Source organism: Seriola dumerili, unplaced genomic scaffold (assembly GCF_002260705.1).
Source record: "Seriola dumerili isolate Sdu_G_001 unplaced genomic scaffold, Sdu_1.0 BDQW01000025.1, whole genome shotgun sequence".
NCBI lineage: Eukaryota > Metazoa > Chordata > Actinopteri > Carangiformes > Carangidae > Seriola > Seriola dumerili.
The window spans coordinates 3,446,722-3,590,900 of NW_019174280.1; the positions used below are offsets into that span (position 1 = coordinate 3,446,722).

Consider the following 144,179-nt stretch of genomic DNA (forward strand, 5'->3'; position numbering starts at 1 on the left):
CCTTTCAGGCATCTCCTGCATCGTAGCAGGAATCAGAACATCTGTTAAAACCTGAGGAAATAAAGGATTCATCAGTAAAACAGAGCAATACACTGCTAATCATAACAGTATAAACACATACAGGCTCCAAGGCACCAGTACATTTAAATAGATATCATTGTAATCAAGATGGTTCTAATTATCTCTTGAGCCTGTTGAGCTCTTTATCTTTCCCTCTTGTCGTAGAAACTCCGCTGTGTGTTTGAGAGCTGCTAGTTCTGAAGAATTAAAGACTCTGGGTGATGAATCAAATCTATTCCGAAGAGAAGGACACAACATCATTCTTCAGCTGTTCTCTTCCTTCAAAATGCCTGCTTTTAAGGTCAAGAACATTTTATTAGGATGGATTGGGATTAAACCAGGGCCCTTTCATTTCTAAGAAAAAGTCTCCAGTTACTAGGACACACAGCTGGCCGATCGCTCCCTGTGTTTTTTAAATGAAGTTAGTTTGGATAAATACTATGAACAATATTAGCATCTGACTCAAAGACTATTTGCAAGTGCAGCTCAGAATTATAAATAAATGGACATAAATGAACAATTGAGCAAAACTGAAGAACTGCAAGATTTAAGTGCAAAAGAACGATTAAAATACACATATCTTTCTGGTTTGTATTAATTATAAGCATATCAAAACATTAATGGAATTTGCTTGCTGGAAAACCTGATACTTTATTTGAGTTTGAGACACTTTTTGCACCTGCACACTGTAGTAATAAAAGCGTAGAAACAGTATCTAATATCAACCTTATAGAGAATGGAGTCGCAGACGCAGAAGATGTCGACTATAACGGGGTTTTCCAGCAGCGGCAGCAGGTGGTCGGGCATTCCCTGCCAGAAGTGGAGCAGAAAATTCTGGATCTGAAACAAAAATATTTGAAGAGCTGCGTCAGTGTGAGTCTGATGGTGAACTGTTTTTATTTTCAGTTATCACCTTAATTATCACCTCCTCAAAGTTGACGTTAATGGCGTTGTCCAGGATGCACTGGCAGTGCGTTTTATACATCATGATCAGAGTGTCCACCTGCCAAAGGACAATGAAGATCCGACGTGAAATTAATTCAAAAACAGAAAAAAAGCTACTGGAAATGCAGAAGATAGACTGAATAGTATGAATAGAATTTATAGTAAATATACAATCACCAACCTTTTCTCTGGAGATGTTTCCCTGCAGCAGAAGATGCTGAGCACTGGGGAAGTCTGGGAGCAAAGTTCCAGTTTTCGAGCTCAGAGAGTATTTCCTGGTGAAACCTCCCTGAAACATACAATCTGTGTTAGACACTTGTTGTTGACTTGATCCTGATAAAATGCCGAAAATTGTTTTTATTTCAGTAAATTTAACTATAATCACTTGTTTTACCTCGTTCTTGAGCTTACTCCCTGAAAATCTGTGATCAAAGAGAAACAGATTTGATCATGATCAAATGTTTCATCAGCAGGGATTTAAAATGTAAATATATCGTGTTTGGGCAATGAAATCTTCAAAATACACACACACACACACACACACACACACACACACACACACACACTTGCACACACGCTGTATATAGAAAGAAATAATTATTTTCATGGTAATAAATGTTGACATGAATTTTACATTTGTAGTTTTGTTTAATTAGTGTCATGTATTTCCAGAGTCTTTCTCTCATGAATACTCAAACTGCAGCAGAGACTTTAAAGAACAAAACATCAACATCATCTACAAAGACTGAGATAAAACAGACAACATATAACCAGTGTGCACTAATGATGGACACACAAACAGTGAAATACCAAACATGGACAAACAGTATAATATGCAAACAGGAAGAATAGGAAAAGAAGAAGAAGAATAGGAAGATGGAGAATGGGAAAAAGAAGAATGGGAAAAGGAAGAGGAAGAACAAGAAGAAAAGTAAGAGGAAGAACAAGAATAGGAAGAAAAATAACAACAAGAACAAGAATAGGAAGTAGAAGAATAGGAAGAGGAGGTAGAAGGAGACGAGAGGGAGGAAGAAGAAGGAGGAGAAGCAGAAGGAGGGTGAGGAGAGAGAAGGCAAAGGAAGAAGAAGAAGAAGAAGACTGGATTACATCATGTTAAATGTCACCTGGTCAAACCTTTCCCAGAATACACAGAGTGATAGTAGGCGCTGCTCTCTTTGATGCCAATTCCATAGTAATGATATCTGTTAAAAAATGGAGCTATAAGCTACATGACAACCGTTTGCAAAAATCCAAAATATGAACATGTGGAAAAAGACTGAAAGTTAAATTGAGTATTTACTTGGAGTGTCCTCTGGTGCCCAGTCTTCTCGTTGTCAGAAGAGGAAACTTCTGTCGGATCGTCTGAGGAAAAACAGGAGGCACAAAGTTCTTGTTAATTCAGCTCTACCTGAAAATCTCACAGAGGAAACTATTATTTTATATCTTTTTTTCTTTTTTTTAGGGGGAGTATCTGCAGAGGCATATATGGAATAAACTTTCATATACTAAATCAAAAATGCATAACCAGTTTTTTCCAACACAACTACCAAGATCATTGTACTTGTAACTGAGCAGTATGAAGAAACGTGTTGTGCAGGATTAGGGTTCTGCAAATAGATGCCTGTTTCCTGATTTTATGGAAGGCATTTTGGACAGTGAAGACGTTTTCTGGCTCTGCAAGGGCACACACACACACACACACACCAACACACACACACCTTTCCAAATGTTGCGGCACAGGCCGGCTCTAGTTTCTCTTTCCTGCAGAAGTCCAGATAGTGGGCATAGAGGATACATCGAGGCAGACACACTCCTTCACACACTATGTAATTCTCCTCCAGCCTGTGGACACATCAGTGAGAAAATAGCTCATCCTCACAACAATGTATGAGATGTCCACTGAATACAGTTAATGCAAACAGTCACAGTCTAGCTCTACAATAGAGATAAAATAGAGGAATATATAGGAATATAGGAAAAGAGCAAATCAGATGTACTGGTTGCCAATAACTGTTAGAAGTCCAAAAGAGGAGGAAGATGTCACTCCTGGTTGTTATTATTGTTTGGTTTAAGAAACAGTAGCTACTAGGAAAGATCACTCTGTAGAAATGCTCCATTACAAGTAAAAGCGTATGTGTGCATTCAAAAAATATGTAAGTATATTCAGCAAAATTTACTCAAACTATAAAAGTTAAAGTTCCCACTGTACAGGCTGAATCGCTCTGTCACGATTGTGTTGTTATACATGATACCAATGGATAATTATTACTGATGCATTAATATGTAAACTGCAATTCAATGTTGTAGGTAGAGCTGATTGAAGCTATTTCATACACTACTGTATGATATTTAAAAATGCTCATCATAGAGTTTTAAAATCTGAATTGGAGAAGTAACTACAACTGTTAAACAAATGCAGTGCAGTAAGAAATACAACTTTCAGTAGAAGGAGAAAATGTACTTGAGTAAACTGTACCATGTAAGTGTGGATTTGCAGATGTAGTGTGTGTAGACTGCCTGCAGCGCTCTTACCACTGCAGAGTGAGCTGCGTCTGTTTCTTCTTGTCTTTGATGATCTGACTGATGGTCTTCCTGGACGAGGAGATGCTCTGTTTGATGGTCAGGTCTGCGTTAAAGTCCACCAGGTCCTGGTCTTCTTCAGAGGATGGAGTCTCATTACTGTCCTCGGCTTCTGAGAAAACATAGAGACAAATAAAGCACATAGTTCATAGGAGGAGACATATGCACTTTTCATCTTCAACTTCAGTATTAATTTCAACATGCTTGTTTCCAATCAATTAATGTTTAAGAAAAATGGCGCAAAACCTGAGATTTCACACTGGAAAAAACACAATCTAGTTCTTCTATAATTTGACTTTTTTTCAACATGGTTTACGCAGATACTGCTCCTTCCATCTCTGTCTAAGACAGAGTGGAAAAAAAGTAAACATAAAATATGCCTAAAAATGTGCTGTAAAATGCCTCGCTGTATGATTATGTGATTAAATGAAGTAGTTCAGTGTCCTTTTGCTTATTCTTCTCTGATTTAAAACCTACTGCATATGAAACCTTGAAAACTTGAATAAATACAGCGCACTGTCTGGTGCTTCCTGTGCATCAGATGCTACGCTGCATTGATTTTTCCTAACAAATGGAACATTTTACATTTCATTTTCAGATTTATTTCAGTTTGAGCATTTCCTCTTTGCTTTCAGTGTCTCCAGCAACCTCACATGCCTCAAGGTTTTTATTTGTTAATCCAAGCATTTGCTCTGATGAGACTGAGGAAGAAGAAGAAGAAGAAGAAAAAGAAAAAGAAAAAGAAAAAGAAGAAGAAGAAGAAGAAGAACAAGAACAAGAAGAAGAAGAAGAAGGATTAAATGAATTTTAAGTCATCTTCTTCTCACTCCTAGAGGACAGTGTCCAAAGCCGAGCTGCTTTTGTGCTTATCTGACCTTGAGAAAGTGATTTGTGCTTTCATAAATCACTTCACTTAGATTGCTACTGGTGTGCCTGTGCAGTGAACAATGCACTGTGGGACCAAAGTTAAAGGAATCAAATAATGGTCCATTATTTTCTGAAGGGTGCCAGAACAGCTATTCAAAGACGTGTACTGTACTGTAACTCCATTTCCACTTGGTATTGACAAAATAACAAGAATGTCTTAATTGCTTTTTCAGTCTAACAGAGTTTTTTCTAGAGAATGTCTCTCCCAGCAAAACTGGAATAAAGGAAACTCCAAAAACCTGAACACTTATTAATGTCATGTTACAATTATAAAACCTACAAAAATACAGTAACTAATCATCTAACAAGCCAAAATGATTAGGGTAAATGTAAAAATACATGTTATAACATTTTATTTTATTTTACTTATTGGTAACATTTTGTGTTTATAAATGCAGATGCTTCAAGACCTCACAGACCCTCAGTGCATCCACCAGACAGTGTAATATCACCTGAAAGTTCTCGAAGTAGTGGAGCTGACAGCCACAGAAAACACAAGTTTGTAAATTCACTATTTAAAACTACAAAAACATACAAAAATGAATGTGAATCATGGCAGCTTAACAATATTTTTGCATATTTTTCGAAACATAGTTGGGCAATTTCCAAAATTATCAGCATCTAATATTCGTTTTCAGAAGATTTAGAGAGAAATAAAATTGAATTAGAATTGCTGTTCGAAATGATGGAAAAACAGTATCACTGAATCAACGAGTTACAGAATATACTCAACTACTTTATTCCTGATACTGCTCCAGAGCTACCAGAGCTATGAGTATATAAATGCATTAAAGAAAACTGCAGTAAAAGTACAATATTCTAAGTCTTTGGAGCAAATGAATATGGAAAAGTTTCACATCTCACAGCTGGAACATTTTGGTGAAATGTTCCCTGATTTCACTATTTAAAAAACAGCCCTTTGTGATGTTGATGCTGTTACTGCCTAAATACAGTGTATATGAAATATTTAATAACTCTAAAATTAAGAATATTGAGTATATGCTCATTGCTTTTAGCATGCCTTTCAAAATCTTTGATTGATGACTGTGAAAAGTAAAAGAATTCTATATTTGCCATGTGTATTTTATTCAACTTAGTGTGGCAAAAATTATGAAACAGTTCAAATTTTAGTGCAAACCAACCAACGTCTGCAGAGGATTTATTTTAAGCCACCAAAATATTTTTAACTCCACATTTTACACAAATGCTCGATGTAAAGCTGCATTTCATAACACCACTAACAGACTGAATTTGTTTCATTCATTTGAATCTTCTCTGTTTACTGATTGCTTTCATTTTAGTTGTTAGGGGGAAAAAATGAATGTTATCTTGCTGTCACTTCTATGAAGCCTGTAGCTGTAGCACCACCATGTGGTTGATTAGTGTCACTTTTTCTACCTGAGCAAATCTGGAACCTGTCCACAGAAAAACATTCAGATTTAAAGACTGAATAGAAATGATATCAAGAAAACAGGAGAAAACAAAGGAGATGACATATAAGGGATAATAACAATATAAAACAAAATGTGAGCCCTATTTTTCTGAAACTGAGTGTGGTTGCTACGTTACCTGATTTAATCCCAGCATCATCTTCCTGAGGAAAATGTGTCTGCCCATTAAAATCTCTGTGTGTTTCCTCTGGTGAGCTGCACAAAGTCTTGGTTAAAGAGTGAATGAGAAACACTCCATGTCTGCCTGAACTCTCACTGCTGCGCTTCATCGGCATCGTGGACGTCAGATTTTAAAACTCAATCGCAGACAAAGAAGAAGAAGAAAAGTGAAGCCAGTCTGCTATGAAATTTAAAAAAAAAAAAAAAAAAAAAAGTCCACTGCAGACCATTTGTCCTTAAAGACTGTGAACCCCACTCTGCACACACACATGAATCCTCAAACACTGTTTGCCAATCCCTCCATCACACAAGTCCAGGAAAAGATAACACCAGCTCTAGCATTTTGGTCAGTTTCTACCAGCCACATACAAAAATGGAAAAACTCTGTGCTGTTGATAGACCTGACAGAGCCACCTCAGACTATAAAGCTGTGCTGTGGGAAGGCAGAGCTAATGAAGCCGTGGACGCATTCATCATATTTACAGAAGACTGGAGCTAATCCAAGTTATCAATGATTAACAGGAAAACCCTCATCCATCTGTCCATCCATCCATCCTGCCTCCGACAGTCAGCTGGCCCTTTATTTAAACTTATATACACATACAAGCCTGAAGGGATTTAAATCACAATTGTCCAGTTTGCTTTCAGTTTTGAAAACTCAAAAATATATCTACACTTTGAGGATTTCTGTGTCAAAATACGTTGACAAAAAATGCAAAAGGTAAAAAAATGCATCCTAAAGAGAAATTGGACTTTGGTGGTTGTATTCATTACATACTATTTCCATGGTATACTATGAATTTTGGCTATAAGCTAAATCTGACTTCTACACTGATTTTAAAAGATGCTGTATTTACTCTTTTCTTTCTCTATCTGCTCCTTTATGTAAACTCTTCGTCCTCTGTGGTGTCATTTCAGGCAGTATATCTTTAAAGTATTAACCTGTTAAAACCTTGAAGTAGTTCAGTGCAGTACTTCTGAAGTACGTCCTGTACATCATTGTGCTGATCTTTCTTTACTAATGGAATATTTCACATTTCATTTTCAGATTGATTTCAGTTTCAGTGTTTCTTCTCAGCCTTTGGTAACTCCTCACTTGCCTCAAGGATTTTCTTATGAAATCTGCAGCTTTTTTTTTTAAACCATTACCTTGATGAGAATGAAGGAGATGAAATTAGTTGGAAATCTTGTTTTCTCTACCTGAGGACCCTGTCCAAAAAGTCCTTTTTTTTGTTTGTTTGTTTTTCTGACCTTGAAAAGCTGATTTGTGCTCTCAGTTATCAATTAACTTAAATAGCTAAGTTTAATGCTTGTTAAGACATCAAAGAAAATCAAATACCCTCTCCCGAACGAAAGAATTCACATTAAGGTCTGGCATACTTTAAATTAATCATGACATTGATACAGATATTTTTCTACTGCATCTACTTATAGAGTCACATTATAATTTGAACAATATAATGATCAAACTATTTCATGTTATGGACTACAATGGACATTGCACCATTGTTATGCATTACATGAAAAAAAGTTTGTCACATGTCTAAAACAAAACCTTAAATAACTAATTTCGGTGGATTTTAAATTTAAATAAATAGCTTTAGGCATCATCTCAAAATTTAGGACCTTTCATAACTATAAATAAGACTTCTTAAGACATTTTATAAATTTCCTTAAATTTCAAAATCTAATTTAAGGCATTTCATAATCAAGACTTTATAAGACATTTTATGGACGTAAATTATAAACAAAATAATAATTGATACTTTTTAGAACATTTTATGACCTTACATAGGTTAAAAAAAACCTTTAATAATAATACAGTAACTAAACAATAAGTTGCATGAGCAATGTTTAAAAGAATACCAATAATAATGATATTAACAAAATACTATTTTATATATAAACAACAAAAAAATCAATAGAAATAGATCAAAGCAGCAAATTATCACAAAGAAATAAATTAGACTGAACATCCAGATAAAAATGTAAAAAGTCAAAGGAATATAAATCTAATGTAAATGTAGGTTATATAGGCCAAAACAGAAATGCAGCATAAATCCGAACAGAAATAAAACTTTTAGCAAGAATCATATTTGCATTTGAGATTTCAAACTAGTCTGCCAGTATCTGCATCATATTTTTAAGATTTTACCTGAAGTCCATGAGAAGCCCGGACATTTCTGGCCTTAACTCGGGGAGGAGACAGGTGTTGACGGGCTGCATCAATCCGAACAGGTCGCACTCATGAGGCTGTACAACAGGTAGGAAAACAGGCACGAAAACAGGCACAAATGTGAGTAAGGTATGTGTCGTCAGAAAGATGTTCGGTGTTCCCAGTTACTGGGGGTTAATTTGAAGTAAAAGCCACTATGTTGGAGGCCGAACGTTACACCGAACCATGAGGTTAGCTTCGTTAGCATAATTAACTTTAACGTTAGCTCCGTTAACCGTTCACTGTCGACTTGCACCGCCATGGAAAAGTCCACGGAGTCACTTTTAGTTAGTCCGAACATGCTCTTGCATCATGTGGCTTTAGGGGAGCGACTCTTTGTCATGTTTCTACATTTGAAATTTTACTTACATTTACTTAGCTCAGTATAATCATGTGGGTTCCCAACAGATGAAGCTAACGTTAGCCGCACATTTCGCAACATTTTACATAAAACTAGCCCACGTGGACAAATACATTTCTTTTAAAGCTTAGTTTGGATATTTAATGTTGATACGTTGTGGAGAGTATGCATTGCATGAGAACATGGTATGGGACGGACAGAGCATGGATTAAACAATTTGTTGGAAAATTTCCTTTTAGATTCTGGGTTGCAGAAAACACCATACGTTTTCTACTTAAGTATAAGACTCAAGGTTTATTTTCTCCTTAGCTTAGGGAGTTACTTAAGGGTGTTGCACAGAATCTCTTAAAAGGTTTGCTTTGTTAAAGAAAAAAGGAGTGTAAAAAAAAAAAAAAAGGTGACCATTGAGTTCTCCCACTGTTCTTGGCATGTGTTCATTTTCTTGACTTATCACCATAAACTCAGCTCATGTTGCAGTTAAGATAGAGTCAGAGGTATCTTAAGTTTTTTTTTCCTTAGTTTGGTCAATAATGTCTTTTGTGCAAGGATGTAACTGAGTTTGACTGATTCATTAAGGATAAGACTAAGATACGGAGAGCACCTTAAATATTTAAGTGAACATTTTAAGGAAACCTTAATTCAGACTTAAAATCTTAATATAAGGTGTTTTGTGCAACTGGCCCCTGGTCTCAGACATGATTGCATCACATAATTTCTGCAGATTTGCCAGCTGCAATCTTCTGTTCTGCCACATCCCAAAGGTGTTCTATTGGATTCAGATCTGGTGACTAGGGAGGCCACTGAAGTACAATGAGCTCAGAGTCATGTGCATGAAACCAGTTTGAGACAACTTTTGCTTTGTGACATTGTGCATCATCATCATCATGTTAAAAGTAGCCATTAGAAGATGCTAAATTGTGATCATAAAGAGGTACATATGGTCAGCAACAACACTCGGCTGTTGCATTCATACGATGACTGATTGGTAATGAGGCCCAAAGTGTGCCAAGAAAACAATTCCCATACCATTGCCATCAGCCTGGACTGTTGAGACAACAGTACACACACTATTTCATTGAACACATCTGAAATCCTAATCTACCACCGGCACAGAAATCATTTTGCTATCACCAAAATGTTGGCATTGTAAAGCCTGTTTTATTTATGTAGCCTAAAGTCACGTAACAAATTTCTCTCAAAGTGCTTAACAGTAAAATGAAATACAATTGGTTCATTTTAAGCCTTGCTTAGTTAAGGTTATACAGGTTTTTTTTATATTCTGTAACTCCAGGTTAACATCAGTGCTGGTTTAGTGCTTATGTTATTTAGATAATAGTGCGCACATTTACTCATATTCAGCTATTTCTTTCTCAGGCTTTGTTTGGGATGTGACAGTTACTGATGCTGCTGCTGTGCAGACAGTGATGGGTTCCGAACATCAAAAGTAAGTAAACAATATGGCTAAAGAAAATGATGCATGCATGTTTTTTCTTATACCATAAGATTAATCATTTTTCAGTGTTAGGTAAGATATTGTATAAATTTGTTATTTTGTATTTACTCTATACTCTGTATTTTTACATGAATCAGTGGACTGAGGTTTAGTGGAGTTCTATGGGTCTTTACTCTTACATTTGGGTGATATAATGTTTAAAGGCACTGATGAGAAAGACCCAGGAATAGGGCTGCCTTAAGCTACAATCTCTGGTAGCCAAGTAAAGTTGATCATTATTTTATTTGTATGTTCATTATCTCTTCCAAATTATCTGACCCAATACTTATCATACGATTGGTGACTCATTGGCTCTTTTTCCTTCTCATCTTTTAAACTGCCCAGATGACTCATGTATTCAAATGCCTCTTTGTGTGCTGTGTTATGTCCATGCCAGTAGATCAGGGCTTTTGTTTTTATTCCCTCTTTCACTTGTTAGGTTAAATCAAATGCTTTTCAGCATTTTTCAAAAATGTAGTGTAGATAAAACAACAAATGCAATTTCAGAATAAATGCTAATAAACTCGAAGAATACAACAGAACAGACATGGAGCTTGTATTAGGGATGTGTCTGAAAAAACTCCCTATTTATTATGAAGTGCGCTATATTGTTCTCCATTTACTCATTTATGAATGAAGTCATACTCTTGCCAATTGATTACAAATGATACTTTTTGAAGGATAATAATATTAACCACTTGAATTTGCAGTTCTCGGGATCCTGGTCAATCAGCACCATGCGCCCTTTGGCCAGTGGACCTCAAGTTAACACACTTGGACTGGAACCCGGAAGCAACTCTGATTCACTTCCAGGGACAGTACCTTACCATATGTGAACTGGACTATAACATCTTGCAGGGAGAAATACAGAACATACCAAAGACAGAAGCTGCAGTGGATATTGGAGAGTTCTGCCTTGTAGAAGATTTGGCTTCAGCCCGCTGGTACAGAGGAAGAGTTCAGAACCAAAAAGAGGACTTGTTTGATGTTTTCCTTATAGATCACGGTAATGTCTTGAGTGTTGACATCGCCCACATATCTTCCTGTTCAAATGACCTGTTCATCCTACCTCCAAAAATAGTTTGCGGCTTTCTTGCAAATGTGTTGCTGCTTCAAAGTTGTTCTCATTCTGTAGTGGAGCAATACTTCTCAAGCCTGATTGGAAAAGATGTCACAGGTTACATTCAAGCTCTCCTTCCTCACAAAGTCCTCTTATTGGAAGCCCCTGACATCAACAATGACCTTGTTAGACATGCGTTTGGGAGACATGTGGACACAGACACCTTCCTCCTCTTGGTTGAGATGCTCACAGAGGTGCCACTCAAACAACATGTAGATCCAGTTCCTGACTTGCTCATTGAAAAGTCAAGGGGACAAGAGTTTTGCTTTAAACCATCGGGTTTGCAGGGATATGAAGACATTCTGTCATTTTGTGGGCCTAGATTGCATTGTGGGACACGTGCTAAAGTGCGAGTAACTGCTGCTGTCAACCCAGGGCTGTTTTACTGTCAGATGGCCAGTATGGAAACAGAGCTTTGGGAAATGTCAAAGGCACTGGCTGCAGTTTGTGAGTACAGAAGCAAAGCAAGTAATCAGAAGACTCCAGAAAACCTGGGTTTACTGTGCTCAGTTAAAGGCAAAGATGGGAAATGGTACAGAGGCTTTGTGCAGTTTCTCCCTATCAATTCTCAAGTCAGAGTTTTGTTCATTGACTATGGATTTTTTGAATCTGTCAAAGTTGAGAATGTCCACAGGTTGCCACCTAATCTCTATTCAACACCCATCATGGCATTCCCATGCTCTCTCTCCTCCCTGAGTGATCAGGATGAGGCAGTCAAAACTCAGCAGTTGAGTTTCCTCAAGGCAGGCTTGCTTGGAGGAGTGTTGGATATGGAGATCGGTAGTTTTGATGAAAAACAGCATCTGTACTCCATCACATTGTTTGGTGCTGAAGATAATTGTGTGAAAGAACTGGAGCCCATTCCTGAGCTTCCCACAATGGAAGTTGAGTCTGTGATTGAGACAGAAGAATTCTCTCCTCAGGGTGGCTATTTGTACTATGAGACAGTCATGGGTGAAGTATTGGGTAAAACACTGGAAGTAGAAGAGGTGCAGGTAGACTCTGTCTTTGTGGGGTATGTCGAGCATGTCCAGAATCCCAACCACTTCTGGATAAGAACACAAAAACGCAATGATGAGTTTCAAGAAATGATGACAAAAATGGCAGATCACTTCAGTCAAGTGAAACTGGATGAAGACATACTATTGAATCCCGAGCTTGGGACACTCTGCTGTGCAGTTTATGAGGAAGACATGCATTTCTACAGAGGTGTGGTAACAGATAATCTTGAGCATGGAGCTGAAGTTCTTTTTATCGATTTTGGGAACATTGAAAAAGTGCCACATATGTTGATCAAGAACATACCAGAGGCATTTGCAGGCAAATCAGCGTTTGCCTTTTGTTGTACTCTTGTTAATGTTTTACCTTTGGATGAAGTGTGGACCAGCACCACCTCAGACTTTTTCAGACGAGTTGTGTCAAACAAAGCTCTGCTAGTCCACGTTGTCCAAATGAGAAAAGACAAATTTGTTGTCAACCTTTATGAGATTGGAAGTGACAACAATCAGAGTATCACTGAACTCCTGATCTCTTCCAAACAAGCTGAATATTGGAAGAACATTTCCTTAGAGCCTGTATTGCAAATCAACATGGATCTGACAGAAAAAACAAGGTGCCCAAGATATAGTGTGACATCAGACATCAGTGGAAATACAGAGGAATTGGATGATAATGAGGAGGAAGAGAACACACACAAAAATGAAATCAGTAAAGCTCAAGCCCCTTCCAGCTTCAAAGCTTTATGCATCAAGCCCGGGTGTGAGTTTGCAGTGCACTGCTCTTACATAAACTCTCCATCAGATTTCTGGTGCCAGCCTCAAGATAAGGTTCCAGTTTTGGAGGAACTGATGGATGAAGTTCAACAATATTACTCAACTAACACAGTCCCTCTCCAGTCAGGGGTTTCATGTTGTGTTGCCAAGTCACCTCAAGATGGAAGATGGTACAGGGCCTTCATTACAGAAAGACACAAAGGTAATGCCAGAGTGATGCTGGTTGACTATGGCCCTACTATCCAAATCAAGGAGCCTAGTCTTAAGGCAATAATGCCAGAATATGTTTCTTTGGAAGGACAAGCTTTCAGGTGCAGTTTTTCTAAACTGATTGAACCTACTGACTCCAAGAACCGTGAGGACTGGAATCTGGAGGTGTGCAACTCTGTGAAAGCTTTTATCCGCAACAGCACCCACAGCCTAAGATGTAAAGTTGTCTCTCAACTGAATGTGAAAAACAAAGGGCTGTGCCATGTTGTGGACCTCTACAACACTGAAACCCAACAGAGTGTCGCAAATTGGCTTGTGGAACAGGGCCTGGCAAGAGAAGCAACAGTCTCTACAAAGCAATTGTCAACTGTGTCACCTGAGTCTTTTGTCTACTCTTCATATGATGTAAGTCCTGAAAATGAAGAACAAGTGTTTGTGACTCATGTTAGCAGTCAGTGGGAGGTCTACTGTCACCTTGAGAGAAACACTGAAATCATCGAAGAGCTCGAAAAGAAAATCTTGGGGGAAAGTGAGAAAATGATGCAAGCCAGTACGAGACCTGTTGTGAGGAAGTTGTGCCTGGCAAAATACTTTGATGGTAAATGGTACAGAGGCTTGGCACATGTTGTTCAGTCGCCTCTGCATCTCAGTGTGTTTTTTGTGGATTATGGAAACACAAACATATCTGAGAAAACCCATGTCATGTTCATTCCCAGAGACTCTGCTGATTTGTTGTACACACCCATGCAGGCTGTGAGATGTTGCCTTGTATCAGTGTCAAAAGAGGATCTCTATGCAGATGTCAAGGAATGGCTTGATAGAGCAATCCTCAACAAGCAAGTGAAAGTCGTCATACGTGGAAAGAATGAAGATGGTTCATTTGATGTTGAGCTGTTTGATGGGGATGTTAACATCAATGAGAAGGTAAAGGAGCTGATTCTCAGTCTTTCACCTAAACCAAACACAGTTGTTAGTTTTGACACAAGCTGCAGAAAGAGAAAACATAAAGCTTTCCATGCAGGACACGCGAGGATCTCAGTCAAGCGCAAGAGTCAACCTAAAGGGAGGACCTCAAACTCCCCCACAGGGAAACTCCATAGAGGTATTCAAGTTGCAAATGCACCCCAAAAAAATAAAGAAAACACAAAAAACAGTGTTTATGGGAAAGCTCAGAACAAGAACACTAAAGTAAAACAACAAGATGAGGACAAAACAAAGAGCTTTGTTCCTGTACAATCTTTGAAAAACTCTCAAGTAAAACAACAAAGAGAGTACCAGGATACAAACACAAAGTCAGAACAACCACAACAAACAAACCAAAGAGAAATCCCTCAGCACTTGTATTTGTCTGACAGAGTGAGTGCAGGCCTCAAGGTGAAGTGCTTTATCTCCCACATTGATTCTATCAACAGCTTTTTCCTTCAGCTGTCAGAGGATGAACCTGCCATCTTGAAAATGGGTGACGATCTCAACTCAAATATTCTAAAAAATTCCTTGAAGACCACCACATCTTTGAGAATCAATGACCTTGTTCTGGCTGAGTATGAGGAGGATGGTGCTCTGTATCGTTCTGTTGTGAAGGACTATGAAGGGAACTCTTCCTTCAAAGTTGAGTTTATCGACTATGGAAACTCAGGCGTTGTGGGAAAGGAGAATATCTTCTTAATACCAAAGGAGTATCTCTCTCAGCCTAGATTCAGCATATCATGCTCCCTGTTGGACACAAGCGCTTATGAAAATGATGCTTCTTTCACTGATGCAGTAATGGAGAAGCCTCTCATGGTTGACTTTGTCTGTCAATATGGAAATCGATGGGAAGTCAAGGTTGAGATTCTTGATGGAGCAGTTGGTTTTGCAGCACTCGAATCAGCTGTTGAAAGCATTTCCATGAACAAAAATGAAAAAGAGGAGGCTCCTATGAGTGAGAATGAAACAACTAAATCAGAAAGAATGATGCCTACTGTTAAAGGCAAAAATGTCACACTGAAAACACCAGCTGTCACACTGTCAACCAAACTGAAGGTAAAAACCTGCAGTTGCCATAGGAGAAGACCCACCACAAACAAGAGTGATTCAAAGAGGAATAAGAGGAAAACATCCACATCCTCTGCCAAAGGAATGAGAGATCGTGTCGATGCATTCATACATCTGACTATTCAAGCTAAAGACAGGGAGAATGGAACACTTCTGTCAGTCCAGAGTAATGGGGATTTTTACGTCAGACTTGCAAGGACCAGTGACATGCTTGCTGCATTGGAAGGTTGCATAGCTGAAAACCTATACAAATGCAAGATAGTGGTTAAAGAAGATGTCAAACAAGGCCTCAAGTGCATAGTTCAGGTACAGAAGGACAACAAGTGGCAGAGGGCTGTTGTTCAGCATGTAGGTGGAGAAAAATGCAAGGTAGTCCTGGTGGATCATGGAATAACACAAGAAATTCCAAGTGACTTAATCCGACAACAGTGTGGTGACCTGACAAAAATCCCGAACCTTGCAGTGCTGTGCAAGATGAACTTAGTTAGGTTCAGTGAGGGAGAGGATACTCACAAATTGTGGCGTAAAACTCTCAAACCAATGATTGGCAAAGAAGTCACTCTGGTTTTTGTGTGTTTTTCTGAGGCTGACAACCTTTGGATGGTTGAAATAGTCATGAATGGACTGTTACAGCAGAATGAAGAGATGGTCCTGTCACCTGCTGAAACCCAAAATAAGGCCACAGTGGAAGAACCTAACTTTGACACAAACCCTCCTCAGCAACTTGCCTTTGCTCCTATTGATATAGACAAAGTATACTATGGTTTTGCTGCTGCAGTGACAACTCCCTTTGAGTTCTGCGTTGTTCTTGAAGACTTGCTTCTCATCATGAACAAAGTGTCCATCATGTTGGATGACCTCTGTGGGCAGATGTCTCCTCTCCCTGAAGCCCACCTCGTCCATGGCAGCTGCTGCCTGTTAAAATCAGACTCCAAGAACAAGTGGTGCAGATGTGAAATCGTGCATGCCGACACAACTGTGCTTGTAAACTTGGTGGATTATGGCCATTATGAATGCATTCCATACAAAGACCACTCCAAGCTGAAGAGACTTCCAGAGGAGCTAATGAAACTCCCAAAAGTGACATACCCATGCATTCTGCGAGGGGTGAAGCCAGTTGAAGTGGACGAGCAGTGGAATGATGAGGCAGCAGTCTTCTTCCAGCAATGTTTGTACCAGAAGAACCTCCAGATCTTCTTCAGAGAGTTTGTGTCAAACACATACTGGAAGGTGGACATTTTGGCAGATGGCATCCATGTTGCCAAGGAGCTGGTGGATGCTGGACATGCCAATTACATAGACGTCATGCTAGAACTCAGGTATGCTTCCATCTATCTTTATCATATCTTTAATATATTTTTGGATGGAGGTTTCAGTCAGTCCTTTAGGTAGGTAATCTGTAATTCTTTTGCATTTCCCCTCCATTAATTTACTTGATTTATATTACCAAAAACACTTTCAAGGCAAAATGTCTATTCTGTCCTCACCATCGCTGTTAACTGTAATTTCTTGCATCAGGAAAAATGCTTTGGAAACCAACTTATCAACTCTATCAGGGCATATTGTAGCAAAAAATTGTAGTATTAAAAAAATCACCATTTTGCTGCCAGGACAGGGAAAAGAAAAATGTGTGTATATCTTCATGCTAATCACAGAAAACTTCTTATTTCAGGTTCCAGGAACAGAGGCCCTGTAAAGCCCCTTCTCAAAGCCCTAACAGTGAGGAAGAGTGTGCTCAGGAGGATAAAGGCTCTCATGGGAAGTCAGATCTTTTAACTGAGGAAGCTCAGGGGAAGAAGCCACTGAACACTTCGTTTGGATCTAGTCAGTGTAAGAAAAGTGTATTTAACATATTTTGTGTATTGTGTAAAAAAAATATTTTTGCACATTTTACTGCCAGCATTTACCAAATATTGGCTTCTATTCATTTCAAACTTTGGGACTGGTTTCCTTCAGTTTAAAATAAATAAATTAGTTATAGGGGTGGAAAGCACTGACATGCAATATTCAAGAGTGGAAGGCCAAAAAAACATTGTGTTCATGAGCTGTATTGTTAAAAGAAAAATTGAATCAAATCAAATCAGGAAGAACCATTAGAAAGGTGTTATTTGTTGGCTTCCAAAGTCAAATTTTGAGTTTTGGATGTCAGTTTTTCCACTAGTACTGAACCACCATACCAGAGAATTTGAAAAATAATCCATTATCTGAACTGCATTAGAAACAAAGAAACGTTGACAAATTTCAAATTTGAAATTGCGGTGTGATTTTAGAAAATGTTTGGCAGTAATGTATAGTAGCTTAAAAATAATATACAATACAGTCCTGTCACTTTGTCTCGTTTTCTTCTGTTACAGGTATTGTGATGTGAAGGCAATCACAGTAGTTCAAATGTGTGGCTAAAATGAGCAGTGAGGCCTTGCAGCAGTTTCCTGGGTGCCCAGCGTCACATTATGACTAGTGAGATACTGCTTCTTGGTTATTTTGGTTGAATTTTAAGCCTCAGCATTTTGAGTGTGAGCTGTTTTCCTCTATATGGGAATGTTGATAAGGCACATATTTTGATGGTTACCTGCATGTTGTATTTTGAGCTGTTATAACAGTGCTTTAGGTTAAAAAAAATGACAATGAGAACTAAATATGATGTAGCCAATGAGATGTGTTTAAGTTTAAAGTTTAGATTTTAGATTTGTAATTAGGTCTTAATTGTTGGCTTTGAGTTTTAGTAACCTTTGACAAGAAATTATTTTTCCAGATAAATAGAAAAACATATCCAGTTGCTAAGAGTTGGGGAACAGTTCAAATATTTCTATAGTTTGGTTTGAACTTTTTACAATTAGTGCTTTGTGCTGAATAGATATTTGAGTTGAATGCAGTAAGGCCTTTTCAGGTGCAAAATTAAATCCTTATTGATACTTATTTTGATGTCAAATAATTTTTCCTCTTAGATAGTAGTAGCACAGAGGTTCACCATTGGTGTGGGAAAACCCAAATACAGAAATAATTATCACTATCAAGCAATCTAAGCACAGGAAACTGCTTTAAGTGACACATACTTCATGAGCAAAGTCCTGAAGTGACCTGCACACAAATGAACAGCTCATGGCTCACCACTGGATGGCGCTGTTGAGCCATGATTGATTGGTCTTGTGTCTGGAAATGCTGCTGGACACTATATCATGTATCCCTACCCATTTAAACAGTATATTGTGATGTCTGTTTATGTATGAGTTGTGTACTAGGCTCTTCGGGACTTTACTGCAATGACCATACAAATGTTATCAGGAAGGAAAGTTTGGTTAAAAGGTTGATAGGTCATAGTGAAAGGTGGTGCTAAAGGTGGACTTTTAAATTTATAGTTGTTATTAATTTACATACACAACGGGCATTTTATGCCCTCATTGGACGGTGAGAGTGGAAAGAGACAGGTAATGCTGGGAGAAAGAGTAAGGGAATGACATGCAACAAATGGTCCGGCCGATCGGGAGTCGAACCGTTGCCTCGCTGTTCAAGGCATTTGCACCCATGTAGTGTGCACTCCAAACAATCAGGTCGCTAAAATATAAACAATTTTTTTTTTGTAACAGTAATTGAGCAAAGAAAATAAATTAAGGTGATTAAAGCATTTCTGTAAGTCCAATAGTGAAAATTAGCAGCCAATACCCGCCACACAGAGACTTGAAAACAAATTTTAGAACTGTTCCGTTCGTAAATCTATCCGGCACTGAATCCGCCACTCAGCTTGTGAAAAGTGTGACAAAGAAAAAACAGTGTTGTCAGAAGTGGGATTCGAACCCACGCCTCCAGAGGAGACTGCGACCTGAACGCAGCGCCTTAGACCGCTCGGCCATCCTGACGTCTGATGACGTGGTCATACAGATGGAAATATGAACTCGGTAATCTTCCTTTGCAAAATTATTATGTGACTGTGGGGTGTAGAACGTTTTCATGTTTTATTTTGAATTGTGAACTGAAATAGAACAAGACGCCCGCTGTAGTGTAGGAGACGTCACGTTGTCGATGTCGAGAAAGTAGGGGTACGGTATGGAATGTAGGTTATGGCCATAGTGTGGCTACTATACGGAAGCGTGTCATCGTTATATTAATTTTACGCTTATACCAACATGTCGAATCTTCTAAATCGTTACAAATGGCTACATTTACGTAAGATCTCTCTCACTCTCGTTCTCGTTCTCACACACACACACACACACACACACACACACACACACACACACACACACACACACACACACACACACACACACACACACACACACACACACACACACACACGTGATCTTTGCCTGTAGTTTTGAAAATGAAAAGCTTCCAGGTGTAGCTTCCAGCACTTCCAGGTCAACGGTCAAACGTGTTTAAAATGCCTTAAAAAAAATGAATGATGTTAACGTTACGTCACCACTTAAGACATAAATCAACTGACGATTCAACGATAGATTTTGGATCTTTAAAATGTTTAAAATGTAAAATGATTCAAAACCTTTAAGATATTCAATTAACTGTGATTTAATTGATAACAATTAAAATAAGCAAAATGTCACATTTTTTAAAGACGGAACCAGAAAATGTTTGGCATATTGAAAACAGTTGATTGATATTTGACTTATCTTGTAGCTCTATATGACAGTTACTTTGTACTTAATACAAGTCACTATTCAAATTTTTTTTTAAAAATAGTAAAAGTCAAGTATTTCATTTTTACTTAAAGTACAAAGAGAATGAGCAACAACATGTACTTAAAGTTATCAAAAGCCCATCAAAAATACTCAATACTATAATACTGGATCACATTATTTACAAGAACATGGTACTTCAGTGTTGGGCAAGGTGGAGGAAATTTTAAATTATTGTATATACAGCAGATTAATTAGGGTTAAACAGTTCAGTTAATGTGTATATAAAAGTATAATCTCAAACGTAACTAGCTATCTGATAAATAAGTAAAAAGTAAAATATTTGCTTTCTATTCCTGTTGAGAAGAAATGCTATGTAATATATATTGTTATATGAACCATAACTCAGTTACTTTTCACCATTTAGTTTATGTTTGATTGTATACTATATAAAAAAATGACACAGTCTATTAGCAGATGCCAGGAGTCCCTTTAAAACAAGATAGTTCATAGCCTTTGCATGAAATCATCAATACACCAGTAAGACTCGGATTAGCTTTGCATATGTACAACAGTCACCATATTTTAATGTCAATGACAAGAGAGCACACTTCCAGCCTGCACTGTTGAAAAATCTGTATTTATTAATGATTTACAAAAGGCTAAACATGAAACCATTTAAATGATTCAGTTCATTTTGAAACCTAAAAAGGAGTTGTTGTTGTTGTTGTTGTTGTTGCTGTGGGGGCATGGGGGGTGTGGGAGGAGAGAGGAGACACATCTGTAGTGTTTTTACAGGTCAGCTATTATAACAGCATCTTATCTCATCATGTGGAATCTGTTTTAGTGGAGGCTTCTGTAGAGAATAATAAAATAAATCCACACACAGGATGGAGTCACTCAAACAAACTGCAGAAGAGAGATAACATTTGAAACATCACTATTTTTAGATTTTTTTTTTTTTTTAAACCGGGGGACACACTGGGGTTTTGAAGTGTGTTCCTTTTCTACCTCAGCAGAGCAGTAGCGGTGGTGAATATGATTATGGAAATTGTGTGTATATATATATTTGTACAATCACAATTCTGTCACCTTAACTCCAGTCCTTAAAAACACCCGGACCCCTCCAACTTCAGCTGGTGTAAAAACAGAACTTTTCTGCCTCTAAAGCAGAAAACCACAGATTATTATCCACAGTCTGAGAGGTCCCAAATGTAATCTACTTCTCAAAACAGTTTGCAGATACATATTTAATATTAAAAACAAGTTTTTGTGCAAGTATGGTTTTTCCACAAGGTTTGAAATAAATATCTGTAAAGCAAAGGAGCAAGGACTTAAAGAGTAGTGTTAATTTATCTTTTTTTTTATTGTGAAAACCAACATTAATCACATAGTGAGTGAAAGGAGTTCCATTTTCTGGCTTGAATTTAGGTTATAATCAGTCAAATTAATTTCACACAACTCTGCAAAGAAATGACTATTTGATTTAAAAGAAAATAAAATTAAAAGTCACCTCAGGTAAGGGGGGAGAACATTTAAAAATTTTACTCCACTGACATTGAGGAGCAGCAGACCAGTCCAGCTTCGGCTGAACTTCCTGTAGGATTTTCTGTCACCAAAATGCTGTTGAATCACATTAGTTTTGCAGTTTTTAGTAGCCTGGCAGGTTTCTACAGTAGTAAAAGAGTGAGACAGTTGTGGACCCGAATATTTACAGTAATGTTATGCACTTAAAGATCCTTTTCTGGACTGTACAATCCTCCTCTGGAGAATCTTTCAGAGTTTAAAATGTCACCAAAAAAAAAAAAAAAGAATCCCATGCTTTCTTGCTACGGAATGAAATAACAGTGTTTTCACTCACTGAGAATTTAATTTAAAAAAAAAAAACAAAAAAACAAAAGTGAAGACCGGTCTTGAGCTCAACCTCAGGCATTTCTGCTGGCAAGAAGGAATTAAAAGTCTGAAAACAACGTGTTGCAGAAATAGAGCATAAAATAACACCATAAAATTGTTCATATTTCAGTAAGCTATTTAAAAAAAACAACAAAAAAAAAAATTTGAAATGAGAATAAACTTTTCTCCATCCCTTGCCCCAAAAACCATTTTACAAACAAAAATATATCCCCCTTTGTCGTGTGATTCTCAAATTCTCACTAGATATAATTAAAACTTTTTTTACAGTGCTTTATCATTATATATCTTTGACAGACCTTAATGAGGGGAAGAAATTTGAAGAAATTTTAAATGTCTCTCCTATTGCAACGATATAGCTACGTCAAAAAAGTGAATGGTCCAGTTATTCGATGATTAAAATAAAAAAATAAAAGGGGAAAATAAAAGAAACAGGAGGAGACGGTCAGTGGTTGGGAAGTTAGTGCCGGATCTCTTGACCTGTTTTTTTTCTTTTCTTTTCTTTTTTTTTTTCCCCCTCCCAGGAGCACCTTAACGTATCCGTGGTGACACTGGCGTTAAGGTGGCGCTGGGAGGGTGAAAGGCTCGGGTCTACTACTTGGTGTTGAGCTCGTTCTCCAGCTCCATGAGTTTGCGTGAAGCCTTGACCTTGTTGGAAACTTCCTTCCCCTGAGAGAAGAGACGCTGGCGCTCCTTGAAGGTCAGACTCTCTGGAGCACCGCTGGGGATCGAGTTCTCCTGCTCCTGACTGCAACACACACAATCAGGGTTCAAAAAGTTACAGTGAAGACCTTTTTAATACCGCAGAGAATGCTATTAAATATCTGTTTCTCAATCATACTGGGCCAAGTATGAAAGTATGATGGGAAACTAGTATGGATGATAAGACCTGGAATATTATTATTATTACAAGCCATTTAGCAGGTATTTTTGAGGAGGGTCAAAACACAATTTCTTACAACATAAAACACTGATTAAATAAAAAAAATAGAAATACATTTATTAATTCATAAACAAATAATAAAATTTGAAAAACCAGGCAGTTTAAGTATTCATTGATGAATTAATCGTTCATTTATAATTTCCTTTTACAATTCCTGTTTTTAGTGCTTTGTTACTTTTCCTGTGACAACCCTGGTCCTCCATACCCAGATAATTAATATTTTAATAACTGTATTGCAATATTAGACCTATTATTATTATTATTATTAGACTAACACTACTGAATGAAGAGCAGAACATTGTGAATTGACACTATCATACATGAAAGCATTATTTCAATATAATTTATTTAGAAAACTCTTCATATAAATAGGATGTTTAAGACAGCGAGCACCCACCTGAGAGTTCATGTTTTAATGTTGTTTGCTGTTAAGAAATGTTGACCGGCTTTATTGTATTACAGATGTCTAACACTTTTGAAATCCACTCAAAGCCCACATGAGTAAAAACAGGAGACACAGGCTGAGTCACTCATACAGACATTTCGGGGTAAATTAGTTAATAAGAGGCCTTACCTCTTTGTCCATTTGTCTCGCGGGTCCTTGTAGACTTCTCCTGATCCTACAACTCCTGCTGAGTTTCCAGTGTACGAGTTAAATCCTGTCCGAGGTTCAGGAGTCACACATAAGACAGACAGAGCAGTAAAACACGAGTTAGCATCATTCAGATACAGGTTTGTTTTCTGAAAACATCCGAGGTAGAAGCTGCTGGGTGACGGCTGACAAGATCTCTGCTACTTTGACTTTCATTAAATCACAATAGTTACTTCTAAAGCATACGCAATTACTGTTCTTAGAAACATAGCAACTAAAACCTTGAAGTTAATTAACGCTTTCAAAAAGTCTCTTGGTCACCAGTACCCAGCAGCTTCTCAGGGCGACATCACTTCATTTCCCACAGACCAGCCTAAGCAGAAGGAAGGAAGGAAGGAAGGAAGGAAGGAAGGAAGGAAGGAAGGAAACGAGTTCTGGAGAAGCATTAGGCAGAAACCATCAGATCTCATTAAAGTAGAGCAGCGAGCCGAAAAAAAAGAGAAAGAAGGAGAGCGTTAAAAAGCTGTTAAGGGCCATTCCAAAGCAGCAAAATGGTCTGTGGAAGTGTCGGGTTGGATCTGAGGCCGAGGTCACCATCAAACATGTCTGACCTTTACTGCTGATGGTCTGGAGCCCAGTGGTGCTACCTTACCATCTTTCTTCAGTCCTCATAATCCAATAAATATGAATTGCCAAGACATTACTGTCCTGTCAGAATCCAACCAATCACAAGTTTAAGATGTAATTTAAAAAAGATCAGTGCTCAATCAAAGTCAGAGAGGGTGACCCCAACCTTTGACCCCAAAGTAGACATTAATCAGTTGGCTCATGTGTCCTTGTGTCTTTCAGAACTGCAGCTGAAGCCTCAACCTTTCAAACTAGACCAGATTCTTTACCCACTGCTTTACAACCATTTGACCCAAGAGTCTGCAGATCTTTATTTCCAGACAAATACTGGAGCAGCCAAGAAAAATGATTAGTTGGTCCTCGCTGGTTAAAGAGGTGTTTGTCTGTGGAAGCTTTGGCTTCAATAAAAACCTGCAATCAGCAGGCGGTGTTCTATTATTTCTCTTTCTGTCAAGACTGATATTTCTTATTCCTACAGCTCCACTTCTGTCAAAAAGAAATCACAGAGCCGCAGTGTTGCAGTGTGGTTTATTCTGACTCAAGCCCTCATGAAATACTCAGGACGGCAGGTCAGTGGTTACCAACTGTTTTTGTCTCCCGGTTAAACACCTTTTTATCCCCCACGTGTCCATCATGTTCTTCGGAACTGATTTTAAAACACCATTAATTATACTGTTTAAAAGAGGAGATGTTAAGACTTGGTTTTCTTCCTCAGTTCAGTCAGGTTTGCATTTATACTATGAACCTTTAGAGAGGCAGAAGCCATTTAATCATTACTTTGACCTAATTTGACCTCTCATGTGCCCTCATTGGAAGCATGTAGTGATAGGGTGTTAGATCTGACACGGGTTGGTGGGAATCTGAGGTGTGTCTTGCACAGTCGGCCCACTGTCACTGGTAGTTTATTAGTTATTGTGATAATAAATATACTTTAAGATCAGCAAAACACAGGTTTATTATCTTGTCTGTGTTCATTTCCCCTGTAAACACAAAGTGGATATTTTTCCTACAACATTATAATTTCTACTTTTTAAAATGATCTGAGCTTCATCATCATCTTTCTACCTTCCCAGCGCAAGCTGCAGACATACCCTCTGGTCGGAGATCACTGCAGCTGAAAACTGTTTGACTAACACCGAGCTACATTATCTCATTTCCCTCATGAATACACCTTCAACCAGAGAGCAAGAACTAATCAGAGTTAAACAGAAAGAAGAAATCCCTGCAGACTCTCTTCAGCTGAGAGGAAACACTGGATCTAAACGGTAAAGTTGATCACTTCTCTGATTGTGCTAATTAAACAAACAGTCTTAACTCTACTTGGTTGTCCTTCATAAAACACAGCTTGGACTCCAGATGTATGCTGGTCTTGTGTTTCACATGAAATGAAAGCCGGGGGGGCGGCTGGTGCAGTTCAGATGCAGACACAGTGACAGGGTGTGAACCCAGATGGATTCATCCAGCTGGCAGCTCCGTGTCCTTCTTTGGGGTTTTACAGAGCGAAAGCAGAGGGAGAGATCTGAAGTGTAGCTTGGGACGGGATCAAGACGGGTCCTACTTCAGCCCCAAACCACATGAATACAAACTGGCAGAGAACAAAGTAACCACAAAGAAACGAGCCTCGTCCGGGGCCAGTTACATTCCTCTATGGAGCCAAAAGAGATGGAAAATTATACTTCTGGCACTGTGATTGAAAATTCTTCAGATTCACAAAAAGTCATCCACTGGCTTTTCACAGATTCTCAAAGGTTGTGAATGTTTTTCTTTTACTTTGGTTCAGTTATCTTAGAGGCCAGTGGATGCTTCAAAAAAAAAACAAAAAAAAAACACTGTTTTTGTTTTTCTGTAGAAGTACACAGTTTTTGTGAGAACATCCATCTCTGAGGATAATTTAATTTGCTCTTCCTTTGTAGCTTTCTCCAGTTTTTGCACCTTCTGAGACAAACTGGCGTCACTATTGTTTTTCTTGTGGTTTCATTCTGATTACAAAAATATCTCCGCTTCGAGAAGAGGCCGCATTTGATTAAAGTCAGAGTCGAGCTTTTCGGAGCCGCCAGCTGAACAAATCACACTCATTGAAACACATTTGGAGACTCATAACGCCAGGGAAGCCAGAGACTCAGGTGCCATTTGGTCACCTGAACCTGCCGCAATGCCCTGTGGGAATTGTAGTAAGGTTTTTTAGTAAAGCTGAAGCATTATTGACATGAAGGACAGCCGGATCAGCTGACAGAGCCGAAACAGGCAGACGACAACAACAACAAAGCACATACGAGGAAAAAACAAACAAACAAAAAACCAAACAGCAAGTTGGGAAGGCAAATTAACAGACAGACCAACAGAGACAGGCAGAGTGAGGAAAAGGAAGCAAAGACATAAATAAAAACAAATAAAGTCAGCAGGGTGCAGCCTGGTGGAAGCTACGCACAGGCAGTAAAAAGCAATAGACCTCAAGCCGGTTACTGGGGTGAGCTGCTGGCAGCCGGAGTGCAGTGTGTTATGTTTATGATGCACATGTGTGTGTGGGCAGGTGGTGAAACATGCAGATTTCATGTGTGAGGGAGGTGGGATGGGTGGGTGGGGTAGGTAGTGGGATGTTAGAGGGATGTTTTTTTTTTTTTTTCTTCTGAATTTGAGTGAAAATGCAACACAAAGTTCCCGTGAGGTCCTGGACGTGTTTTTAATGTTTAATAAGCAGCAGGGATGGAAGAGGTTTATGTTGAAGGAGCAGGCAGCTGTTTCCTGGACCTCAGGTAGTGATCACTCACACTGTGCTGCTTTGGAAGCTCTGTTTGTCTGTGGATGTTCAAACTGCTACATTTACAGAGTCACCGAGTTAGAACAAGTGTTTACTCCTGATTCCTCAATACAAAAGTACATGTCTGCTTGGGACCATTCATCACTGAACCTCTGTATTATTTCACATTTTTTACGCACTAGTACCAACACACGACTTGAGTTCCTGTACCGATTCCAAAACAATACTTTTTTGGAACCATGCTTTATTAATCATAAACATTTTATTTTATTAAACAAAGCCAAAGTTCTCAAATATTAAATGTTGTCTAACCAAAAACATCCATATGAGAATTTAGCTTCAAAATGTAATTTGAATTTATTATGAATTTGACCAGACTGATGACAACTTTCAGTATTTGAAAGTTTCTAAACTCTATGTGCTACACATACATTTCAGTCCATACCAAAAAGAGCACTGAGGTTCATTACCTGGCCCTAATTTTGTGCGAGTCTTGTCAACATTAATTTGACACTAACAGAGTATCTGAGACTAGTTACATATATTACATAGCATTGGGTGTAAGAATTGAAATTTGTTTGGCTCTGTGAGTAAATATAGTGTTTGTTATTTGATGTCTTTAGAACTTGTATAAGTTGTGTCAACGTGCACAGGGACAGCTGATGCAAATTAGCTGGTGGCTTAATCTGATACAATGCATCTTTTCTCTTTGTATGACCTTAATGTTTCTTGACATGGTCCCTGACCAATAAATGTGATGAGCTAAATAATTAGTAGATCCACTGATTTAGACCTAACTTTCCAATGTCTTCTTGCAACCCCTCATCACCAGCTGTATATGTCTGCCAGTTGTGACTAGTTCATCCAAAAATGGTCTTTATTTGAATAATCTGAGTCCTGAATAAATAAACTCAGAAATCAGAAACAAGGCAGGAAATGGAGAAAAAACCAAAACAATATGCACAACTTCGTGCAGCAAAAATGTGTTTTCTGATGGTCTCTTCTGTTAATCATCAGGACCAAAAATAAGGTCAAAGAAATGGATTCAATAATTATAATTATTTCCTTGTGTCATTCTGAAAACATGACATTAATGCTTTGCATAGAATGTGTGTCTGGGTGGAATTATGACAGGGTATTTTGGGAGCAAATAGTTTAACACAGCTGCCAGCTGACTGCAGCTTGACCCTGCTAGTGTTAAGATATCGCTCTCCAACAATGAGGCCTTCTGAGGAAAAGTAAAGATGCATATCTTGACATAACATTTGATGTGAATGAACCAAGAAAAACAGCTGTTTAATATTTGATGTTAAGAACAACTAATTTTAACCTCATGATAAATAACCTTCTTTAAACCTGAGCATGACCTCTCAAATCTTGAGTACAAGTAGTGATAACAAATAACTGCCACTAGGTGTCACTGTGGTCTGAGCAGACTTGAAGCTTTGAGTTTGCTTCAGCTTGTTAACAAGAAGATTTGAACCATGAGGAGCTTTTTAAACATCCACAGACAGAGAAGAGCCTTTCACTCGACACACTGCTGCAGTGTGTTTTTTTTTTTTTTCATGTTTATGAGATGAGAGCTGATTCGTTTTAATCCAGTGATCGATGGGTGCGTGAAGCCAATGGTGTGTCTCCTTCCCTTTAAAGCCAACACCGCTAAGCAGAGCCACGGGGCAGGAAGGGGGGCAGGCAGGCAAACCGACGGCTGGCCTCGCCCCCCCAATCCCAAGCAGCAACCAACCAGACACAAAGGAGGCGGCGAGCGACAACACCAACAGTACTATGATTGGCTCTGATGGGTCTCAATCTGCAGCAAAAAGTGGTGGCGTGATTATCGATTGCTTTTTTCTGTTCGCTAGTGCTGATCGAGGGGGTGTGTGATTGGAGGAAGATGAGGAGGGGGGAAAAAAAAAATTACTGGGGACAGGAGGAGATGGTTCGAAGAAACCAACATTTAAAAAAAAATACAAAACAAATACAATCTGATTCGCTTGAGGAAAGGGAGTGAAAATTTCCACATATAAAATAACGAACATAAAGTGATGAATGACGACTGATTGACGACAAAAAAAATTTGAACAAACATTTAAAGGAGGAAAAAAAGTAGACGGTGGAGATGAAAAGGCAGAACACCTCTCTACTGAAAAACAAGGTCCAAAGAAACACAAAACTAAACCATGAAGGAGTGGGTAGTAAATGAAGAGGTGAGTGAATGAGAGGGAGGTATGGGAGCTGTGGAGGGCGCTGTGGCGAGCCTGACTCCTCTCTCCTCTCTCTGGGTCTACCTTTAAAGCCTCCTGGGGGCATGGAGCTGGGTTTGGCAGGAAGGGGGGGGCCTGTACTGTTGGAGTTGTTGACTGGCGGCTGGAACGAGCCAGACAGGAAGATGCCGTCAGAAAGAGGACGGGGCTTGCGCGCAGTGGGCGGCGGCTGAGGCCTGCTGTGATTGGGCGAGGCGGTGGCCGGGAGGTCGCCATACGACTTCCGGGTCGCCGACAGCTTCACCTGACCTGACTGCCCGCCGCCGCCACTCCCTGCTTTGGTGGCTTCCTTGCCTTCCTCCTCGTCTTCCTCATCGCCCGCGTAGGAGACAAACTTGGCGGTGTAGAGCGTGTCGGGGGAGGTGACCTGGGTTTTGAGGTAGGAGGTGTTTCTCTGTGGGGGGGGCGGGGGGGTGTTAGTAGGGTTGTGGGGGGCGGGGGGTTGGTAATCCCGGGGCAGCGGGGGCCGATACAGACCGGCCGGCTCGTCGGGCGTCAGCAGCTTTCTCTCGGCCTCATCATGCTGCCGGCGCCGCTCCGCCTCCAGGCGAGTGTAGTACTCCTCCTCCTGTCTCCTCTAGGGGAGGGACAACCTGTTAGTACGCTCCACTCTCATTGGCTCTCACCTCAGTAAAGGACACTCACTGGCTAATTAGCTACAGACTACAGCTGGGGCTCTATTAGACATCAAGCACCACTACACTACAAACCACATGTGTCCAGACACCTGTCTCCCAGACTCTCACACAAACTAAACCTGGGCTTCATTAGACCTGGTCTAACTGGGCTGCCTCCTTAGATACAAAGATTTGGTCCATCTAAGTCCACCATGACAGAACTGATGCTTACACTCATAGATAAGGGCACTCATTTATAAAAAGTTTTCACTCCATTAACAGGCCTTTTTCACCCGAGACACTCTGACATGTCACTGTGTGAAAAAACTAATCATGGCTGAATTCCATGTAACAGCTTTTGTTTCAGGGTCCTGGTGTTGTGTTCACTGTCACACTATCATGGCACCTGTGCTTTTCCTACTGTAACATGTCAAAATGCCAACTGTGAAAAAGGCCCATCAAGCAGGTTAAGAAATATATATTTTGAAGTAGAAATGGATGATTTTCCAGCTGATGCTGAAGTTTGGACATACATTTTCCTCCTTTTTGAACAGAACTTAACTTTACTGATGCAAATAAGGCGTCAAGACTTAACAGTCGAGTGACATTTCTATTAAAGGTACAGTGTGCAACATGCTGTGTGCCAGCAGTGTGAAAACACAGCTGGCACAGCTGGAATTTGTTGTTCAGGGATGCATATTTTACTGAATATGAATCTGTTATTTACTTATTCAAATCGCTGTAATCAATTTCAATCAATTAGTTGTTCCATCTATAAAGTGTTGCTCATCATGATTTGTTAGACCTAGAGTCCAAAACCCAAATATATTCAATTAACAGTGAGAGACGAGCAGCAAATTCTCACATTTGACTCTATAAATTACTTAAATGATTAACATGACATTACACAATGATTAACATTTACAAGGAAAAAAAGTCAATTTTCATGTGTTTACTTTCATGATTTCTTAGATTTATGTCTCTGGTTTGACAGAGGAGGCAGAACTAGAAAAACCATAACCACAACTGAAGGAATCCATTTCAGCGTGCCATTTGAAATTATTTGATGATCAAGTTAAAGAATACATTAAAAAAAAAAAAAAAAAAACTGTTTTATAAATGATGCCCCTAAAGCTGGACTTGTTCTGAAGTGGTTTTGTCACATCCATCCTCATACACTTGACCTGATCTTGTATAAACACCAGGGGCAACAGGATAAATACGTCCAGGACTTTCTTGTTCTACCCTCCACAAAAGTCTGATATTTTCTACTTTTGCAGCACCTAAAAACCTGCTTCCTAGACCACCCTGTCTACCACCAGCTCCCCTCCCCTCAACGCCCGGTGTGGGCATGTGTGCTCAAACTCTCTATGTTTCATATGTGTATCCTCAGTTTATACTAAATGGTTTGTGGGTATGGTTGTGACTCCAGTGGCTGAGCTCTGGTATCTACACTTCAGGGAAGGGGCCTGTGATGTTACACATGAATCTACACTGGAGGAATGTGTTTAGATTTCTGGGTTTGGAGCCCGACCAGCTGCTCTGGGTCACATGTGCTTAATCTCGATGCTTGTGATGTTAAATTATCTTCACGTTTGTTTGTTTTTTTTGGTCCGTTTCATGTGTTGAAGGTCTGCTGAGGGCTGAATGTGGTCACGATCTTGTGTGTCCTCACCCTGATCACCCCTAAGGACACACACAGCCCCGTAAAATCTCTAGTGCTGTGACGCTGATGTATCCGAGCTGATGTGATGGTTGAATCAGCCCAGTTGGAATCTGAAGAAACTGGGAGGGATTAGTGGGTGCGTGGGTTTGAATGAGTGGCTGGCTGGATCTCTGAATATGTACGGTATGGATGACTGAGGGCGGGTATGGGGCGGGAGGGCGAGTGGGTGTAGATTTCTCTGAGTGCGTGTGTGCATGAAGTGAATATAAAGCATGTGGTTTTTGGGAAAAGTGGGAGGGTGGGGCAGCATTCCCTTAACATAGTTTCTGAAGCGATGCTGGATGGAAATGGTAACAAAAAAATTAAATAAAAAATAATAAAATAAAAACCTCACAAATCATAATGTAACCGATTCCCCCCAAAAAACTCAAATAACTTCCTGACATACACTGACAACGACCAACAACAACAACAACAACAACAACATGATGGGGAGTCCCATGCTTTAGGTGGGTGGGAGCACATAACATGACACGGCAACACGTCACATAGGGTGGGGGGGCTGCACAGGATGAGGACATGCAACTGGACATCTTCAGATAAACATTAAACATCAGAACAACAGTCTTATCATCAAAATACAATATAATAAGAAAATTATGTCATTAACAAATATTAAATATATTCTTGAACGTTACAACTGTCAACTTTCTACCATTTTTTTTTTTAACCCTTGTCCTTTCAGTGTTTAAAATCTTAAAAATAAACCAAGTGGTGGTGTAAACTGCCCTAACAGATTTTTAAATATCCAGCGGTCTGATCAGGTCTGTTTAGGTCTGCAGTTCACGGGACAAATGCACCAAAAATAATAACAACACAGTGATAAAAAAAACACGGAGTATGTTTGATTTAACACACAAGTCGAAGATGGATGGGTGGACACCAGATCAGACCACTGGTCATTTAAAAATGAATTAGCACTTTATAAGACATATTAGTAATATGACGTTTTCCTAATAATCTGAATGGCCTGTATTTAGTAAGGAAAACATAAATTAAGTCATTACAACATAGATACAGTGGCTTAGGAACATTTTCAGACACATTCACATGTTGCACACTTCACTGTGTTTAAACTGGATTAAATTTATGTTTTTTTGGCAATTAATTCTATACACAATAACCCACAAGGAACAACTAAACAAACACAGACATCAGTGAATGAAAACCGAAATTCACTTTTTTTCCCCCAATCATATATTTATTTTATCCATTTCTATGGCGCTCAAAACTGAGCCCAGATTCTTGGGTTACTCTGTCGAGAATTAATTGCCAAAAAAAGCTACTCTTTTTACTTTAGTACTACTAGTACTTTAAATTAAATGTATAACACAGTAAAGTGTGAGGGGGTCTGAATCTTTTCAAAGTATGATTTAGGGTTAGACTGATATGTAGCAGATGGGCTTTTATTTTCTTTTTAATAAATCCATATGTCACCTACATCTGATATCATGGATGTAAATCAAGTGTTTTATATAAATATCCACTGTATCTTTACATTTACATACAATACATTTTAACAACTACAACTATTTTCACAGATTGTACCATGTTAGCATAAAGTATTTAAACTGGTCATATTTGGTTATTAAATCTGGTTATTTTGACTCCATGTAATTATCTTTAACTTTGAATATCAAATTAAACAAAGCTGAGTAACTTCCACTCAGTACCAGTAATAAAAATAATTATTAGGTTAAATATGTAGTTTGCGAATTATGTTAAAAGTAACAACTTCAGAGTCTTCATCAGGGCAGAAACAGTAAAAACTTATCAACACATCAAGGTGTAATCAATCTGTTTTTACTTCATCTGCTCTAATGACTCAGTGCTGTTAAAATGTTTTAAACAAATATACTCAACTGAATAAAGGCTTTTAGCATAACTTTTCCTTTATCTGTAAGTCTTGTTTTTTATATTTCAGAACTTATTTCAGCCTGAAAATACATAAATACATGAAACATGTATTTTGAAAATACTGACTAATTGCTATTTGCACATTCGGTGGGAAAATATCATCCTGTAACATCTCTTATCAGCCCAACCCTGTTCCTTTTCTGCCCTGACTGACTCACTAAAGGCTTAAATATCATAACAACACATCCTACAATCGCTTGTTTTCCTGAACTCTGACCTCACAGCTGCAACAGTTTCACAGACGGCTCACAGACAAACCGACCTTCTCCTCTGCCTCTCGTTTGGCTCTCTCCTCCTCTCTCCACCTCCTCTCCTCCTCCTGCTTTGCTCGCTCCTCCGCCTCCCGCTTGCGAATCTCCTCCAGCTGCTGCTTACGCCGTCGCTCCTCGTCCTGCAACTGATCACACATACACACACACACACACACACACACACACACACACACACACACACACACACACGCAGAAGAGCATGCCAAAAGGCACACAAAGACGGACACACATGCAAACAAAACAAACAATTAGTACAAAAATCATGTCATTCATACATAAACCCTGAAAACATTTCCACATCAAATGTCTGTTTCACTGCTCCAACACTAATGTTCACTAACATAATAAAGTGAGGCAGTCTGATTTGTCTCACAGGACTGCTCCAGAGGGGAGGAGCAGTGTGCACTGCAAATACACAGCACAGTCAGACACACACACACACTGCTGATCATGCAACAACAACATGCAACAACAGCAACCAGAACAGGGCAGAGCAAAAACAACAGCAGCCCTTTTCTTTCAGCTACTTCAGGTGCACTTGATTTTGGTTCATCCTAAGTTTAAAGGTCCCACTGAGCATGAGAGGGAGGATAAATCAAGCGTACCGGAAGTAACTGCAGCAGAAATATTCAAACCATCCCAACACAAACCCAGTGAAATACGGAAACAAAAAGACCTTTTCTCTGGTCTGGACGGTGGTTAAAGAGTCAGTTCAACCAAATAACAAAAACATATTTTGTCATTTACCCCTAGTGGAATCTGTCCATGCAGAAACTGTGTGAAGAGGTTGTGAGATGTGTGTCTTAGAGTCTGTATAAATCTATTTTTTTGTAACTATTATTTTATTTAGATTTGTTTTTTATTCCTTATATTATATAATAATAATGTTTTTTAGAATCTAATTTAATTACCATTCGTTTTTATTATCAAATAATTGTATTGTATATTGTAATTGTATTGTAATATAATTTGCACATATATTTTTAAGAGTGGTGAAGGCTTTTATAGATGATTGACAGGTGGAATTGAAGTCTACATAATCACCGATATGAGACACCCTGACACACTCACCTGGTGTGTGTGTGTGTGTGTGTGTGGTGGACTGTTGATAATAATTTAATTTAAAGAAAGATGTAATAAAAACATTGGTGAGTCCCTATGTGTGAATTCACTGGACCTTTGCTCCTGGCTCCTGGCAAGACTTCATATAAAGTAGAGCCTGTTTTCTTAGTAAAGACCAACACCTAGAACCAAGACAAGTGAAACCAAAACCATCTGCTTAGAGAGATAACACTAGAAGTAAGTCAGAAAATACATTTTTTGTATTATGGGTGAACAGACCCTTTAAAAGAAGAACATAAAGAGGCTTAGCTGGTCACACACAAATGGATGGATGGATGGATGGATGGATGAGTGGATAGATAGATGGATTCATAGACACCACAACATCATGACAAGGCCCTGTGCAGGCAGCTTTGGGGGCTCACAGGACTATCATGCATGGATCTTGACCTGGACGCCCCCACCCCCCCCCCGTGATGAATTCAGCCATGCAGGCGCCACCTCAGTATGCACTCAAAACATCACTGCTGACAAGTCTCACGCCGACCTCAGCTCTGCTACTCTAATCGCATGGACAGGTTCGGTTTCCTGTGGCTTTTATGATTTGTGGAAACACCAGTATTTTAACGCCGGAAGCAGCAGCTTCACTCGACGTCCCCCAGCAGTTGTTTTGAGTGGACAAAGAGATGGACAGCTTCCCCAGCCAAACAACATCAAGCATCCCAGGACGGCCTCTCCATGACCGGCCGCTCTGTAGCTAATCATGGCCAAGCCCTGCCTCCAACCCCGACCCACCCCCATGAAACGACAACAGTAGTCCAGATGGGTGGGGAGAGACATATAGGAAACACGGGCAGGTGCGCAGCCCAGACAGAAAACAGGAAGTGATGTAAGGGCAGGGAGAGGATACTCGTCATTAACAGGAAGAACATACCAAGTCTAGAACAGAGATAGCTGGGACAGCAGTCTGCTGCTGAAGAAGAAGAAGAAGAAGAGAATAAAGAGTGAGAGATGGAGAGGAGGTAGGGAGGGAGGAAAGGGAGATACCCAAATACTAAATAGGAAAGTATGAAGGAGATAAAAATAAACTGGCAAAAGGGAGGGGAGGGAAGAGGGAGGAGAAACTGAGGAGTAAAATAGAAATAAGAAAAGGGAGAGGGAGGACAAACAGTAAAGTGAAAACATTGTTTTTCTCCGCTGTGCTGATGAGCGGCTGTTTAAAAGCTCCTTCATCCACCACGTCCAAATGCAGCCACTGCACCACCTAACTACATCCTAAACATGGATCTCACTATTCTCAAACTGAACCAATACACATATAAATCAGGGAATAAAAACAAAAACTACAGAATCCAGATTATAACTTGAGTAACTGCAAACATTCAGTTTTATCTTTAAGTGACATCTTTCACTTCACGGCCTACTCTTACCAAGATTTTTACTTTTAATTTACACATAAATTATTTCTTTGGTTTGGAGTTTGTCTTTCCTCAAGAAAAGTTTATCTTTATTTTCTTTAATCAAATCAATCATCTAAGGATCGTGGCCAAATAAACCAGTGAGGGGCCCATGGAAAGATTTACTGTTAGGCCCCCCCACATTAACTAGTTTATGGGGATTTGTTTAAACACATTTTTACTGAGGGCACCTCATTATAATATAAACTAAAATAATTCATGGCTTAATTTAAGTCCAAATTTCCAAATAATCATATCACCAAAACCAACTGACGCGCTGTGAACCTGAGGACTGTAGGAGAAGTCGTCCGCTTCACTCGGTTGGTAATTCACCCTGATTAAGGATGGGTCTGGGTTCTTGTGATTTTGGACAGTATAAATAAACTTGACGTTCTCCTCTGTTATTGCCCTTTTTCACTGTAAACTATGCTGAATGTCCATTTGCAACCAGAAGGAGTTAACACATTACAGTACATAATACATTAGATTGAGGTTAAAATGATGCCATTATATATAAAAAAAAAAAAACCAAACATCCATTTATCACTTGGTGTAAACTGGTAAAGGCTGAAAAGTATATGTTTTAATCCTTCCAGACCACCCACATCAACAGACATACAACCACACCCTCACACATTCAACACCTTCCAGTCCCCACCACCACAGCCCACCACGTCTCACCACAACCTGTCACGCTTCAACAAATAAAAAAATAAAGCTGCAAAGATTTATGTATGTAAGTATGTCAACCACTTTTAGAAAGCAACAAGAATTAGATTGAAACAAGTTTGACATTTTACAGCTGTTTTAGTACTAGAATGGTGCTCTCATGATACCTACAGTATTATCGGCTTAGTTTCTAACTATTACACGGTGTGCGCCACTATAAAAATATAAATCCAGCCGAGATAATGCTCCAGTTCTACCTTGGCATTATCCAGATTATGGAACAAATAAATCATCGACATCCAGTTGGGAAGCTGAGAACCCTGCAGAAACAGGACCAGTGGTCCCGGTTCATTCTTGCTATGCAACACGGCACTTCTGCTGCATTTGCATTATATGGGAAAGATGCTAATTAAAAGTTAAAGTCAACAAAAGAAAAAAATTATTTTCATTTCAATTTTACCTATTTAATGACATCGGGGGCTCAGCAGGAAACAACCTTTTGTTGGATACTTGATTAATGCCTGACATTTCAATGCTATCAATATTGTGCTGGAGATAATAACTTACATCACTGAATAAGTAAATGTGTTTAGAGCAGGAAAGAGAAACCAAATCCTACAGGAAACCTCAATCGTGACATTTTTTAACTCTTCAAACGTCGTCTCGTGGTTATGTCCATATGATGTGAATGCAGCTTTAACAACGTCCTCGTCTGCCTGCCCCCACCCCTCCCGTCCACCCCTCCAGCCAATCAGATTTAAGCAGCTCAGCATGGCAAAGCGATGACAGAAGCATGTTGCAGATGCACATTGCAGGACATTCATAGTGGGAGCGCTGCCACAGAGGAATCCATTTCCCCTTCTAGCATTTGAAAGGCGGTTCTGCCCCCCCCCCCCAGCCTGACTTCCTGTGGCTCGCCCTTCCTCATACACTGGACTACAGTTCTGTTTCTGAACTGTGAGCTGATGGACATTATCACTTGAAAAACATAAGTCAGAATGTTTTTATTTCTGCCAAAACAGCCTTTACATACAACTTCCTGTACCTCCCATACTCGTTACTTCCTCCAGCTGCCTTCCTGTAAATGTTTAATTTATGCTCTACTACTCTTAACCTCCTCTTTTTGTGGCTTTCCCCCTTCACCACCTACAGCGCCTCTATGCTTACATTCTCTCTATCCATTCCCCTCCTTCCACCACCACCACCACCCATCTCACCCTGGCTCTCTTCTCGGCCTCCAGCCTCTGCATGATCATCATGGTGTCCACGTCCTCGTCGTCCTCCTCCTCCTCGTCTTCGTCGCTCTGCTTGGACTCCTGCAGTCGTTTCTGGAACTGCCACTCCAGCATCAGCTTCCTGAGACGGTCGCTCTCCTCTGCTGTTCGCTCCGGCTTTGCCTGGAAAACAAAATATTTTCAGAACTCAACTCTTGAAACTGGTCTTCTTTCTTACCCTGTAACTAACCAAGCTTAACCCACTCATTTTCAAGGAATTTGTATTAGGACGTAGCAAGGACAATCAAATATTTTACTCAAACTACTGGTCATATACTTCCAGATTACCATAACAGCATCACATGCATTACATAAATTCTATTCTGCCATTTACTGCCAAAAGCATTGGAGCAGGTTATTTTCATTATCTATTAATCTTTCTCAGTTAGTAGATTAATTATTTTCTCTATAAAATGCCAGAAAATAGTGAAAAATGCCCATCTCAGGTTCACTGAGCTCAAGGTGATGCGTTCAAAATGTATTGTTTTGTCCTACCAACCAAAACCAAAACATATTAAATTTCCAATGATATCAAACAGAGAAATGCTGACATTGGTCACATTTTTCAAGATGGTACGAGAAAATGTTTTTTGCATTTTTCTTGAAAAATTACTTTAAGGATTTGATTGGCAAAATAGTTGCAGAAAAATATTGACAAATCAGCTTAGCAATCACTTGTTTCAGCTCTAGACTGTAAAATTAGATGAAATTTTAAAGAAAATCAAACACATGAGCTGAAAAAAACAAGAAATTACTACTACTACTCTGACTAGGAACAAAAATTGCCAGATGTTCACCTCAGATGAAATTAAGGAAGAGTTTGACATTTTGAGAAATATGATTATTTGCTCTTTTTAACCAGAGGTAGATGAGTGGATTGATACCACTCTCACATCTGTCTATTAAACATGAAGCTACAGGCAGCAGTGAATTAGCTTAGCTTAGCACAAAGACTAGAAACAAGTGGAAACATGGCACATCACCCCCCATAAAACCATTAAGCACACAAGATATAATGTGTTAATTAGTGATATGTAAAAGTGCTGGTGGCAGGATATTTTTACCTTTGGACGGAGCCAGGCTAACAGGTCACCCATTTCCAGTCTTTATGCTAAGCTAATTCCTGATTCCAGCTATATATTTACCTCACAGACATTGAGAATGGTATTGTACTCATCTAACTGTAACACGTGTAACCAAAATGTCCAAAATTATTCCTTTAAAATGAACACTACCAGGATTTAATTTGTGCCCACCTGGAGCTCCTGGATCTCCTTGTCCAGCAGGTCCACGATGTGAAGCTGCTGCTGTTTCTCAGCCTTCTCGCGGGCATCTCTCTTCCAGGGGTCTGGAGACAGACTGTCGCTGGACGTCAGCTCCTCCTTACTGATCGTGATGTACTGCAGGTCTCGCCTCTCTATGGTCCGCGGCTGCTGCTGCGGGAGGAGCTCCCTGATCACCGTGTCCATGCCTACATTGACATCAAAGTTCATTTATAACTGAAATAAGATGGTGGTTTGCGTATCAGAACGGTCTACGAGAAAGATCTGAATTAAATGTGTTACCGGCGGGGTTGGAGGCACTGCCAGGTGGAGGAACAGCTGACCGCGGTAGGCTGGCCAGCTTCTCCGGTCTGGATGGGGGAGGCTGTGGTTGAGGTTGTGGGGGCAGGTAGGACTGGGGTGGGGCAACAGATGCCAGGGGGGGCTGGTGGTGAGGTGGAGGCATGGTTCCTCCGTTGTTGTGAGGTTGGACGGGCATGACGGGGTTGGCCCGGATCTGACCCAACTTCCTCTCCTGCTCCCTTCTCTTCCTCTCCCTAGGAAATAATCATCATCATCATCGTCATTAGCATTGTTATCATCAACATCAAGTGTTGCTATAATCAAGAAAAAAAAAAAAAAAAGTACCTCTCCTCCTCCAGCCGAGCTTTCTCCTTCTCATACCAGCGTTGCTGCTCCTCCCGTTTCTTGCGGTCAGCAGCCTGCTGAGCTGCTACAGGGGTGACAGCAGCGGGAGGCGGCGGGAGCGGCAGGTCGGGCTGGGGGTCATAAGGGTCGTAGGCATCGGGGTAAGGGGCTGGCGGCGGCGGTGGAGGAGGGGGCAGGTCGGAGCGCGATGGCGCCTGGGCCGAATGTGGCGGCACAGCGTGCGGGGCGTTGGGTGTCTTCCATCGGCCGGGCCCGGTCTTCTGGTTCTGGGTCTTGTTGGAGGAGGAGGAGGAGGCTGAGAAGTTGAGGTGCTCCTGGCTAGATGTGGAGGACTCCAACGAGGAGGACACCTGTGGCTGAGGGGCCCAATGGTCAGGACCTCCTACACCTGCAGATATGAGGAGACACCGTCAGAGGTTAATCTTACATTAACCTAAAAAATTTAACTGAGTACAAGCAACAGTGCAGGATTAAAGGGGCAAAATATCATATTTATTTTATTTTGTAATATCTTGATTCCTACATATTATATAAACAAAAACAAAGAGCAATAATATCAAATTTGATTGCATTCTAGAGGAACATTTGGACGCTGGTAACCTATTACATAAGCTGACCGTTCATCCTCTCATCTCTTATCTAAACTCTCTGGCTGTTCATCCTCTGTAACCTGCTTCTTTCTCACCTCCTGGTGGACCTCTCTGGTAGTCAAGGTCCCTGTGTTGGTAGTCCAGGTCCCGATGCTGGTAATCCTGCTGGTAGTGTGGCTGCATGCGCTCATCTGGCCTCAGACCTCCTGGTGGGGGGTACAGCTCCTCCTGAGAGTGGTTAACCCGCTAAGAAGAGATAAAGGAGAGAGGAAGGGGAATGAGATGGAGAGAGCCGAGCGGGAGGAATAGGAGGAGGAAGCGGGAGGTGGGAAAATGAAAGTGAAAAGGAACAAAAGATGGAGAAAAGAGGAAGAAATAAGATGATGAGGTGTGCACGGCAGAAAAAGGAGTAGGAGTTTTAACCTTTAACCAGTGCTGCTCTACCTGCATGCTGTTGTGGATGCTGTCGACCATAGGGAGGCGTTCTCTGTCCTCCATGCCCTGCCAGTGCTGTGAGGGCCCCTGCCCAGGACCCACTACCCGATCCTGGCTCTTGGAGGCCGGGATGGTGAAGTACTCCCTGGGGTAGGTCTGGGTGGGGATGGGGTAGGCCTCTGGACGGGGAGGGGAGGGCTCATCCTGAGGAATAAAACCAGAAATTTAGTGTTAGTGTTGGGACTGAATTGACAGGAGCTGGTGGGAGTAAACATTTGCTGATTGGAGTGCACCTTGTGCACCAAATGAAAAATAATTTCTCATCTCTGGTCTAGACACTGAGAGTCCTCGAGTGTTAGTGTCACTCTACTATCGTCAAGCCTGCTGGAACATTCCTCATTGAGACGTTACAGTTACTTACGTCTGCACACAGGTTGCCAGTGGAGACGGAGGTGATCTTAGTGCCAGGTCCTCCGGGGTACACCGCTTTGCTCGCAGGACTCTGGCCCTGATCTGAAGAAGGAAGGAGGAGGGAGGAGAGACAATCATGTTAGTTCATTAGAAGCTTTAAAAAATAAATCACACAATTTGCCGCGTGAACTCCCAATTTCCTGTAATGGGCTCTGAAAGTAGTTTTTGAGATTAATTTTAAGAATGGAACATTCAAAATACCTCACACCTTCATTAACTTCAGTAGAAGACTTTAGTTTTTTTTCCAGTTTCCATTACTGCACATGCCAACTCTAATCCCAATGACTTGTTGCCATGGATACTTTTCTTCTTTTTTTTTTTTTTTTTTATCTCATCTTGGCTCCTGAAGTACTTTCCATGAAGATTTTCTGTATCTGATTCATTTACAGCCTAAATTAGCTGAAAATGTTATGGAAGTGTAATAATCTGTAAAATATATTAATAAGCTCATGTCAAATGCCACTCTTGTGATGAATGAATGAAGTGAATCCATGATTAAAAAGTCTGACTTTTTGGAGAAGAGAGATAGCAAAAAGGAAAACAGATAAATGTTCCAATACAGAATTTAACGGGTGAAATGAACTGGTTTCAATGCTAATGTCTGGATTTAAAGCTATTTAAGTGTTGAATATGTGTGAAGCAGAGGATAGACTGGGCAAGTTCATGTAGTTTAAGTGTATGAGAATAGGTAGTAGTAGTAGTAGTAGTAGTAGTAGTAGTAGTAAGGGGGCTTACTGGCTACGTTGGGGCTGGAGCGGTGGTCGGCTCGGTTCTTGAGGAGCCGGTCTTCACCGCTCATCTTCTTTGGTTCGGGGTAACAGTCCCAGCCAGCCTGCGGACTCTCTGGAGAGCCGTTCTGCACTGAGCTGTTGTACAACTCAAAGCCTTCACTCTTTGGTCGCATCTTCCCGTTCTTCTCACGGCCTCGGTCCGAAGCTGAGGGAGATGGATGTGAGACAGCATTTTTAAAAAATTGAACAAAGGTTGTTAATGTTTAAATCAGCTGTGTTTTTCTACTAGAAACTGACCCATATGCATTTCTTGTGGTTCCTTTGATGACAAATGACCCATCAGGAGTTTATTTAGAGCTCTTTTTTACCTTAATCTTTGGCTATTTAAGTCACTTTTAAATGTAGGTTTATTTGAATTCAATCACAACACAGTCAAATAGGGCTGCAGCTAACAAGCATTTTCATTTTTAACTGATAATTTGTTCTATAAAATGTCAGAAAATAATGAAAAATGTTTTTAAAACGCCCCAGAACTCTTTAAAACGCTATTAGAGACATTCAGTTTATTATCACATAACACAAAGACAATCTGCAAATCCTCACAAACGGGTCTTAAATTACTTCAATTATCAAAATAGTTGCAGATTATGTTTTTGTTATCTCATGTTGCTTCATCTTGCCACACCCTCAGTCAGTGGGAACCAACCCTCATGTTCACTTGTCCAGTCTCTGAACAGTAAGTTCATTAAATAATGACCAGCGTCCTTCACTGCCTGGTGGTTAAACTTCCCTGTCTGGAAAACACTGTGGTCGAGGGAATTTGGGAGAAACACCCCTTAGCGTCATCCTGGACCACAGACCGGCCCGGGCCAGAAGACTTCCTTGAGTCTGGGGTCACATTCCAACAGACAAAGACCAGCATGCAGCCAGACAAGCAGTAAACCCTGAGCTGTGTGTGTATGTGCAGCTTTTCATGTACACACACTCAAACACACACACACAGACATAGCTGGCTCTGGCCACAAACACTCATTATATCCTCCAGTCTGTGAGCTGTTTTTTTTTTTTACTGCACAGTAAGTACAGAGAAGACAACAAGGACACAGTGTCTGGACAAGTCTCTTCTCTTCTCTGCTTCCCTTCCATCATCCACAACACCAAATCACTGACATTAACCAATAGTGGAACTAACAATAGTCCATTCATGACAACTTTGGAGAATCTGTCTGAACAGTAGAAAATCTGCAGGTTTGAGAAGCAAAATTTATGATCTCCTACGACTTTTAATTGAAGACTTTTTTAATGTTCCTGATTGCTCCAAAGTAATATGTAGTAGTAGTAACATGTATTGTACATTACACATTAAAAGTGGACAGTGCAACGAAAAAGAAATGATTAGGGCTGCAACTAACGACTGTTTTCATTATTAATTCATCTGCAACTTGTTTTCTTAATTAAATGATCTTTGTTTTGTCTATAAAATATCCCAATGTTGTAAAAAATAAAAAAATACCCACTAATTTTTTAAAGCATAAGTTGGCATGTTTTAATTATCTGTTTAGTTTGACTATCAGTCACAAACCAAAACTATCAGAGGAAATCAGAAAATCAAATTGAAATTGAATTGAGAAGATGAAATCAGAGAAAAGTGTCTGTAAATGAATTTTCTGTCTATGGACTATGCAATTATCAACAGCTCTACAAATGATCATTAAGCACTGTTCACATGAAAGAAAGACAGAAAGAAAGATAGAGACTAAAAACAGAACCACATCTAGACTGTAAAATGTGCTGAATATAGACTGTGCAAAGATACTTAGCTCTTACAAAATGTTTCAAAATTCTGAGGAAAACAGACAGAAATAGATAAAATAGAATAGAGATAGAATAGAATAGTAATAGATAAAAGTAGAAACTGTAAAAGTGAACTGCACTATACTAAACTTTTGTGTGTGTGCGTTCACCTCTTTGCATCATGGGGCTCGGCTGGTTGAGGAGGGTGGCCAGTCCGTGGTAAATGGCTCCCTGTTTGGCGACCTCCAGAGTTACAACTGAGCCCGTCCTTGTCATCAGCTCAGCCGCCCTGAAACATACAGAGAGAGAGAGAGAGAGAGAGAGAGGAGAGTAGAGAGAGAGAGAGAGAGAGAGAGAGAGAGAGAGAGAGAATGAATGTCAAACTTGTAACACAACTGCTGGTTGAGAGCAATGATTCTTATGAAGCTCTAAGTGATCAGAACTGCAGCATGAATTCCTGCTCTTCGCTCGATGATAACACTGATCTGGAGCTCCAGTTTATAAACCAGATCAAATGTAAACTGACGAGTGGTTCACTCTGGTAGTTTTGGGAGGAAAGCCCATCATAAATATCAGGAAGTATAATAAACCACAGGAACTACTTGGATATGGTGGGTAATATGAGAATGCAACTAAATTCAACCGCACAGCAGTGTCTACACTGTCACTGAAGGCAAAATCCCACAAACATAATGCTTTAAATAAATAAAATAAAATCTAATAAAATAAAAAATCTCCAAACCAGAAACTTTCCTCACAGCAGTAATGTTTACTACCTCAAAACATAAATCATAATCATCATACATCATGTATAAAGACAGTTGTTTCAGCTTTGATGCTGATGTCACAGTAACAATCGATTATTTTCATCATCTGTTAACCTGCAAATCTACAAATTATCTCATTACTTTTAGAATATAAAGTAAAATGTTTATCACAATGTCTCAGATTCCAAGGTGACATCTTCAAACTGTCCAAAACTCAAAGGCATCTAATCTACAATGATATAAAACAGCAAATGATCACATTTGAGAAGCTGGAACAAGAAAGTTTTGACATTTATACTTGAAAACTGACTCAAGCAAATAATCAATTATCAGAATGGTTGCCAATAAATTTTCTGTTCATCTGCTGATTATTTCATCTCTACCACAGATATTGAATATGAGTGCACTACTAACAAAAATCACGAAAAATAAACTAGAAGACCTTTACTATGACCCAGAGGGGGCAGGGATTATACTCGTCATTGCCAGAGACTCACTTCACTCTAATTTGGATACAATCCTGCTGTGTGTCACACACACACACACACACACACACACACACACACACACACACACACACACACAACACACACACACACACACACACACACACACACACACACACACACACACACACACACACACACACACACACACACACACACACACACACACACACACACGCAGAGTATCCATGTTATTTCCTGTAGCAGCCACACGTGCTTGTATGCAGCAAGCTTTAACCAAATCCTTTAGTTTAAATAGTTGAAGGGCAGATCACACGAGCTAAATGAGCCGTGTGTTTGATTGGATGGAACTCTGGGAATGTAAAATCCACATTTGGAAATATCACAAGCTTTAGTTGTTTTTTTTTTTCATACTTAGACCTAAACCTGATGTGTGCAACCTGTAAGGAGTAGGAGAGGAGACGACCACAGGATGATACTACTGCCAAACATTGAACAGTGATCAGCTGATTGTGTGTGATAAACTCATCTCACATGCTATCTGCACGCTGAAGCAATTAAGCAAATTATTTGTTAATCCAGTCTGATTGAGCAATAACACCAAACATCAAGCCTGTACATGCTGAAATAACTAGATTAATCTGAGAGGGGCGTTAGCCACTGAGCACTTCACTGCTGTTTCCAAAACACACACACACACACACACACACACACACACACACACCCCTTTTTTCTGCTTAGTGCTGTGTGTTCCAGACACGTTGGAAACTCTGCGTTTTTACGAGGACAAATGGGATACAACTGAACCTCAGGATGTCTCAAGCCTGAGGTTTCCAAGATGTGGTTATCTGATGTCACGGCTGCGTGATAATTTACTTTTCAAATGTTTTCAACTCTCAAAAATAGAGTAAAAACTGAGTTTCACCACTGCACAACCATAAATACGTCAATAATGTGCGGTAGGTGGTTGAACATATAAAGAGAAAAACACCCACGTTTCCTCCCTGGTGTTTCTGAGCTGGATCAGTGGATTTTGTGATGGTTTAACTATAATCTTAATTTGTCAAATGGGAATTTCCCTATTTCAAATTTGCAAATGGAAATAAGCACAAGAGTTAGAATCACATTACATGATTTATGGGCTGTGAGGCCTTGAATAAAAATATACAGCAATGTTTTTTTTTTACCTCTCTTGTGATAGGCCGACCAGACTGCGCCCATCCACACTTAACAGCTGGTCACCTGCAGCCAATCGACCGTCCTGTGCAAACACAAACACACACACACCACAGAATGAGTCACTGTGTTTATGTTCCTCCTCATAATTCTCTGTTATGGCTGCAGTTTGAGCATCTGTACTCACCATGTCAGCTGCTCCTCCTTTGACAACAGACTTGATGTAGATGCCCAACTTCTCCTGACCAGCACCCTGAGGAGAGAGAGAGAGAGAGAGAGAGAGAGAGAGAGAGATCACTTTGATTTTCGATTCATTTGAGTAACTTTATTCAGGACAAAAGTAAATACACACACACACACACACACACACACACGTTAGATCAGTTCTGCTCTTGTGTAACTGTGCTACAGTTTGTTTGCAGTCAACACACTTCAAAGAAAACAATAGAAAAAAAAAAAAAAAAAACGGTTCAGAAAAAAAACAAAGGCTGGGCTGATGTTTGAAGTCACTGCTAAAACATGGCTGGAGAAAGTAACTGAGTTATTACTCATTACTATTACTCTAACACACACACACACAGACACACACACAGACACACACACACACAACCACACACACACACACACAGTCCAGCAGCTCATTAGTAGTAATAATAAACAATAATAGTCCAATAAATGCGAGTGTGTTCATGTTAGTCAATCTTTTGTTGGAAGTAGGGGCCTATACTTTGCTTTGCTGATGCATCTCTGTTAATGACGCCATTTTCATTACACTCTGAAGTCTCCGTAGTGATTTCTAGGAGCGCTTAATGTTTTCTACAAAAGCATCACTACAAATCATCATCTACAAATTCATCACTTTAAGAGTTGTCATTTAAGTATGTGCACTTACAACAATTTGTACATATGTTGATCTTATCAATGCTTGTAGTTTTTTGCTGCTGTTTTTAATAAAGCTCTAACTGGTCTGTCTGGGGAAAACAGCCCGTCTGGCTTATTTTCAAATTGTCTATTATATGATCCGTGAAACCGTGATGGTTGACATTCCTGATCCCAGAAGTCTCTCTGTGGCTGTGATTGGTCATCATACAAATAACAGTGTGGCATGCACCATAATCACTTCATCTTATTTAAAAAGACATTAGGTGTTATGTGGTCTAAATCCCAGCATGAGTCTGTAGTGGTTGAGACAGAGGAGGGAGTCCAGCCCCATCAGGAATTTAAAAACACACTTTTACACACAGCTTTTCAAGAGTGTTGACACTGAACAGAGCAGGGCTAGATTGCAAAACTGTCGTGTTCTGAACACCCAAGCTCTTTTATCTGAGGCAACAAGTTCACCAACATGTCAAACTCCAACTTCTGTAGAGCAGCAGCAGCACTCCAGACACATTCACCCCAGTGTTTTTGTGTCCGGTTTCCCTGCTTATATTATAGTTTTCCTTGTTATATCAATGTTTGTTGCTGAAACAATCAAATCTCCTACTGGAAACGGTAGAGATTTATTTCATGTCATAATATTTTCTTTAAACCAAATCCTTTCTTTACGGAGCAACAAAGAACTGACATACAGATGAAAAAAGGGAGAACAAACACGCTGCAATGTCAATGTCAATACACACATACAAGCCTGAGCTGCTGACTGTGTGTGTGGTTTTTCTGTGAAGTGGTGAGGCGGTTTGAAGTGCAGCAGAGTGCTGGCATGTTATCAGACGTATCACACGCTTTCTTTACCATCTTGACATGTTTATCTTCAGACTTTGTGCAACAGCAGAAAGCAGAGAAATATTTTTGAAATCTCTCTGCAAGAATTCTCCTATTTTGCTGTTGGGAAGGCTACAAAGAGCAAACAAGACAACGAAACCCATCTTGATTATTTTCAGACTTGTTTCTACTTTTAAGGCAGGTTTAAGGACATACAGTTTAAGACAGAGACCAAAGCTTCAACAGGAAACATCACAGAAAAGGTTCAGAGAGTAAATGCACCAACTAGACACTAAGAATCACAGCATGTCTATAAAGTTGCTGTATAAAGTCCTAATTGCTGCCATTTGTCAGATCTGGCAACGTGGCACAGAGAGACTGTGAGTGCGAGGGAAGCCACATCTTGTAAAAACACAGGTAAGGGTTACACTCCGGTTAACAGCTCTGACTGTTTGTGGGTGACATTTAATAACTGTTAATCATCTGTGGTGTAGAAGATAACTTTAATGTGCAGGTAACAAGAACTACAATGGTTCTATATGAATCCAATAAGATGAGAGAACGACACTCGAAGCTGCTTCATCTCAGGAAAGTCTCAAACAAAAGGAGTCTCTTCATGTTCCAGCTACAACTGAAGAATAGGAACATTTCATGAACAAATCCTCACAGAGGAGCATTTCTCTGTACATTACAATATGAATGTTATTGTATGTTTACTTTCAGGGTTTCTGCAATGGTCCCAAAGACCTTTTTAATATCACAAAGAATGTAATCTAATACGTGTTCCTGTGGTAATTTATTAAGTACATGAATTTACTGACAGTTCTATCACATTTGAATCCAATGCTTTTTGTATTTTTGGTAATTTTTCAAAATATACTCTACATATTTTGGATAGTAAAAAGAAATAAAATGGTGAAAATAAATCAAATTGGGAACATAAGTTAAGAAAACAAGTTTTTTTGAGTTTTTGAAATCAAAAGATTATGCCATGTGATCAAAACCTCTAGAGCAGCGACTAATCAGACCTCATGGTGAAAATTTCCAAAGATAAAAATTCCATTTTTAGTGGAAATCAGATGTTAAAATACAATTTGTATCACAAACACTGAGCAGTTTTTACCTTTTCTTATTTTAAATGACTTCATTTACACTGACTCATAATAAGAGGCTTATGGTTATTTTCTCATCAGTTTTAATAATCACCTACAGAGCACAGAGCTGTTGACTGTACACGGTGGTGATCGGTGTCTTCCTGCAGCAGGAAACAACTTTTCAATGAGCGGGAAAATATAAAGACGAGAGTTCAAATAGGTTCAAACCGATCAGCTCTTTTTAAACAACAATGAGCTTTGTTTTGCCCTCACATCTAAAACGAAACAAATACATTCCTGAGCTTTCACGCTGTGGCACATATTTCTACCAAATGTGTTGTGAGCCTAAGTGAAAGCAAGACACTGAAGGCCGGAGTTCAGAGAAGTATCATTTCCTGTTACTGCTACAGTGCAAAGCGATTTAACTGATCACTTTCAATCATTAAACTGTTTCTAAAGTGCATCCATACAAATCTAACTTACTTTTTGACTGAAGACTCATTGAGTTTTGTGGGTTCTTCATGTATTTATTAATTCATTCTGCATCTGCCAAGTCATCCATCATCCACAGATCTGTGTCCCAGTTTCACCAGTGAAAAAAGACAGACATCAGGCCTTCAAACTATTTGACCCACAATGGGTCATCTCTCTCTCTCTCTCTCTCTCTGTATGTGTGTGTATCTGTAATAATGAGGCTGGATTCATGCAGGCACGAATTTCCTGTGAGTGACATTAAGATGAGAGAAGAGCAGTGAATCATTCTGACTCTTTTATGTCTGTTGTACATTACAGAAGACATTAAAGAGCCTGTGTTTCACATGGAGCCACAGCTTCATCAGGCACTTATCCAGAATGGGGATCGGGGCGCCAGAGACACTTGTGGGAATTCCCTGAATCCCTTGAGGGTATTAAGAGGGACTTTTGACAAGTTAACAGGGTCTCAGGAGGTTCAGAGGGGCCACGACTTCTAGCATAAGTTATCCTGTGCATCAACTGTGGCCGCAAAAATGATTTTGTGAGATCTTAATTACAACCTGAAACAAAATTTCAGACCGATTCAAAACTACTGTCTTCCCTATAAGACTGGATCCTGTATCTGTGAGAGTCTGGAATATTTATCTTACAGTAGCATAAAAAAAAATGATCATCTGGTCTTGTGGTGCATTTTGCAATTAGAGACGTCCATTATGTGCTGTTTAAGCATCAATGAGGTACATGTTTATCACTGCTTTGCCAACATTTGCCATAATGAAACTACTCCATTCTTTACTGCACTCAGGTTTGACGCCACAAACAGGTTCATCTACAGCAGATATCATCTGTAGAAATGGTCATGAGAGAGGTTATCAGTGTTGTGGATCAGCAATATTGATATTGTTATCTTAATAAAGCTCAAACAGTCAGTTTCATTAGAGTTTCTTTCTGCTCTGATCATGACACAGTACAACATGCCACTGTCTAAGTGCAGTCACCCAAGTAAAATATAAAGACTGTCTGTCACGCTAACTGTAAAGACATGAGCATGTTGAAACGTGTGCACGTCTACATACACACAGCAGGTTTGTTGCGGTAATGAAGCTGTAAAACTAGTAGCTGATGTTGGGGTGTGGGTCAAAGTGAAAACAGATGTGTCGCAGGTCACAAACATCGTCAACTGATCAACATGAAAACACACCTTTTGAAACGTGTACATGCCTCTGTTTATAGAAATAAGTGAAACCTTTAAGAACAGCTGGAACACCTCCGGCAGTTTAACTGTGGTTTAATGGAAAGCTCTGGTTCTTTAAAGAGCCCTGACACAACAAATCAAACGCACCTTAAAGCTGCCAGACCTGTATTAGAGTGGAGTGGCCTGAGGGCTTTGTCAAACATGCTTCCCACTATGGACTTGATGGAAATGCCATGACTTTTAAAAACAACTTCAGAACCCCTCCGTACACTTTGTACTTGAATGGAAACTTTGTCACCCTGTCATGTCAGGAATCACTTGAAATACAAGGGTCAGCTAAATGCAATATGATTATAGATGTATAGAAACATTTCATTTAGAAAAGTGTTTGCACATTTGTGATGTTTCTTGATATTCCATGAGATGAAGGGCTGCAACTAATGATTATTGTCATGGTTGATTAATCTGATGATTGTTTTCTCAATTAATCAATTACTTATAAACTTATATAAAATGATGACACATGTCCATCACAGTTTCCCCAAGCCCAAGATTACGTTTGAAGACGAATGCCTTGTTTTATCAAAAATATTCATATTGCAATAATATATAACAGGGAAAATTAAGAAATCCTCACGTGAGGAGCAGGAACATGTGAAATTTTGCTTGAAAAATAACTCAAATAATTAATCAAATATCAAAATAGTTGCCAATGAATTTTCTGTTGATCAACAATTGTTTCAGCTCTGGTGAGGTGAATTATTTTTAATGAAATGATTATCATATATGAACTAGGGAAACACTCTCTCGGTACTACATCCTTGAGACAGAGACCATGTAAATAAATTAACCTGAATTTGGAAAATATGTGAATTATACAACACTTCCATCACTGTTTTCCTCTGGACATCAGAGTCAGAGTGATGTGACATTTTTCTCGGCGTCTGACTCACGCTGAGAAACTAACATCTACAGCAGAGGCTAGAGCGGCGCGGCTGTCACACGCGTGTCTGAAATACAGCTGACAGAAAGTGCTGCTGATGCAGGCTGGCAGCACACCAAGATTACAGCTTACAATGTTAGCACATGTCAACCTGCTTTCTGGAGCCTTTCTGAGGTTATAAACCACTTATCCATGAGAGGTTATTTAAAAAACCAGAGGCGTTCAAAGGCCTTGTACGCCCACACAGGTATTTTCTGTCATTTTGGAGGATCAGGCATCATCTCAGGCATGCACAGACCAACATCCCCTTCATCTTTCTTTTCTTCTTCTTTTTTTTTTTTTTTTTTTTTTAAATTTTGCTTCATCTGTGTGGACAAGACAACTTTTAAACATTTAGGAGTCTTTTGTAATTTCATGACTTCAGTTGAACTGCAGTATATAGCCCCACCCGGCTTTAAGCTGAGAGGATGTGTGATCAGCTAAAAACAACTGACAACAGCAGTGTGGTGGAGCAGAAGTAGACAGAGGGGGTTTTAAAAAATGACCCATTTTCTTTTTTCCAAGGACTAAAATTAGGATGTTTGTGTCAAAAAGGTTGAGTTCAGACAATAGTCAGGGATAGTATTCAGTGTTTTAGTCATTAGGACTGTTGCGCGAATAAATTTACACCACTAATTACTACTTATTGATTTGCAGATGTTTCAGGTGACATTGCAAGATGCATTATTTTGTTGCAGAAAAATAGGATAAGGTATGTTTCTTATGCATTTCTTACTTATGATTCATTTTAACATTAAATGTTTTTCTCTGAACTTGACAGGTGGACCCTGCACAGAACTGTCCTCATTACATTGTTGTGTTCTTCGTTCTTAAAAAGATTTGTCTCAGCAGATTTGTTGGGTCAGCCATTTACACACTTCAAATAGCAATATACATACAATACATTTCTACCTCCAACCCTGATGAGAAAAGCTGCCTCTACATTTCCTCATGCATGCCAGAGAGGAGGATAAATCTACTTTTGGTGATGTAGTATTTTAAAAGTGCTCTGTTGTTACTAAGATTGAATAGAAAAATTTAGAAGTTAACCTCCCACACATGGAAACACAGAGTGAAGGAGACACATAAATTCCTTTCTAATAAGGTTAAAGAACATGCAAAGAGATGTCTGTTGCTTCAAAAGGTGCATGTTTTGTAGCTTTTTCATCACCCAAAACAAACGCTTCAACAAAGTACCTCTTATAAAAGTCTGAATACTTGAAAGGATTTAATTCTTCATTCTGTTTTTGCCACTCCATCCCAGTGAAAGAGGCAACTATAATCTAGGGAAACACAGTTTTCCCACAATTCAAAAATATACTTGGGAAGGCTTCCTCTTTCTGTCAACATATCTCCACATTTATGCAACAACTGAACTCGCAGGGAACCATAGAAGTTTAGATTCAGGAGATAATGGGAATAAATAAAGATAAATCCAACGTTCCAACACTCAGAGAAGCCCTGGTCTGGTACCAACAGCTCCACCACTATCAGCTCTCTGGGATGGCATCCACACAGTCCCGTCCTGTTAATTAACAAAATTCATGAATATTCATGACTCTTACCCTTTGTTATAATGGATCAAAACATGATCAGTGCGATAGCCTGTGTGTGGGAAACACTGCACACAGATGATGGAATGTCTGGATTCAAAAGCTGTTTTTTCCGCCATTATGTACCAGTGTCCTCTGATAACCTCAGGAGCCATTCAAGTAAGCATCTACGTTTAAATCATCACAAAGCAACCTGTGATATGATAGGTTGCACTGTGTGTAAAGACAACAGTTCGGCTCCTAAGCTCCAGTCAGAAGACAACGTGCACTTCTTTTTCCTGGGAATGTGTCCCTGTTTTTCCACACTAACCCGCCAAAATCCACCATAGATAGACTGTGGCCTTTACAATGAGCGCCAAGATGTACAACTGTTCTCTTTGACACACCTTGTAAACACCTCCTTTCTGCAGCTTAACAGGAAAGCGTGTGCGTGTGTGTGTGTGTGTGTGCGCGCATGTGGTACATCCTCCCATTGTTCCAGCCCTCACAGGGGGTAACTCTCTCATACTATTGTTCCACTTCTACGTAGGTCAATTCTATCAGCTCACAAACAAACATGCACGCACACCCACAACCAATACTTCAAACACACACTGTGGAAACACACAGAACAAATGCAGCAGAGGATCAGAACTTTCCCGAACCGAGTCATTCATGTCCTCGGTTCAAGACAGCGATTCACACTCTGGTCATGGCTGCATAATGACTTGACATAATGACGGTGAATTCTGCACAATAATCTCTCATCCACCAGGCAGGACTACCTGCCAATAAATGCAGGCATGAAAGGTTTATTTTAATCAAAGAAATCGTTTAATAATAATAATTGTTTAGTGCTGCTCGGTGTATTTGATATACTGTATACACAATATGTATCCTAAGTACTGCTCAATCAAGTGAGGTAATTTGCCAATAACCAAAGCAGCAGTAAATTGCCAGATTTTTGAATGGAGTTTGGATTCAAGTTCTCTCTTGTATGAAACATTGTCATTGCTCTGAGGATCAGAGGGAATGTTCTGTACTTAACAGCAATAGATAAATGAGTAAACACGCTAACGTGGGAGGAGGAGGAGGAGGAGGAGGAGGAAAGGGGGAGGCCCGAGAGTTTCCTCAACTCCAGCTGTCCAGAAGAAAGACAAACACAATACCAGCAGAAAACACACACATGTGAGTCTGACTGATACAGAATTTTTAAAAGGATAAAAATCAGCTTTAAACACACAGAAAACTCTTCAACTCATTTGCTCCAGAGAGACGAAGGTTTAAACAATATTAATGTGATGTGTGAAATGTTTGTCATATTCAACATGACGCAACCACTGCTCTGACCACCTGGTTATACAAACATGAGAGACAATACTGCTGTCTTTAAACTGAAGTTCTCACCAAACAGGAGTTTTTTTGTTCCATAATGGCAAACATGATCCCAAAGAAACAGCATTGAGATGTTTCTTCAAGTTTAAGATTTTAATGCCATCAATGAAGAAAAGGCTCTCTCCATTTACTCCGCTCTAAGCCCAGAATAACGAGACTAATAACAACAAAATGCCATTTATGCTTATTTGCTGCAGAATCTGACTCAAGTGTCTCATTACACTTAACTGACAATAAACATAGAGCTAGACTGATGTTGGCCAAGTGAGAATAAAACACTACAACACCAAAATTTCTCTGTGTTTCTACCATCTGCGTTTCATTTGTGTACCTTAAGTTTAACCATTAGCAGAACAGCCCTGAAGGCAAACAGTGAAAAGTGACAAACCAGAAGGCCATCACACTGCAGGGTAAATCCACGACAGGCTACTATCACCCACATGTGTTCAATATTCAACCAGCTGCTGCTGCTTGCTACCTCACCATGCTTTTGAATGAAGTCAGTGTGTTAGCAGCTACAGCAGGTGAACCGAGACAGAGTGCAAGAATCACACAATGAAGGAGATACTGAGGAATCTGGCCGATCAAGAAATGAGCATACACTCCCTTAATCTGGCCGACATGTTCATGAGAACACACACACCTTTCAAATCACTTTTTATATTAAGCTCATTCAAAAATAACAACAAAGTGTGGAGATGATCGAGTAACTTACAGAAGTATCAGGGAAAAAGGTAAAAGACGTTTCTGTTCATCTGTCCACACACACACAATCATAAAAGCACTGTTACCTGGTCTCTCCGGCCGACCACAGAAAACCACATGTTGCAGCTGCTTGTTAGCGTCGTCCGCACCAGTTCACACTGGGACGTCCGGACTGGGACACACGCACACAAACTGCACACTCTTTTTTTTTTTTTCCCTGCAGTGAGCACTTCAACCTGCTAACATGCAGCAACAAGTCCAAAACCTCCCAATTACACCAGCTGCCAGTGATCCATTCAGCTTAACATCAGTGTTTCAAATCACTGTTTACAGATGGAAACGTGGCGTAAAAAAAAAAAAAAAAAAAAATAGTGGAAATGTAGAGCGGCACATTTAAAAAAAAGTCTACTAAAAAAAGAAAAAAATTAAAATGGGAAAAGCATTTAGAAGTCCTATCAAAACGTTGTTTAAAGTTAAAAGGCTGAGTAAATTCCAGTGTATGGGGTTAAAAAGATGCAGTAAATTCCTCAAAAGTTCCTGACCGCAGCAATAATCCTCCACAAGTTCCTAATTGCAGCGTGTTTGTTAAGAAACAGTGAATCCAGGCGCAGATCCAGAGGTGAAGTGTCGGCTGGGACGCCGGCTGGTCAGACTGAGGTGGAGCGCTGCTGCAGCTCCACCGGGCAAATACCACACACACACGCACGCACACGCATGCATGCACACACCCACACAGACAGACACTGACACACACACACACACACACACACACACAGAGTTATATAACAGGACAGAGCTCAGCCCAGTTTACCGAGAATTCAAGCAGCTATTTGACAAAATTCTCTCTACCTGCCTTTCCCATCCCACACACACATACACTCTTCTCTGCCTGTTCTCCACACAGCTTTGAAAATAAACAGAGAAAGGAGGTTTCCTCAGTATGTCCTTCCTTCCCGCTCTTCCTCCACACACACACACACACACACACACACACACACACACACACACACACACACACACACACACACACACACACAAACACACACACACACACACACACACACACACAGGAAACTCGCTCCACTCAAAAGTAAGAGAAAGACTTTACGTTTCATACAGCTACACCTCATTAAAAATGAAGCAAAAAAACACAACCACACAGTACAGCACGTCACCACACCTGCACTGCCAGGTAACAAACCACGCCAGATTCTATCTATTCACTTATAATAAGCAGACGTGTTGCACAGAAGACACATTTTCCATCAGGCCTCCATACAATGACAGTCCAGTGAGGAACCAGGGAAAATTTGTTGCTGGAAAGACTTTAACGCAGAATTACGTAATGCTCTGGCCTGAGAGTGCAGGGTTTCCCCCTCACAGGAAATGTATTAGTCAAAGTGGACATCCAACTGCGCTGCATTTTTCTTTGCCATTTTAAATTAAAATCCGAGGCATATGAGACATGGTGGTGGTGGGGGCTCTGAGGTGCACACCGTGTACCTGTTCCAGGTTTCGGATTCCACACAGACCGCTAAAATGCTACCCAGAATATATAATCACCAGGGGAAACCACAGACCTGTTAGACTGCAAGCATGAATGTTCAGCTGGATGCAGGGTGATGATCTTTCATTTCATCCGCCTCAGGATGAGTCAGCTGATTGTCCCCCATATAAAATTGGAGGGTGATGATGAAGATGTTGATTCAACGACTTGCGAGTGGGTAACATGATAACGGCCGGATATATTCCGGCTTTGTAATTACTGATGTATACTTTTTGACCTGCTTGCGTGGCAAAGGATAGCATTAGTTTTACATATTTTTATTATATGCTTAATGTATTTTGTTAAATTTTATTTATCTTAAGTGTAAATCTCTGTGTTCCATGTTTCATGTGGTTGAAAGACAAATTCCCATCAGAAAATCAGTTAAGGTTGAAAGTAGATCTGCATTGAGCACTTATGAATATGCCCATTATTTTCTTCCTTAATATATCAAACATTTAGAACATAAGAAAACAGTTCATATCACACAACATGATGGTATCAGAATGCTCGTTTTGTCTGACCAACACTTAAAGACTAAAGATATTAAATTTATCATCATATGAGGAAAGTAAAAGCAGCAAATACACAACTGAGAAGCTGGAACCAAATATTTGTAATTTTTGCTTAAAAAAAAAAAAATCAACCTTATTAATTAATCCATTATCAAAATGTTTTTTCCTGTCTATTGTCAGCTGTAGTTTAATCTTGAAAGTGACATGTTAGCCATAATTTCGTAATAACTGCGTATGAAACAAGCTTTAAAATTTCAGTTAATACTTGTAGTACATGTAGATTTTTACATGCTTATCCTCTGTTTCCCCGACATTAGCTGACTGCTGACTATTTTTCATTTCTGATAAATACAACTTTTTAAGTGATAATGATGTTTTGTTTTTGTTTTTTTTAAATTGGGATGATTTCTCTCACAACCTGCTGTGGTTCTTGATCTAATCGACTCCTTCTTGAGTGACTGACTGAGGAGTGTCCATCGTAATTCATCCTTATCTAATCACGTCTGTCTAGGTTCCTTTAGACCATTTAGTTAATCCAATCCAATATAGTATAAAAAGTAATTTTTTTTACAATAAAAACAGTTGGGTACGTTTGCTAAATTCGCACCTAACAATGGGGGAAATGCATGAATCTTAATTAATTTGACGGCCATTTGATTAATCTGTGCACTTTAACATTGGCGCACATTGTCCCTAGGTTTCGTCAAGTTGTCAAAGTCGTGTGAACAAATAAACACATGGACTGACAGTGATCCATCGTCCCACTCAACATTAGCCCACCCTCCACGCTCACTCCCCCGCAGCAGCAGCAGCAGCAGCAGCAGCAGCAAACTAAACAGAGCACGTTTTTGTCCAGGAGTCACCCAGACGTTTCTCTGCAGTGTCACTGTTTAGTCTCTGCGCTGCCGTCAGACTCAACAGTGAAATCAGTCTATTTAAAAACAGCAGCCTTTTCTGTCAGTACTGTGTCGCTCAGCCACACACGCACGCACGCACGCATGCAAATCCAACACACTCCGTCTTGACAGCCAAGATGAAAACATCCCAGTTATTTTTGGACTTCCTGTCAAAAATAAATGCTAATCCATTACTGTTCTGCTTTAAAATATATATTTTTTAAATACACAACTTCTATCTTTTCTTACTAACAGAAGTTTCTTGAAAAGCTCAGACAAATCTCCAATCTGCTATAGTTTAGATTTAAATCTATACATCCACAGACACAGACACACACACACACACTTCCAGGTGGTGTTTCCTTACCTTGGCGGCCACGATGCTGAGGCCCATGCCGTTGTGCTTCTTCAGGGTTACCGTGACAACCTCCGGATCTTTCCTCATTGGCTGAAAAGAGAGATGGACAGGAAAGAGAAACTGTGAGTGAGGATGAAACCTCTTCGATGTGTGCTTAACAGTGTCTGGGAAACTCAACGACTGTCCTCTGGCGTGATCCCTCCGTCTGAGGAAAATCAGACCGAGGAGTAAAAAGAGGGAGGGATGAGAAAAGGGAGGGGAGGAATGAAGGAGGGATAAAGGGGAAAAGGGGAAGACCACAGAGGAACCTGTGGTCGCTGGAATGAAGTCAAGAATGAAAACCACATTATAGCTACACACACACACACACACACACACACACACACACACACACACACACACACACACACACACACACGGGCTCATTTGAGCAGGGCTGGGTGACTGGGTGGAGAAAGAGAGGGAGAAACAAAGAAAGAGAGAGAGAGTGTGTGTGTGTTACCGAGGTTTCCCACATCATGAAAAAATATTCTGACAAAGGATACTCCAGAAAAAATAAGCTCATGTCAGACTTTAACAAAAGTATGTCTCTGTCGTACTGTGTATTTTTGTGTGTGGCTGGGCAGCACACAAGAACGACCGAGTGAGTTGGTTTTTCTTCAGATCTGTAGGAACACCCAGAACCAAACACAACAACGACAACCGCACAACAACTACTGCTATGACAACACTACAGTGATACTAAAAGACTATAGCAATACGGCACTGATTGCACGGCTGCATCTACACTGCAATGCGCTGTAACTCCCAGAATCCAGGGTTCAAGTCTATGAGGACCGACCAAAGTTTGTCTAAAGTTTGCACTGATATTCTTTAAAGCAGCTATAATCCAGTGTTTTTCTAATGATAATAAATCAGCAGGCAACTCAGCAGCAAACAGTCAGCTATGTGAACAGAGTGGAGCATTTAGTACCTTAAGAGTGAGGGGCAAGATGCACAAAGCATCACACCCTCAAGTCTTCTCCTTAAGGTTTCCTTAAAATGTTCATTTAAGTATTTAAGGTTTTCTCCTTATCTTGGACTTATACTTCACGAATTACTTAAAGCCAATAAAGCCATTACACAAAAGACCTTAGCGACCAAATGAAGGAAAAAAGCTTAAGATACCTCTGATTGTATTTAAACCGCAACATGGCTGAGTTTACTGTGATAAATGAAGACGATGAACATCCCAAGAAGAGTTTTCTGCTGCTTTTTCTTCCGATCGGAAGGACCCGATGGACCCTCCATGACGAGAATTTGATTTTGCTTTATAGATTTGATCGGCAGTCTGGTGAGCTCCTTTTTGGCCGGAACAGACAAGTCATATCACACATCATATTTTTAATTAATTAATTTAATTAATTAATAGTCATTACAATTTCGTCCTATATTTTTTGTTTTCTGTTGGATGTTATTTGCAGATCAAATTTACTTTAAGGACCTTAAGGACGTGTTCTCTTTTCTTATGTTCTTCTAGAAGTATCGCCTTTTCCTCCTTTGACCAATTTGGTTTTCTTGCCTTCTTTTCTTCTGGTCGACTTTGTGAGACGCTATAGGTCACACTTAAGTAGAAAACTTAAGGTGTTTTGTCCAACTGGCCCCAGATATTTTCTCCAAGGAGTTGGTGGAGACCAAAAACAGAGCTTACATTAATCAGGTCACCAGAAACACGGCTCCAAATGAATCATAATGTTGCTCTGCATCTGCTGGATGTCAAGTTCACTCTGTCAACTTAAACTGTCATGTTCACAACTTGTTTTTGCTGTCGTTGATGTTCCTTGAAAAGTCCATTGTTAGCATAAACAGCCGTCTTGTCCCAAACTCTGCACATACTGTACATCGTTCTACAAAGTGAAGCTCAAACATCCAGCAGCAACAAGCAAAACCATTTTTTGAGAAGAGGGGGACTCTGAAAGCTTTCTACAGGCAACTTATGTAAGGCTTTTATCATAAAGCAGGTCCAGCTTTATGCCTGCAGAAACAGCTTTACTGACTTCCAACTTTCTGCTTCGTAAAAAAAGATCTACCTAAAGATTTAGACATTGCTTTGGCAGTTTTTTGTCAGCAGATCAGTTTTAAATATTACAGGGGGGAATGGTAAAAAAAAAAGAGAAACTTCTGACCTTTTACCGCGCCATTTCTATCATCTATCATCTAGAAAAGCACTTCACAGGCTCTGATCACAGCTGCTCACCTACAGCTAGAGCGCAGGGGTCATGAATCATCGACTAAACAACAGACAATCCAAAATGTATTTATTGTTGAGAGGAAACATATAAAACCAAAGTGGGCACACTAGCATTGGCATTAGGGTGTGGCACTGGATGGACTTTCATGCAAAGTTTCAACACAGTTTGTTGCACCCTTTAAGAGAATGACCTTCCACCCACACAAACATTTCCAACATGATCAAACTGCCTTTCAATTACCAGCAGATCATTTTGTAAATACACTCTCTCGTAGCAGTTAGCGAGGAGGACGAGGCAAAGAGAAAGCACTTGATCTAAACCATTTATACCTGCAGGACAGCCGTCGCTTTGTCTCTGCATTTGTTGTTATTTTGCTTGTAAATTCAACTTTAAATAATCGAATGATCTTTTCCAAAAGATAAAGTATAACTTCACAAACGTGGCGGGGAGTCATTTAGCAGAAGGTTACAGTTTCTTTTCAGTACAGAGCATTTGGCTGAAGATAATTTATGATGTTAATATCTTCATGTTGTGTGTGTAATATTCATCACATCTAAAATATGTAAACAAACTACATCACATCCACCCTGCTGAAGTAGATGCAGAGCAGAGCTGAATTTGTGATGGTGGCTCAAGAGCCTCACCCCCCTCCAGTCTGCCTTAACACACAACATTAATCAAACACAGTGTGTGTGTGTGTGTGTGTGTGTGTGTGTGTGTGTGTGTGTTTGTGAGAGACGCCTGCATTATGTCGAGACTACAGTCATGAAATAGTATGGCAGGGATAAACAAACCAATTACAGAGGAAGTGGCTGTGTGTAAGTGTGTGTGTGCGTCGGCGTGTGCGTCTGTGTTTGTTTCATTGTTTATGTCTTGCAATGAAAAGAGGTCTATCATTTATGGCTCCATGTTCACTAACTAACTTCTGCAGTGTGATTGGTGTTGAATAAATGTGTGTGTGTGTGTGGGTTGTCATGAAAAGTAAATTGCCCCTTCTGAAGTCACTGTAATCACTGCCTTCCAACTGGGAGACCACACACACACACACACACACACACACACACACACACACACCCCTCGATCCAAATCAAAACGACTTCCAGGTTTAAACTTTTCTAAAAATAGTCAAACTATGTCAGTTGTGCCGTCCTCTCGTCTACAGCTCAGATTCTCTTCAGGAATTTTACCTTTTTTAGTCTTAAACTCACCTGAAACTGATCTGTGTGTTTTCATTCAGTCACGTCTTCACTGCTGTAACTCCTGCTCACTCTCTCTTAAATCCTGTAAATCCACTGTAATTTACATCTGAATTCTCCAGTACAGTGGAAAGATGAGCAGAGGCAGAAAACTCAACTGCAGCAACTGAAAGGGGCTTATATAACATTGACGTAAAACCTTTAATGGAATTCATGTGAACTTCCTGTATTTTAACTGCAAATCAAACGTGTCACATTCTTCCTGACACTAATATTTATCTTTAATACATCAACATGTTTGTTATCCCTGTTGATGCTTCTGTAATTTTAGCCAGTAATCAATTGTTTATTGTTTTTTAGTTGGCTTGCATTATGTATGTCATATAATATATACATGTGACAAAAATCTGGGATTGTACATGAAACAGAAGCCTCTGTTTACCTGATTTTGTCTTTTGAGTTAAAACATTAACATAAGGAGGAAGAGTGTGTCCTGATTTTATAGTTGAGAAGAAAAGAAGTGAAATGCTGTAAAAGTGGAATGATTTTTAAAAATGTCAGAGCAGTAACACTTTGTTTTTACTCAAAATTACAGTGTTTTATTTATATTGTTTTATCCCATGTTTTTTATTTATGCTTTTCTTCTCTTTTCATTATGCTCTGGCTCTTTGGCCTTCTCTTTTATCTGGTTTTATTTTTCTATGAAGCACTTTGTTAAGAAAAGTTCTATATGAATAAAGTTATTATTATTATTATTATTATTATTATTATTATTATTATTATTATTATTATTTTATGTAGATGGAGAGGATTTCAGATTTGAAAGATTAGCATAGACATTTTGGTAAAACAGTGTAAGATTAGATAAAAAAACCTTATGAATCCAATTAAAAATTTGAGCGTTAATCGTCTTTCACTGCAAAAATTCAGAAAATTAACAAAGCAGGATGAAAGAACTTTAGATTTGTTGTGTGAATAAAAGCATCAGAGCCCTGAAGTTTCTCTGCTGCCATCAAAGACTTGTGTCCTCCCTGTGTGCTGTCTGTGCTGTCAGATCTACTGTACACTCTGCTCTCCACAGCTTTTATGAGTCAGCAGTCCTCTGCGGGACCGACTTTACCCGGGATGCCCCGCCGTGTGCCCTGACACACAAAAACGCACACACACAGTGATTTAGAAAGAGAGAGAGAGAGAGAGTGTGTGTGTGTGTGTGTGTGTGTGTGTGTGTGTGTGTGTGTGTGTGTGTCTGCGTGTGTGCGTGTATGTGTCCGTCCTACCATGTCAGAGTTGTCAGCTGCAGAGAAGTGGCTGTCACAGTCAGCTCCTTCAAAGTGAACGGTCCAGGTACCGGGCGAACGGGGGTGGGGCGTTAACCGACAAAATCCTGGTAGAGAAAACACACACAGATACACGCACACACAGTCATTTACAGTACTTTTACACCCAAAATACTGTGTGTTTTAGAACACATTCACAAACACAAGCTGTGTTGCAGAGTGAGCTTCTCTGCGTCTCTTTTTTTTCCACTGAAATAACCACAACACTGAAATCATAACATCTTCATGTATTTAAAACAGTTTAAAAGTGTTACATCAAGTGAAACATCAAACATCCAATGCACTGATTATGATGATCTTGTTTTTAAAGAATCATATTAGGTACGGTGGTGTTAAGAATAAAAAAGCAGTTATTTTTACTATCTACAAATGTATTTTTTCAATAAAACACACACACATATATAATATAGTGGAAATGCAGATTATAATTTCCTAAAAACCCAAGATAACATCTTGCAGCAGAAAATTCTCACAATTAAAAAGCTAAATGATTAACTGGATTATAAAAAATGGCTGCCACTTATTTCTGTGTCAATCAATAAAATCAATTTATTGTTTCTGCTCTCGAGACTAAGGAGAATAAACTGTAAAATACAGCACATATTTGCATAGGAGTCTTTAGCTAAAAACTGTATTTTTATTTTTGAAAAAACTCCTAAATGTTTGTTCTAGGTTCCTGTAACGTTACCTCTCTGCAGCAGCGGCTCCAGGAAGTCCTGCAGGCCGTTGGGGAGGCTGCGCACCACGTCGCAGGAGTAGCCGTCCTCAGGCAGGAGGAAGGGCAGCTGAAGGTCTGGGTCCTCCTCCAGCTGAACCTCTCGGCCGTCACTCCTCGCCAGTTCGTCTGCTGTGTTTTCCGCCACTGCCACCACATGGTCTATCAGCTCCTACACACACACAAGAACAACACACATCAGGCAAACTCAAGCTGGTTCATTACATCTATAGTTACATTCATTATCGCATCATGTACATTACACAAAGCCGATGTTATCCATGTTAAGACGTCTCCACTTGGTGTGTGTGTTTGTGAGCATTTATCTTACAGGCGGGATGTAAGGCTCATCTGGAGCACAGTGGTAGTTGGTCATGAGGGCGTGGAGCTGCAGGGAGTTGAGCTTGAAGCAGGTGTTGTGGATATTCTGCACATCCTGCATGGAGTATTTGTCCATGGTCAGCAGGGTGGTGGCCTGGAAGACATAACACACACAAAAAAACTTTACGAAATGACCTTTTTCTCATTGGAGTCCGAGCATCATCGCACCAATGAGGACAGAGTTCTGACACGAACAAATAAAACTGTTTTTCTCACTGGTCTGAAGCAGGTGAGGTTGTTTTGTGATGTCAGCTGTTTCCACACGGCACTTACAATTTAAAAATACAATAATCAGAAACTGATGACAGCTGTTTGGTTGTTTGCTTATGTTGCCACGGAGATTCCCATGTCAGTCAAGCCTGATCAAACGACACTGACGCCTTCAGTTTTCAGGTACTTTTTAGGGTCTGTACAGTGTACNTTCATTATCGCATCATGTACATTACACAAAGCCGATGTTATCCATGTTAAGACGTCTCCACTTGGTGTGTGTGTTTGTGAGCATTTATCTTACAGGCGGGATGTAAGGCTCATCTGGAGCACAGTGGTAGTTGGTCATGAGGGCGTGGAGCTGCAGGGAGTTGAGCTTGAAGCAGGTGTTGTGGATATTCTGCACATCCTGCATGGAGTATTTGTCCATGGTCAGCAGGGTGGTGGCCTGGAAGACATAACACACACAAAAAAACTTTACGAAATGACCTTTTTCTCATTGGAGTCCGAGCATCATCGCACCAATGAGGACAGAGTTCTGACACGAACAAATAAAACTGTTTTTCTCACTGGTCTGAAGCAGGTGAGGTTGTTTTGTGATGTCAGCTGTTTCCACACAGCACTTACAATTTAAAAATACAATAATCAGAAACTGATGACAGCTGTTGGGTTGTTTGCTTATGTTGCCACGGAGATTCCCATGTCAGTCAAGCCTGATCAAACGACACTGACGCCTTCAGTTTTCAAGTACTTTTTAGGGTCTGTACAGTGTACATGTTTCTGTACACCATCACCCTAGTGTATTTGTATGTACAGTATATGATGATGTTACAGTGGTATATCATAATAATATAATATAATATAAATCTACTTATGCCCCGTCCTCCTACCTGTACAATGCGGCTGAGGTGACAGTCAGCAGCGAGCTCCAGACCCTGTTTCTCGGCCCAGGCCTCGATGTGGCTGAGCTGCTGTCGGAGGATGGCCCCCCAGTAGTGGCAGCACAGCCCCGAGTCCGTGTCTGTCACCAGCTTGTTGAAGAGCCACATGTTGATGAAGTGGAAGAGCTGCGAGAAGAGCTGGATGGTCAGAGCGGCGTTGACCCGACACCGCCGCAGTAACGACATGGCCCCCGTCAGGGTGTGCAGGACGTCCTCTGGAAGAGAAAGTCTCCGTCTTTAAATGTCCTCAAGCCTGGGGTTCTGCTGTTTTACAAACTTCTGTGTGTCTGTGTAAAGACACTGATATAGTATATGCTGAACTCCAGGATTTTGAGTTTATGTAAATTCTTTATTTCACAGGAGTTTGGCTTCTCTAGGACAGTGGTTCCCAGGGTTATTAAACCTAAACTGTGTTTTTCATTTTACCTATCTTGGGTCTCTGTGGATTATGCTCCTCTGGGTCGTCCAGGAAGGCAGGCATGTAGTTATTCAGATCAGCCTGGAGGCAGTGAACCAGGTACCTGAGGACACACACCAGAGCTTATTAAATATGAAAAACATAAAAATTCATCATTAAACAACAGACAAAGCTCTCATCCTATCTTCTGTCTTTCAGGAAACCTCACTGACAAAACATTTCCCCTAGGGGATACATTAAATATCTATCTATCTATCTATCCATCTATCTATCTAAAAAAAAATCCTACCATCCTGCTTTAATAACATTTATTTAACATGGTGAAGACATTGTAAACCAGCTAGTGTTGAAACTAGTTTGCAAATATTGTAACTGAATAAGGTTGAGTCATTCTATATTCTTTTACATCACTTAAAAGGTCATTTACAAATGTGTTCATTTGTTAAATTTTGATATACACAAAGTCTGAAGCAGTTTACAGCAATTCTGTTACTCTGTATTACTGTAGAATTTAATTTGTAGTTCTTGGTTGTATATTGGGTTCCATGCAATGTACAATCAAGAACTACAAATTAAATTCTCTTATTTGATTAATCAATCAACAGATAATCAATTTGCAACAACTTTGATAATTGATTGGACTTTTATATTAAAAAAAAATGGCCACAAATCGACTCGTTTTTAGCTTCTCCAATAGTTTCTGGTTTTTGTATTTTTCTATGATGATAAACTGAATACATTTTGGTTTTGAACTGTTTAAAAATGTCACCTTGGAAAATTGTGGTTTTTTACTATTTCGTGACAATTTTTACCCCAATTGAGTAATCTAGCAATAGAGAAGATATTGATTCGATTAATTAATGAGTGAAAATAATATATTATTGCATTTCTGTTGTTCTACATTGTAACTTTGCTTCTTCTTCTTCTGCCTACTCTGTACATGCAGCATCTTTTGCTCTTTGGTCTGTTGGTCCTCCAAAAGGGATGACTCCTCTGTTGTTCCTCCTTAGGTTTCTCATATACAGTTAGTTATTTTTGTGTGTGTGTGTGTGTGTGTGTGTGTGTGTGTGTGTGTGTGTGTGTGTGTTATTCATGATCTAAACTGCAGCTCTAAGGATAGAAGGTAAGATTTGTTGTACAAATCTGTGATTGTTGTGCTTTATAAACTGACTTGATTTAAATTGACTCATCTGACGAAATTCCCTGACTTTCCCTGCCTGGAATACATCTCTCTGCCTTGCACAACATCCAGTCACACAACCACACACTCAGACTGACTTGAAGGCCATCTGCACCAGATGGGCAAGGATGTCCTGGGCATCCAGCGTGATGCGACTCAGGTCTCGGTCCTGCTTGATGAAGTTGAGCAGCTCGGAGGCGTTGGCCATCCAGAAAGCCAGCGCTCCTGCAATGTTTTTCTGCTTCTATAACGGACCAATCACAGCCGCACACAGAGAAAAAAAAAAAAAAAACACATAAGGAGGATGTTGTTAGATGAAGGAGTAGGATGAAAGAGACTGAAGAGTTAGAAAAGAAGGTAGAAGACAGAGGGGTTTCTGTTTGAGTGGCAGCCAGAAGGTAGCAGTTGTTACTTCAGGGATAGACTCATGCCCCACCCACCCCTCCCTCCCTCAAGCCAATCCAGTGTCAAGAGGAAGAGTGGTCATCATCGTCAGTGTCTTAATTTTTTTTAAACATCACAAAGGGAAGACGTTTTTTCCCTCTGACTGTGACAGTGTCCAGACAACAGTGACCAATCCTTTTTCCCTTCCAGGAGCAGCTCCATGTACCAGGTCACCAGACACCAGCCTCCTCTTCCTCACACCAGCTGAGACGTCTCTTTACTTTTGACAAAACTAAAAAGTGTTTAGACTGTAGACTGACACTATGTCACATGTATTCACACCGCAAGCAAAAGGATCAACAATTCAAAGTGAACTCATACATATTGTACATTTCATATGGTTAAATGTGGTCAGGTCATTGATCAATACACTTTCTTGTTTTCCACTAAATGTGACTAATTCCACCAGGAAAGTGGCTGAAAAATTTGTATCAGCCAGTGAATGCCATTTCATATTTATTTAAAATATCTGCATCTGTTTTAACGATCAACATTAAGCTCTTATGTTATTTTTGTAATGTATTTTAAATAGTTTCATTACTGTAGGCAACCACATTAAAGGAAATATGTATTTGCTCTCTTGATTTGAGTTGAAAGTTGAAAACTTGAGAAGATCAATACCACTTTCATGTCTGTACACTGGGCTGTAAAAATCATTACCATAGCTCAGCAAAAAGACTGAAAACAGAGGGAATCCATCCACAAATTATGTTATATCCTCTTTGTTTCAAACTATTCCTTTTACTTTTATGGACAATACAACAAGTTAAAAGGGAAAATTTAAAAGCAGCACGTCACTGCATAAATGTAATTAGAGCCTCTTGCACAGTAAAGCGATCAGACAGGTTGCTTGCAGAGTGAATCGGCAGCAACATGCTCCTTTATAAACCAGGATAATAATAACAGAGAATAATTGATGAGATAATTATCTCTAATGACCAGCAGTGACTGGACCATTTCAGACTTTTAATGACGCTCAGTATCAGCTCCATATGTCAGTCTACAGTCTAAAGGGCAGTTTTCTGGTGGGGAGAACAGAGCTCAGGGTCTAAGGAGCTGATTGGTTAATATCCACACCACTCGCAGAGGAAGGATTGTGCGAAGCTCACCCCAACCCCCAACCCCCAACCCCTTGCACTCATCTATCCCCGCCTTTGAAAAACGTAATACAAACCAAACAAGATACAGAAAAATAAACCCTTCATTCAGGACAGCCAGAGAATGAGCGATGGAGCCAAGTGCATCCAAAACGAAACGTGACGTTAAAACACTGGAGGAAACATTTAACACACAGACAGATGGTTGAACATATGAAATGAGCGTCCAAATAGACAAATGAAGCAGAGGAGGTGGAGGAGATCAGAGGGACATGACTTGTCTCTCATCCACACTGTTGAGTAGGAGAAGCAAGACGTGATGTCACACAAGATGGATGCCAGAATAAAAGATGGAGCAACAATGGAAAAGAGTGGTTGCTTTGGTTTTGCGCTGTTTTTTGTTTGTTTGTGTTTTTGTTTGGTTGGTTTTTTTTTTTAGTACCAGGCAGGTCCAGGAAGCTGAATGGAATTAGTTGGGTTGATGTTGCTGTTGTTGCTTAGTTTTCCAGCTGTGGGTAAGATGCATTATCATGGCTTTATTTTAACATTTCTGTTAGAATGGAGAAAAAGAAGCAGCAGCAACAATGAAGGGCTGGTCAAAAAAAGCAGAGAGATAGAGAGAGAGGGAGAGAGAGCTAGATAAAGAGAGGTGGAGAGAGTGGGAGGATTAATAGAGGAGAGCCGAGAGGTTGATAAGGTTGGGCGACATGGTCTCACATTATCAGCTGTTAAAACGTCAACGGATTTACCTTCCAGTTATTGTGACGGACTCTACTCTTCTACTAACTATCACTGTGTAAGTGATATCCATTCATATGAAAAACAGCTGAGGAGAAAGAGTAATATCAGGCAAATATCCAAATTAAAAATGCAAACAATGGTTAAACAGCCCGATAAAGTTTGGATGCTTCTTGTTTTCCCAAGTTGCCAGGATTTGTAAAAATAGTTTGCAATTTTATTTTTTTGTGCTGTTTTTGTGCTTTAATAACAGTTATCTAGATAATTATGAAGGAATACTAATATTTATGAATTATAAATATAATAGAGGAGCACTACTGACCAATTTAATTTCACATTTTTGCAATTTTATTACATCCACCATGTTTAAAATCTTTGGGAAACATTATTATTATTATCATCATCATCATTATGATCACTATTATTATTATTTAAATGACGATAGTGTCTTTTCTGCCTAAAAAATATACTGCTGTAATTTAGAGTTAGCTTACTCACATTTCCTTCTAACAATTAGTAAAGATTTATGCAGTAAACTTTAAAAAAAAAAAATAACCTTTTTTCATCTTCTTTAAAATAAAAACTTTGTCATTGTTATTTCCTAAAATTCACACTTTCAAGGATTCATTATTTCTTATGTTACATAGAATTATTTCATACCTGTATTCTGTATGACATTAGGCAGCAAGCAATAGGATCCCACAATAAGAGATGGTGTTCTACGGTGAAATTTGAAGTCGTATATATTTTACTATTTATTTCCTTTGTAAGTGAATCTAAAACTGTAATTAAAGTTATGCAGTACAAACAAATAAATAAAGATGTGAAGTGAAGATGCTTTGTACAACTTGTGATATTTTTTCTCATATCGCCCAAACCAAGAGAGAAAGAGAGAAAGGAAGAGTAAGTGAGGGAGGTAGACGAGTCTGTAGCAGCCGTATCATGGTGTGCTATTGTGCTATCCTACCTGATCCCCTTCAGGAATCTCCTGGATGGAAGGAAGAGGAAGAGGAGGAGGAGGAAGAGGAGGAGGACACGTTCACAGGACAGAGAGAAAACACGTCAACAGCTACAGTATGGACACAGCCATGTAACACACACACACACACACACACACACACACACACACACACACACACACACACACACACACACTTTGACACACATACGATCATGGTTTACAATGTAAAGCCATCTTCAATCAGTTAAAGGACATAACTGATGGAGGTCAGCTGAAAACTACAACTGGTCAACAAAACATTACACAATGTGCGTGAAAATTTATGAAGTTTAAGTTTTAATCTCTTTAATGACAGTTAGAAGGAAATTTACTCCAAAACAGACCAGAAATAAATCATTTTTTCATATTTTATGAATTAACTCAAGAGCTCAAATTTTGCATCTAAATATATTTAAGCCTATTATTATTATTATTATTATTATTACTGTGAATTAACATTGCTGTTGATTTAGTACATTTTACAGATTTGGAGTCATCTAGAGGCTTTAGGAACTGAACTTAAAGCATTAACGTCTCTGTACTATGCAAATGCAACTATAAAAAGACACTGCTCTCGTCACTATCAGTGAGTTTGAGAAAGATACTGAACTCCAAAGGGTGAAAGCAGGAGACTGACAGCACTGGGCAGCTCACAGTGCATAAACATGAAGCAGGGATCAGTGAAAAATGTAATTATTAGTCAAATTTCCCTGATTGAGTTACGCTTAAGACGTCAATATCATTTTAACAGAATACACTTTGAGACAAACGAATAATTTCTACATAATGAGAAGGCATGCCGCCTCTGCACACACTGTGCACAACAAGGGCAGGTTAGTTGGACATCTGTCGGATTGATTTATGGCAAAAAAAAAAAAAAAGGGAGAAAACCATGCTCAGTTTTAACAGCAAATCTGGCTAAAGCTGGAAGTTTCTGAGAAGCTGGTAAAGGAGACATCAAACTTTTATCCAAATACAGCATCTCCCTGTGGAGAGTCACTGGAAGCAACAACATAAATGGTGCGAAGAGGGAGCTGTCAGATCTCACTCCTGCTCTAAGACCAGGTTATTACACTTAATTTGATAATGGTGTATAAACATAATGTACAGGATTCACTGTACCTCCAGACTTAATGTTCTCTCACAATAAAACAGGTCACAATCACACCCATTCAGGATGTAGTTTTCCAGGTTCTAAGCGTCTCAGAGACGCTCCACAAATATCCTGTTCTGCTGGATTAGTTCAGTGCCTGTTTAATTAATCTCTTGACAATAATAACACACACACGACACAAGCACACGGATGCAGATTATAAACGTATGTGAAATAGGAGGCTTCAACATTCCCACATTCCTCAGTAGCTAAAGATATTTTCCCCAAAACGCTATAAAACCGAAATCCTAGTACACACAGACTGAAATAGATTTAGTCTCACAATCCAGTGTGTGTGTGTGTGTTTTCTTTCATAACTTCCCTGCATACCAAGGGCAGTGAATAACTGGCTGTGAGCTGAACAAATAAAAATGAATGGCACTAATAAAAGCATTACTAAGGGAGGTTTTTAGAAAAACTGTGCGTGTGTGTGTGTTTTTTTTTCTCCCTGATCCTCTTTCCCTCGTGATCTACTGAGGGCTTGTGCTTCATTTTTTGACTTCAGCTTTTAGCCAATATTATTTTGCGTACGACTGAGTATAGAACCTCAACTCCAATGAGTTACAAACAAAAACGCGTCAGTGGCAACAGAGAATAGAGAAGAGTAAAGTACCGAAAGTTGGATTTGCATTTGAAAGGTTCTTCTGATTTAAATAAAAAATTTGTTAAAAATATGCAGCATTTAGTCAAAGTTCCTGTTGTATTTTTACACAGGAAAAAAAGGAATCTAAAGAGGATTGTTTTGGCATTGTTACCTGAAAAGTAAAATCTATCATATTAGCACCACTATAGATAATTTTTCTAATGATTTCCAGCTCTATTGATCAGTGGTAACTCCATGCAGGCTTCACACCTCAAGCATTTAACACCGACAGGTAGACAAACAACAGACAAAAGCCAAGACTGGAACATAGGAGCTCACTTTGGAGAGGAAAGCTGCAAGAAACAAACATATGCAAACACATATACACACACCTTACAACAACTACAAATGTTGTAGTTTGTAAGGATACAGTTAATGGGAGGGAGTTAAGCAAAACATCATATAATACCCACATTTCAACACGAGCAGAAACAGCGTTATGGAGGAGGAGTGGCCACACTAATGGCAGCAGAACACACTAATGTAATGTCAGTGATTGGTGAGAGTGTGTTCAACATGACTGCACAAAGGTTTGAAGAGCGTTGGTACTGACCTGTATGACTCCCTCCATCATGCTCACCATCTTGTTGACGATGGCAATGACCTTGTGCGTCCTCTCGGACGGCGACATGTCCGGCCGGTAAGTCGGCGACAGGACGTAGCGACAGGCCATGTACAGGACATACGTGGGTGAGAGTTTGAAGTGAACCGTGGAGCTGTTGGTGTAGTTGATGATGGCTGACAGGAAGGTGTCTTCAGCTAGAGGGAAACACACAGGAACAGATAATTAGATTACAACTCACATGTGCACCAGTGCTGAGATCCCACAGGTAAAGCTAACAGGTGATACTTTGTGCCAGTGTGAAATATATGAATCAGTCTTTCCCCAATATGTTTATTCTCATTCGGATTGTCATCAAGATTATCAAAGGGCATTAAAACTCTCAACTGAAACACTACTGCTCCCACTAGACTGGGTTTCCCAGTGTGCTTTGTAGCGCAGGTGGCCCACTTTGTCTAAAATAAAAACAGGCTCCGCCTAGGTGAGGAAGAAATTAATATTATGTAATGAAATATTAACCTTCAGGGGAGAAGAGGGGAGGAGCTACTGTACTTCACACAGAAATGCCATACATATATAAAATAAATGACACTAGTGTTTAGACCAGCATTGCTTTACTAAGGTAGCTCAGCACCAGAGCAAAACCCCACTATATGTAAATAGCTACTACAACCGAGGTCACGTTGAAACAGTAAGCACTGAAAGAATGAACAGAGCACTTTGATAAAGCTGCTCTGATGGCAGGGTAGGGGTACAGAAAACACAGTCACCCAGCAAATAAGTTGAAAATGGCTAAGCTTTTGCCACAGCGCAATGTGACATCATCTCGAAAAGGTGTTGTGACGACCGATCAAAAATCAATCACTTGCAAGATTTTCATTACTTTGTAAGTTTAATTGCATAAGGACCCACACACTGAATCATAGCTTCCTTTTAGTTTATTAGCAACATAGCATAACGTATATCCCACGTTATCCTATGAACGAGAAAGAAAGAAGAGTGACCAAAAAAGCGGGTGTCCCGTTTTGCTCGCCATAGCTATGTTAAGACAAAACTGTCATCACAAATAATGCGTCACTCATTGACTGAGAAACAGAACTAAATGGTGTGTTCTGTCTGCCTGTCGATATCCTCCGCTCTTAAATCACAGCTTTATTACAATCAGCTGGTCAGAGTGTGCGTGTGCACGCATGTTGAAATGCATATACATGAAACTGTGGCAGGCAAATTAAATTTAATATTAATTTAATGCAACAAATGACACGTTACTACATTAGGATGAATCAGGATGAATGACAACCAATGCGGCACTGATCAATCCCACATGTATCTATCATACAAAAGTTGAACCACCCTGACAGTAACAGATCCCACTTTGAGCTGCAACAAGTAGTTTGTTTCAGTCACGTTGGCAGCCGGTCGGTCACAGACCCTGGCTGCACATGTCATGTGGGACACACCAATAAAACCACTCTGAGCCTGAGTGTGGTATCATTTTCTTTCAGTTTAGCTTGGGTGGTGAAGTGTTTGATGTCAAACTGGATGCAGCTGCTCTTTAGCAGCAGCACGACAACTCTTCCTAAGAAAAACCTGAAGATCAGAGCGCTCGGTCTCCGGATTTCAATGGTGCATGTGCGTCATTGTCCCAAACACACTTTCAGACTCTTTGAGCGTGTGGTTTCTCCTATTGCATTGTGGGTATGGCCTCTACACAGCGCTCTATGACCAATCAAGAACTCTGCTTTAGCTGGAAAAACAGATGATTTCACACTATGCCAAATATATACTGAGTGCACACACAGACACACTAAGGCCCGGAGCACAGGGGAAAGTCGATAAACAGAAGTGTCACACAGAGAGAGGAAACAGCTAGAAGAGCTTAGAGCAACAAGGAGGGTGGAAACATCAGCTTTCAGAAAACCCAAACTTGTAAGACACTTTAATGTTACCTGGGACACATTTATGACCCTTTTAACAACATAAACCAACACAGTCCTGACTGTATTCATGCAGTCTTTCATAGTCAGGCCTGCAGTTTCTCCACAGCACTAGAAGTCATGTAAGGACTAAAACGTTTGTTTAACAAACTGGCTGCTACTGTGTTTCTGTAAACTCTGAATCTTCCTCCATTCAGTCAGACAGAGGGAGGAGATGACATTTTCTATCTTTTTATTGGCCATTATACTATTAACAAAGGAATACACAGTACAAATACAGCAGAGGTTAACTGACTGTTGTGTGCTGAATGTATGTGTGAATGTATATTCTTTAAAGATTATGGCCTCAACACTACACACTCTGTATGGACATCAACATTTTTCCAGCTTGTTTTATTTATTTCTCCCATTCTCTTCAAATTTGATTTCGTTTTGTTTCTAATGGTTTGTTCTCTTCTTGACTACTGACACGTTTAAATGGAGTTGGCTGTATTATATACATTATATACATTTATAAGATCATTATTATTCAACCAAACAAAGAGATATTTCTGCCACTGCATTTTTTTCCTCTCCTTTTTCATCTTCTTTCAGGCTTTATTATGAATTAACTTTGCATTTCCCTTTGTGATTCACATAGGACTCAATAGGACCAAATACTTAATTAACATTAATGACATGAAAACCTTTTACTCCCGTTTTAGCGGTTTAACACTAAAACGGCTCTTCTGAAAACAAGTCTCAGTGGAACTAAGCATGAGGTATGTAGACCAGTGGTTCCCAACCTGTGGACCGCGAAGGTCTTGCAAGTGAGCCAACAAATCATTTACTAAACAGTACAGTTTTTGTGTACAGATGTAATTGTAAAAAAAATAAATAAATAATATAAATCATATTTTGAAATGTTTTGAAATAAATGAATTAAATCATCTTTAAAAAATCATTTTTTGTTTTTTTTTTTGCATTAAGACCTATAACTGTGATAAGACAATGATAGGAACTTTTATGTTGTCACCAGCCGGACCATACTGTACACTTGATTGCTATATCAATCTGACTGCGCTCTAGTCAAAGTGGCTAGCTGGTTAGCATAAAGAAGACTTAAAAGGAAGGAGAGTCAAGAGACAGATGGTCAAACATAAAAAGAGAAACTGAGCTTCCCCTGCTTTCAGTTCAGTCCTGAATGTTCGATCATTAACATTACCATAACCATAAAAAGTGCTGTAAGACATTATTTGGCCTCCGTATTGTTACGAGTTGGAGAAGGTTGGGACCCACTGATGTAGACTAATAGTTTAAAAAGAAGAAGGTATATAAATATCAAAGTAAGGAGGAAGAGCATAAACCTTGTTTTAACATCTTTAAATATCAGAATAAAATGATTTAACTTAGAGTCATTACAAGAGAATCATGTCATATTTACCACTGCAGCATCATCACTGGTCTACTGCTCTGTAAAGACAAACTAAAAGGGTTCAATAGTTTCCAGCTATTGACTGGGCCACTAACACAGTGAGGGGAGCGGAGCGAGACAGACAGACACACACTGGTACTTACAGTTGTCTCTGAACTCGATGCTGGCGGGTAGAGTCAACTCTGTTCTGTCTGCTGAAATGTCCTGAGACCTGCTGAGACAAAATAACACAATGAGGAGGGAATGAGGAGGATGAAGAGCACCAGAAGGAGGAGGAAGAGGAGAGGAGTGAGTGTCTGACCTGCTGTCCTGCTGCTCTCCTCTGATCATTGGTTTGACCATCCCTCGCTCCATTTCCAGTTTTCCTGAGCTCTGTGCACAGAAAACACAGCGTGAAGCAGCTGCAGCAAAATTTAATTTCACTGTAATTTCATTTACTGAAGATGACCCCAATGCTAGAATGTACAGACACAGATAATGACTACTTCAATCACACTGTCACATTTATGTACTGTACATATAATTTAGACAGTTACACAATTCAACACTAATCATAAAACAACTCATATATGCACTAAAAAGTGGCGTTGGTGTGTGGCTCTGTTCAGTGGCACAATGTCACGCATTAGATTCACTGGCACGTCTTTCAGAACCACTAATGAGCAACTAATACAACATGGAAGAGATGCTGCTTTGCAGCTATTTGGTTCTATTCTGCCCTGTGTATGTCACTGAATCACAGAGGTATGCAAGTTCTGGATTCATTTTAACGACAGATTTTACGACTAGAGATGCACTGTTCCAACTTTTTCTTAGCCGATACTGATTCTAGTACCTTAACTTAGCATATCAGCTGTTACGAGAAACCAATCCAATACTAGACCTCTTTTCTTCCCACATTTAAAAACTGTAAACCTCACTTTAACATGCAAACTAAATTCTTAAGTAAAAACGGAGCCTTTTATACACCATCTTCTTTATCTATCATATGTGGACCGAAGGGCAGACATCTCATTCGACATGACCAATTGATGAAATCTGTACTTAATGTGGATCAGTGACTGTTACCCAGGTTGCTTAATAAAGTCAGTATTGACAAAGAGACAGATACAACAGGTTAGATTGGTGCAGCCCAACAATGTTTTTACACCTGAGCAGAATTTTAATACAGAATATATACTAATAATTCAAATGCTGTGTGTGTGTGTGTGTGTGTGTGTGTGCATATTACCTTGCTGGTAGGCAGCGCAGCTCCACTGTGGACGTCTCCGTGAAGGTCGAAGGTGGTTTCTGGAACACTGCTGCAGGAGAGACACACACATGCAGCGGTTCAGAAGAGGACCTGTGCTCTCCACAGCTGACTTTTCATTACTGACAACGACAAGGGCTCAGACTTAATCCAGACACACACTGGCACACACACACTCACACACATTCACTTATCTAAGTCATTGTACAGGGAGGAGAGAGCTGGACCAGAGATGCAGTAAATGAAATGACTCAGTAACACATGCAGACAGATAGTTTGCTCTATAAACATGCACACACACTTACATAACAGTTTAATTAGATATAGAGAAGCCATGAAAGGAGGTAGTCAGTTTGTGTGTGTGTGTGTGTGTGTGTGTGTGTGTGTGTGTGTGTGTGTGTGTGTGTGTGTGTTTGAGTGACAGTAATTGAGTGTGACAACAGTCGGGTTTAAAAAGGCAGGCTTCTGCTTTTCACGCCTCATATGACAGGAAGGCATCAATGTCAAATAAACAGTGCAATACTAGCACAAACACACAAAGCCTTTGTGCTCTGTCATTGACAGAAAGGTCTTTGTCACGTAACACAATAACCACCAGCAGTGGAAGAAGGTTAAACCATGAACAGTTAGATGGATGGAGAAATGAGACAGATTTTCCATCTCAAACAATAATTCCAGCAGTTTTTTTGTTTAGTTTTTTGCAAACGTTTAACTTTTTCAATTTATTTTATATTGAGCATAACTCTATCACGCCACCGATAAGGCTTCTCAACCTTTGTTCACACTAATGCAGACAAAGTTCAGCGTTTTCAGCCTTTGAAAACAGACATTTGCAGTGGACATATCAGAAATTAGAACGACTGTTAATCCAGAAAACAAGCAAAGGTTTAAAAATAACAGTAGCTACTGGATGGACCATGGGTCGCCTCCTCATGATGAATAGAAAACAGAATGACAGCAACACCTTTACCTTTGTTTTAGATTTATGTGCCACCCCTAAAGACACTGTTTAATCACACACAATAACTCAATGACACAATAACAGAAACGAGCTCAGAATTACATTAACATGAGTAACTGTAAAAGTATCTTCTGTCATTCATAACCAAGTCAAACCAACTTAAAACCAGGGCAAGCCCCTTCCACCCATTAATCTTTAAAGATTCATCAATTTTAGGGCTGCAATTAACAATTCATTTCATTATTGATCAATCTGCCTTTATTTCCTATCCATTTGTCTATAAAATGTGAAAAATGTCATCAAATGCTAACTAACAATCCAAAAACCAAAGATTTTCAGTTTCGTATGACATGAAGCAGGAAAAGCAGAAAATTCTCACATTTAAGAAGTTGGAACCAGGAAATTTTTTGGTATTTCTGCTCAAGAAGTTCATCAAAAGATTATTAAAAGAGTTAACAATTTATTCTCTGTCAACTGACTAATTGATTAATCTGCTTATCATTTCAGATCTAATCAAATTAAATATAAAGTGAATAAATGATAGAAGTGTAAAATCAGTTAAAATCAACCCCCCTCATTTCCTGAAATTACTTCAGAAGGATTAAAAGGCATTGCGTTTAAAATTTAGCTTCAAAAACATCTAAGCCGATGGTAAAATAGCAACATGGAATCAAAATAAACATGGACAAAGATTATGTTTCTTTCCAGACTTCCGCTGTTCTTCCTGCTTTCATGCTCCTCTCTCACTGACTAATGCTAAACATTGATGACGGTCCCGACTAAGTTGAGAGGCAGCAGATTAAAGTTCTGAACACTCATACGCTACAAGATCATCTGTTCAGCTGCCAGAACCTGGTGCCAAATAGCTTCTTAAAAACCTGCTGTCACGCCAAACTGTGGCTCTAATCGTCCTAAACATCGTGATGTGTCTCTAGCTTGACTCAACTAGGTATCCTTGTAAGTTTGTACAGCAGAGCATTGGAGCGCTGCCCAGAAAACCGCAGGGATCCACATCCACAACGTCAGGCTCATATTCCAGACTGAGGTGACACTGAGCTGCACTAAATGACAGATGGGGTTCATGTTAACTCACCAGACGTTACAGAGACTTTTTTTTTTTTTTTTCTTCTTCCAACTCATCTGAGAATCAGAAAACTCCTCCATGCCTCAACCCCTGCATGTCTGTGGCAGCAAGAAGCAGAAGTTGCTAAATATAAAATTTAAAGATGGATGGCTGCTATAATTTAAATACACTTAAGATGCACTAATGACAAATGATTTTAATATTAATCTTCTGATCCACTCAATAATTGTTTTTCAGCTATTGGATGGCAGTGAAACAAGCTGTTAACTCATCACTGATGTATTATCACCATATCAAGTTGATGCAGCAATTGTGTTAGCAAACAGTGGCCTATTCACACATCCAGCAGACACAGAGTTGACGAATGTAACTCCAATATTCACTCTATCTTAAACTCTGTTTTGGTTCCCACCAGTCCCTAAGGGGAAGATGTGGCTCTTCAGCTGCTAAAAGCTCCACCATGTTCTCTAGGTAACCGCTAACTTTTTGCCGTTCGGTGCTGGGCAGGTCATACACAGTGGGTTTTTTCAGTGAAAACATCTGTCCACTGCTGGGAATTATACTGATGGGAGTGATGGACCTAAACGATAAGCTGAAAGACACTACAATGCCACGCAGAGCTGAGGGGGTCTGTAGAGTCAGGTGATAATTCTCTGCGTCTTCATCACTATGAGTGACTCCTGACGTCATTTAATCTAGTGTTAATATAGAATGATTGATTGGTGCAGCTTTAAATGTCACCACAGGCCTGTTGCATGAACTGGGGAAAAAACTACACATTTGTAAAGGACAGGTTCACAAATGATCAATGTCTTAAAACAACAGTCCCCATATTAACACTGCTTGCTGTAATCATTCCTCCTCTTCATTACTGGCCATTAAGAAAAGCCATCTGAATTCCAATGTAAGAGATGAGGGACAAAGTCCACAGTCCTCATTGTGTGTAAAAACACATTCCAAAGTTAATCTGATAATCTGATAATTCATCCAATTTTATTTTGAGGACACTCCTAGCCTCCTAGCCAATGTATGCCTGACTGAATATAAAATATTAGTGATAATCGTCTAATCTAAGCCCATTGAACGTAAAAAAAAACTGGGACAAAACAAGATGAAAACCAAACACTGAGATAAAGTTCACAGGACAAGGAGCCTGCAGGTTCACTTGCTGATTACATCATCCTCTCTAGCTGTAAGTGTTAATCAAAATCTGTCCAGAAGGTTCACAAACTAGCTACTGAACACACAAGCAACCAAACTATTGTGCTGTTGCAGAAATGCAATGGATAAAATGGAAAAAATTATTTTACAGTTTGCTGCTTATTTTTTTCTTCAAAATACTGGAATAAAAGGTTTATTCCTCCCTTTTACACATTAAGCCAACTATAGAAAACACATCAGAAAGTTCTATGAACCTTTAACATGCTTCAAAAGTTCACAGGACAAGCTAAAACAGAATTTGTCTTGATCTTGAATCATTTAAAAGAACTAATTCATGCAGAAACACAAAGCAGTGAGTTACAGCATTGATTACTTACACACCTCTCTCTCCTTTTTTGCAGTGTTAGTCATCCATTGAGTCATTAAAGGCACATTCAATCATCCCTAACTTTCTCATATGCTCCCTTCTCCTCTTATCGGGTGTGCGCTCTCTTTCTTTCTTTCTGCTGTTAGTGTGTAAAACGACAGCAAGCAGGAGGCCACACCCAACAGCATGTTGATCAGATTAGAGGGCAGCCTGCCTGCCATAACCCTAGACCTCCGCTCTTCCTCTCCTCTCATTTCCTCATGCTCTCAACCCCAGACTTCCCTCCTCCCCTTTTTTTCCTTGCCTTCATCTCTCACTCTGACTGCCAACTCCAAACCTCATCCTCTCCTCCCTTATTCTACAATAACACACTCCTCGTTTTTTCTGTTCACAAAGTTGGGAGAACAGTGTGTACAGAGGATGAGGAGGAAGGGTAGTGGGAAGATGAAAAGGAGAAAAAAAAGGACAGAAGACACACAAATCTACGAAGATTTTGAGATGAAGTTTTTCTGTTCCCAAACACACACACAATCAACTCCGTTCCCTCACCCAGACTTGTGTCGGCTCCTCATCATGGCCGCCGGTTCTCTCTTCCCTCCCTGGTCAAACATTGGGTCCACGAACTTGAAGACATGAGCGGACCCAAACTGGAGGGTAGAGCCGGGGCGCAGCACCGTTGTCTCGGTAACACGTTGTCCGTCGACGAAGGTGTCGGCGTCGGGGCCGTGCGGCGTCACGGTCACCATACCTTCACTGTGCATCAGGTTGCAGTGATGCGGGAGAATTCCCGGACCTAGCAGCTGGAGACAAACAAAGGCAGGTACATCAGCACAATTAACTACACACATACACACACACACGCACACATTATAGCAGCTATATCAGGAACATCAGATTGTTCCTTTGAAATCAGTGATTGTTTTGTCTTGTGTATGTAAAACTGAATCACTGAAAAGAAGAACTTAAAAGTTTTATTCATGTTTCTGCAGTGACAACACCCCTTACATTTACTTATTTTTTTCTACTGTAATTTGACTGGTACCAATATCTGTATGAGTGGGCACAAACATTTTAAGATCACATTTCACAAATGACTAAAAGAAAACTGCAGATAAATGTGTGAGTCCTGCAGGGTTTTCATGTGTTAATGTATGGGTTGCAAGCATGGGGTTTAAAACGTGACTAAATTAACGGGATAAGAAATAATCTCCTGTTGCAAATTTGCTTTAACCGTTCCAAGGACATGGATGGATTATGAGAAAATGGGCGTATTTGTTTGTGCTGTTTAACTAAACTATGACTTTCAAACAAGAAATACTGTAGTCTAGTAAGGGAGAGTATCACGCACACTGCTCTTACTCGCGCCGAAACGTTAGTATGATTAATAAATTGTGATGCTGAGTAAGAGCAGTGTGCGGGTTATTCTTCGTAACAAGGAGAAAACAAGAAATACTAAAAGTTTCAATTTCAAACTGAAGCTCTGACCCGGTGGGCACGTTCAGTAACCTGTCCATACCCCAGGTCAACTTGTTGCTGTGATTTTTAGCAGTATAGTAATTTGCCGTTATCACAACTGGACCCATGAAAGACAGGCAGTAAACGCTAGCTAAATAAGCTAGCTAGCTAGCGTTCTATAATGACACAAACAGAACTGAGGACGTGAGACTTGTGAATGACTCGGCACTCGTTGAAAAACTATCAACGAAAAATAACCTGTTTAAATGAGTGCTAACATTAGCAAGCCAGGCTAGGTAGACCTTAGCTAGCCTGGTTTTCCAAGTGCAATACAAACTTAATATCATGATGGGTCAAATGGACAGGCGGCTACATGACGGTACATAACCAAGTGTTCTTGTGGTGTCGTTACCTGGATTGCTCCGTCCTCTGTACAGTCTGAGCCGACCTCAGTGATGCTGTGCTGAAGCCGGTACAGCTTTGGTTTGTCCCGTGAGTCCGATCCGTCTGGACACACAGAAACACTCAGATTTAGCACCAGGCTGTGCAGCGCTCACATCAATCTTATACAAGTAGTAGCACACGTTCAACCTCTCACACTCATATTGACTGTCCACACACAGCAATAAAGAGTCAATACAAACTGGTGTATACTGGGATGTGCACAGCTAATGTGGCAAAAAAAAAATGTGGGTGGCTGCAGTGAATTTATTGATCATTAGTAAACAGGAGTTTAGTAAAAAGCAAAGCGGCACATTAGTTCACTGAGCAGAAAGGGGCAAACACTGGCTGTGTGAAAATGAATGAACCTCAAACCACCTTCTAAAAATAATAGTGAAGTCAACAGGCAGCTAACATAACAAGGCTACCAGGAAAACTAGCAACACTGTTATGATATGAGATCATGGATACCTTGTATCTGTGAGAGATCACTGTTGAATTAAGATCCACAATAATAATATGCTGCATTCCAACACTTATATACTAACATTGTCTTAAGGTATTACTGAATTCGACAGTTTCCTCTACTGCATTTTTAGACTTTGCTTACAGATGCAGTTCACTGTGTAATTACTATGAAGACAAAGATACTAGAGACACTCCATGACAGATTTCTGCACACTTAAAGCATTTAATGTTAAAAGAAAATACCAAGTTGTATGTCTTGAATTTGTTGCTAATGCTGCAGTGAGAAATGTATTTCCCAGAGTTCACTTCTGTAGTTGGCACATTGAGAACAAAATTATATAAGCTTTCGTCAGCTGGTTAATGGACTGAATAAGTAATTTTACAAAACTATATGTTAAGAAACTGTCTTTGAAGCTTTATTTGACAGATGTTTATTCTGAACTGTGCCTGTTTTGTGTATTATCTTAAATTTTATTCCAGCTGGCAGCAGAAAATATCAACACATAAATGGTCTTTGTCTAAATTTTCTGGTCTGTATCCATGCTTGTTTATAAGGAGACCTATATTATGAATAATCCTACAAAACGACTACAACTACAACATAGATACTATTCAGCATTTAGGCAGGGGAAATATGTTCAATCTTTGTCAGCCAAAAAAGGGGGAGTCGTGGTTCAGTGCACCTCCCCCACAACCCCATCAGCCATTTAAACAGATACATAGGTGGTGTAGTGGATTTCTTTTACCTTCGTGGTGCCGATAGGCGTAGTAGGCATAGTGATTCCCTCGCCCTAGGCAGACAGGCAGGCAGGTGCGGAGGAAGTAGAAGGACACATGCACAAGGCCCCACACACACACACACACACACACACACACACACACACACACCGGCAGTCGCATACACAAACACACCATGCCATAAGAAGGTGGGAAAGAAAACAGACACATAGCAGAGGGTGAAAATGCAGCAAAGAGGAAAAATGCAGCATTACCTTGTTAACCCATTAATCGCACGGAAGGCACACAAACATACACACACTCAAAGTATTTCTGTGGGCCTGAGCAAGAAGACTGACTGAGGTCATAATATGATAATATAACAATGGAAAATCCTCTTTTCCGTTTCTGATGAGAATTCTCCTTTAAAATCTTGCTACTGGACACCTCAAATCTTTTAAAGGTCCTATATAGTATAAACGTAGATGTCCATGTGTTGTTTGCTTATAAAACAAGTTTAGGTTCTATATTAATACTGTAAAAGTATCAAAGTGCTCAGTCCACAGAGAAATGCACACAGCCTGTATTCAGAAACTGATCCTCAAAATGAGCCATCAGGACTTCCTGTAACTTTGTGATGTCACAACAAAGTAGTCACTACTCTCAGCCATGCCCCGAGCCCCGCCCACCTGGACCCACCATACAACCTTACAGGATTTGGATTCTCTGAGCGTTTACCTGAAATTTGCTCATAGATATGAAAACCTCAAATAAGAAATGCAAAATATGGGACCTTTAAACAGCTTAATCGTTGTGCTAAATTGGTATTAAACTGAGAAATTAGAATTTAGTGAATATCATTGTATATCATCATAACATAAAACACTTCAGTTTGTATTTCACACTTTTATAAATTCTCTCAAATTTGCTATAATCTGAAGGTAGAGTCTGATAATGTGGCTGCCGCTGTGATACAGCAATCAACCGAATCAAACATAAGCAGGGATGAAGTATCTATCAATGTAGCTGTTCGGCTTTTGAGTCATTTTATTGCCATTTTTGCTCTGGTTGGCAATTTAAAGAGCAAGGACGTGGACGAGTTTCATCTGACACGAATGAGCAGATCATGACAAATCCTTTTCACCTTACGTCTGATCTGAGCTCTCATCTGAACTGCTCATCAAGGATAAAAGTACAGGCGCACACACATACTCACATACACACACACACACAGACCCAGTCTCCAACATTTACAAAAGCCACCAAATCAATTTCCCATCTGTTTTCCACAGACAGTGACCCATCAACCTGACAGTAGATGAAGTAGATATGTTAGTATATCTCTGGACCAGAGCCACTGGTTTCCCCCCAATACCATTCCAGCATCACAGTTCAAAGCAGTGTGGTGCTGAGAAGAGTTTGGGTTACCATCAGGCCAGTTAAGTTCATGGCATGGGGGGGTGACAGATGAACAGGGTGATAAAGAGAAAAAGGGATCAGTAGCAAGAAACAAGCTGTTAGGGCTGAATAATGTCACATTTAGCAAGACTCGGGTGAGGTTTGTAACTCCAAAATGCTCCTAGAGGGATGGATTTTTTTTATACTGCATTCTAGGACATTATTATTTTTTGCAACTTACCTTTTATTGCACTCCTCCTTGTAGTCCTTCAACCTACCCTGTACACTTCTATTTCAGTTTGTAATTTTTCACAATGGCTTCTGAAAACTCCAAAGTGAACCATCTACCTTCCATCACTCGAGGCTCCGTGGGTACATAATTATATACAAGTAACAAAGTGCTTGACATGAGTCAAATATAAAACACTCAAACAAATCAAAGTAAAACGAAATAAAAAATACATCACACAATAAAATTTTTTTTTTTTTAAATAAAAATTTGTCTTAAGAAGTGAAGAAGATAACCCAGGGAACTGACTCTGCAAGTCTGATCTCCTCTGGCAGGTTGTTTCAAAGTTTAGGGGGTCTGACAGCAAAGGCCATGTCACAGCCTAGACTTTGGAATGGCCAGCACTGCACTACCAGAGGATCTCAGACTGCGTCCCGGCTATTAGGGGGATAAAAGCTCAGACCAGCCCAAGTCTGGCCTTAAAAGTACTTAAAAGAATTTTTAAATGAATTATAAAACAATTGGGCAGCTACGTAGCTTGGTTGTACACCATGCACCTTGTGCCTTCCTGGTAATGTTTAAATCATTAAAACTTCCCTTCTTGAAATTTCATCATCATGTCATGGATAAAATTAACCCAACATGAACTACAACAAGTGTATTGAAGTTTAAGTGTTTTATTGTGGCCATTTCCTCTGAAAAAGCCACATCTGGTGTCAACAACTGTACCTCCAGGAATCTACCCAGTTCATCTGGATCTGGATTTTATTGCTTTTATTCTGTAAAGCACTTTGTGTTACATTGATTGTCTGATAAGTGCTATACAAATAAAGATTGATTGATCCATTGATTGATAGTGTTTTTATCTTAGTCTGCGTTAGACAAAGTCACCTTATTAACTGCTGTTCTAAAATCAGATTGGGCAGAGATATTTCTGTGTGATTTAGCCTCAGTCTGCATTGGCTCCTTGATAAAGATATTTCCATACTTCATACCTGCATCTCACCTGATCCATATCTGCTTCCTGATATCGTGTGACTTTAATCTTAAAAACTCACATTCATGCTTCTATGCAAGCTAATTCCTGCCTGAGGGCACAATGCTATAACTAACACTGGTAGTGCTGGAGCTAAAAGATGTTAAACTGGTGCTACTGTAGGAAAGCCTGAAGGCAAATGACACACTGACTACATACTTTTTATAGTCATGCATTAACATATGTTCTGGAGGGACAGGACATCTGCATTAACCTGTGGATGATACAGCTAAGAGCTGAGTCCAATATAGATTTAATCAGTTGTTGACTTCCTACAGTGGCTTTTAAACAGTGAGGAAATCATGCTGGTAGGAAGAGAATCCACAGAACAACTGGGATCCATCCATAACGTCGCCACATGTGATTCACTAACCTTTGCATGTAAACAAAGAGTCTCACCTTTGCTTAACCCTGAATGTTACTTACTGCAGCTGCACTGATGCCTGCTGGTCACTGCCTGTCACTACTGGTACTACTACTACTTCTCATTTTGCTCGTAATAAAACTACTTAAAGCTCCACTGTTGATACTAATGATAATTAAAAAATCACAAACACAGGAGCAGACATTACGTTGTTGTGTGTATATGTGTGTATATGTGTGTGTTGTGGTTTTACCTGGGCTCAGCTCCACCAGATAAGGCAGTTTCTCAGGTGGCAGGGAGCTGCTGCTGCCGTCCTTCCCTCGGAGGCCCTTGTCGTCCATCTTTCTTCCCTTCCTCCCCTGGTAGTCAGGGGGTCTCTTCTTCAGCTGGAACACTAGCGCACCTGACAAAGGATAGAACACAATCCTGTACTCAATATGTTACATTTAAACATCACCTTCCTCACCCAAAGGATTATCTTGTTAATGACCAGAAGATTAATCAGTGACAATCAGATTTTTAAGACATTATTTTATATATCGTCATCTTCCATTCTGTACTTCTGCATGTATATGTTTACGACCTATTTCCTCTGTGATGCTGTACAAAGGAGGAAACCAAAAGAACAAGAAAAGAAGAAAATATACAAACAAAATTGTAATGACTGAACGGCAGCAGCAGGGGGAGGTAGAGACCAAGAAAAGAGGAACAACATGTGGGAGTTGTACAATATAAATGTTTTGCTGTGACAGATTGAGTAAAAAGTGTGTGTGTGTGTGTGTGTGTGTGTGTGTGTGTGTGTGTGTTACCTCTGTCTGCGGGCCAGTCCCTGAAGATCTGCAGCGGACACTCACTATCATCCAGAATCACCTCCTTGCCCGACTTATCGTCTTGCTGCAAAGAAAACAAGACAGAAAACAGTCAGTCAGATAAGCAGGTAAAGAAACCAAAATCCAACACTGACCAGACCATAATTCACACACATGCTTTAACAGAGAATGTGCTCCTAATCATATTGTTTGCAGATAAACTTTGAGATCCCCGGAGATGTTTCTCTCATAGACAGCAGGAGATCACAGATTTTCAGAACAGAATATCTGGAGGGCCCAGCATCTACATAGAGATAAAGATTCTTGGTTAAATATTAAATTCATGTATTTAGTTCATGTATTCATGGATGTGACTAATCTTAATTTAGCTTGTCTGACACCAACAGTATATACTAGATTTTAATTGTTGGACTTCTTCTTGCTGTGAAATGACTCTGTTGTTGCAGAACATTAGTTTTGAAGTGGCTGTCTTGATCCATTAACCAGCATGTGAACCATTTCTGAAAACAGTCCTTTTCTCATGGTTTTACTTTTCACAATAAAATGCTGCTCTCAGGCTTAATAAATATTGCAGTTTAATGGTTTATCTTTACAGAACTGACTGTAGTATAAATCTGCCCTACATCTCTTCATTCTGTTCAGTCCGATCTTAGTTAACCCCCCCCCCCCCCAAACACAAACACACAAGCTGAAATGCTACTAGCTGGTATACAAGTGCTTATTCCTCATGCTCACTAACCTAATGGACTTTCCCAGCATTTTAGTCTCATCAGCAAATTGCAACTGACTATCAACAGTGTGTGTGTGTGTGTGTGTGTGTGTGTGTGTGTGTGTGTGTGTGTGTGTGTGTGTGTGTGTGTGTGTGTGTGTTCTCTGGAGGGTGGTCCAGTGTATTGGCTGTGGGGGCGGCAGTTATTTCATATGACTGGCCGTAGCCGGAGTCCATCTGAGAGGACAGACACAGTTGAGAGAGGCTGTTGGGAGGGCAGCCAAGTTCACCATCATGAACACATGCATGCACAGGCTTGCAGCAAAAGACACGAACATGTACACACAAATATACACACACATACGCAGACATGGAGCATCTGCTGCTATAGCGCTCAGTCTGAGAGCAATTGAATTGCATTCCTCCCAAAGAGTTTTGTGCCAAGTAGCATTCTGTTTCAATCTGCCTGTGTGTGTGTGTGTGTGTGTGTGTGTGTGTGTGTGTGTGTGTGTGCGTATATATGTGTATGTGCGTGTGACCGTGAGCTTGGTTGTCCTCTCCACAGCCTCTCAGGAGGATGACGGAGGTGTTTATTGATGAGATAGGAGGATCCAGGTTGGGTTTAGTGGAGAAATTGGAGGATGTAGGTGTTAAGCAGTGGGCAATGGCCAACAGTGTGCTCCAAAATAAAACTATCTGTTGAGTGTCAAATATATTAAGTAATTGCTGAACATTTAGTCTAACACTATATGTGTTTGCTGGTGACCACAACAGCTGGATATGATTACAAGTGATATAAGAAGAGTACAACTGAGCAGTGTTAATTGTACTGAGAGGCTGTGAACAAAGTAGACGATGTAAAGAGGATAGGTGCATTTGGTGACGAGATAAGAGGGTTGAGGAAGTGTGTTTTCAGTGTACATTGTGGGACTAGAGGATGGACGTGCTCCACCTTAGAAGGTGACGGAGATGTAATAAGATGATCATTGTTACCCGGGCGATGCAGTACTCTCTGGGGTTCTCCTTCTCCAGTCCATACTTCTCCAGCGCCTCCACCACGGCAAAGTCAGCTGTGTCTCTCGTGGAGAGCAGGATGGTCTTGTAGGGGATGTTGGGCTTCAGACTGTCTGCGTATATCCGTAAAGTACCTCCTGCAGGACAACAGCAACATTTTGTTACTCGTTTAGATGCTAACATATTAAAAGGTGAGATCATTAATTGTTTTAACACAAGGAGACCAATAAATATTCTGTATCTCAGAATTGATCTTTTGACACAGAAATTTCAAAACACTCAAATGATTCAGCTGGAAGCTACATTTGGACCAGGGGACACAAAACATCATCCAAACCCCAAAGTAATGAAGATACCATAAGGCAGAGTGAGACGACTGCTGCTGCCCTTTCAGAACGACAATTATCAGAAAAATAGTCTTTGTTTAGTTGAAGTTTAAATTTCATTTATACAATATAACTCGATTTACCAATTCACTGAGATCTGAACAGAATATGATGTCACGACCATCGAAATAATAATATAAATTCATATAACATAAAAATTTTTTATACAACATTATAAATCTTACTATGATCAGTTGTTGAGATGCCAACCTCACTTTAGTCTGTACAGAGATACAGAGCTGAGAGTAATACGTGTAAACAGATGACAATTCAAGTTGTACTTTGGGAATCTGAGGTACTAAATTACAATTTCTCTTGCAAGAAAAAAAAAAAAAAAAAAAAAAAAATCACTAAATTAAAGGGAGTGACAGCACTGCTCATAAAAGCTAAATAATACACTACACTTTCATCTGGAGGCGCAGGGAGCTGTGTGACCGTGATGTGTCAACTAGAAATGATCACCTTAGTAAATCCCACAAGGGAGTCTTCAGCAAAGCAAACAGGGCTTTTCAGAGGCATTACATAAAATGAGCTTTTTAAAATAGCACTCTCTGCTGGGAGAACGTCATTGACTAACCACAAGCCACCCTGTCCCACCAAGTGTGTGTGTGTGTGTGTGTGTGTGTGTGTCTCTACTGTATATGGACAGTGGTTAGAGCTGTTTTTAGAGCCAGTTCACTGGTCCATCTGTCTGTCTGGCAGAGTGATTAGGTAATGCCTGAGTCACGCACTGAACCCGTCAGCGTGTTTGTTTCATTCATCCAACATGAACGTTTTGTCTGTTTGTGTGTGCAAATATGTCAGCAAGAGACTTTCCCAACAACATTTGCTCTTCAGCAGACCCGCTGATGTAAACACGATGCAGATATATCAGTGATGTGCAGCCAAAGTGCTTCTTACATTTCACATATGTATTTATTTATTGCAAAAAATGTCAATATAGCCCTTTACTCAGTCCATTGTACATGCACCACTGATATTGATTACAGCTGCAGATCACCTCTACCAGCCGTTCCTTGCAGATTTCTCAACCCCTGTCACACTGGATGCGGAGCAGCGGTGAACTGTGATGTTGAGGTCACTGCAGATTTTCTCTGTGATTCACATCAGGTTTGCCTTAAGCCACCCGAGGACACTGAGACTTGTTCAGCATTGTCTTTGGCTGTGTCATTTGAGGTTTTCTGGACCTCATGAATCTCTACATGATGTCATTTTGAATCTGGGAGCAGGTTTTAAATTTCAGGAAAAACTTTAGGCTTGAAGCAGCTCTTTAAGGTGTAGGAGTTTTTCAACAAAAGTATGTTGTTTGAAAGAATGCTGTATGTCGGATGTGTGTTTCATAAAATGTGTCTTGTATTATTGTCTAGGATGGGCCAGGTATTTGGGATGACAACACTGATTAACTTGTCACAGTGGTGCACTGCCAAGGTCTGGGATGTATTACCCGGTAAGTGAAGAGTGAGTTCTCCTAGTCAACATGTTGGGCAGGTGTATGGACGACCTCAGCAACTCTCTAAAGGGTCAATTCGCTCTGGCCAGACCACTGGGTCGGAACATCTCCGAAACAGCAGGGCTTGTTGGGGGTTCCCCAACAAGCCCTGCTGGAACAAGTCTGATATGCTGGTGGTGATATGCTGGTGGATCCAACTCACAAATTAGGGACTCAAAAGGATCTGCTGCTACTGTCTCAGTGCCAGATACCACAGGGCACCTTCAGAGGTCTTGTAGGGTCAAAGCTGCTTTGGTGGCACTCAAAAGACCAACAGCATATAAGGCAGGGGTGTACACATGTTTTGGCTCATCAGTGTCTATCCACCGTTTCTCCAACTGGAACCAGTGTCAATGAGCACAAAACCAGATCTATTTGAATTTGCACAAATCTGAGGTGTGCGCCAAGTTGGAGGTCTGGAAACAGGCTCAATATCATCTGGCAAGATAATCTTACTGCTGTTTGTCTCAGGCTGCTGAAGTGCTCTTTCTAAACTCTTGATGAACTGTTGAATGTTCATATGCTTTAACTCTACTGTAAAGGAGTGTTGGAGAGATGGTTGTCCATAAAGATGTCCTCTGTTTCATAATAATGAATAATAATGAATAATGATTAATAATAATGAAACAGAGGAAAAACATTATAATGCATTCCATTAAATTCCTGGGATTTTTTCAGCACTTCATGCGATGATCTGGATCCTAAACACTATCCTATCTCAGACAAAACAAAATGAGCGCAGTTATTGGCTTGGTTTTTGCTCTAAAATGCAAACCTTTCGTAGAGTACATGATCAGAGCTCAAGTTGAGTTCGGCAGAAAAAGGATCACAGTTAAACACAGGTAAACAAGGTATTCATGTGCTGACAGTTGAAATACCTGAGTCGGGCCTCCCATCACTGCTCATAAACTCCTGCATGCGTTTCTCCAGCTTCTGCTGGCGTCTCCTCTTCATCACCACCTCTGGGTTGGAGATTGTCCTGGTGAAGCTGGTCTCGGGCATGTCCTTGTAGACCTCTGCCGCCAGACGACTGTTTTCCCTACACCAACAAAATGAGGGAGATGAATGACCGGGGAGAAGTGGGGGAAAAAGAAGATGGATGGAGGAACAGAAAGGTCAAAGTTTAAATCACTATTCTTTCCTCTTCTGTAGACTTCTGTGCTTTTCTTGGCATTGAAAAAAAAGACAAGATCCTCTCCAAGGACTGGGAGGATGTAAGAGCAAGACAGTAAGATGGATAACTGTGATGGTGTGTGTGTTTGTGTGTTTTACCCGTCCTCCCGGCTGAGCATCTGCTCATCTCCGTCAGGGATCCGGGCGAACTCTTTCTCCCTCTTCTTTTCCTTCTTCTTCTCCTTCTTGGACAAAGTCCTCTTGAAGTTTTGAATCACTCCGTCCTTCTCCTTCTCCGGCCCGTTACTCTGACTCTTCTGGTAGAGAAAGAGAAGAGTGAGGAGCTTTAAGAGACTATGTGGAGTGGCTTCCTACAGTATGCAAAGATATACTTATTTCTGAAAGAATGAACAAACAGAATCAGAAAAAACCGATCAACAAATTGTCCTCATTCATCTTAGAAAAGTTACAACTAATCACATTAAGTGTGATGAAGTATTTTAATTGAGTTTTACACCCTATTCATTTACTTATACTTCTGTTAATGACACCTTACATTTAATATAAGGCTTTCTGACAGACCCCAGATCAAAATATGATCAAAATATGATCAAAATAAGGACATTTGCATTATAGAACTATAACTGGCCAACCACAACCTGAAACCTAAAACTGATGTTTCAAATTATTCAAACATTTTCAACACCTGATCTCCAGTGTAGCTGCTGTGGAAATACAGCATCTCAACATGGCGTATCAACATTTGTGTTTGTCCAGGTATACACAAGAAAAAGACATGACGTATCTCAGAAAACAACATGGATGTGCGTGGTATATTGCCAGTTGATGGACGGATGAATGGATGGATGATCAGCTCACTAGTAAACTGACTGGTTAATGTGTCAAACAGGTTAACGGGCAGAGCAGCCGACCTTGGGCAGGATATCGTTCTCGTTCTTCAGGACGAAGCGTCCTTCTCTGTCGTCTTTGTTCCAGTTCAGCTGAACAACAAGAGGCTTCTCGTCCAGGTCCAGCTGACGCTCTTCTAACACACACACACAGACACACCAGTTCATCTGAGAGCTAACTATGTCAAGTCATTATTATTCCTAACAGTGCAACAAGATTATTTTGATCTGATTGTGAAAGTCTGAAAAGGAACTCACCGCCACTGACATGGACCTCGTACAGGGAGTACTTCGGCGAGGACAGCATCCTCATGTCTGGTCTGAACTTCTCGGCTAACGTCTCGATGACGTCCTGCGTTGTCGCCGTGCTGGACACTCTGATGCACTTGGTGGCGAAGTTACCGGCAACCCGGTCCTGGAAGTAGAACCGCATCACGCCATGGAACTCCAAGTCCTGGTCAAGAGACAGAGAGAATCAGACGGTCCATTAGGTGTTTATTCAAACTCTAACTGCATAAATACAGTCTACATACAGTACAATAATGTCCACATGCAGACTATAACCCCATTATTGTGAATACTGTGAGTATTAACATTAAAGATGATATTTATTTCAAACCGCCTGACTGAAACGCTCCTAATTCACTTCATTTTTTTGGTATAAATATAGTAGCTCTGACTTGTTGATGGTCAGGGTAGGTCTGAGCTGTCACAGGAGGGGAGAGGCAGCACTGGCTGAGAGCCAGCAAGTGCAGTGTGTCAGCAGGTTGTGTGACAACAGGAAAAGGTTGTTCCGTCATTCACTGACCCACATACAACAACTTCTGGGCACTGCGGCTGAGTATTTCTTAAGAGGAGGCAGTGCATGATGATCTGTGAAAGTGAGAGTGTGATCCCAGCTTCACATCGAGACTGACAATAACATAAACATCTGCACAATATGTAGAAAAGCTGTTATTTTACAGGCCCGTAATTTCAGAATAATTTTCACTTCCACACTTCCAGTTAGTTACTTACGTTATTTTCTTGGGTTTAAAAGCAACTTTTGTTTCAAGGAAATTCCCCTATAATAAGTAACAAATGACAAAAATTCTTAACAGGAAATTTCCTTAATTCCTAACCCGTATTAGCTCAAACACAACCAGTGCCAGTGGTGAATGTGAAAACAGCAGGCTGAAATACAGACGCCCGGGGCTATTTACACTGCAAATGTATTGCCTACATGTTGACATTCACCTATGCCTGGAGTCTACTATAGAACAAGAACATCTTAAACATATACACGTCCAGTCCCGATACACTGGTATGTACAGTCATGCTGAGACAGCACGACTGTAGCTCTCAGCCCTATTTGTGCATACATGCATATGTTAAGGTTCACTGGTGAAAATGGCCTCATATTTCACTGGAACTGCCTTTTAAAAGGTCTTAGATGTGTGTGGACCATGTAGATATCAGAAAACTGGTATATGCTATTCTTTTAGTATCAAAATAAGTTGTGAAATTCAAACTATTTTAAATGAAAATCAGTAACAAAATTAGGCAAAGCACATCCACAAACTATGGCTTAGAAACTCTCTACAGAATTAGATAAACAAATCTCTAAAATAACCTCAATAAACATGAACATTACAAGCTTTAAAGTAGCACATAGCAGAGTCATTGTATTGATTTTGTTCAGGTTAATGGATTTTAAAGTACAACTATGACTGATGGTTCTATGAGGGTTTTTCCTAAAGAACGTAGTTGATGTGCGCTTATTTCGCTGTCTTCAAACCCTGACTATCATCTTCTGCAACGTAGCTTCCTGTCAGGATGCCAGCAAAGCAATTTTAAATGTGAACTTTAAAAGAGTGATAGACAACCAAAGTAACGACTCTCTAAGGTGACAGATCAATTGTGTGTGTGTGTGTGTGTGTGTGTGTGTGAGGCTGCAGGGGTGTGATCAGGCAAAGGTTTAAACTAGATTTAACTAGATTAATTCTACACTGTTAAAGTCTGTCGGTGGCCTCCTTCTCACATACATTCACGGCCATATATTTAAGAGAATGAGGTAAAGACTGGTTCATAAATGTGGACAGAGACAATACCAGAAAAACGGCATTAAAAAAAGAGAAGGTGAGGAATTTGTTTAGATTTTTTGGCACGACAAAATAAAACTTCTTTCTCCACCTCACTCTCTCTCTTCCCATGTTTGATAGAGACTCAGTCAGGCAGGCAGAGTGGAAACACTGAGCATAGTTTCGATAGGCAAGGGTGGAGTCGGGAATGTGTGTATGTGTGCGTTGTGATTTACTGCTGGAATGTGGGTCATCGAGGGTTGCCGTTGTCAAGCTTGCGTAACCGTTGGTAACTGTTACTGTGGAGACACTTGGTCCACTTGGGTTCAAACAAAGCCCAGTTTAGAGCAAGCAGTGGATAATTAACACTCTGCCTTTCAGACACCAGGAATGGACAAGTACAACCACATGTAGTTCAAGTCCAACACAACAGCAGAACTCCCCTACACCTGCAGGACATGGTACAGTCCTGCAGACCTATGCCTCCAAGTTATGATTCATTCCCACACCCCCATGTTCATGGGAATGGTCCAGTCCAACACTTGAATATTTCTAGACAATGGTCAAAGCCTGAAACTCCATATGTCAATGTCATGGTCCAGTTCTACACCCCTATCCCTCCAGAAATGCTCCAGTCCGGCTTTCCTGTATTTCTAAGCCATAGTTCAGTTTGTTCTAAACCTCCACACATACATGCCCATAGTCCAGTCCTACACTCCCATACCTTCAGACAACACTTCAATCCTATAAACCCATTATATCAATGGTTATATTAATTATATCAACATTGTCCAGTTCTAATAAAAATACAAACACATGTCCAGTACAACAGTCCTACTCCCCCATACCTCCAGGACATAGTACAGACCTACAGACCCATTCTTCCAGGTCATGGTCCATTCCCACAACCGTGCTTCACAGCCATTGTTCCAGACAGTTAACATCATAACTCTAAGCATGGCCCAGTCTAGTAACAACCTATTCTCCAGCCCAACCCTGAGTTCAAGTCATAGTCCAGTTCTACACCCCATTACATCCAGAGTATGGTCCATGTTAACACTCCAATATTTCTAGGCTATAGTCCAGTTCTAAACCTCCATATATCAAGGTGACTGTCCAATTGTTCACATGGTCATCAGCTAAACCTCTGTATCTCCAAGTGTGGCCCAGTCCTAGGTTTCTGTACAGTCCCAAACCTTTATACCTAAAGAGCATGACCCCGTCTTACACCCCAGTGCCACCAAGCAATGGTCCAGTGGTACTCCAGACTATGCTTCATACCTATAACCCCACACATCAAGGTCACTGTCCAGGACCTCTCAGATAACATTAACAATGCATTTCTAAAATGATGCACATAGTAACCAGACATTCACATATAAATATTATTGACTAACAAAAGTGTTTCATGTTAATTTAAGACAACACCCATTTGACAACAAGCTCTCACGGCTCTAAATATGTGGTAAACAAGATTGACAGAATATCAGGGGTCTTCTTTTACAAAACTGATGTCAGCTTCATTTTACATACAACAACAATGAAACAACAATTTTCCAGTTACATACATACATACATACATACATACATACATACATACATACATACATACATGTATGTCTATTTAAGACAACACCCATTTGACAACAAGCTCTCACGGCTCTAAATATGTGGTAAACAAGATTGACAGAATATCAGGGGTCTTCTTTTACAAAACTGATGTCAGCTTCATTTTACATACAACAACAATGAAACAACAATTTTCCAGTTACATACATACATACATACATACATACATACATGTATGTGTATGTATATGTATATGTATATATATATATATATATATATATATATACACACATATTTAAATTTTTGGGATAAATACAAATATTTTGACCCAGCACTCAAACTTTTTAGCTGCTTGTAATTTTGAATCAAACTCAAATGTGTCAGCTAAAAGTTGAAAATGCACCATGTAAAACGTGAGCAAAACAAGAACAAAACAAGAACAAAATGTTTGGTTGATCCTTTCTGATAATAATCCCTAACAGTTTTTTTATTTCGCAAACAGCACACGGGCTAACAGGAAATGCTAATTCAGCATTATGTCAGTATGTCACCAAACAACAGCCTGGATGAAACCCGTCTCACACTGTCACATACTTCCTGTCAAGTAGAGGCACAGCTGTATCAACTGAGGTTTAGGGAAGTGTTTGATGTAGGACCACATCTGTCAGTGTGGGAATGTGTTTATATGAGTCTAAGTCTCATGCTAATTAACTAATGTGTTGTAATGACTGTGTGTGTATACATTAGATCTTTATGTCACTGTAGGGCAGTAGGTTTGTGTGTGTGTTTGTGTGCGTGTCTTAATCCTGCTTCTAAACTGTGCCAGGCAGAGGCATCAGCTCAGGACACACACACAAAGAGAGAGAGTGAGAGTAAAGACATGTGATTGATACCTGTGACTAAACTTGTGAGACAGGAATATTTATGGCACACACACAAACAGTTAGATAAAAGAATGGAGAAAGAGTGTGTGTGTGTGTGTGTGTGTGTGATTTATTGGCCAATATTGACTCCTGCCAATAAAAGTTGCAGTGATCTTCTCCTTCCAATATAAATGCATCTAATACAGGAACCTCTGGCAGGTTTTAGAGCCATATCAACTGATATTAGGTTCTTACAGACAAATTCTTTCTGCAAAGATGTTGTCGATAAATAACAAGAAACTGCAGAACAGAAATGCCAAAGATACAGTATGTTTGTGGGAGTCTACATGAGATCATTTATTTTTCAAGAGTAAAAAAAGTCACACACGGTACATATCTTTGTCACAACTCTTTAAAATATACATTTAATGGGCCCTTAGGCAAAAACCCAAAAAGGAAAATATTATATGATATAAATATATACATTTTTATCAATCCTCTATCAAAATTCTGTAATAATGTCGATGCTGTGCTCAAAAATCCAGTATCAGCTACAATGGGTTTTCCTTGTGTAGTTTGAGCTGATATTTATATTACTTGCTCCAGAAAACACTAATGTGTCAAACAAAACTCCCTGTATTGTTAGAATACCTGTTCTTACTCTCTTCAAGACTTGAAATATTAACAGATACAGCAGCAAATAGTATATTAGTTGATAGAATAATTAGTATCAGAGGTCTTTTAAGAGTTCATTCACACGCTTTCATGGTCTTGAAAAAAAAAAACAAAAAAAAAAACAAAAAAACAACCTTTCTGTATTACACCAGTCACACACACTCTCACGTCTCTCTGTCCATTCATATCACTCTGCTCAGGAATGTTCAGTGTCAGTCCATTAATAATGAGTCATACTACACACACACACAGCTCATCCATACGTTGTGTGTTAGCCTCTTACTGAAGTGACACAGTGAAGGGAAAAAGTAAGCGGCACAAGAGATAACCCTGACTTCTAAGTCACGCTCTCTGAATCACACCTCAGGATTAAAGGTCTTCCATGGGAGAGGTCGAAGGTCACATCTGTGTTCGCATGAGAAAGTAAGTTAACTTCACTCTCTGGTTGTAAAATAAAAAAAGAGCTCCCACCTGGTGCCTGTCTTTTACTTATGTGTGTGTGTGTGTGTGTGTGTGTGTGTGTGTGTGTGTGTGTGTGTGAGGTGGGAGTGGTGGATTAAACTTTAAGCGAACTGAGGTTTTCCCGCTTGTAAACCAGCAAAGTCATTTCAGACCTGACTGAATTTGAGGTGTGCTTCATTACACCGTAAGTAAAAAGAAAAAAGAAAAAAAATCTGTAACCTGCTGTTAGTAAAATTAGAGCTGAAAAAGCTAATCTCTTTAAATATTTACTCACTTTTCCTCAGAATAACCTCACACCTTTTAGCATGTCAACAGAGGCTGACAGAAACCAGACAGAGTGTATTTTAATAACCCCGACAGCAGCATTAAGAAACTGTCACATAAATCACTTGGGTGATAATGCACATACTGCATTACACTACTGGAATTACAGTGTTCCTCCGTCTCATTGTCTGAACAGAGAAATAAAAAACTCACTGTTATACCTGCAAAACAAGTCTCTGTAAAATCCTGAACCTTCAACTTTAGTAACACACACTCACTCAAGCCTTATTGTATGTTATTGTGAGTCATATACGGTACTATGTATACATGACTCGCGCGCTTAAAAATATTTTCATTATCCATTAATCTGTCGGTTATTTTCTTGATTAGTTGATTAATAATTTGGTCTATGAAATGTCCATAAATACTAAAAATAAAATTATCCAGCACATGAGCCCATGGAGGTCTTTAAAATGCTTGTTTGTCTAAACATTGGTTTAAATATTCCCAAAATAATATTCTACTTACAATGACACAACACAGAGGAAGGCAGCAAACCCTTGTATTTGTGAAGTTTGCACCACATAATTATTGGTGTTTCTGACTGGAAAATGACTCAAAATGAAAATTAAATGATCATTATTTAATAGAACACATTCATTTTTTATTAACTGACTGATTTAAGAAACTTGAATTTTTCATTTTTTGCTTAGAAAAATTGCTTATCAAAACTGTTGATTAATATCATTACTCCTACCTGTCTCTACTGAGTGCTATTCTAGTTTCAAACTGAAAAAGTATTGTTTGAGCGCTCACACACATTATATCACTTCAATGGCAACATAATTCACTAATTAGAAATGTTGAATCCAGGTATCCATGTCAAGGTCAAGGGAAAAAAAGACCCTGAGGGACACGACATAAAGGCCACTGGAAACTGCTTGTCTGCAAAAAGGACAACATTCATTAAAGCCTCAGATGTGCACAGCAGACAAACACAAGTCTGCCTGAGGAAGAACATAGAGCTAAAAACATGTTGTCCTCCAATCAGCATCTTACAACTCCTCTAATGTTTTGTCTTTTGCACTGTGTGCACTTTGTTGATGCGTTCTCATCAGAAGCTGAGAAATACTTTCACTTCTTGCAAGCGAGGGGGTTTATAGCTGTGTTTTTGTCCAAGTTGTTTTTTATGATTGTTCAAAAGGCGGTTTCAAAATGCAGAGGTGTACTTTCTGAGTGAAATACCACAATAATAGGACACTGAGAGCCTCTTTTTGAACTAAACAAGCAGAAACAGGGCTGGTTTACAAACATGACTGAACCTTTATGTGATCAGTTCAAGGACAGGAGAAACACTGCTTGTAAGGAGAGGTCACTCGACTGACCGGAGCACTGTTTCACCTACAGTTATCGGTTAAACATGTCCATGCTCTGCACCTTCCATCATGTCGCACTCACTCTTTTATCATTCCCCCACAAACCTCCTTTTCACCATCCTTCTTACAAGTCAAAGCAGCAAGAAATCCAAAGCCATTTTTAAACTGATCCTACACACACACACACAGCTTGGTATGTGTGTGCCTGTGTGTGTGTGTGTGTGTGTGTGTGTGTGTCTGTGTGTGTGTGGGAGAGAGAAAGTGGGGGAGTGGTGGGTAGGGGGTTATCAGGTGTTAAAGAAACTAGCCAGAGCTCCATTTCCGAGCATGTCTGAGTGGATTCTGGTACAACTGTAACACACTATATTTAGTATAAAGCCTACACCATTTACAGACGTGCTACACAATAATGCAGCAACGGTTAACGTTCTTTCAATACTGTGATGAACCAGTCTTTATACAGACAGCTCCAGTCTATATTAATAAGGACTGAGCTCTTGAGATCAAAGCCATCATTTAAATTTGTAGTGATGCACAAATAATATTTTATAATTCATGTAATATCATTTGTTTGAATAAGTTAAAGCTTGACCACTCCTCCACCAGTCAATTAGAAAGGTGCAACGCTTTGATGGTGCAATATGCACTCAATATCTACAAATATCCTTAAGTATGAGTCTGATGTGCCTCTGATTGCAGGCGCTGTGATGTGTAGTGAAGTGATGTGTACATGATGAAATAAGATTGAATTACTCTCTGTAGGACACTGTTTCAATAATAGTCATTTTAGTATGATAGAAAAGAGCAATACATTGATTAAATGCTCTGACAAAGACATCAAGTGAATGTTTATTTTTTAAAATCATTTTCTTGGCATTAGTTTCACTTTAATTGGATCATCAATAGTAGAGAGACGGACAGAAGGCAACGGGAGAGATAAGGGGGTATGACATGAAACAAAGATCTCCAGCTGGGATTGAATCTGGGACACTGCAGTTATATTGTGTTCATTTTAAATACTAAGCCCATAGGAATCCCCAGCAAATGTGACCTGGCTACATCCTGAATGCTTCAACATTTCACATCATTAGGCTACGTCCAAACTACGCTCTCGTTTGAAACGCAAATCTGTTTTCCGAGGACTAAAACTAGGACTAGCAGTGGTGAAAGCAACATGGATAATCAACTACAAACCTTTCTTACCCTGTTGTCTTTGTTAGCAGCTGAAATTCTGCATTTCAACACTGCAGCTGTCTTTGCTGTTCCTTGTACGTAGTATTTTTTTTGCAACTAATCAACTGCAGAGTAGACAATCTGCTTCCTGTTTACACCAGCTCACGCATGCCCAGTGTACATGATTGCTCAGGTGTGTGTTTTCAGGTGTGATATGGACAGAGATCGTTTCTGATACGGAAGTAAAACTGTTATCTGGACGGAGATTGTTTTCATTTGAAAACGCAGTCTTAGCTTTTGGATAGTAAGCGCGGGGTATCAGCCGCCGAGCTGGACTTTATTATCATACATCTGTTGTAACAGTGAGCAGAGGCTTCAGCAGGCTTTGAGTGCTGATCTCAATTTAGTGGGAAAAATGCTCACGGGGATGTGATGGAGATGCAATATGAAAACAATTAAAGGCAATGAAATGTTTCCTATTACACAGTCATGGCCCAGTGGCTCTTGGATAAACCACCGATCTCAGGGCACTTTCTCTCTTGACTTTTTTAATCTTGTTTTGGGCGTCTTCTCCCTTTTCTGTGGGAAAGTTGAAATACAACTTCTCACTGTGTTTAAATGAGGCATTGCAGCCCCAGACCTCACTTGTTCTGACAAATATGTGGATGTAGAGCAAAACTAAGCTGCTGTTTTACCAAGACTGGTTTCTCCTGCACTGATACTGCAGCCCTGTGTTTAATTAAAGACAAACACCGACAAACCAAAAAAGAAAAAGGTGAAACCCTTGTTTCCATGGAGACACTGAATACTTGAAAAAAAAATTTGGCATTGAACTGATGAATTTAAAGTGAAGGGAGGAGAGGAGCTTTCTGGATGATGGCTATTTGAAATTGAGAATAGATTCCAGCTGCTGTGCGTCATCTCAGTCTCCTCCACACGCACACAGACGAACATGAGCCTAATAAAATGAACTGAGTTCCTGAGTCAATATTTTTGCAGCCCCACCTGCAGTAACATGGGGGGAATTCCTCTCTAAGCCCGTGTCTAAGGTCAGCTGGACCCAGGTTTTAACTCAAAATGCGGGGTGGGGAGGAGGGGGGGACTCATCCCACATCAGATTCCAGCAGAGACTTTTCAAAGACATCAGACACACCAACCGACAGGCTGAGAGAAAGAAAGAAGAGGAGGAGGAGCGGGGGGGGGGGGGGACAAAGAATCCCTCCGCATGAAGCAGGAGAATTACTTTCCTCTGGCTTTAAATAGCCAAAAGAGGCTTACAGCACATTGTCCACAATATCAAATGTCCCTCTGCTACTTGAGGTTGCAGATGCATCGTCAGAAATGTCCACCTCCTCTCCGACTTTTCATTTTCAAACTTTAAAAATCGCTGATGTCACAGATGTACATTAGTGTTCATCAAATCAGGCAGGGTGCAGCTTGTTTTTAGTAACATGAACACCTTTGCTTTTAACAGCATGGCAGCGTGTTCACCAGTGTAAACACAGATTTCACCACCTGAATTCTACATTAATCTCAGGGGCGCAGCGCTCCAATATGCAGAGTTGGTATCGGTCTGATACTGACTTTATTAAGCTGATCAGGAATCAGATCCACAGTAAATGCAGTTTCTTTACCATGTAAAATTACACTTACTCCGTCACAGCAGACTCCAACTCAGCTTTTAGGGCCACAACAATCACTAGTCTCATGTTACCAAACACAAACATGATCCCAATGAGTTCAGCAGTGAGGCATACATTTACATTGAAATTTATGAACAAGACAGTGCTGGTATTGGATCAGTATTTTGTAGCAGCAATTGATCTAACTTTAGGTATGAGAAACAGCAAAGAAAAACTCAATTATTTTTCAATAGGTATTAAATGACAAAACACGTGGACAACTGGAAAGATTCAACATTACAGCACTAGAGTGTGGTTGGAAAATAAACAGTGAAGCCTGATCTTTTCAACTGCTGATTATTTTAACTTTTGACGAATCTGCTGGTTATTTTTTGATCAATTGTTTTGTCTGTATGATGTCAAAAAGTAGCAAAATGCCTGTTAAAATTTCCTAAGGATTAAGGTGAAAAATGCCTTGTTTTGTCTGATCAAACCCAAAGATTCAGTTTACATACATGTACAACAAATAAAAGCATAAAATCATCATATTTGAGAAGTGGAACCAGGAAATGTTTCCACATTTTTGCTTTAAAAACTTGCTAAGATTACTCTTCAAACAGGTGCAGATTAATTTTCTGTGAATCAATTAATCAACAAATCGTTGCAGCTCTATTTTCATGTCATGAAATCCTAAACAAACCCATACCAGACCACAGAGCACCGCTACTTGATCAGTTATTGTCAAGGGAACAGAGGGAGGAAACCTTAAACTGTTGTTGATTTTTCACTGGCCATTCAGACACATACAGTGAGGATGAAACCTACTGTCACCCAGTCTATATAAACTCTCTGACCAAATATTGAAAATTCACAACGAAGCAGTCCTGTCCTGTAACCAAAGCTTAAAGTTAGTACTGAAGCAGAGTCACAATTCCAGTTTGGTGACAGTACTAATCTGGAATGAATGTTGTTTCCTGCCGAGCACAAACAACCTGATCCACCCGGAAAAACAAAGGGAGGCAGCCGAGGCCGAGGACTGAATGAATGAAAAGACTAAATGCACACATTTCCTCTGTGGCTGCAAAGAAAAGCCTCTTTGTTTCAGGTGAGTTTCTGCTTCGGTATCGAGCCGTCCAGCCTCCAACCCCCACTCCATCCAGCGCACCCCTGTCATTCTGACAGAGTGAGGCATTGTGGGAAGGTACGGTATAAATCGTTTGGACCCAGCGGTGACGCCTGGCCACAAATCAGACCTGCTCACTGCTTCAACAGCCTCCATAAGCAGCCCACAAGGATCAAGGATGGCAGATAACAGCACGGATGGTGGAAGGAAATCACTGTGTGTAAGTGTGTGTGTGTGTGTGTGGTAACTGCCACCACAAGGCCGTTGAGGGCTGATGAGTTTGTGTCCTGTCTTACTCCCTCATTCATTTGTACTCAGACACAGACACAAGGTAAATCCCACGGGTGAAGGGAGACATGATGTGCAGCTGAACCAGCTGTCAACATGACTAACACCATCGTTTAAGATGGTTCATTACCTGAAAACCTCTCTTCTCTCTCACACATTATCTCCCTGGTATTCATCACCTGGAAATTTGACCATTCTGAAGCCCTAAAATCTAGAAAAATGTTACGCACCGTGTTTGGCAGGAAAATCCTGTGAAGCAGAATTTAAACCACACGACAAGAACTGAAACTTAACTTACTTAATCGTTAAATTGTGCTACAAACATATAAACAGAGAAAAATTGATTCATGTCCACTGTCAGAGCAATCCATCTAGAACTTTAGGAATGTTCCCTGTTATCATTATTTTCTCCTTAATCAATCATTTATGTATCACTGTGTGTAAGTGAATTTAAATTAAATTTTTTTTTTTTTTTAACATTCAGCTGTAAAACCGAGCAAAATTTAAACTACTGATGGGAACTCTTGTATCTGTCTTTGAGCTGTGACTGGACACACACACAAACAAACACACACACACACACACACACACACACACACACACACACAACTCTGTTAATAAGTAGAGGCCCAGTCTGCTGACCATCACAGAGCAGTCATTGTTCTCCGGTGAACATCAGTGGTTTAGCTCAAAGTTAAGACACAAAAACAGCGCGGCGTGGTTCTGGTATTCCAAGATGGACGTGAAAAAAATTACAGACTGTGCTGCCGCCTCCAAAGCTCTTTGTTCCCAAACTCTGAGCAGTGGTTAATAGAATCTATGATACAACTGGTGGACATTAGTTAAATGATGCAGCTAATGGCTGACTAAAAATCTGGCCAAGATTTGATGTAATATAATCAATAAGCTGGAGTTTGATTGATTGGGGCAGACTGAAGAGATCACACAGGATCTCAACACTGATTTTCAAAAAAAACAACAAATAAGAAGCAACTGGAATTAAGAGGTAAATGATAGCAGTCTGTTAAAAAGAGAAACATTATTAATTAATCTGCTGGTTATTGTTTTGATTAATGTGTTAGTTGTTTGGCCTGTAAAATATCAGAAAATAGTGAAAAATCAATATAATCATTTCCCAGAGCCCAAAGTTATATCTTTAAATATCTTTTGAATTTGACCAATAATCCCAAACCCAAACAGGTTCAGTTTACTACAAAATAAGACTTAACAAAATTGATATAACGAATACCAAACTAGTGGCTGATTATGAATAACTGATTAATCATTTCAGCTCTAGTGGTGACTATTGACTTAGTTCACAGGAAATTTACTTTTTCTCAAATTTACCAGGGATTATCTTTCAAATTAAGGCCCGACTGCCTCAGCATTTGAGGCAAATAAAGGTCAGTATTTAAAAATAAACAGTGTTTTGGTATTAAATTGGTCAAATGTAAATATACTGAAAGTTGGTTCATTAGCAGATGCAATCAAAAACACATCTGAAAGGATATTTGTATGATACACAGACATATCAGTCTATCTCCAGTGGAAATGTTCAAAGCCGGAGTCAGAGACTAACTGGATAATGAGAGGAAGCATTCACTTCTGCTCCATTTACTGATATTTTTGCTCTCATTCTCAGTAACTACAAAAGAAGAAAGAGATAGAGAGAGTGAGAGGAAAAATAGAGACTTCAGAAACAGCCAGAAAGGTCACACATGCTTCTGCGTGTGTCTGCGTGTGTCTGCGTGCGTGCGCGTGTGTGTGTGTATGTGTGTGTGTGTGCATGTACAAGAAAGATCAATAACGGGCTGCAGTGGTTTACAGGGGGGCTGGTTAAACATGGCACCTTGTGATCATGGCTCCGGAGTTGCACACAAACACATAACATGCACACACACGAATGTGACCTTACCAAGCGTTTTTGAAGGTCCCAACGTGCAGAGAATAGAGAAGAAGCAGCACTCGTAAGAATGCAGTGTGCACACATGCACGCGCACAAACACTTGGGATGAGGCGTTGAATTATGCAGGTCCGCCCACGTCTGTCTCTCCCTCCCTCTCTCTCTCAGCCTTGGAGTGACTTTGGTGCAAAACGGGGGGGGGTAGTGACAAACTGGCAGACTGACCAACAGACCTACACAGTCTGTCCACACAGACAGTGTCAACCCACCTGATCAACCAAGCCAAGGCAGGAGGACTGAAAACAATGGACTGATTAAGCAAAACAGACTGACACTGCATTAGCTCAAGATGTCCGTAGGTCCAGAGGAAGTTTCTCTTCTTATTATCTACTGCACATCCAAGGCCTCAACTGTAATTAACTGCCATGTAATGTAGCCTTTAAAGCCCTATTCACATGGGGCCGGTATTATCTGGGGTCCTCTTAAGATTTTAATAACCACAGAGGTCGTCTGTGCGCTCAATCCTGTGTGAATCTGCCACGTCGGTAATCTGCGATTGAAAAAACATTCCACCGCAAATTAGCTCAAATTCAAAGGTCGTCTGATAATGATAATATTAGTCCCATGTGAATGTACATTTCTGTAAAATGGGTCGTACTATTTTTCTCACAGGGGTTTTTTTTTGTTGTGTTTTTCTGTGTTTTTTTTCCCATATTCAGTGAGGTTCAGAGTTATTTAGGCCTCAGTGAAAATAATTAACGAGCTTTGAGAGCATGTTGGGTGCAAATTTTTGAGATTCATTTAGCCTCTCAGCATGGAGACCAATTTAAAGAGGAAGCACATGCAAATCAATTAGTCCATGAACTTGCGCTCATAACTGTAGATGTTCAAACATAAAAGTTAAAGCAACAGTTCTATGACAACCGGGCTGCCGAAGACCATGTGAAACACGTGAAAGCCCTGGAAAAAGCAACCCTGCGTTGAGATTGTATTGTCAACTGCTGTTTCTAAGATCAAGATAAAATTGTCACCCAAAAACCCAAATATATCCAACTTGATATCACATATGGGACAGAAATGCAACAGAATCACACATTTCAAAGCTGGAACTAGTCATATTTTGGCATGTATTGCTTGAGAAATGACTAAAATGATTAACTGATTATCTAAATAATTACTTTTCTGACAATCAACTAATCGTTTCAGCTCTCCAAAAGATTTTGTTCATTCATACAAATCCAATGAGGTCATTTTAGTCTAGTGGGAATCTGGGTTAATCTAAAATTAGCTGTGGAAGTGATAAAAATTGTTTTGCTTCATCGGCCCAGTTGTACAGACCAGACTTATTTTACAGGATTTTAGTAGAAACACTGGTCTTAAATTAAATTTCAGTAACTTTTTTATACAAGTCTAATATCCAGGTGTGATAGCATCATGTGGTAATAGACTAAGGTACAAATCGTCTGACACCAATGGGTGTTAGTCCACTTCCACACAGTGCTGCCTCCGAAGACAAACAGCTGACGCTCCCATGAATAGGAGCTGCCAATGTTACCCAACACCGACAAGCTACTGATTGCTGCCATGGCGACCACCTCAGCTGGGTGTCGTGTTGCCATGGCACTGGTAGGCAGGCCATGCCTACTTCTCAGGTGTCAGGTGGACAAACAAAAGAGAGATAGGAGCAAAATATGCTGCTGCAGCAAAACTGGTCCGAGTGTAACAAATACAGAGACAGGAAGTTCATCATATCATCATTCATTCAGTCCAAATTTAACAATTACACCAAGTATCCATCAAAATAAAAGCACACTTCAAATGACAGACATTTCAGTTCTGTCAAACAAGACTGAAAATCCAAGCTACTGCATCTCAGAGACAGAAGAAGAAAAAGCCTGGCAGACTGCAGTGTCTCTGCTTCCTCCTCCTCCAGCTGCTCATCATTTTCCTCAACAATGACTAGCACCATTATCGCACCCTCACTAGGTCATTCATGTGTTTCTAACCGTATCCTCCATGTGTAGGCACAGTCATAACACACAGACCCTACATACAACATTTGGGCTTCATTATTACAGAGCTTACAGTCACTGACAATGTTTGGAGAATCAAAGTGAAAAACAAGGGGTCAATCTGTCAAAAAACAGACTTAGTTGCAATAAGGTCCTGGAGCACAAGGTGACATCTTTGCATTGATAGTTTTGTCTGACCAACAACACAAAAATACTCAATACTGAAAAATATTAAATAATAACAATAAAACAATCTGCAAAGGCTCATATTAGAGAGCAGGAACCAGAAAATGTTTGGCAGATTTGCTTAATAAAGGGCTTAAACTATTAACTGAATATTTAGGATTATCAACCAGCCAATACATTTTCGGTCAATCTACTAATCTGGTCTTGACTTGGACTCTTGGAGGACTAGTCTGGAGCTGAAGGAAATCTAAATAAACAAGAATAACTAACCATTCTGGCAACAGATACAAGTCGCAATGTCAGTATCTCTGGAAACAGTTTAACCAGCTTTGTGCTATAACAGACACATGTAGATGTATGTATGAGTGTACCAATGCATTGTATAACACATCCGAGATGTTTGCAGGGTCTGAAATTCTTTGGTTTTATCTCATTTTGAGTCAGGAATTCATAATGATGGCTGAACTCCTAACATTCACTTAATTGTTTGACCTCCAAACGTGACTTTCATCGATAAATAGCCAGTGCAGAGGCCTTGCATCTCATCCTAACTGGCATTAAAAAGCCTTGAGATGTCATGATGAAACTTGCAGATATCCTGAAACTGATGCAACTGATGCCACAAGAATCCAAATTAGCACATGACATCATCTGGCCTTCACCAAAAAACCGAGTTCAAAGAAGCAGCAGCCATGGTCTGGGCTTAATTTCCACATGTGCGGGATTAAGTGCACCAGGACATTCCAGCAGTCCGTCAGAGAAAAGTTTCAAATACTTTCCTCTGGTTGGTGAAATTGCCTGGTGTCAACAGTGTTATGTGGTGAATCCTGCCACCGATGGATAATGTAGTGCATTTGCATCAGGCGCTGCCTTCTTAGACAAACAACTGACCCGGAACAGTAGCTTGGACTGCAGCCTCTCCCTTTCTGAACACACACACACACACATACACTCAGGCCACACAAAGTAACATCTAGGGAAAGTGACAGACCTGCTAGCCTCAAAGTGCACACATAGCACAAAACACAAACTGAGAAGCAAGTTACAGACAAATACAGTTTGTCGCTTCCTCTTCCCTGTGAAATATCCACCAAAACCCTCAACTCCAAGGTGCACACGCACACACACGCACACACACGCACACACACACACACACAGAGAGTCTGGGTTCGCATCAGCGATGTCAGCCCCACTCACACATCACCACTGTCCTACTGCACTGCTGTGTGTGTTTGTGAGTGTAAATGTGTCTGCGTGGGTGTCGAAGCCGTTCGTAAGGAATGGGGTGGACAGCTAAGAATAATAAATATGAGCGGGTGGAGCAGTGTGTAGGGAAGTCCCCAGCACACTGAGGTCACCCACACAGTATTATTGTAAAAAATTTTTTCTTTGTTCAAATTCCCCACCAGGCCCTTACCAGGCGGGTGGGGTTGAGCTGAGACAGGGCGAGGACGGGGTGCAGCTCAACTGGGGGGGCTAATAACAAGCAGCAGATGAGAGGAGTGGAATTAGGACAAACACAGGCTCCTCTGATCCAGTCAGGGTGCAACTTAAAGCTGCAGCACCTGCTTCTGTTTGGCTGCTCGTGTCTTGCTGAGCAATGACAAGTGTCTCAAAAATGTGTTGTAGCCGATTTTGCCACCAAAGGATGTTTATGAGGCTCACTGTTGCACTACTGGATCAGCCTGACATTTACCATTGCTCTGTAATCGTACTGCTTTGCTAACTTGGGATCAATATGAGCTGTGCTTTCATTTTACCAGAAGGATTTATCTGATTGTGTATCAGATAACAGTTTATTTTAATAAGCATTTCATTTAGGAAGCTAAACTTAAAAATGTTATTCTACCAGGCTGTAAACATGTTTATTTCTGCTATCAAATTGAGCATTTTAACATGAAAGTCTATGGGGATTGACTCATTTTTGGAGCCAGCCTCAAGAGGTCATTACTGCAATTTTTGGCACTTAAGTGCTAGCTTAATTTTTCAGCCCCGGAGGTTGCCGCTTGATAACACCACATCTGACATATTATCACATCAAAGTTAATAAAGCAACCATGTTAGCAAGCAGTTGGCTACTTACACATCCAGCAGCAACATTAGCATTCATTTGGATTCATGTTTCTTGCTACCTGACACTTATATGGCAAATATCTGCTGTCCTTTTAGCTTTGTTTTGGTCTCCACCAGGAAAATGTGTGCCTAAAATGCTCCATTATGCTCACCAGCTAGTCACTACCTTTGTCTGTCTGGTAGCTGGTGCTGGGCAGGTAGTATTTACTGGGTTTATCAGAGGTTTTTTTGGCTGAAAACAGCTTCCTGTCACGGCTAGAAACAAGCCTAACCAAGCTGAATCAAACAACATTTAAAACAAAGCATGCCAAGACAACAAACTGCTCCACAGAGCTGAGGAGGACTTCAATGCTGGTTGAAAACTGTACATGATTTGCTACTATGAGCAACCCCCTTCACATTAAACACAATAATTTGATCCACTGTTCATATAAAAACATTGATTAGTGCTGCATTTCTTGCCACACTAATACTTTCACAGATGCATTACACCCCCATCACTGACACTGATCCTTCAGAAGCGTCACAGAAACATTTCCTGCTTTGAAAATTAAAGTCAGTGGTGTCCTTAAATTTGACAAGCCAGAGGCATAAATTACTGTTAAGGTGGACACAGTTCAGCTCTATCAGGCTCCCTTTGCCTAAGAAATCATAAAGAAAAAGTGAAGACCAGTTGAACCATCTGCACATCTGCTGTCATCAGTTTGTTATGTTGATTCTCTTCACAGACCAACAACATCAAACCAGCAGACATTTCAACAAACAGAGGCGACGCCAAAATTCTGTGGTTCGCGTCTTATGAGTTACAGAATGTCACTTGTGTTTTGTGTTGTTTATCATAGAAGAGTGAGTGTGTGCAAGTGTGTGTGCCTGTGCAAAGGGCTTGTTATGTTGGTTATTAAGTTTAACTAATCCAAAGAAAAAAAAAAAAAAACCTAAAGCAGCTTCTCCAACACGCCCAATGAATGCAGCCCCATGTTCCCACGCTCCCTTTGACCATTATCAAGACTGTTTTTTTTTTTTTTTACTTGTGATTGCAGTTCCACCCTCCTGGTCAATTTATAAAATGCTGACAATACAGGCGCGCTCTGGTCTGATGATAAATAACTCATATGAAGTTTCCTAATCAGATCACTACAGATGGACTTATGAAGAAACAATTATTTTCATCATCAATGAACTGATGATTGTTGATTACTTCTGAGACTAATATATTAATAGTTTTGCCTATGAAATGTTTTTTTCAAGCTAATTTCTGCATGAAAATAATAGCTGCTGTAAAATATAAAAATTTTAGGAAGCTCATTTTGGTCCAGGAGTCTATGAAGTGTTGTAATTTGTTTTCAAAATGTTTTATTTGTTCAACTTCTATTTCAGTTTGTTTTTTCCTGCTGTTTCCAGAATGTCTTTTACAAGAGAAGAAGCCCTTTTCTTGTTAAATGCAACTATGTGAACATATAAATGTGCTATATCCAGAAGGATTACAACATTTTCCATGTCTTTGAGGACTGCCATGGCCCGTTCTCAAAACCAAGCATGTCTTGGGACTGCACTACATTCAAGTCCACTAAATCTACTGTCAGTAGGAATGTGTCCCTGGGTATCATCTATGATGGATTCTTCCAGTTTTGAGTGTTGCACATGCTGCAGGATGTCTGGAAAGGCGCCCAGGCTTAAATTCTGAAGGTCTGATACAAAAACCCAGCAGTCAGGCAGTCTGCAACACTTTGTTCTATCAAACATAAATATCTAGTTAAGATGGAATAAAAGTGTAATCAATGTAGTCCAATCAGGATGCACAAGCAAGCAAAATTCTCAAAACGATCTGAAATAAAGTGAGAACAATACAAAAAACGTCAACCCCCAACTCTGTCCTCACTAACGGGATCTGACATCTGTAAAACATCACAAAACCGCAGAGCATATTGGTTTTGATTTCTGCACATGTATGGACACAGGTGAAGAGGAACCAGGTCCAGATCAGACATCAAGAACTATTAAGAAAATGGATCCAGAAATGTCAGATATATGTTAGTTTTTTTCGACCACTCAGTTAAATATTGTGGCCACAGCTCCACTGCCACCTCTCTCTGACCTCATGTAAAGAGCCAACATGTGGCAAACAATGGGTTTTACTCCCAGTGATTTACACAGACCGTTCCTCCTTGTTGGCCATGACTTAGACATTGATCTGCTGCAAAGCACCATGGGAGCTGGTAGCGAGTGGTGCTAAACACTCATAGTCATCGGTCCCTGATTGCTGTCTGATCCTGCGAGGTCAACGGGGGGTTTACCTCCCGAGTGATTGGCCCACGGGGAGGCGAGTGGCTTGTGACTGACAGGTGGGAGAGCATATCAGCTGGCTGAGAGGGCAACACAAACCAATGGAGGCCGCAGGAGGAGGGAAAAATAGGTGGGGGGTGGAAGGAAATGGGGGAAGCCAGGGAGGAGGTGAGCCGGGCCTCTGAGGGGATTAACACGGTCTGACAGGCCGGCTGCGACACACACACACACACACACACACACACACACACACACACACACACACACACAAAGCTTTGAGGGCGGGCTGCTCTGCTGAGCACACACAATACACTGCTTGTTTTAGAACAAGAGGAAAGAGAGAAAAGATGGATGAGAGGCCAAATCACAGAGAAGGAATGCAAGTTTGACAGAGGAAGAGAGACAGTGAAGAGAGTGAGATTATCAACCACAGGTGCTTCCCAACTACCGCGCCTCTATGGAGAGAGAAACCCCTGCTGTGGCCTTAATGTGAATTCCATGACTTTCCCAAATGTCCTCCTTTTTTTTCTGGTTTATTAGGAGTGAAAAGTCTGGACTACACCCATGTTTCATTGAAATCTCTCTGCTGCAGTAATTGTTTGAAAGTAGCTGAAAAAAACACTCACTACATTGAAAAACACATTTCAGTTTTGTGAAAATTCCCTGACATTCCCCGATTTTCGAGAATCTCTCGAGTTACCTGACCTTCTGTGTCCGCTCTAAACTCCATTTGCATTCCAGGAATTCCAGGACCGGCAGGAACCCTGAAAACTATGACATATTACCCAATTGGATCCACACACACACACACACACACACACACACACACACACACACACACACACACACACACACACACACACACACACACACACACACACACACACACACACACACACACACAGAGACCCTGCTGATGTGTTATTCTGGGCTGCTTAGGGAGGCTTCTTTAAGGAGCGTTTTACATATATTGATCAGATTTCAGTTCATCTACGAAAATTAACTGCCTCCAAAGCAGGGCAGGGTTTCTGCAAGACTGAGCGACTTTAATTTAAGGCTTAAAGAAGCTGTAAATTACAGTAACAGTCAATTATTTGATACATTTCCCAGCGTAAACAAATGTGTAAATAAGAATCTGTGGAATGCAAGTCTGTGTAACTGGTAACACTCGTCACTGTAAACTCTGCACCTCAACATTTTAAACATTTTATTGTGTTTTAAAGACTTAAACTGAGATCATTTCACTGGAAGACATTTTTAAGGTTTTTCTGGAGTCTATGAATTTGTGTTTTGGATATACTTCAGTTCTGTTTTGCATCAGTTGAAGTCTAAATCCTCTGTTATTGTTTTCTCCATTCTCTTCGTCTAAATAGAAAGTCACTATGGTAGCTAATGTTGGGCTTGATGGCACATGCTGAAAAATGAAAACTACCTGTAATTACTTGTGTTCGTGAGCACTCCCAAAACCTTCATGCAAAGACTTAAAGATACTTTACAAGTGCTGTAACTATGAATCATTTTTCATTCATTCTTTACACACAAACAACAACTGATAAAGTAAAATGATGGTGAATTCTCGTAAGATATCAACTTATTTTGTCCAACACCAGCCTCCATTCTGTCATAACTACATAAGATTTCTCACATCTACAATAACATATACTGATATTTACTCATCGTAAATCTAGACTGTGTTGCTCCCGGTCGATGTAAAACCTCATTTGCCCTACATGAGGCTGAAGTGGACTTCCAAACATGCAGGAAATAAACAGTGGTGATAAATACCCTGGCTGTCCAGCGTAACCCCATCCTTCTATTTAACAGGCAGCAGCCAATAGAGCAAGGCCAACTGCATCAATTACAGCTGATACAGTGGCCGATGTGACTGGACAAAGATTAGATTCTGCCATAGTACAAAAAGAATGTAGAGAAAATGAGATCTGACTGTTAATGTTTTATGTTTTCTTCAGCGCAACAGCAACAGCTTTCATGACTTGCATTTTTTTAACCATACTAGGGTTGCAGCTAATGATTATCTCATTATCAATGATTTCTTGATTTTTTTGATTATTTTCTTGATTAACCAATTCTTTGTTATGCCTATAACATGTCAGAAAATAGTGAAAAGGCCCTGAACAATGTCCTAGGGCCTAGGGATATTCAATTTAAAGTATACACTTCTCACATGTGAGAAGCTGCAAACAGAGCATGTTTGGCATTTGGCTTAAAAATAACCTAAACAATTAATTAAAACTGCAATATCAGCCATTATAATTGCAATGAAAGCTATAAAATTTACCAAGTGAAATGTTAAAAGGTATTAGTGGCACATCTGTGATATAAATGCAATATAAATGAAACTAATTGACTAAAATGCACGTAAACAGCTACGGTGTAGTTGTGGGTTCGCAAATTATCCGAGATGTCTGAACAAAGGAATAAGTAACAGCATCGCGTGCTGTCAAACTGGAGGAAACTGTCAGAATAAAGTGCACCGCAGCTCTGAGTGAATATGACATCTTACAAGAAGGGAAATACAATCTACTTAATGTTTAAACCACAGTGAGAAACACAGAGGGATTTTTTTCATAGGACTGAATTCAAATAGGAGTGAGCAACGGTTGATGGAAATGAGCTGCAAGGTTACCGATCCAATCATGTCCATCCATCTGTTTATGTGTGTGTGTCATAGAGATGGCTCATAACTCAGCTGGACAGGCTATGAGTCTTAAGGTTGTGAACTTTTGCCCTGCTTCTTAATGAACCGCTGTGGAGCGATTACTCTCACACATGCGCACATGGACAAACCCACTGTTTGGCCATGAAATGTGACATGCAACACATTTACAGCTTCGCCTGGTGGGGGCTGATAGGCAGACACTCGGCAGATGAGTACAGCAACGGGACGACATAGGTGGACGTGGACTGTCAGACACATACAGTGCTCAAATGATCTCAGAGTGTTAGGAGGAGGCTGGAGCTTCAGCGTAGAAGACTGCACGGTACCGATTCTTAATTAGAAAAGCAAAGCAGTGCAATAATACGCAAGCTGTTGATTAAAAAGTACTGAAGGAGTTTCCACATAAGAATAATATAAATATAAAAGCCAGAAATCTTGAATGAAGCTGGAAAAAGTCACATCACTGCTCCTGATATGAGCTTCATACCTGCCATTTGTATGTTGACATTCATCCACAGAGCTGATAAGGCCCCATGCTCCTTTTTCATTAACATCCTACCAACTAGTTATATATGCATCCTTTCTAGCTACTGTTATGAGTCAGTCCAGGAACTCTGCACCGCGCCACTTTGTCTGAAAACAAATTCTACCAGTAAATCAGGATGCGTAAAAGAAAAAACAAAGCGGCGCAAGCACAGTAATGTCAGTGATTGTAGTCTCCACAAAGCAACATTTTTCATTTGTTCACGCTAGACCCCACGTACACTAAGTCACCAATAGAACCTGTGGAGGTGGCTTGAGATGCATCTGTCTCTCCAAGGCACGCGCATAAGCTTCAATCCATCTAAGCAGAGCTTCATCAGGAACCATTCTGTGGAAACAGCCACTCTCTGGATCTGTTGTGTGATACCAGCAGCTGAAGTGATGCTGAAATTACACTGAAATCACACTGATCTTTTTCCCTGTCTCATTAAAGCGATGGAATAAAGCAGCTCTGGTGATTTCAGAAGGTGCATTGAGCTGTTGCAGCATGTATCTGACTTGTGAATGATCTATAGAGATGTAGGTAAGTCTTTTCCATAAATCTAAGTCATTCATGTGTTGCTGTTAGTCTATGGATAGATGTTAGCTGGTTCGCTAAACTGTTATTGTTGTGACTAAAGTTCTTCTTCATCTGGCATTTTTGGCAGCTATCAAAGAACTTCAGGTGCATCATCACCACGTCCCTAGATATAATTAGGGCTGGGAAAACCAAAAAGGTACAGCTGTATTAACGTGGCTAATTATAAATGAAAGTGTATTAAATCGCATGAGGTATTTATCTGGATATCACTGGTCACTAGAAATGACAAGTGTAAACAGGCCTTAGCATCAGTGGGATCCTGCACACACCTACAGAACTATTACAATAAATTATATTCATTTGGTTTGAACGCTTTTGTCCCGAATGACTCACAATAAGTATAATAACCAATAACCATGTAGGAGGAAGAGGTATATATCATCCAAAATTAGGAGTGTATCTTTTAAAAATGACTAGAGGCATGTTCAGTGCTACAAAAAGGAAGTACTGGCAAGAATTAATGAGATGTAGTTAGAGATTTATCACATCTGGAAAATACAACACCTGGACAAAGACGCATAATTTAGCCTTTGGCTGACACAGTCGACCCACTCACAACTGAGCAGATTACTGAGTCCTGTTCGCTTCAGGTCCAGAGTCAAATCACAACAAAGCTTACGTCCAACTAACTGATGATCTGTATTAAGAATACCTTCAATCGCAGCTATAATTATTTTAAAGCATAGTATAGTATAGTATAGTGTGTGTGTGTGTGTGTGTGTGTGTGTGTGTGTGTGTGCGTGCGCATGCGAGGCCTCTTTGCTGAGCTCCTGTAGTCACTGCTCATCACAGCTACAGCGTTACCATGGTGACACAGCTAGCTAGTTGCCACATGACATGATGAGGAAGAGACAGAAGCGGGGGTGGTGGGATGGGGGGCATGGCCGATGAACACACACAGAGGGACAATGCAAACAGATAAATGCAGTGAGCTGTCAGCTAGTGTCTGTGTGTGTGTGTGTGTGTGTGTGTGTGTCTGGGTTTCTGTGTGTGTGTCTGGGTGTCTGTGTGTCTTGGTATTGTAGTTGTGGCTGAGGCAAGCAGATCTGTTAACCAGGCCTCCACTGTGCTGCTGCCAAACACGCTGCTACTATGACCAGCTGCATCAAACAGGTACACACCAGGCCAGACGACAATCTTTCTCCCTCTGTAGTGACACTGTTTTTTCTTTGTTGCACACAATTTCTTTTTGACCTCGCATGGTGGTCTAAGAGAGACACTGAACATCACTTTACTGCACAATAAGGTCCATCTTGGTTCTCAACATGTTCAGTGATCGTTGCACGCCTGTGAACAGGCACAGAGGAGGATACGAGATAAATCAAAGTAGGAGTGGACGATAAGACGATATATTCCTGAGCTGCAATGATTACTCAATGAAATGATTAGTTGATCTCAACATTAGCTTTAATGATTTTAAGCAAAAGCAAACATTCACTGGTTACAGTGAAGTTGCTTTTCTTTGTCGTAAATTACAGAAAACTGAATCTCCTTTGGATAGTGGGTCAAACAAAACACCACCCCATGCTATAGGAAATTTTTCTTCTCTTTCTTTCTTTTTATTTATTGATTAATCTAAAGAAATCCTGAGCAGATTCATCGCTCATGAAAAAAAAACATTAGTTGCAGCCCTAACATATATCATGTGATAGTATAAATTAGAGCTGAAACTAGAACTGAATCTGAAATTAGAAAATATGAAAATAATAAAAAGTATTTTTTTTGGGCTTTGTGATGTTGGTCAGACGACACATTTGAAAGCATCGCCTTGTCTTCTTGGCACTAGGCATTTTATAGACCAAACAATCAGTTAATCAATGAAAATTACTGTTAGATAATTTGCTAATGAATATTTATTAACTACAGCTGTAATATAAGTTTGTCTACTGTCAAAGATTTTTTCCCACACTGTTTATACAGAGGAACGGCATTTCAAATGGCTGAGCTGGTTTGCTCTGTATCAGTACAGGCTTTTATATAATTGCATTACATCAATGTGATAACGTATATTGATCTGTCTGGTATTTAATTTGCTGGATCAGCCAAAAACAGAAATTATTGCCAGGCTCTTTTCTCTACATAGAGTTTCTCAATAGGTTTAACAAAAAGGATCATGCCCTCAGCTGGATACAGAATAAGATTTCTATAAGTCTATCTAGGTGATACACCCAGTAACATCTCCCAATAAAAGATGGACAATGTCAAGAAATCAAAACAAGACAAAAATATGAGAAATAATATCAATAAATAGCTAAAGACACAGACAGAAGAACTGGCGTCACTGGTGAAAGGATAAGCCCTAGAATCTGGAAATGGCTGGTAAAATAAAAGAAAGATCTGATCACGCATCACTCTAAAAAAAACAAAACAAACAACACAATCATTCCACCTAGACCACAGGAAACCCACTATCTCCACACACCACACACTTCCTGTCCAGTTTCCTGCTTCCTGTGCAGGAGGGAAAAGGAGGGAGCGGTCGCTGATGTCACGGCGAGTCTGTTTAAATGCTGTGTTCACATCCCATGGGAAAGAAGGTGGATATGAGCTTCCTGCTAGTAAATACCTTTCACCTCAGACTCAGACTTTAATTACTATGAGAAAATATGCTTAAATTGAATTAAGATATTTTGTGACGAAAGGTAATTGCTTTTCAGTTTCAGCTTATTCTGACTAGAATGAAAAGGAACCTCTAACGTGAAATTTTACTGTGTGAAGACTATGTTTCATCTGTTGTCCACCATCCTACTGTTTTTTTTCCCCACATGGAGCAAAAGCAACAATATGATTCTGCTGCACAAGTGAGCAGTGAAAGTTTTGAAAATCAGCAGTGAGGAAACCACTGACCAGATGTATGGTCACTCTTAACCTGCACCCTTTAGTGTCCTGCAAATGTTAAAAACCAGCTCTGTTTGTCAGTTTTTCCTCTTCTATAACCATGTGCTACAATAAGGATGGGATGATGGGAATGTCACGGGGTGTTTCAACGCACCGCCATCCCATGCAGCAATGCTACACATACTGCAGCTGAGGAATATATTGTGAGCCATACCAAGACAGTTTTCCTACATCCTTTCAAAGCAGCATTCCTGAATTTTCCTTAAATTCAGACTTTCAAGTGTACAAATTGTCCATTAAGAAATTGGCAAAGGTGTATAAGATCCTCCACCCCCACATCCATTAATGCTGTTTGTGCAGCACAGTCTTTTGCAGGGGGGAGTTACACTTCACCCTCAACATGACTTGTGTCATTCTGTCACAGCAGATTGCAATTACAAGCAAAGCTAGTGGGGCTTTCAGAGTTATTACTATGTCATCAGCTGGTTTCAGGAAGAAAAATTTAAGGCATTTTGTGAGCAGGCCTAAGCCATACACATTCAAGATCATTTCAACACCCGAAACACCAAACCAAAAAGTAACAAAAAAATATATATATATATGTTACACTTCCAGCTCTGCTGCAGCTTTAAAGCTCTAGAAAGTCTATTTAAGACATTTATTTCTTTTAAAAGTTAAATTTAGATCTAATACTTTTTCTGTCTGTTTAAGCTCCTGCAGACACCCCGCTATGGGATCCTCTAAGTCAGTAATCTATGGCCTAACATGCAGTCAAGCCTCAGTGTGAATGTAAGAAGTCAGCACCCTATAGAGATTTGGAGAGGTCAGTGTCTGGTGGGGTTGATACAGTGGTGCAGAAGGTCTTGTTCCAGACACGATCAATCGAGAAAAATGAACGAACAAAAAAAAAAGCTACAGTTCCAGTTTTAAACCTCAGGCCTCTCTTGAGTGGGTCAGAAAAAAAGAAAAAACTTCCTTAGGTCAGCACTCAGGAGTAGTGGAGGAGCTTTAAAACTTACCTGCATCACGCAAATAAAAAAAAGGTACCGTTCGACAAATTTGACTTTGCCTTGCCTCAAGTCGAAGCCTGATAATAAGATACAACCTGTTTTACATGATTCAGCAATCATCTGAGGACAAACACACTTCTACAGGAACTAACATCATCATATAACCAGAGCTTCAAACGGCCCCTGCTGGGGAAAATGTCAACACAGTAAACATCAGACCTGCCGGATTAACAACATTACATGTAATTACTGGCTTAAATAGTACTACCTGCTAATTACAAGACTGTCACAGCCACTTCCTACAGCCTAATTGTGTTGCTGAATACATACTGCCTGAGTGCACTGTGACTAAATGCTGAGGGTACATTTGTAAAGTGATACGCATCATCTACTCTCAATCATTTATCTCGCACTGTCTCTCGCGTTGTATACAAGGTCTGCTTGTCCTGAACAATGTGTGTCAGTGTGTACAGTTAATGTTTTAGATATGTGAATCCAGCACATTTGTTTATGGGTTGTTTAGCTTCACGCCATGTACCAGAGCTTGTAAACAGAAGCCCTACATGTGTAGTAAGCTATGATTCATTAATCGGAACTAGTTCCAAATTCATATATAATATAAATAAAAAACAAAAACAAGATTTCCTTTTTAAAAAAAACAATTCTGCACATCAGTTTCTGAAACTTGGCTTTGGATCTACTGTGTTTGTTTATATGTCACAAGTTATATTTAGGACAATTTTGACAACAACTTTTCCCTCATGCACAGCTTTCCAAGCACAAGGAACTGCTGGGTGTCAGTTGTCAACATTCAAACTCTTATGCATATAAAACCATGTGTTTTGGTGAGGATTTCTGTAGATGCTATGCGTCTCTCATCTGACAGGACTGAAAACATCCATTCCTTGGTGACGTGTAGCAGTTATTTAATGCCACCTTACTGTGAATGGCGATGGTCTGATCCGGATTAAACCAGAGGCTACATTCAAGTATACAAGAATTAAAACACAGAAGGCATTAATAAGCTACCCAAAATGCATCTCAACTGTGCTGCCACCCACCACCAAAATCTCACCAACATGTCTATTCATTATACACTCATGTTCACTTTTAATTGGGCAGGTTGAACCTAGAGCATTAATACAAAACTGATGCAAAGTAAACTTTCCCACAGTCTTTTTTATCCAAGTAAAACAAACTGTTGGTGTGACTGCATCCAAATTCAATCCACTGTGCCGCATCTTTCAAACCCAGTGTTTATTGAATTCTGCAAAAATAAGCTCCAGATCTCTGCCTGCTGCGAGTCCCCACGTGACACGAGTACCTGTTATGTTATAATGAGCCCCACATTAAGCCCACAGCAGGACTTATTCAGTTTGGGTTGCAAGATTAAAAAGTTTGAGAACCTTTGCTCCAGACTAATCAGCCATCCATGGCTAATCTCATCACACGAATGATCTCACCGCTCTCTGTGGCAGTTTGGTCTGAAATTAAACATGTTTCAATTATCAAATATGATGATTCTCTGTGGTAAAAGAAATCTAAAAAATAAGCGTCAATCATAGATCATACTGTAGAGTTTAATCTCAAGCGCAGTATATTTCATACATAGCCACACTCAGGAGCAGTCTAGACAGTGTGAAGGACACTTGTGCAGCCTGGGGGCTCTACCAGCTGACATATGGGGAGGGTGTGGCGTGGCAAGGAAGGCCATGCATCTGCTTACATTTAATCATGTTCGACTGGACTAAAGTCTGAACAGTCTTCAGCAGCGACGCTGTGGCATTGCTCCTTGTACAGTCAGAGAACTACAGCCTAGAGAACTTCTGGACTGGGTTAATCATTTCTCACCGAATCGAGAGGTTGTGTGTGCACTTCACAACACCGACCAACGGCTTCAATCCTGATAAATTAAATCGGCTCAAGAAGAGGAGAGGGGACCCCTGTGAGCCCCCTTTACACCCTTATCCAAGGAGAGGTGTGGGCTACCCGCCTAAAAACACTGCAGCTGACACAATCACAGTCATAGCTATAAATCAGAACTACTTAGGCATGAGATGCACCAGTTAAGGGAAGACGGTTAGATGGATATTGACTAACTTGTTAAGCACTAGAAACATGACCAAGCCCTTGCTGTTCTCTGGTGGCTATAGCTATGTGAAGCCTGCAGAGAGGACTGTCTTATCCCCTCATGTTATTAGTAAACAACCACAACCTGAGTCCAGGCTGGCGATTTAATTACACCACTGCTCCACAATATGTTGCAGGGTCAAATTATTGCTGGTCAAACAAGCAGCAACCCATGCAGCTAGCTAGTGTAAGGACAATGAGGGACGACATGACATGGTCAGTACATTGCACTGGGAGATTGTGTTGTGGCGTTGTGAGCCAGTAGCATCCTCACTTCGTGTGCCCTACCTGATGTAAGCATTCACACCCTGCTTGTTGCTAATACTTTAAGCTTTTATCTATTTGCCCTGCGTATCAAACAACCTCACCGTGTTGCTGGGTTTGTCAGCCATTGCAGGCACTGCTGCAAGCTCGCTACACGACCAATACACACAGCTAACACTGACATAGCTAGATATATTACAACTTTGGTTTCTTTTTTTAATAGCTGTGGGGTGTGTTATACGGGAATGACCCTCATTAGCTTTGCCAGCTTCTTCTATTTAACACAATGCCAGGTTCATGTTTGCTCTACAGGTAAATGTGCTTGCTAACTAGCTAGCCCCGATACGTGCCGTTCCCTCTTGTACTGGAGATAACAACACGCCAAACTCCATTCAAAATCTGGCAATTCAGTGTCGCCTCTCTTATCGCACACATACACATTTCTCAAAATAAACCGCACGATATTCAATAAAATCAGCGGTGTTCACTTCGTCTTCGGCATATTTATTATTCAAAAAGTGTCTGTAAAGTGTCAACTTTGAGAATTATTCCTGCCACTTGCCAAATACACAGTTGTGGGCGGTAGCTAGTAGCTAGCTACATTATTCTTTTGAAAATAGAGATTTCATGTAAACGTGTTGCTGATCATTAGGCGCATAATTAACTTAGTTGGTAAGTGGTCATGAACGCCAAAAGATTTATTTAATAGTTAAAGGCCTCATCTTGTGTAATGTTTGTATACTACGACATAGTATATCGGCAGATTTTTCAATGGAGTTTGGCATTCATTCTCTCCATGCACGTACCGGGACTTACCACCGAGTCAACCGACTAAACCACGCTGCCCACAACAGCTTGGCTTTTCTCGGATTTCCGACCCAAGCGTCAGTCAGCGGTAGCTTTACGGTCTCCCATTCACCCAGGAGAGGGCCTGCGGGTCCGCGGCCTCTCCTGCCACTCCGGGCTGGTCTCCTACCTCTGTGGGCCGGCTGATCTCGAACAGGTCGAGCCGGTTGGCGTTCCAGTGGTTGATGATGTCGGCCAGTTTCCTCCTCTCCTCCTCCCTGCTCCCCGACATGGTGGACAGCGTTTCTGACCCTGTCCGTCCGTCCGTACTGTTGAATAAAACTTCCCGTAACGTTAGTCCACAGGAGAAGACAACGCCGCCACGGACACCAAAGGTTCAGGTCTGCTGTTCTATCGCCAGGACTTTGTGTGGTCCGTCTCTCTGCTCACCGACCGACCTGCTGTCTGATCTGTTTCTGCTTCGCGTTCGCGGTGCGGCTCCGCGCGATCCCGATCCACTCTGGATGAGAGTCTGTGAACGCGCAAAACTGTTAACTGTTTGGGGTCCAATAACGTGATGGATGGCGCTGCTTCACTAAAAGCACTCTGGTACATAGGGTTAACAATAAATACTTGGGGTAGTAAGAGGGATTACGTCACTGTGTGGTAATTATGGCCCTTTTTATTTAAGCTTGCAGCTGATTTATTTTTATTACTAATTTATTTAAAGATTATTAATGTTCAGTAAACCAATTAATTTAATTCCAAGAAATTTCCCACAACTTGTTCATTTGTTTATTTATTTTATTAATTTGTTTACACATAATATACCGTATTATAGAAAGAAGGATATGTACACAAAGATATTTACATACTGTATATGCAAACACACATTTACCTACATATTCTCAGATATACAAAGCTTGTGCAGGAGAGGTAGGAAGCTAAAGGTTTGTACAAAGACCTCTCCTAAAAGCTCAAAGTAGACAGAATGAAATTAACCATGTGAGTTTTTTCTATTTTGCCTATTACTGCTAATTGCTGCCTTTCCCACTATATAACAGTGTAAAACTCCAGTGCTATAAGCAAGCAAGTAATTATTATAATTTAATATAATATAATATAATATAATTTTTGCAGTGATGCTGCAGGGATGTCATGACGTTGTAAATAATAATTGAAAATAGTACTAAGGAACATAGAGACTACAACCAAATAAAGAAAATGAAATGACAAAGAAAAAATATATACTACATACTAACAATTATTTCCAGTTATCGAACAGTCAACACTGTAATTGGAAGCTACCGATATGTATTTGTTTTTAAAAATGTGCCTAATAACAATGTAGTATTTTAACAAGTTGATGAAGAAATTTTATTTTCTTGTTTTATAAATAACATAACCTACACATTGCAGTGAATTCACAAAACAAAGGAAGAAAAGGGAAAGCAAAGTGTCTTGCCTTTGTCTACATGCTCTGAATAGTGCAGTTTAAAATCTATTCTCCTTTAAAGGTTTACACTAATTATTATAACTGTTTACTTTATAATAAGCGTCACACTGATTTGTTAAATGATACTTTTTAAGACACATATTGCTGATTTTATAAAAATGTAATTTTTGGTTTCATGGTGGTTGTTATCTTTAGTTTGATCATTTCTACATAATCTATTTTTCAGTAAATTTCATTCATATAATAGAATAGTTATTAGGGCATCATACAGTATTATGCTCTGGTCAAAGGCTTGTAGTTTACAGCCAAAACATACTGTATATCTGAGGCAATTTTACAGACAAATATATCAAATAAAGCTCATTAAAACAAATATTTCTTTATACTTTAATGCTGTTTTGACTTTTTCAAGATATGACATATTAGACCTTTTAGTTTCAGAAAATTAACACCTCACAGTTATCCACAAATCAGAAATGTTTATTTCTTGAACAGTGGGAAAGGAGCACTCTTTGTGTTCTCTGTTGTTATATTATCTGCTAATTCAGTCCTAGCCAGCAGGTGCTGAATGCCACACAACACTGCCAAGTCCCTCTGTCCAACAACACACACACACACACACACACACACACACACACACACACACACACACTGTATTTCACAGCACAGTGGCTGCAAAAATAAAATCAAACATTTTCCAATCAAATTTTCCAAATTTTCTAAATAAACCTATATAAAGAAAATTCTGGACAATTAACTACTGTTCATGATACAGATGCAGCAGTCCATACAATATATTTCATTTATTGTTTTAAATCAATTACTAAAGAAAGTAAACTTAAACTTCACTGCAGGATTTCTTCCTTTATGTCAACATACTCTCCATAATATAATCAGAAAAGGTTCATTTCTGTTGCTCGCAAGTGTTTGTACAGTACATGTACGTGTTGGGCAGCTTATATTGGTGCGGCAGAGGGCTCAATTATGTAAACACCAGCTCCTTATTAACACACAACTGTCAGTGACTCTGAAAGGTCACCAACCAAATATCAGGCAGATATATGTGAAATGTCAGGAATACAGTGGTGATCACATCTCCAAAAATAGCAGTGACATAGCAGAGTGGTTTGTTGTGTAGGCCTCCCACCTACTCCCTCAGACAGGGTGTAGAGCGGTAGCTCCAGCTTCTTATAAGCACATTAGTCACTGTGCCTGAGTTTGTGGGTGTTGGTGTCTAATGGACGAGTGCTGCACTGACATCATGTGTGAGTAATGAATGAAAAAAGGCTTTTATTAGAGCAGCTGATCTCGCAGTACACGGTGGACTGAAGGAAAAAAAAGGAAACAACAATAAACAAACTGAAATAATTATGAATTTATCTTACAATTAATCTTATATCAGAGATTTTTGTTGCAGAATTGATTTTTTTTTTAAGAAAAACTAAAGAATAAAGCCAGTGTGTGAGACTGAGACAATGTTGGAATGCTTGGACTTTAATTATTTCCATTTTCTGCTACCTAACACATGTACTCTTGTTGGGGCCCCTCGCCACAGGTTCCACAGGTTACGGTTAAAAAATAAATGCATGTTTGTGTAGCATAAAAAAGGGTTTCAACCATCTCACAACTCATCAGATTTATTTTGTGACATTTTGGAGGAGCCCAATCCATGAGCTGTAAACCACTGGGTTATTCTGCAGAATAAGTACTTGAACATTTTACTGCTACTTAAGTAGAGGACCTGAGCACTTCCTCTACCACTGGTGAGACAACACAGTGTGTGAATTGTTGCTGAACTGTTCTGATATCAGAAGCAGAAGTGAGAAACCACCAAAGGAAACCAACTCCACCAGATAGCCCCGCCACTTCCTGTATCTGTGATGTTATCACTGCTTCAGTCACCACAGTCTCACACACACTCACAGACAGAGGTCAACGATATAATCACACTGATTGTCAAAAATGCAAACCTATGTGGCTGCTGCCGCTACCAGTGGAGACATTTTCTTGTAATTCACTGGACAACAAGGTCGCTGGAGGAGTCACTTCCTCTGACAGGTTCTGAGAAACAGCCACTGACATCATCTGTTTTCACACACTCAGAGATGAGTGTCACACACTTGTTTGATGTTCTCATCCTCCCAAGTACTTATCAATTATTTTGTCTCCTACACTGAGCACAACAAACCTCTCTTATCTGTTAGCTTTTAAAATGAGCTATGATAACATTTGCTAATGTTACACCTTATTTACTAAATCTTTCTGGTTGTTGAAAGCAAAAGCACAAACGTTAGATAAAAGACAAAACAGTCAGTTACCAAGCAAACATTTGATAATGGACACCTGAAGAGATTGTTCAGCACTTAATCACAATGACAGTAAATGGGACATAATCATGGGCCTTAGTTTGACAAACAAACTCAAATGAACAATACAATACAATTCACTTTGGAAAAGGGAAGTATATTGAGTGAACAACTCACAACGAGGAGGCAGCAACTAAGCCAAAGGAAAACGATTTGTCCTAAAGAGCTCAACAACTGGAGAAAGTTTTTTGCAGATGTTCATGGCTCCCAGAGGATTAATCCTACTTACTTAAATGAGGTTCTGACTTTTCCTCAAGAATCAACATGCGGTTGACGTTTGTGAATTTGAGTGTAAGATCTCAACAACTATTGGATGGATGGCCCTGAAGTCCGGTACCGACATTCATATTCCCCTCAGGCTGAACTGTAATCACTTTGGTGATCGTCTGAGTTTTCCTCTAGTGCCATCATCGGGTCAAAATTGAACACTTTATTACTCTGGTTTATGATCAGACACCAGCAACATTGTGGTGTCCCCCTCAGCCTCAGCTGTACTGTGTTTAGTGCTAATTAACAATTGTAAGCATGCTAACATGCTAAAATAAAATGAACATAATGAATGAAATAACATGAACATAGTAAATGTGATGCATGCTGTGCAATGCATGTTAGCATAGTCATTTCTGAACATTAGCTGTACTTAAGCATAGAGCTGCTAGCGAGACTCATCTAGACTTGTCCTTTTGTTCCAATCATCCAGTTACTCTGATAGTCATAACATTGAGCTGCTGTTTTTTCAAGTGAGTTTTTTAATGCTGTGATCACCATAAATGGAGTCCCATTCATATTCATTGCATCAGGGTGGAAGCAGAAACCTATGAAACGCATATCTGAAACTTACAGTAGTTCTAAAAACTGTGCTCCTTAGTTCAAAGCATTCAACAATATTGTAGACAATAGTGAGTTTCTAACTTTGTGGCAACAGTTTGGGTTTGGCCTTTCCTGTTTCAACATGACAATGCCCCCCTGCACAAAGCCAGGCCCACAAAAAAAGTGATTTTCCCAGTTTGGTGTGATAGAACTTGACTGGTCTGCACAGAGCCTTGACCTCAACCCATTCAATACCTTTGGGTTGAACTGAAATGCTGAATGCATTCCAGCTCCTGTCACCCAACATCTAAAATCCCGTAGAAAGTCTGAAGCCATAAGAGTGGAGGCTGTTAGAACAGCAGATTAATGCCCATGGATTCTGGATGACATGTTCAAGAGTCACCCATGGGTGTAATTTTTGGGTGTCCACATACTTATTTGCCATTTGTTTTGTTGTAACTTGGGTGAACTGGTCCTTTAAATGCTACTAGTACCTGTACCTTTAGCTTTGGGTGAATTGGAAAAAATGCATATCTTAGCATTGAAATGTTATTTATTTAATTGAATTGAGTGGAGTGAGACCTGACCTTTTGCCCTTGCATTTTATTATGTGTTCATGAGCAGGAGAGCTACTCATTCTGAGGCCACGCCCCTTAATTTATCATCATCTGTGTGCACATATACAGTGTTGTCTGGAGAGGTGATAAATTTATTGCCGTCATGGTGAATGGCCACCTTTTAAATCATCAAATATATACTCTGCTGTAGAGCCAATACTGTTCAGTTCAATAAGAGAAATAAGATAGCAGGAAGAGACCTGACGCGGAGGTGGTGGATGAACACATGGTAGTGGGAGTGCCAGATAATAAAAATGGATTGAGATGCAGAAGAAGCGAAGTGGAGGAGATGGAGGAATGAAGAGGTTATGTGGAGGGAGACTGAGGCAGAATCTGACCTTATATGACATGTTGTGAAATGTCTTTTTGTGATGATCGAATACACACTTGACCTGCAGCTCGAGGTAAGCACCTGCTCTCCGTCTGGATTCGCCAGCAGTGAATCTCAAACACAAAAGTAGAAGATTATACTGCCAATTTCAAACTGAAACTTTTTTAACTTTAATCATAATCTTTATCCCTCTGATTTCTAAGGAAAGTGAGAATATCTTTGAGTGAGGAAGATTGAAATAAAATGAGCCTAGGTTTTCATCAGTAGACCACACGTCTTAGACTGATAAGAAAGCTAAATGTCAAACTTTGACGTCATAAGTGCTCAGGCAGTTATTGCACAGGGAGAAATAAGGGTCCTCTCGAAGACATCTGTATAATCCTAAACCAGCCAGGAGGATAAAAAACTACACTTGAGTCTACAAGGAGCTGTAGTTTTCATATATACCAGCCAGAAAAAAAGTATATTAAAAAACTTTTTCTCCTAACTTGAGTTGAAGCAATATAGATAGTTTTGATGCGTTTATTATATTCATATCTGAGCTCTCTCACTTCACTCCAATACAATAATTTGTGGTACTCACAGCCCCGAAAAAGAAAAATGACTTCTACAATGATTCTACAAAAACATAACTTTCAAAAAACAATGTCTTGATCTCAGTTTTCAAGGTGACTATTTCTTCCATACAATTTATTAAACTGAGGAAAAATCCATTTAAAATGTGGTGTATCATATAAATGTCAAGATACCTAAAGGAATAGATGGATGAGAAGATTGATGATATTCTCATGTACTGTAAATATGAAGCTATAGCCAAAGTGCCAGTTACCTTAGCTTGGCATAAGGACTAGAAGCAGGGGGAAACCTATGAGCTAAGCTAAGCTAATGAGTGGCTCCAGTTTCTATTTTGATTATCTTCTTCTTGATTGTTCTCGAAAACGTGATATTTCAGTAACATCTTGAGGGAATTTCAATTTTGATACAAACAGTTACTTGGACTCAAGGATGAACTTAGATTAGATTAGATTTTGATGGCCAAAGGTCAAACTCACAGTGACCTCACATTCTTGTGGACGCAATGCATCAGGAATTCATACACTAATAATGACACAATTTAACTCAAATGTAATGTAGGTAGTTCTAGTTTAGATAGAAATGTATTTTTGCATAAACAGAAGCAGTGGGTTTTAGTAGCATTAGAAGTGGCAGCCAACATGGCAGAACAGACATGTTTTATTACAGTGCAAGATACTCAGGGCTCATCAAGGTGAATTATGGCATTACAGTAAATCAATGAGTTACTACAGTCACTATTGTTTAGCCTCTCTTCACTCCACTCCTCAAAACAACCTCCCAAAAACACACACTCATAGTGTGAAGTCACCTGTGTGATCCTGTTATATCTTAAGTAACAAAGACATGTGATCAGACAGGCAGCTAAAAAATGTGCCTCTCTCTGCACGGCGGCATGATTCAGTGTGTTATCTATCAACACACCTTTCTTTTTTCCTGTTCTGTTCTCACCATCTGTTGCTTATATTCCAACAGCAACATTTATTTCTCCCTCACAGTGCAACAGGAAACATCTGCTGTGGTGTGAAATGTGACCATACAGGATACACACAGAGGTGGAGAGAGTATTGTATGAATTCAAAGGTGTGAACAAATGACTGTACGCTCTTATAACAGAAATAACATGGCCACTGAGAGTAAAGTATCTTGAATCATGCCAAAACATAACATATACAATATATCTGTCTTTCTCTTCTTGTGTATGTAAACTGTTTATTTAAAGGTCCCATATTGTAGAAATGAGATTCCCATGTTTTTTTTTTCATTATACAGGGTCTAGCTGCAATATACTGTGAAAGTATCAAAACCATCAATTTGCTGAGAAACGCACACAGCCTGTATTCAGAAACTGAGCCTTAAAACAAGCCGTTAGGACTTCTGTAACTTTGTGATGTCACAGCAAAGCAGTCACCACTTTTTTTTTGTTGTTTCAACTTTATTAACAACCCAGCACAAAGCTGTCATTCTGTGCACAATGATGGATGTCAGGAAGCCAACATATCATTGCATAGACTTCCAAAAGATAGGAACATTAGAGACCAGTGGCCAATCAGAAGAGAGGCTCATACATCAACACAAAATGCCTTGTTCCTGCTAGAGCTCCAGAGAGAAGCATGAGAGAGGCGATGTAAAACTATAATGAGATGGCAGTTAAAACTACTGATATATCCTCTTAAGGATTTCAATTTCAAATATAACACTGGAAAAGTGTAAAATATGAGACCTTCAAAAAAAAAACATCATGTGACATAAACACTCTGGATTAATGCCAAGTCGGGTTAGGAAGACATCATGTAACACTACTGTCAGTATAAGCACCCATGTGATGGTTCATTTCCTCACATCCCTCACACTCAGACAAGTAACCTCTCTCTCTGATTGATGACATGCTAATAACGTATGTGTATTGGCTGATCAGTGTCATCCATATTCCTCTCAGAGATCAATGCAAAGCTGGTAGAAAGGCAGGATCTGCTCTGCTCCAATGCCTGACTTTACAAAAACAGCATCAGACTGTTCACATACAGTGTATGACCTAGATATCAACCAGCAGGGATTAACCACAGTGAATAAGTGTTACCCACAGGATTAAAATGGAGCAGCACCACAGGTGAATGGTAATTTTTAAACTGATGGAACACATAGTATTGTGCTCTTGTACTTTAAAAAAAAAAGTAGTCTTATCAAATTCTATACAACAATCAAATGCAGTTATAACAATCAAACTGATTACAAAGTGATTTCATTAGTCGTCTTCCTGTCTTCTGACTCAGCATTTATGGTGGTGCTGCTTGCACAACACAAACATACAAACAGGCAGGTTGGCCTCTATATACAGCCACATACAACAGCACATGTATTCTATAGGCTGCCTGCACACATGCATTTGCAAACACACGCTTGCTGTACGTGCACAGTACTGTGACTCATGGTATTTTTGTCCTCTGACACCCCCTTATTCCTCAGTGACAAATATCCTGCACTGTGACACATTAGTGCCTTTTGTTCTTCAGACAAGCCAGCCTTTGTCGCCCCAACTGAGAAACTTAATCATATGTCGTTAAGCTGCGTTTATGCTGCTAATGAATTGCTATATATGGAGCCCTTCCAGTTCAGCTCACAGTCACATCAAAGAGCACAGTGTAGTTCAGTGTTATACTTCCTGATGGAGCTATTTCAGACTTCACAACACAAAACAAGGAGAGTTGATGTGGGATCGTCCTTATCAGAGGCTTGAACTGCCTTAAATGGCTCCTATCAACCCATGGAGATGCAGCAGAAGCCCCTTTGAATACCTGGATTTCTCACCGACAACATTAACTGTCTCTGTATTTCCTGTGTATTTGCAAGTAAAGTATCACTGTCATCCCTATTGTCAATATGTTATGCAACTAATTTTAGTCAATATTCTGATAAAATCAAATTCAATATGGACCTTGTGATGCAGAAATCTACTGTAGCACGGCAGGCTGACATTGTGTGACCACCTCTGATCAGCAGGCTGAAAGAAACTCATGAATTTACTAGATTTACCCACAAAACTACATTTATGCAATGATGTGTATGTATAGCATATTGAATTTCTTCCACTCTAAATCAGGAAACTGTACAAAAATTGTGGGCAAAAGAACAACAAAGAAAAGAACATAGAATCAGAGACTCCAACATCTTGTATATGTACAAAATACAAAGAAAGATAAATAACAGTGCAGAGGAAACACTGTTATACCTGGGAGATACAGGGAAAATCTGATGGACAAAATAAAATAAGGAGATGAGGATCCTGCAGCTTTTATATGTAAATGTTATCTATATAATTGCATATTGTATATACAGTAATACAAACCTATAGTATACCTTTCCAGCCATTCATATGTGTTATGCATGGATAGTGGAGCTGCACTGCACTGATGTGCTAGAGGGGCTCTGCAGCATCTGTTGATCCGTCCTGTTGAATGAACATCTATTAGTCATGAAACACGGTGGAAATCACTCCACCCACACACAGCTGACATGGTTTTCCCTTGTTAGTGTTTGATACTCAAATTCATGTATTCATGTTGTTGCCACTATTCCAGACATTGTTTTCTTTTTTTTTCTTCCATGCATATAAAGTATCTATCTACAGTATCTATACGTTAGAACTGCCCATGTGCTCCATTCTAAGGTTTTACCTGTGTTTGCAGCGATTGCTTCTCTACTGCTCCAAAACAAGTTTTATCCTCCATCAAATACGTCAGTTGTGCTTCCTCTCTGTTATTAGTTGGCTTGACCTACAGGCTGGTTGCCTATTGTCATTGTATGAGTTCTGTTTCTTCCCCTTTTCCTCTTTTTCTGCACTGCCAAGTCCAGCCTGGTCCCAAACGTCACACAACACAATCAGACATGCAAGTGATTCACCAGTTGGCTTTAAGATAGAACAGCAGTTAAAAGTGGATATAAAGACAGTGAATATTTTACATTTCAGATTTAAATTGCTCAAATACACCTTCCTGCTGTATTTATCAAATATTAACTGTGTACCAATTCACGGACTGCATCCTTCGGTGCACGCAGTCCAGAAGGTGTGGTCCCTCATAGCCGTAGTAGGCCGCGAAAGCCGAACCGAAATGAGACGGTCTCTGGCCTACAAGGGATTTTCTTTTGGTTGCATCGCAAAGTGGGGCTCCTGTCGCCTAGGAACCTTGTCCACATGCAACTATTCTTCACAAAAACATGAGGTTTTAAGGCCCTTGGTTTTAACAGTTGCACCATTAGCTGTTCAACTGAAGATATGACTGTCGGGATAAGTTGGGCTACAAAGGATCCACCCGTTGGAGCCTTCGTTACCCGAGAAAGGAAGGCTGCATTTCTCAACTGCGAAATCGGACAGTCTAGTCGTGTCGTTGTAATGCAACCGGTCTTCAAATACTGCCTCCGAAGTATGCAGGCCCTGAATTGCGACACAGCTATTACCTATAAAGCTTTTCACTATCTACAAATGTTACTGCGCTGAATGCAAATGTCTTCATGTCTCTAAATGATATGCTGCACATTCATTGATAATTCTTGCTTTCTTTTTTCTTTTCTTTCTTTCTTACCCTTCTTCCTTCTGTCCTTATCTCCTTCCTTGTAATGTTGAGAAAACATCTCTAAAAAATACACTGCCTGATATTTCAAATTATGTATGTGCCTAACATTTCACAGTGTTACCGTGAGTTTAGCTTTCCAAACAACAGGTGGGATGGTTGTTGATATTTATTCTCTTATTTTTGAAGAATTTTAAGCCTTTGTTTGGGAGCTGACAGGAAACTAGAGGAGAGAGAGAGAAGGGCGGGTGCAACTATGGTCCCAGGCCACATTCACACTGGGGACATTGCTGTTTGTGGTTGTTGTCATAAACCACAGGGCACCAACTCCATCCTATTTTATTCTATCCTGCAGCAGACTGAGTGTGCGAGTACAATGGTGCAGTGTAGCAAACAGATCCATTAGCTTCCACGCTGTTGAACAAGCAATTAAACAGCAACAGAGTGAAAGTGGAACGTCTTTGTTTTGTCTCACTGCACTGACCATCTGCAATCCACCGAGACTTATTAAGTTTCTGTTGCACTCCACACACTGATGCAGAGCAGCAGGAGCATGTGAGACGCGAGGAGACGGAGTGGAGATAAAAAAATTAAAAAAAAAAAACAGAGAGGAGAAAAGTATGGGAGGAGAGGAAGCGAGGAGGTGACAAACCCACAGAGAGGAGCTGAGTTTCACAGATGTTTGGGGAGCTCGTGTTGGGTTGAGCGGCCTTTGACAGGCATCTGGAAAAGGCATCAGTGGCTGTGGTTACCAGTATGGAGAATTCCTTTGTAAACGTGGTTTCTTAAAACAGCTGCGGGGCTGTTCGGGTTTGACGCATGTTAACGTTATAACTGGGCTGGAATAATCTGGTAAGCACATACTCAGATAATGAAAAACAAACAAGATGGCAGGTTATTGTAGCATAACATCATCTTATGGCTCTTCATGCTGGGTTTTAACCTGTAATTTAGATACCCGACCAATGCGGGAGGTGAGGGTGCCATTTCTGGGCGCCTCAGTGAACATAACAGTGATTTCCCACCTTTGAGTTTATGTTAATCCAACTATTTATATGAATTAAAATGTAATAGAAATGCACGTGATTCCCCTTCATCATACAGTTTTTCCCTCTTATGTGCATCTCCACCTTGTGTTTGTTAAACTCCTTCTGTCCATACAATTAAATTAGAAAATGTATATCACATGACCATTGACGTACACTGGGCTTGTGCATCCTTGTGTAAACAGGAAGCAAATTGTCTACTCTGCAGTTGGTTAATGTCAGAAAATGCTACGTATGATGAACAGCAATGACAGCTGTAGCGTTAGAATGCAGAATTGAACTGAACAACAGCTGCTAGCAAAGACAACAGGGTCAGTAATGATTGTAATTCGTTATCAATGTTGCTTCCACCACTGGTAGTCAAGGCTGATAAGACCCAATCAGGCAGCGACCATGGGTGTCTACGTCATCGTTTCCAAAGGTATCCAAAGGAGTTTTCATTCTAAATATATACATAAATGTCTGTGTTTTAACCACTCTAAAATTCTGCAGCAGTTTGGACGGCAGGCGTAAACTTAGCTTAAGTGATGTGCTTTAAAACTAAAATGTAGTAGTGTAGCCTTAAAACCCACCAAACCCTAAACACACCAGTTGTTGCAGTTGCATCAAGATCATAGTGAACCACAGGTTTCACTCATTCTGAGAGTTTCAACTACATAGTTACTATCAAATATAATTTAGGGAATTGAGTGTGAAACTTCATCACTGACTTTGGAAATACAAGTTTGACAAAATATTGTTCACTCAAGATCCACCAACCAGGTTTTTCCATTCCTTCAAACACAGCTCAGCGTTGGTTTCAGTTCATTTAAAGGGCCAGTGTGTTGGATTCAGGGGGATCTATTGGCGGAAAATGGAATATAATATTCATAATTATGTTTTCATTTGTGTAAAATCGCCTGAAACTAAGAATTGTTGTGTTTTCACTACGCTGGAGACATTCAGATCTACACAGGTAGGAGGTGCTCTTCCACAGAGCCGCCATGTTGCACCGCCATGTTTCTACAGTAGCCCAGAATGTCCAAACCAAACACTGGCTCCAGAAAGGGGCTTTCATTGCGTTTTAACGTCACTGAGGGTCCCCATAGGTTCACCTTCACACTTGGAAAGGGATGTCCATTTGTTTGGAATCTACGACATTCTTTGCTAGATGCTAGTACATCCTTCACACTGGTCCTTTAAGTTAAATGCAGACAGAAGTGAGTGTTGTGAGAGTTGTATCTATAGCACGCCAACTTTCTGGCGTTGGCGTTTCCTTCCTCCTTCCCTCTCGCTGTCAGCCCTCTGACAGGGTCACAGTTGATCAGACCTGCCCTCTTGACATTTGGCAATGAATCAATAGGAGAAATGACAACCATGTGATCTCCATGACAACTGCAAAAACCCCACCCCCTGCTGAAGACCATGAACTGCGGATGAAAGCTCCAGAAAGGCTAGTTGTGGACCTTGAGTTAAAATTATTATGGCAAAAATACAGGACTTTTATCAGCTTTTACAGCTTTGTATTGTTGGATGGATTTATATATTATTTTTATTTGTTGTAATTAGCTTCTCCTCGTGTTATATCACTATGAGAAAACTTTTTCTTTTTACATGTTGTTAATATAGTTAGCAGGACTCAACTAGGAAAACTTTGCCAGTGTTCCAGCTTATTTCCATGTATTAGTCATAGAGAGAAGATAACACGCGGATGACTCCCACAGTAGCTGACAGTGCTCTCTTTATGGCTCTTCAGCAGCTGAGTGCAGAGATAAAAAAGCAACAAAAGGAGTCAGAGAGTCAGGCTCGGGCCACGGCACAGCCAGCTGGGATAAAAAAAATTGATCCTCACTTTGGAGGATTTGTCCTCAGAAGAATCAAAAGAAGAACACCAGCCTGCCTCTGCCAGACAGATGGAGAGACAATCAGTCTTCACAGCCAGCTCTTTTGTTTTCCACTGGAACAGCATCATTCCCTGACCAGCAGCGCTGTAGAAAGTCCTCATTTGAACCAGGTGCAGCCGTCATTCAGCGGAAAAAAAACCCAGCCCCTCCTGTGGTCCTCTGGCTCGCTGCCTGTGCGTTGTGTAGCTGCAGTGATGGTGTCCAGCCGGACTGAGGTCAAAATTGTGTTTCTAATTAAACCTTGGTGGTTTTTTTCCCGCACATTGTTAATCACAGCAGCCAAGCCGCTGAAGGATTCTGACTAAAAATTGTTTGAAGATCAAGTACTGCAAATCCAGTGACATTTCTCTTTTAAAGCAATGAGCGGACCACCCACAGTATACAGCTCATTAACATTTGAGGAGGAACCAGGGATCACACAGGTCACGTCATTCAAAGGCCTTGTTTGCATGTAAAGGTCATTTTATTGAATAGACGGTGGCAACAGTGACAGCGGCAACAGTTCTCACAGCCATTAAAGTGCTGTTACTGCCATAACACAATAACACAGCTATTCAGAAATGTCTGAGATGAGCTAAGACAGAGTGTATAAGGTGTGGTGTTATTATCTCAATGAATTGTGCAAACCTATAGAGTCAAGGTAAGGGTGCATGAAGTTGAGTTTAAGTTGAGTTTTCAGACTGTGTAAGTGTATTTTCTACGGTGGCCCTGAGAGCTCAACGCACTGCAACTGAAGAAAACACATGCAAACAGACAGAACACAAACAAATTCAGAAAACATCCTCAACAAATTTGACAACACATGAGCTGCCAACACACACAACAAAACCGAGTGCACACACGTGCTACAAATACACAGAACACAGACAAATACACACAACAAAACCAAATACGCAAACAAGCTAGTCAAGTCAATTTTTATTTATGTAGTGCCAAATCACAACATATCCTAAGGCACTTGCTACAAATACTCACAACACAACCAAATACAGAACCGTGCTGCAAGTAGCACAGACAACAAAAGAAGTTGTCGCACTTGTTGTTCAAAGCTTTGTGCCTTTTGAAGATAAAAGCTTTGAAGAGCAAGTGCGTCCCAGCCGGGTTCATCGCTTTTTGGTGTCCCCTGGAAACACTTCTTTTGTTGTCTGTGCTACTTGCAGCACGTTTCTGTATTCGGTTGTGATGCAAATAATTGCATATCGATATTCGATGTTTTCTGAATTTTTTTGTGTTTTGTCTATTTGCATGTTATTTGTGTTGTCCTTTTTAAACTTGTTTTACTTTTATGAGCTTGACACATATTGTTCACAACATTACAATTTCACTAGATTTTAAATGTTTTTTCCTCACCTTGAGAATAAATCAACTCTGTGTATTATCCAGGATGTTGTTTTTGTTGGAGTTGAGTTTTTCCATCTGTAACTTTTAATGAGATGCCATTCACCTCTATTGTTTTCAGTGGTGGCCAAGTTCCAGAGGTGGGTGTCTCAATTCCTTGGGACATAAAACCAAAAGTATCTGCATGCCATGGCTTTGGCAGTAGCGTGCAAAAGCTTTACGCACTTTAGATGTTTAGTTTCCTCATCAGGGAGGAATCTGATCAGTCCTACATTCATTCTGCAGCAGGAGAACCACCCAAAACACACACCACGAGTGATAAAGAACCAGAGGAACAAGGGGTCCTGCGGCAGATGGTCTGACCTCCACAGAGCCCTGATCTCAACATCATGGAGTCAGTCAGGGGTCACATGACACACACTGAGATGGAAGAACTGAACTGTGGCAGGGACTCTAAGGGTGTTTTCACTCCTAGAGTTTGTTTGCTCTGGTCCGATTCAGGTGATGAGTCTGTAAACTTGTAGCATTTTCCCCTTGGTTCAGTTGTCTGGCTGGAGCAGGAAAGTAAACACAGGAAGAATATTACAGGAACCGTCTGACTCAAACATGTGAGTTCACCAGCTAGTGGGGTCGTATCGAGTTCAGAATATTGAAAACGAACGGCTCCAGGGTCCAGTTTGGGATGATGCGATTGTTTTGGTCTATACCAGAGTGCAATTACTGTTTTCACACCTGCCCAAACGAATCCTACCAAGAGAGAACACGAACCAGGGATCGGTTTAACCGGACTAAAAAACACCCTAATATGCCTGGAAAAACCTGACAAATAGCCTTTGTTGTCAAACTGGTTGGAAGACTTGAATTAAACAAGGTCATCTCACAGTAAAGACAGTCAGATTCAGATTGTCTGTCAGTGTGGCTCACAAATATGAAAGAAAGCCCACAAAAACAAAAACACAAAATCATACTGGATAAAAACATGTATGTAATAGAATGAATATGGTAGATAGAGACCAGGTGTTCTTTATAGTTTGAATTACTGTGTCAATGTGTCTGTCAGTGTGTATGTGTGTGAGTGTGTATCAGCCCCTGCCTCTCAGCACCAAGTCAGCCTTTGTCACCAGCAGACTGTGACAGAAACACACACAAAAGGCTTCTATAGAGCCAGATCCATTAAACCAGAGTCATCACGTGCGTGCGCACACACACACACACACACACACACACACACACACACACACACACACACACAGAAAAGCCTTGATTGTACTGAGACGTTCACACTAATGAGGTAACTAGTAACAGCCAAGTATATCAGTCATCAATGTAATATACATTTTATATTCTTTCATTTGTATTACATATTGTAGTGTTTTCGTTTGACGTTGAGACTGATATTTACATTGTTTTATGTTAAATCAGTCATGTGACTGCTCCCCCAGTAGCTTGATATTACTACCACAATTTATAGAAATCTTTTAAACAGTGGGTCCTTGTTTTCAGACAGAGGTCAGTAGCAGCAGTCTTTTCATTTCTAGCCAATGACCATGAATTTTGTCGCTAAAATAATAAGCTTTGCAGGTTTTATCAGACGTGGCTGGCTGACTCTATGAGCTGGGGAATGATGAGAATCTTGGAGAAGGATCTTAAATACGCACTTGATGGCTACATACATGATGTCATGCTAAAGACTGAGGCTAAAGCTGTATGATAAGGGAAAATGTAAGATCAGACATTAACATAATTAGATTGTGACATAAATATGTTTGGCTGATTATCTTATATACTTGTGAGTATTTTCAAACATTATATTACACTTATATTTAATTACAAGACAAAAAGCTCTTAAGATGAAGACTAACTGATGTGTTTGGCTAAAGTAAATGTTTATCAGGTAAAGTTCAGCTGGGGTTGCTGGAGTCTAACCTTCCCCATATTCAATAAAGAGTAAGACAGACTTGCTAATATTAACCTTAATTCTGATATTCAGCATATTTCCTTTAATGGTCATTTCTATGCATTTACATATGCTACATAAAAACGAAATAATGTTTTGCTTTAAAAACACCAGACAAGCAAAATACTAGTCATATACCACATAGGCTTAGTCCACAGCGGCCATGGGTTCAAGTCCGACCCACATATATACTGTATATATATATATATATTAACTGTAATACATATGGTTGATAAAAGGGTAATGCACAATAAAATATGTGTAGTAGCATCTAGCATCCAGCTTCCACACAGTGGATGTATCAATTCAATGGGGCTTTTAATTTGTAACCTAATCTGGAACCTGACAAAATAAATTCAGCTAACAAAACGCTCCATGGCTGCATAAATAACACTGGGTTTGATTACAACTGTAGGAAGCAGGGACTTCTTACTGTAACATTTGCAGCTTATGTGAGATCAGACGAACACACTGTTTAATCCATTCACAACAATTTTCTTCTTGTGTTTTTTTGGTTTTGGACACCACCCTCCAAACTCTTTAAATGCAGAGTATCACTCATCACAGCCCCGTGGACACTGATTCAGCATATGGAGGAATCCAAGGGTGTGTCTGAAACCACTCTCATTCACTCACTCATTCATTACACCTCATATAATACACACTCAATACCTTGCTCATCAGTGAGCAGTAAATTGAGCTACTGGACACTTCCAAATCATCATCATCATCACTGTGCCTCATCAGTAACTGATGTGTACAGTCACTCAATGGTCATTTTTCAAATTATGGACGCTACTTTTTTCATGCCACTGTGGAATTTTTGAGGACACATTAAAGTGGACAAATTTACACACTCGTCTAGACCAGAATTCGTCACCCAAATAAAATGGCAGACAGTAAATGTAGTGCACTGGATTTTGGATTTTGGACAATGTTTTAAAAATGAGATTGGGGAAAAAGAATTCTGCTCCGCTCATGATAAACATGAACTGTTAACATTTAAAGGCCTGTTGAGAGCAAAAGGAAAAGCCTCCCTGTTGATCCAGCTGACTGAGTCAAACACTGTACTGTGGGCTGAGAGCTGCACTGCCAGTTAGACCAGTTTATTCACACAAGTCACACATTGTGAATGCTGTTACTCTTGTCTGTTTACCTGTGACTGTGTGACTGTGTGTGTGTATTTGTGTGTGTGTGTGTGTGTGTGAGTATGCAGCAGAAACCAGTTTGTGCAGTATCAGCTGGCCGGCTCGCTCCTGAGAACAATGGGATTAGGGACGATTTGGCATCCCATTTGTTGAGGTGATTAACACTTGCCCAATTAAAATACAATGAAAGCAGTAACACCAGTGTAAGTCTCTGTTTGCTGAGAACGTCAGTGTCAAATTACAAGACGTCTTTGTTGATACAACTTGGAAGCAGTGACACAGGAATTACCCTTCTCAGTATTATAATTACAGTGAAGAGACAGTTTCAGTCTTACTCTGAATGTGACATGACATGAAAGTAGCATGGGTGTATTCACTCATTATTATCTCTACAAGGGAGTTTGTGTTTTTAACATGGATGGATTAATGCACACAGCCACCAGACAGAGAGACCCCCAAAGCCACGGGCCTCTGTTTTAAGTGAGTGCTATCATTGGAACATTAAGAGTAGAGATGTCTCAATCACATTTCTTCCACCACTGATCCTGATCTCATTGCTTTAATATTGAGTATCTGCCAATATCAAATCTGATATGATATGAATTTTTTATTATATTTTTGTTTGTTTACTTTTTCAAAAGTTGTTTCTTTCCCACCTGGCTGATAGGTTGCAAAGGGCGCCTTTCTTTTAAGATTTAAATGAACTTTTTACAAAAATGTGAGACACAGCTCGAGGAAACAAGGGTTTATATTTTGGCTGTTAACACCTGAATTGTGAGCTGAGGAACAAATTTTCTTTCTGGCTTTTTCTGTTGAAGACAAAAGCTCCGTTCACTCAGTCTTCACTGAATTCGATACATAAGATATTAGGATGAGCCCAGAAAAAAATTGATATCACTAATTGGGAATGAGAGTTCTCTTTGACTCTTTTGACTTTAGAACTCGAAGTTGTTTGCCTAAAAGTCGAGACTGAGGAAACACTATCTGCAGATGAAGCAATAACTGAAAACTGAAAGAGCAGCGACTAAAGGACCTCGTGGTGAGACTGCTGTGTCAAGTGTTTCCAGGTCATGAATGTCTCAGATTTTAAGTCAACATTGGAATGAAGCCTTTAAAATACTAAAAAAAAATGAAAATGAGAGCATCTATAATTCAGTGACACCAGGCCAAACTATCTGCTGAGGAAAGGATAGCTTTTTTATGCCAAATTGTCTTCCTAAACCAGTGGTAGAAGAACCAGTCTCTGAGAGAAAACCAGTGGGAATTTCTCCTATTTCTAAGCGTATTTATTGATGTACAGCAGCAACAACATACATTTAAATAGCCATAATTCAGTAGTTATGGGGTTTGAGTTCCTTCAAATTTGTCACCTTCCTTGTTCAAGGTCCTAACAACATTCAAATATTCAATATTAAAGTCATGGCTGCTATCAGCTAATACTGGTGTTAGTATTTTGGTACTGATCTAGATTCAGATGCAAGACTAAACTTTTAACCACTTTTTCAGTTAAAATGATAAATTTAGATGATTTTGCAGCTTTACC

The 144,179-nt window shown here is 39.9% G+C and overlaps 3 protein-coding genes and 1 non-coding gene across 4 annotated transcripts in view; 1 reads left to right on the top strand and 3 right to left on the bottom strand.

Annotated features, from left to right (window-relative positions):
- Positions 1-3,728, bottom strand: part of rfx6 (regulatory factor X6) — a 13,192-nt gene extending 9,464 nt beyond the window's left edge. Inside the window, exons 1-9 of the mRNA XM_022765083.1 lie at positions 3,538-3,728; positions 2,724-2,847; positions 2,306-2,367; positions 2,130-2,207; positions 1,400-1,427; positions 1,187-1,294; positions 986-1,063; positions 787-900; positions 2-51 (exon numbers count right to left, since the gene is read on the bottom strand). Coding sequence (XP_022620804.1) covers positions 2-51; positions 787-900; positions 986-1,063; positions 1,187-1,294; positions 1,400-1,427; positions 2,130-2,207; positions 2,306-2,367; positions 2,724-2,847; positions 3,538-3,728 — 833 coding nt within the window. The remainder of the gene's footprint in view (position 1; positions 52-786; positions 901-985; positions 1,064-1,186; positions 1,295-1,399; positions 1,428-2,129; positions 2,208-2,305; positions 2,368-2,723; positions 2,848-3,537) is intronic.
- A 4,641-nt stretch (positions 3,729-8,369) lies between these two features.
- Positions 8,370-17,694, top strand: LOC111236393 (tudor domain-containing protein 15-like). The gene is made up of 4 exons (XM_022765090.1): positions 8,370-8,386; positions 10,901-16,645; positions 16,999-17,156; positions 17,681-17,694. The coding sequence occupies exons 1-4, from the start codon at positions 8,370-8,372 to the stop codon at positions 17,692-17,694; spliced, it is 5,934 nt and encodes a 1,977-aa protein (XP_022620811.1).
- Positions 17,695-19,097: 1,403 nt separating this feature from the next.
- Positions 19,098-19,180, bottom strand: trnal-cag. Its single transcript has one exon. It is a non-coding gene; the product is annotated as a tRNA-Leu (tRNA).
- Positions 19,181-21,759: 2,579 nt separating this feature from the next.
- Positions 21,760-94,234, bottom strand: afdn (afadin, adherens junction formation factor). The gene is made up of 36 exons (XM_022764433.1): positions 94,039-94,234; positions 93,805-93,917; positions 93,032-93,189; positions 92,638-92,798; positions 89,864-90,021; positions 88,141-88,225; positions 87,585-87,734; positions 84,334-84,378; positions 83,091-83,185; positions 81,773-82,023; positions 77,633-77,702; positions 76,703-76,773; positions 76,545-76,612; positions 73,042-73,247; positions 67,512-67,657; positions 66,242-66,336; positions 65,765-66,030; positions 65,179-65,322; positions 64,257-64,455; positions 63,509-63,615; positions 58,814-58,894; positions 46,596-46,661; positions 46,420-46,493; positions 44,169-44,287; positions 42,209-42,409; positions 41,424-41,515; positions 41,012-41,206; positions 40,663-40,813; positions 39,957-40,365; positions 39,612-39,865; positions 39,303-39,517; positions 37,990-38,169; positions 33,575-33,709; positions 29,077-29,629; positions 23,386-23,470; positions 21,760-22,616 (listed from the first exon to the last, which is right to left on the bottom strand). Exons 1-36 carry the CDS (start codon positions 94,211-94,213, stop codon positions 22,463-22,465), a joined length of 5,727 nt encoding a protein of 1,908 aa, XP_022620154.1. The 5' UTR covers positions 94,214-94,234; the 3' UTR covers positions 21,760-22,462.
- Between the last annotated feature and the right edge of the window lie 49,945 nt (positions 94,235-144,179).

Bases quoted from the DNA above. Each gene is read 5' to 3' on its own strand.
- LOC111236393 (XM_022765090.1), top strand. The intron at 16,646-16,998 runs GTATGCTTCCAT...TTCTTATTTCAG, and splicing joins GACGTCATGCTAGAACTCAG to GTTCCAGGAACAGAGGCCCT.
- afdn (XM_022764433.1), bottom strand. From the start codon at position 94,213: ATGCGGTTCTACTTCCAGGACCGGGTTGCCGGTAACTTCGCCACCAAG. The intron at 92,799-93,031 runs GTAAAACACACA...TTGTTGGTGTAG, and splicing joins ATGCTCAGCCGGGAGGACGG to GGAAAACAGTCGTCTGGCGG. The intron at 84,379-87,584 runs GTAAAACCACAA...CTGTCTGCCTAG, and splicing joins TCTGGTGGAGCTGAGCCCAG to GGCGAGGGAATCACTATGCC.